The sequence below is a fragment of the Serinus canaria genome, chromosome 12 (genome assembly GCF_022539315.1).
Source record: "Serinus canaria isolate serCan28SL12 chromosome 12, serCan2020, whole genome shotgun sequence".
NCBI classification, from domain to species: domain Eukaryota; kingdom Metazoa; phylum Chordata; class Aves; order Passeriformes; family Fringillidae; genus Serinus; species Serinus canaria.
Genome location: NC_066326.1, coordinates 18,514,613 through 18,649,177, shown reverse-complemented (window position 1 = coordinate 18,649,177; position 134,565 = coordinate 18,514,613). Strand labels below are relative to the sequence as shown.

The 134,565-nt window shown below is 44.5% G+C and overlaps 2 protein-coding genes across 2 annotated transcripts in view; both read right to left on the bottom strand.

Annotated features, from left to right (window-relative positions):
* Positions 1 to 32,560: 32,560 nt before the first annotated feature.
* On the bottom strand, positions 32,561 to 87,935 carry PPARG (peroxisome proliferator activated receptor gamma). The gene is made up of 7 exons (XM_030228120.2): positions 87,816 to 87,935; positions 55,936 to 56,163; positions 53,438 to 53,607; positions 51,342 to 51,480; positions 46,709 to 46,908; positions 42,656 to 43,106; positions 32,561 to 35,837 (listed from the first exon to the last, which is right to left on the bottom strand). The coding sequence occupies exons 2-7, from the start codon at positions 56,153 to 56,155 to the stop codon at positions 35,590 to 35,592; spliced, it is 1,428 nt and encodes a 475-aa protein (XP_030083980.1). The 5' UTR covers positions 56,156 to 56,163; positions 87,816 to 87,935; the 3' UTR covers positions 32,561 to 35,589.
* A 35,960-nt stretch (positions 87,936 to 123,895) lies between these two features.
* SYN2 (synapsin II) overlaps positions 123,896 to 134,565 on the bottom strand; it is a 176,284-nt gene continuing 165,614 nt past the window's right edge. The window contains exons 11-13 of the mRNA XM_018915255.3: positions 131,443 to 131,503; positions 127,451 to 127,712; positions 123,896 to 124,181 (exon numbers count right to left, since the gene is read on the bottom strand). Coding sequence (XP_018770800.3) covers positions 124,046 to 124,181; positions 127,451 to 127,712; positions 131,443 to 131,503 — 459 coding nt within the window. The 3' untranslated portion in view covers positions 123,896 to 124,045. The remainder of the gene's footprint in view (positions 124,182 to 127,450; positions 127,713 to 131,442; positions 131,504 to 134,565) is intronic.

Here is a 134,565-nt window from a genome sequence, read left to right as displayed (position 1 = left end):
AAGGACAAGCTTTGGATGAGTCACACCACGTTTGTTTTATCTATCAATTCCTTCTATCGATAATTGTGCAGACACTCTCAGCTATGTCTGCATGTCCCTGCTGATGATGAGGCAGCAGACGAGCAGGCAGCACCTCGGTGACAGGCTCTGAGCTGCAGCCCTCGAGGTCACCAGCCAGCCAGGAATGTCCCTCTGCTGTCAGGAGCCACGGGGAGAGGCACAGTGTAAGAATCCGTGTCTCAACCCAACAGCACCAAGCTGAAATCAGCCAGTCTAGAAGTGGTGAAGTGTACAGAACGGACCTGCATGGTCCTGCAGGACCACGGGAGTACGGGAGGAGCAAAACAGCCTTGTACCTGTGAGTGCGGGCAGCGCTGAGCATTGTACCGTGTCCATCACCGGGGCTAAACAAACACTCGGGAACAGTACAAATAAAGCCAATCCTGCCTCGAGACGCGGGGCTGCGCTAAAAGCCCTGCAGATCCCTTTGCTGGCAGTTTTCAGGGTGGGTTTTGGCTCCCCGGAACGCTCCAGCCGTGCCTGAGTGCGGCAGAGCCGAGCTCCCCGTGCCCTGCCGGCTGCAGCCCCTGCCCTGCCACCCCCGGCTCTGCCCTCCTGCGCTGCGAATGGCTCCGGGAACGGAGAATTCCCTGCTGCCTCGGGATTCAGTGCTCTCAATCACAGCATTCAGTTGCTCACTGAATCACAGAATCACAGAGTCACAGAATCAGAGAATCACAGAATCACAAATCACAGAGTCACAGAATCACAGAGTCACAGAATCACAGAATCACAGAACCATAAATCACAGAATCACAAATCACAGAATCACAGATTCACAGTATCCCAGAATAATGAGGTTGGAAGAGAGAGACCTCCAAGATCATCGAGTCCAACCTGTGCCCTGGAACCTCACCTAGACTACAGCACCAAGTGCCATGTCCAGTCTTTTTTTAAACACATCCAGAGATGGTGATTCCACCACCTCCCTGGGAAGAGCATTCCAGTACTTTATTATTCTTTCTGTGAATTTTTTTTTTCCTGATATCCAGCCTATCCCTTCCCTGCTGTAGCTTGAGGCTGTGTGCTCTGGTTGTCAGTGCTGCCTGGAGAAAGAGCCCAACCCCAGCTGAGCACAGGCACCTTTCAGGGAGTTGTAGAGTGATAAGGTCACTCCTGAGCCTCCTTTTCTCCAGGCTGAGCACCCCCAGCTCCCTCAGGGGTTCCTCACAGGGTTTGTGTTCCCAGCCCCTCTCCATCTCGTTGCCTCCTCTGGATGCTCTCAAGCATCTCAATGTCCTCCCCAAACAGAGGGCCCAGAACTGCACACAGCATTTCTTGATCCTGGGCTGATTTATTGCATTATTAAATTAAGGTCTAAGGCAATGTCAGCTTCCTGCCAAGGCTGACAGGACTCTTCCCTAAATCCCTGTGGCTGTAACCCTTCAACCCTGGCACAGTTGCCTTTGCTGCCTGACTCTCAATGCCCCATTGTCTGCGCTGCCAGCCCCAGAAATTCCAATCTATATGGATACAAATATGGATATGTTGTGGTATCCATGTCAGATCCAGTGCATCCACAGGAACCCCTCTGAACTCCCAGCGTCTTTCCAGGGGGAGGATGCTCCTGCTCTGTGCTGTCCCAGGATTTCTCAGGCCCTGGTGGAGGAACAGTTCCAGTGGCAGGAGGTGATCTCCCTGCCAGGCTCCTTGAACTCCTCCTGTGACCACACACGTGGTGATTTCCTCTGAAATCTGTGCAGCATTTGCAGCGCTGTGCTCTCAGCCTGCCTGTGGTTTGTGTCCTCCCACAGGCACCGTTTCATTGTGAAGCCCATCTGGAATCATTTGGAAGAAATATTCCCCTTATAAAACAGGAGCTCATTTTATATTAGATGAACTAATATTTAGCAGCTAATATTAATGAGTGGCTGTGCTGTGAAGTTTCTACCCCAGTGAAATGGAGTTGCCATGTGCAGGAAGGTACAGGGGGGTTTTGTTATCCAGGGTGGTTTTTTTGAGTGTTTGGGGATTTTAGAGGCAGTTGGGAGTTAATTCTCAGTCCTACCTCAGCCAAAACATACAGGCCAGGTACTCCTTAAATACATATTTTACATGCTTGGGCTTATTAAAAGAAACAGAAATGTCAGCCTGTAAAACTATTTGCCCGTGTAGAAGGCTACTCATAAAATCATAAAAGAATGATCTGTTCTTACAGTGTCTTTGGGTAATTTTGGAATCCGTGCCAAGAAATAAAAGGGTTTTGCATGGAGTCCCGTGAAATTCAAGTCATGATTTGTCATTGTAATAATTTCTGCCTGGCCTTGACAGAATGTTCCTGTAAAATGTTGTTATCCCATCCGAGTTGTAACCCACAAAGCCCCCATGATGACACTCTCCTTTCTGGATTTTCTTTCTCACAAGGTGATGCAGACAGCAGTGGGAGGATGGGCTGTAGTTATTTACATTAGCCAGTTCCAGCTTCCCCAGACTGACAGAAATTCCCATGGAAATTCTGGTTACATTAACTTTGACAGAGATATGGGACTGTTTTTGGAAACTTTAAAAAAAAAAACAACAACAACTAGGGAATACTTTTCATTTTTATTAACATGCAGCATCTTAATTTTGTTTATTAAAGAAATAAATCAAGGTTAGTTTCTGCTTAGTTTCAGATGGTTTTCACAGGAGACAAAAAAAGAGAAGTCAAATATTGGCCTAGCATCAACCCAGTGAGGAATCCCATAATAGCAGCAATCCCGAGGAGGGTGGCAGTGAAGGGAACAGCATGAGAAAAGAGGATTTTAGAGATGGGAATGGCATGGGTGTATTTGCTTCAGACATGGACAGTGACTGAGTGTTCTTGGAGGTTAAACACACTTGGATGTGGAATTGTTGCAGGATCCGTCCCATCCCATCCCATCCCATCCCATCCCATCCCACTGATCCCATCCCATCCCATCCCATCCCCTTATCCCATCCAGCCCAATGCCACGCCCATCCCATCCATCCCCATCCACCATCCATCCCGCATATCCCCATCCCATAATCCCATTCCCATCCCATCCACCATCCCATCCCATCCCATCCCATCCCATCCCATCCCATCCCATCCCATCCCACCCATCCCATCCCATCCCATCCCATCCCATCCCATCCCATCCCATCCCATCCCATCCCATCCCATCCCATCCCAGCTCTCTGAGGGCATCCCAGTCACTCCCTGCCCTCAATTTTTGTTCCAGGTGTATTAGAAAATGATGTGAACATTAATTAACTGAGAATGATTGCACAATAATTAATTACCTGAGAATGATGGGCACATTAATTAATTACCTGAGAATGATGTGACCATTCATTTTCTCTGCACCCAGCCTCCCCAAAGCCCCTGCTTCCCTTCCCCCCCTGCAAACAAAGCCAAAGCTCTGAGCTGGCCCCTCCAGGGGAATTGAGGGCACTCAAACCCCCTGATTTCCAGCCAGCCCTGGAGCTCCAGTGCCAGATTTATTTACCTTTTGCTGCAGAGCCATTTGTTTCTGCCTGGCTCATTAGTTTTTCTGCTCCACCAGTCCCCTGGGTGAGCTGCTCAATGAGGCAAAGCCTCTTTTGGCCAAATCACCTTCACCTCGTGTGCCTCAGCGCCGGGCTGGGCACAAACCCCTCCAGGTTCCATCCAGATGAGCAGCTAAAGTTCATTTTTGGGGAGCTGGCAAGGGCACAGTGAGGGCTGGGTGTCTCCACTAGGTGTCCACGTTTCAGCAGTTTTCATTTAGGGCTCCACTCAGCCCGAGCAGAATCAGAGCAATTGTCCTGCTCCACTGCCAGGGGGAAGTGGGAATAGATTTTTCACCTGGGCCTGCACTTCAAAAGGCACAAAACACTCAAAACCACCTTTAAATTGCACACCTCAGACACTCAAACCAGTCCTGTAAGGGCTGGCAGACTGTGGAGACATTGATTATCACCTCTCTTGCTTTTCCTAATGCATTCCAAATTATGACATGCTTGGTAGTGACTCCTAGGAACAAACAGAAAAAGCTTTCCCGATTTTCAGTGGGTTTTTAAATCCTGTTTTTCTTGACTACCTCTTTATCTCTGCAGAGCCTTTTTTGCATTCAGGTGAGCGCAGAGCCCTAAAGCAGTGACTCAGAATTTTAGGAACACCTGCTTAATTGTCAAATAACTGCTCTGCTCATTACATTTCTCTTCAAATATTGATGCCTAATATTTACCTACTTTTCCTGGCTGTCTAATGGATGCTGGCAGGCAGAGTTTTGTGCCCTGAGTGAGCACAGGGACTTGTTCATGCTCCCAATTTTAAACAAACTCTAGGGTGCAGCCTTTGGTGCTCATTTATTGAAGGTGTTTTTCACTGCTTGCTTTTGTCATTTGCAGCCCCACTCACTAACAAAAGACCAGAGAGCAGGGACCTCACTCGGATATGAGGGAATTCCAAGGAGCTGGAAAGAAGGGTTTATTTAACATTACTGGATTCCCTTCTAGGAATAACCCAGCAGATTGTTGCTTCTATTATTTAATTTTAAATTGGGGTTTTTATGTAATTTTCGGGTTTTCTTTTATCTTTCGTTGTTCCTTTTTCCTTTTTCTTTTTCTTTTCTCTTTTCTTTCTTTTCTTCGTTCTTTTCTTTTTTCTTTCTCTTTCTCTCTTTTCTGCTTCCTTTTTCTTTTTATTTCCTTTTTCCTTTCGTCTTTACTTTTCTTGTTCTTTCTCTTTTTCGTCCTTTTTCTTTTTTATTTCTTCTTTTTCTCTTTTATTTCTCTTTTTCTTTCTCTTTTTCTTTTTATTTCTCATTTTCTTTCTCTTTTTCTTTTTTCTTTTCCTTTGCTGTTTTTCTTCTGGTTTCCCAGGCATTTTCAGTCAGTTAAATGTAAGGGATAGAATATTTCATATTTTACAATTTTAGGGAATGCTCTGTGCCAGAGCATTTTGAGGCAGCTTCCAGGACCACATGCACACGAGGCTCTGGTGATTTATGATTCCCACAGCTGTGAGTGCAGCATCTAAAACTGAGTTTGACTCCAAAACTTTTACCTCATTTACAATGCTAAGGCAGCAGAATAGGTTCTTTTGTTATAGAAAAAACCCAAAAATCTGGTGTCACTCCCTCTGATTTGGACTGTGCCTGATCCAGGAATGTGCTTTAGGATTTCTCTGCACAGGAACAACCCCGTGGAACTCAGATTTTACCTGAAATGTGTCTCAGAGCTGATCCCAAAGGCTCTCTCTGGGTTCATGTGTCACGGCTGACAGAAGGACAAAATAACAAACAAATCAAGGAAAACCCCTAAATCATCACATTCTGAGAACTGAAATAAATAAACCAGCTTGTTGCCAAAGGTATATATGTTTTTAAATTTAAAAAACAAACCACCCAGAACATCCTCTTATGGAATCTATCCCAATGTGGAATATTCACTTTCCGTTTGTTTAATAACAGGAAAAGCCTTGTTGCTTCTTTTGCTGAGTTTCACGTGTCAGCATCTTAATATTCCTCTGGCATTCTTGAAACTTTGACCAGGAAGCAAACAGTGCCCTGGCCTAGAGTAGGAAATGTTCTGTTTATTTGGAATGCCTTTATGAGCACACAAAGGCAAACAATTGCTGCCATCAGCCCCGGGATGGGAGCAGCTCCTGGTGCCCTGCTGGTCTCATCTGCCCTTCTTCGTGCAGTTCCTTGGCTCTGCCCTTCCTGTGCTCTGCTCCTCACCTCTCCCTGCACCTCCTGAATCACAGGGCAGGTTAAATCCCCTTTTTCCTTAACCCCTGGTGCCCGGAAGTCCACGGGGCCACAGGAAAGACAGCGGGCCGGAAAGCCCGGGGCCCCCCAAAGCCCTGGGCCCTGCATCCAGCCGGGGGCCCCGCACAAGCCCGGTGGCCTGAAAGCCCTGGGGGCCCGGAAGGCCCGGGCCCGAAAGCCAGGGGGGCCGGAAAGACCGGGGCCCGGAAGGCCCGGCCACTGGGAAAGCCGGGGGGGCCGGAAAGCTCCGGGGCCCTAATAGCACGGGGTGGCCGGAAAGCCGGGGGGCCCCGGAAAGCCCGGGGGGCCGAAACCAGTGGCCCGGAGAGGAGCTTGGTCCCGGAAAGCCTTTTGTTTCCTGACAATCCGTTTTTCCCTAATTCCATTTGTCCCCTGGACATCCCTTGTGCATAATTCCGGTGCCCCGAAAGTCCATGGTGGTTACGTAAATGCCGGTACCGGTGGAATACTTCCCGTGGACCCTGAATCCCTTGGTCCCGTAAGGCCCTGTGCCGAAAATCTGTTGTGTTGCCTGCTGAAATCCCGGATTTTCCTTAAAGCCCGTGTTCCCTTGAATCCCTTGGGTTCGTAAACTTCCTTTTCCTTTAAATGTCCCCCTGGCCCCGTAAAATCCCTTTTCCCTTAAATCCCTTTTTTTTCCTTAAATCCCTTTTTCCCTCAAATCCCTTTTTCCATTTCCCCATCACCTGCTGCTCTTGCTGTGGGAATGTTGGGTGGCAGGTTTGTCACCCACCTGCTGCTGGATCCACATTTGGTGGTTCCTGTGGGCCCTTTCCAGCTCAGAATATTCTGAATATTCTGAATATTGCCACACACCTGGAACTCAAGGGCTGATTTTTAATTACATGACCCAGGGACTGGGCTCTGGAAGAAATAATGGCAGAGAGCTTCCAAAGCTCCTTAAAGCTTCTCACGGAAGTGTTTGCACTTGTTTTGGCCCTGCCTGTTTTATTGTGGCAAAATTGGGCCTGAACATGTCAAAAAAGGCAGTTTTATTTCTGTAGGACACAAATAAAATTCACCTATAAAGTGAATAAAGCAGGCCAGCTCTCTTCCCACAGCTCTGTGTGCTCTGGGTCTGTTTGAACAGTGACTAAACCCCAAACAGCCACTGGCTGGATTCCCCAGGAGCACAACTGTGGGCACAGGAGTGTCTCAAACCCCGGCTCCAGGTTCAGAAAAATCGTAAAAAAAAAGGTAAATAACTCATAAAAGGAAGTGCAAACAGCAGGGAAATCTCATTTCCATCTCTCAAGCTGTGTAAAGGACAGGCAGGCTGGAAAGAATGGGTGGTGTTGTGGGGCTTTTTGTGGGGTTTGGGAGCATCTCACATCCCTGGGTGTGGGCTGGGGAGGATTTGAAAAGATTAAAAAAAAGCCACTAAAAACCTGGAAAGCTTTTCCTGTTTGTTCCTACAAGTCACCACAAAGCACACAGCAGTTTGGAATACATCAGAAAGAGCAAGAGAGGCAACAGTCAATATCTGAACAGCCTGCCAGCTGGTTTGAGTGCCTGAGGTGGGCAATTTGAAGGTGATTTTTGAGTGTTTTGTGCCTTTTGGGGTGCAGGCCCGGGTGATCTCCACCTGGGGCTCTTCCCTGAGCCACACAGCAAAATCAGAGGTGAGCATCAGGCTCAGAGAGCCAGGCTTAGTGCCTGCCTTCCCCTTCTGTGGGGCAGGGGCTGTTTCAGACCCAGCAGAGGAAACCCTTGGTGCTGCTGGAAGCCCCCAGTGCTGCTGCCATGCAGATTTTGGAGCAGGCTTGGCATTTCCACAGGTACCCAGTGGAAAGTGTCACCGAGCCCGAATTTTTGTAAAGCTCCCATTCCTGATCTGTGGAATTCACAGCAAAGGTGCTGAAATGCCAGAGGCTGTGCTGACTCACCTCCCCAGGGAGGGCTGCTGAGCTCAGAGGTGCCACCACGGCAGCACGGGGCACAGAGCTGTGCCACGCACACCACCCTGAACTCTCAACCCTGCTTCACCCCCAGATTCTTTCTCAATGTGCCCTGCAAGCCCCAGTCTGTTGGAAATGCCACTTGCCTTTATCATCTGCTCTGACTCAGATGCTGACTTGGAGTGGTATTTACAAAATATCTGCGTGGCCCCGGATTTATCTTGCCAAGGGAAGTTAAATGGTTACAGATTAAAAAGATTTTATAAGCACGATATGCCACGGTAAACATGGGTGAAAGCTGTTCTGAAACTATTTCTGTCTTTTGTGGGGAAAAGAAAGGATTATTGAAGCTTGAAGGGGAAGGCTGCTGGGTAAAAGGAAGGAGAATTAACCATAGTGAGGTTTGAAAGGAACTCTGGTTTGCTGATTGAGTGCTTTTCCCAGAAATGCAACTAATGTTTCCTCCTTTTTTAACTCTTCAGGCAGGCCCTAGTGCCAGCAAATGCCTTTTTTACTGTGTCTGGAGGTTTATTTTTAGTGCCAAGAAGGGGGTAGACAGCAGGCTGGAAACCAGGAGGTGTGCAGGCCAAATAAACTTCCCCACACTTGAACTCTGGCTGTCAGCTCATCCATCTCCTGTGGCTCAGCTCCCTTCTGGCAGAAAGGGCTCTGCAGTCCATCTGCCCAGCCCCTGGAGCTCCTCACAGCCCGGGCTGCTCTCCTCTTGCTGAAAGCATCTCTCCCAACTTGTGCAGCTCCAGGATTTTCATTTCCTGGCGTGAGACTCAGAGGCAGCAGGGATTTCATCCCCTTGCCTGGCGCAGGTCTGGCAGCAGAGCTGCCTGGCACAGGGGGGTTTCTATTCCCTGTGGAGGTGGGCAGGGTGGGCACAGCCCCCAGTCTGCCCTTCCAGAGGCTGTGTGACACAGGGGACAGCTCCCAAGGCTGTCACCAAAAGTTTACCCCCACCAGATGACAGCCTGGCAACCAGGTGGGAAATACAGATCTATTTTTTAGGTGCCTGCTGGGCTGTTGGTGCAGTTTTTCTGAGCAGGCTGTTTCCCCCTTATTTTAAAAGCAGAGCTCCAGGGGATGCAGCTTTTACCTGCGGGGTTTTCCTCTCCTGGGGAGGATTTTTGTTTGCCCAGCTCCAGCCTCTGCTTTCCCCTCCCGTCCCCATCCTGGTGAATCAACACTCCGGTGGTGCAGGCAGTGCTGGGGTGGTCAGCCCGGGGTGTGTGTCACACCCTCAGGGCACAGAACACCCTCCCTGCCATCACCTGGAGCTCACAGTGGGTTCCCCAAGCCCCTGAGATCCACTCTGGAGCTGCTTGGTTCAGCTCCCCTCAGAACTGAGACAGCTCCCAGTGCTGCTGCCTCAGGAGAGCTCTGGCCTCTGCTCCTCTCAGCCCAAAAAGGGGATTTTTGTTCATTCTCTCTCATAAGGTAGAGCTGGCACAGCTCTGAGCCTGCAGACAGAGCAGTTTGAGGCAGCCACACCTGCACAAAGTCACTGTGGCAGGCGGGTCACCAGCCTTTGCTGACATGGGCACTGCATGGAGGGCTCTGAGGGACAGCCTGGCCCCTGGAACCTTTTGGTTTGGGGCAAGGAGCTTGGAGAACTCTGGCTCTGGGCCCCAGGACCCAAGTTAAACTTGCCAGCCTTTGGCAACCAAAACATTTCTGCAGTGTCTGTAGTCAGTGCAATTTCTTGTACACATAAATCTGGGATTTTTGCCCTGCAGCACCCATCTCAGTGATGTGTCAGTCACTGCAGGAACCACACAATGGAAATAGCCCTGGATTCAGGAAAAATCTTGGGATGTGAGTGCTGGGTCAGTGTAATTTCTTACACACATAAAGATGTGATTGTTTTCCTCATCTCAGTGATGTGTCAAAGTGTTCAGGAACCACACAAAGGAAATATCCTTGGATTCAGGAAAAATCCTGGGGTGTGAGTGCTGGGTCAGTGTAATTTCTTACACACATAAAGATGTGATTATTTTTCCTCCATCTCAGCGATGTGTCAATCCTTGGATTCAGGCAGAACTCTGGGATGTGAGTGCTGGATCCCATCTGTGCTAGCAGCAGGGTCACCCAGTGACAGCCTGATGGCAGGAATGGGAATTTAGGGAAACTCTTGCAAACTCTGACCACAGCTCATTGCAAGAGTGGAGCAGGATTGCATCAATTGCTGCAACGGGTGCCCGAGCCCCCAGGAGAGCAGGCTCTGATTAAAACATGGCTGGTGGCTGCACTCCAGCATTGGGATAAATAAACCAGCAACTGCCTCTTGTGCAAGGCCTGGACACTTTCCTGACAGACTTTCACAAAAATGCCACATTTCTGACACCTTTCCAGCAGGCTCTCACAGGGTCTGGGCACAGGGAACATCTGAACTGTGGGTCCTGTTGCCCCTTCTGACAGGCACTGGGTGAGGAACAGCTCAGCCGCTCACTCCTCTGTTTGCAAAAAGGAATGAAGTCACTGCCATGCCACCAGCTTTGGTATTATCAGAGAACAGGGGTGTTATTTGAGACCTATTATTTCTTACAATTCCTTTTAGGACTCCTTTAAAAGCAACTCGTTGCCAAAAATTCATTTCCAAGTGGTTATGTACCCACAGCAATAGTAGCATCTATCTAAATGCAAATTTACTCCTGCAACCTGTTAACTATCTAATAATGACCATTTCAAATCTGTAATGAACATTTAAAATCTGTAATGCACATTTAAAATCTGTAATGAACATTTGAAATCTATAATGCACATTTCAAATCTATAATGCACATTTCAAATCTGTAATGAACATTTAAAATCTGTAATGCACATTTAAATCTGTAATGCACATTTAACCTCTATAATGCACATTTCAAATCTGTAATGAACATTTAAATCTATAATGCAACATTTATCTATAATGCACATTTCAAATCTGTAATGAACATTTAACCTCTATAATGCACATTAACCTCTGTAATGCACATTTAACCTCTATAATGCACATTTCAAATCTGTAATGAACATTTGAAATCTATAATGCACATTTCAAATCTATAATGCACATTTAAAATCTGTAATGCACATTTCAAATCTATAATGAACATTTAAAATCTATAATGCACATCTAAAATCTAAAATGCACATTTAAAATCTATAATGCAAATTTAAAATCTGTAATGCAGATTTAAAATCTATAATGCACATTTCAAAACTGTTATGCAGATTTAAAATCTGTAATGCACATTTAAAATCTGTAATGCACATTTCAAATCTATAATGCACATTTAAAATCTGTAATGCACATCTAAAATCTACAATGCACATTTAAAATCTGTAATGCAGATTTAAAATTTATAATGCACATTTCAAATCTGTAATGCACATTTCAAATCCCCATCAGCCTCCCTGCTCCATAAGGAAAGCTCTGCTCTCCTGGTGAGCAGCAGGAATTTGAAAAGGCTCCCTAAAGCACTCTTAACCAAAGTCTTCCCGTGGAAATCCACATTTTAATGGATGGCAAATTGAAGTTTCCAAATGTGCCAAAAAAAGAAAAAAAGAAAAAAAAAGAAAAAAAGGAAAGAAGAAAAAAAGAAAAAAAGAAAAAAAAGAGAAAAAGAAAAAAAGAAAAAAAGAAAAAAAGGGAAGAAGAAAAAAAGAAGTCAGGAATTGCCAGACTGTGCCAGGCCCCACACCTGCAGTGTGAGCTTTCCTCCTGCCTCAAAGGAAGGGGTGGAAAACGAATGCCACATGTTGGATTTCTGCAGAAGTTTCTGTCTGCTGGAAAGGGAACCGTGGCTGGGGGACAAGTGGGTGACATGGGGCAGAGCTGGAGTGCCTGGCTTGAGCTGGCTCTCCCCCAGCAGCCAGGCCACCCCACCTTTCAGAGGGGACAGTCCCTGCCCTGCCTGCCAGCTCTGAGCAGGAGAAGCTCTCCCCTTCCAGCTGTGCCCACAAAGGATTTGGGATGGATTTGGGCATTCCAGGCGCCTGAGAGGTGCCTGGCACTCAGCTCAGCTCTGCCTCTCCTTTTCCAGCCAGGAGATTTGGGGTCAGGGGAGATCTGCAGCCCCTCACTGGAATTTGGACTGCTCAGCTCCATCTCCCCCCTGCTCCTTCCCCATGCCAGGAGCTCCAGGCAAACCCCTCTGCTTGGTCCCTGCCACCTTGCTGCAATGTTCATCATGGCAGTGCACAGGAATATCTGGGATTTATGGGCTCTCCTGCTCAGGAGGCACCAACAGCCCCTGTCTGCCCCACGGGATGGCCAAGGCCAGGCTGCTGAGCTGGAGCTCAGGGGTGGGCTGTGCAGGATGCTCTGGCAGACAGCATTTTTTCCCAGTTAAATCCTAATTATCAGTGAGGAAAGCAGGCAGTGGGTACCCAGTTATCCCAAGGAAACCAGGAGTGTGCCGCATCTTATCCTTGCACAGCCAAAACAAAGAGGAGGTGCCAGAGCAGGAGCTCCCTCTGAGACAGCCAGAGCTGACCTGGGCAGTGCCAGGGACACACTGGGACAGAAAAATCTCCTGGGGGCATGGCCAGGACCTGGCATTCCCTACCTGCTGGCAGGATTTCCAGGCAGCTCTGGAAACTGGAGCAAACCCAGTCCTCAGGGAAGTGTTGGTGCACCAGCTGCCCTGAAAAACCCAAGCAGGCACAGCCAGTGAATGCTTCAAAGCACAGAACAAGGTGAATAGCATCAATTCTGGGAGATGTTGTTCCAGACAAGGGTCCAGAATGTTCATTTTATGGAACCAGTGCTGCAATGTTTACAAGCAGGAAAGAGGTGAAAGGGATAAAAAGGGTTTTTAGCCCACACAGGGCAGTTTTCTACAATAAAACTGCTGGGTCTCTTTAGGTCTGTCCTGATTATTAATGTCAATATGTCCTCAAAATAAATTTTATGATGGTGCTGAAGAGAATTCCTCCCTTCTGCTAAAATTAGGAAAATCACAGAGGCCATTGAAAGCAAACCTGATCTGTGTCACCTCCTGCTCTGCCTTTAGGAAATGTTTTTGAGCTTCCTTCAAGCCTCCAAAATCTGCCACGGTGTATTTCTTTGACCTGAACACAAACAGAATGATAAATCCTGGAAGTGCTCCTTGCCACAGGGAAAAACTCAGCGTTTCTGAAGCTTTCTGGAGTTTGTGCCCTCGCTCCCTGCAGCAGTGGGACACAGGCAGTGCCAGCAATCCCACCCTGGGGCCCTTTACCCTTCCTGGCTCTGAAACAGGGATGTGCTCCTCTCATGGCTGCCAGGAAGGAGGGAATAATCTGAGGGAAGAGAAGTGTCAGGAATTCCATGCAATGGACAATCCCCTGACTCCTCTTCAGGGCCTTCTCCAGCTGTGAGAAACTCCTGTGCAAGAAAGAGGCACCTCAGGGAGACAAAGTGACTTTAAGGTTTACCCTAAAAACCAGGGGACATTTGCCTTTCAGATCCCAATAAACAGAACTTCATGGAAAAAACCATTCCCTGATTTCTGGTCTTGCAGCGTTCCCTGATGTTTTGGACCCAGGTTTTTTGCCCTAACTCCTTTTTGTGCTCCATTGTTTCCAGTGGTGTTTGCAAGCCCAGTCCCTCGTGTCCCTCCCCATGGGAATGTCCCCTGACCTCTCAGCAGGGAACATTTGGTCACTGAGCTTCATCCACAGCCTGGCAGAGCTGGGGGGGCTCACCTGGAGAGGAGAAGCTCCAGGGAGAGCTCAGAGCCTGCAGGGGCTCCAGGAGAGCTGGAGAGGGACTGGGGACATGGATGGAGGGACAGGGCACAGGGAATGGCTCCCACTGCCAGAGGGCAGGGCTGGATGGGAGATTGGGAACTGGGAATTCCTGGCTGGGCTGGAATTGCCAGAGCAGCTTCCCTGGGTGGTCTCCAGGAACCTCTGGCAATGCCAGCCCTCCTGTGACCCATGGAGAGCAGGGTCTGCTCTCGGGCCTGAGTCCTGGGGAAGAACAAACCAAACTACACCAACAGCAATGAAAAACAACCAAAGCTAAACCAAGTGAGAAAAAAAAAAGAGTCATTGGGACCATGGGACATAACTGGAGACAGAAATAAAATCCATGAGAACTTCTGGCCTCTGAGTCGTGGTGACCATGACAGAAGCAGTGCAGCAGGATTGATTCTGTCAGTGGGTGTCAGTGAGTTCTCCTCAGCTGAACACCATCAAATCCCAGTCCTTCTGCTTTCTGCCTGTTCTTTTACTGGTTTTGCTGTTGTTATTTATTTTTCCCCCTTCTCCTTACAAAAAAAAAAAAAAAAAAACCCTGAGAACTGTTTCCAAAACCTGCCCAAAGTCCTCAGCTGCCCCTGGATCCCTGGCAGTGCCCACGGCCAGGCTGGACCCTGGGACAGTGGGAGGTGTCCCTGCCACGGCAGGGGTGGCACTGGGTGGGCTTTGGGGTCCCTCCCAACCCCACCCTGTGGGATTTCTGTGGTTCCCATCACTCTGCAGAGCTGGGAAGGCCACCAAGGGCAGGGTACCCCCAGCAGCAGCAGCTCTGCCCAGCCTGGAGCTGCCCCAGAGCCCTGCTGCTGGCAGAGGCAGTGAGGTTTTGTCTGCTCCTGGGGTGAAACTTTCCCTGGCTGTTTCAAGCAGCCCCATTGCAAGGCCCTGTTGCATCAATGTGAGGTTTCAAAACAGAGTAAAAACCAACTTGGCTCTCGATGGTTTCTTTATTTGGGACTAATGTCCAAAAGAGCAGCAGCATTCCTGACAGCCAGAGGACTCCAAGCATCTGTCCTCAGCTTTCCAGTGACCCTGGGGAAGCAACCCCTAATCCACATATTTGAATTGCCAGAGGGCTTTGTGGGCTGTGCAGGGGTGGGAATGTGGGCAGGGATCTCTCTGGGTCTGTAATTAATCCTATTTGCTGCACAAGTGTGATTTATGGGGCAGCCTGGGCGCTGGGGGAGGAGGGAGGGAGCTGCTCCACAGAGCTGGAGAGGGCTGGGCTTTGGAGGCAGGAGAATCCAGAGCAATCTCTCTGTTTGATAAAGCAGTTTTGGAAGGGCTCTCACAAAGTGCAGTCCTGCCAAGAATTATCCCTTGGTTTTTCTGCAGCACCGGGATTGTTCCAGGAGTGTCCCCAGAGGTTTTGGGTTTTGGGCTATGGAGTTCAGGATTCACCAAGAATTTCAGGTCAGGACTGAAGCAGAAGTCTCAGCTTGCTCAGCTGAGGCTCTCAGCTCTGACCAGGGCTGGAGCAGAGGCAGAGGATGCCCTGCTCACCTCTGCTCCTCCCTACAGGAAGAATTTGCCCCCTTTTCCCAAAAAAACACCAAAAGCAAGGCATGAACACAACTTATTTTTCCTGCCACAACTTTGTTGTCCTGCCACAACTTATTTTCCACTTTGGCACGAGCAGATCAAGCATAACCAGCTTGTTATCTCATGCACAGCCTCTTGTAGAACTCCAGCACCTTTTGAGGCAATATTGGATCATTTTACATTTTGCTGTGTGAACCCTTCAGCTTCTTCCATGAGGATTCTTCATTACCAAGGGCTCTGTATCCAAGTCCAGGATGAACCAGGCCACCCAGACCAGCCCCCCAGAGCCCTCGTGCCATCCCTGGGCTGTGACCAGCACCAGGGGTCACCTGACAGTGCTGTCACTGCTGCTCCATCACTGCCACCCTGTCCCCTGCTGAGTCACCCCTGTGGTGACAAGGCTCTGCACCCTCTGGGTCAGCAGGTTTCACTTCCAGAAGTGCCTGTGGAAGATTAATTCTGCTCTCCAGGCTCAGGGCTTGGCGTGGGGCAGTTGCAAAAGGAGAATTTCCCTCCTCTGCTGAGTCAGGGCACAGCAGTCCCTGGGCCTGTGCTGGTTGGAGGAGCCAGGCTGCTGAAATTCTCTGCATTTAAACTGCTGGGTGCAAAAGGAAGAGGAGACATTTGTCACCTGTCCCCTCAGCCAGCATCCTGCCATCCCCACTGATCCCTGTGAGTTCTGGCTCTGTCCCAGCCCCCAGTTTGGATGCAAAGCTCTCCTCACCACCATTGCACACAAGCAGCTGTCACGTGCTGAGACAAGGAATTATTCCAATTATTCCATTCCTTCTTCTGTGAAAGCTTTAAAAGGGCTCTGGAATCAGCAGGCCAACCCATAACTATCTCTAACCAGCAGCAGCTCAGCTCTGCTGTTATCTGCAGCTTCTGGAACCCAAAATTTCAGGGTCCCAGTTCAGTGCAGGGGAGCCTGAGCTGGGAAATGCAGCAGAGGCAAAAGGATTGCAGGAACTGCACTGAGTTAAACTACAATCATTCCAGCACTTGGAACATAGGCTGAGGCTGGCCTTGCTTCAGGAGGCAGCTGTTATTTCTGCTTCACAGAAATGCTACAAAAAAAGGGGGGAAATTACATGAAAAAAAAAAAAAATTCATACAAATGTTCCTTGAAAAAAAATTCACACAAATGTTCCTTGAAAAGACCCCCATGTGTTGGAGATGAACCAAGAGATGTTCCACAGCAGCAAAACCATTGATCATTGCCCAGGGGATGAAATATGGGCCCAGCCAAACTTAGAGCAAGCAGCCTGGCTGCAGCCCTGTGCTGCCAGCAAGGGAGCAGGAATGGAGTGAGCTCTGCTGTCAGTGGGCTCGGCAGGGGCAGGAGGGAATGACTGCAAATTCTGGATGAACCTGGGCCCTCCAAGTGCCTTTCCAGGCTGGTTTCTGCAGAGAGAAGCCATGGACCAAGTGCTCCACTTCTCAGCCAGCCTTGCTGCTGGATCCCACTGCTCTGCACTTCATTCTCCAGGGATTTGATCCCTCTCACCTGCATAAAAAGAGGAGGAAACAAAGGGGTTAGCCACAACCTGGGTAGGATTCAGCCCTTTCAATCCAGCCATTCTCCTCAAATCCTTGCAGGGGTGTGGCAGAAGCAGCTGAAATAATCTGCTGACCCCCCTGAGTGCATTTCTCAGAGCTGCTCCTTGGGAAAATACAACAAAAATTCTTCCTGCCAGGCCTCCCCAGCTCCTGGGTGGTTGTGAGGTAGAGCCAGGCTGTTAACTCTGGAATACTGGAGATATCTAGAATATTAAATCTGGAGGACTGGAGATATCTAGAATATTAAATCTGAAGGATTGGATATCTAGAATGTTAAATCTGGAGGACTGGAGATATCTAGAATATTAAATCTGAAGGATTGGATATCTAGAATGTTAAATCTGGAGGACTGGAGATATCTAGAATATTAAATCTGGAGGATTGGATATCTAGAATGTTAAATCTGGAGGACTGGAGATATCTAGAATATTAAATCTGGAGGATTGGATATCTAGAATGTTAAATCTGGAGGGTTGCTGATATCTAGAATGTTAAATCTGGAGGTTTGGATATCTAGAATGTTAAATCTGGAGGACTGGATATCTAGAATATTAAATCTGGAATATTGGAGATATCTAGAGTATTAAATCTGGAGGGTTGGAGATATCTAGAATATTAAATCTGGAGGGTTGGATATCTAGAATATTAAATCTGGAGGGTTGGTGATATCTAGAATATTAAATCTGAAGGATTTAATATTAGAATTAATATCTAGAATGCCTCCGCCAAAGATGCCCCCAAACCCCCCAGGAGAGCTCTGTGTCCTTCTGGGGTGGCACAGGTGGAACCACATCCAGGACCAGGCTGGAAAGGTTCCCCAGGACTCCTGAGTCCCTTTGGGAACCCACACCAGGGTCCCAATAAATCCTTTATTGTGAGGCACCCACATCAGAGCACTGACTGCAGAAAATGCCCCAGAGGCCATGGGATGGCACCAGAAGTTTAAAATGAGCTGTCCTTTCACTGAATTAGGAAAAAATGGGAAATATTTCATGGAGCAGACGCTCCAGTTCTCATCTTCAGGAGCAGAGCAGTGGCACCCAGCCATAAATTCGGTGGTGCTCACTCCCCAGTGTCTGGAGAGGCTTTTCCTGCCCATAAAACAAAAGTGACACTGAGTGAGCAGCCACCAGGAATTCACAGGCAGAGGAGGAATCCAGGGATCAGGGCAGCTTAGCCCACTTAGGATGTTTAGATGTCAGCAGCTGCTGGAAATGCAGAGTCAGGAGGCAGGAGAGGAGCTGCAGGGAGCTGCAGGGAGCTGCTGGGAGCTGCAGGGAGCTGCTGCTCTGCTCAGCACTTCCCCAGCTGTCTGTGGAATTCTGTGTGTGCAGGAATTCCCTGTGTGCAGAGCAGCACCTCGGCAGCAGGGCTTTCCCTGTGGCTGTCCCCTCTGCTGTGCCAGGACAGCTCCTGTGCCCTGTGAGCAGGGCCAGGGCCCCAAAGGGGGGGACAGTGTGCCCAAATCCCCTCCGTGCACCCCCAGGAGCTCCCTGGAGCTGCTGCCCTGGCTCCCGTCTGCAGAACGTGGCTGACAGTGCTCCTGCCATCATCTGAGGATGGCCAGGCAGAACAAATGGCATGTGACCCCAGGCCAATCACAGCTGGGAATTTGGATTAAAAATAAAAGAGGAATGGGAACATTTGTCACAGAATGCTCTGTCCTTCAAGGAGAGGGAAATTTTCTAGCGGGGAATAAAAACAGCATTTATTTTTATTAAAAGTGCTCCTGTTTCACTCCATTTTTTTCTGACCCTAAGAGCAATTCTCCCTCCTGGGTTTGGCTTAGTGAAGCCACACAATGTCTGTTTTTGCTCAGCCTGGGAATGTGCATCCTCACAGGATGTGCCTGTGGGGAGCTGCCTGCACCTTGCACTTCTGAGCAGGGTGAAGAAGGAATTTGGATTTTCTGTGCCCGTGGGGCAGAGCCCCTGCTGCCAAACAGGGCCAGGGCAAGGAGGGAAGGCTGGGTTTGCTGTGGGATTATCTCCTGGGGCTGACTGCCAGGCAGGGAGGGAAGGCTGTGCTCTGGGCTCACATTGCCCAGCAGGAACTCCAGGGAGCTCCTGAGGGTGCAGAGAGGGGGTTTGGGCACACCTGGGCACAGCCTGCAGGGCACAGAGGTCCCTGGCTGAGAGCTCTGCCCTCCTTTAGCAGCTGGAGGGGAGAGCTGCCATCGGCGTGGCAGGGGCACTCTGCTCTCAGATTGTCCCTCTCAGGTTGTCCCTCTCAGGTTGTCCCTGTCAGACTGTCTCACTCACAGGTTGTCCCTCCACCCTGCTCTCAGACTGTCTCTCTCTCAGGTTATCTCTTTGATATTGTCTCTCCACCCTGCTCACTGATTGTCTTTCACAGATTGTCCCTTCACTCTGCTCAGATTGTCTCTCAGACTGTCCCTCTCAGATTGTCCCTCTCAGATTGTCCCTCTCAGACTGTCCCTCTCAGATTGTCCCTGTCAGATTGTCCCTGTCAGATTGTCCCTCTCAGACTGTCCCTCTCAGATTGTCCCTGTCAGATTGTCCCTCTCAGACTGTCCCTCTCAGATTGTCCCTGTCAGATTGTCCCTCTCAGGTTCTCTCTCAGATTGTCCCTCACAGATTGTCTCTCACAGATTGTCCCTCCACCCTGCTCTCTGATTGTCCCTCTCAGGTTCTCTCTCTCAGATTGTTTCTCACAGATTTTCCCTCCACCCTGCTCTTGGATTGTCTCACTCACCGATTGTCTCTCTCAGGCTGTCTCACGCTCAGACTGCCCCTCCACCCTGCTCTCAGGTTGTCTGTCCCCTGCTCTGTCCCTCTGTCCTGCCCTGCCCCATCCAGCCCAGCATTCTGCTGGCTCAGCCCCACCCTGGGGCTCTGCAGAGCTCTGTCACCAAATCTCCCAGAGAAGGAGAAACGTGCTTTAACCAGATCCCCTCAGGATTGCTCACACCCCCCATCCATCGAGGACGAACAAGAGGAGGGATCTGATTGGGATCCCTCTCTGCTTTGGCTGTAGTAGAGCCCATGGATGGCAGGAGACTGGAATGCTGCTTTATTTTCCCACCTGCTGGGCTCTGTGAGGCTGTGGCCAGCCGTGTGTGAGGCTCAGAGCACTCCAGAGCAGAGCCCAGGCACTGTGGGGCAGCCATGGAATGACACTGGATTTTCTGGGAGGCTGGGGGCTCCCTTCAGCTGTGGGGTGTTGCACACGCTTCTCAGGCAGCTGATTGCAGGGAGGAGAGCTGTGCTGAAAAAGAGATAAACTCTGATTTCCCTGGCTCCCTTCAGGAGCACGGAGTCAGGAGAAGGATTCCTTTCTCATGGTTCTATTTTCTTTCTGTTGAAATGGATTACAAATCAAAGATCTGGGGTGATTTAGACTGCAGCCCTCAGCCTCTGCTGACCCAGCTCAGTGTTTCTATTTTCTGTTGCCTGAAGACAGAGATGGTGAGGAAAACCCAGAGAAAGACAGGGTGTGAAGGCAGGCTGAAGGTGGGGAATGAAGGTGTTCTCACCTGCCTGAGGGACAGGAGCTCCCAGAGTGCCAGAGAACACCTGGGGGCTCAGGGAGGGATGTGAGAAAAGGCTGGGGGCTGCTGAAGGGCCTCGAGATCCCCGTTAGAGCAGAGAATGAGGAGAAAAGTGTTGGAAGGGGACCGGACCTGATCTGCTCTCCTGTCCCGAGGAGCTGAGAGGCTTGAGCTGCTCGTGGAAGAATATAAAATGTATAAAATATAAAATATGTAATATAAAATATATAACATATAACATATAATATGTAACATATAACATATAACATACAAATACAATATACAATATACAATATAATACATAATATATAATATAGAAGATATAATATATAATAGATAATATATAATATATAATATATAATATATAATATATAATATATAATATATAATATATAATATATAATATATAATATAATATAATATATAAAACCTATTTATATAATACATATAATAAATATATAAAATATATATTTAATAAAATATAGACCTAGATATTAAATAAATAATAGAAATAATTATACAAATATAATAATAATAGACACATAATAATTATAGTATATTAGAATTATAACTTTAATTATCATAATTACTAAATATAATTATTATTAATAATATTAAATACAATGTAGTATTATAAATATTTAATTTAATTGTATTAAATATAATGATTAAAATAATTCTATAATAGAATAATTACAGAAATATAATAAAATAAATAATGATAGAAATAGATATTAAATAAAATATAGAAATATATACAATATATTAGAAATATAAATATATTACATAAATATAAATATAATATAAAAATAATAATATATAAATATTATAAATATTATAATTATAATATTTATGTGTATAAATAGATATAAATCTATAATAAATCTATATTAAAGAAAAATATATGATATTATGAAAAAAATATATATATATTTTAATATAAATAAATAAAAAATCTATATATCATTTTTTCATATATGATATATATGAAAAAAATGATAATATAATATAGTATAATATAATATAGTATATAATATAATATAATATAATATAATATAATATAATATAATATAATATAATATAATATAATATAATATAATAAATATAATCTGATATATAACATAAATAGAAATAGAATATATAAATATTTGAAGATGTAAATAGATATAAACATGTAATAAATCCATAATAAAGAAATATATAATATAATAAGTATAAACACATCTAAGCAAATATTTTTCTCTTTGAAAGCCATAAAACTCCAGCTCGTTCCCAGGGAGCAGCAGTAGCTGAAGGTGTGGCCTCTGCTGCCCAGTTCCACCTGGGAATGCTGCAGAGGAGCCATTGGAATATTCCAGCATCCAGGTCCTGCCTGGCAGACCCTTCCCCTTCTGTCCTGGCTGCCCCAGGGGAGGTTTCCAGCCCAGCCCCCCCTGGTTTGCCAACCCTGCTGCTCCTTGCAGCCCTGATTGCGTGCTATCCCCATGGCAGATCCATTGCCTAAGAGAAACAAACATTGGGAAAGAATTCCCTGGATTGCTGCTGCTCCTCTGACAATAACTGCAAGAGCAGGGGAACTGTCACCTGGAACAGGCAGTGCCCGGCACCCCGGGCTGGGGACAGGGCCAGGCAGGGGGAGGCTGGGCCAGCCTTTGGGAAGGCAGATTGGAGCCGTTTTTGTTGGATGCTTTGGTAAATGTTGGCATCAGATCCCACCTGTGCCACGAACCCACCGAGCTCCTCTGCTCTGGGGGGATCCACACCCACCCTCCTCGCAGCCCTTTTGGTCTCTGAACATTCTGGAAGCTCTTCCTGTGAGCCAAGAGCCAGGGATGGCAAAGATCCCCCCCAGGGGTCTCCTGCGGGCTGGGACTGAGCAGATCTCAGCTTTTCCAGCAAGGCTTTGTCCAGCTCCCAGGAAAAGCCAGGCACAGATGCCTGCAGTGCCACAGCAGCGCTCGGGCACCCCCAAGGCTCAGGAGGAGCCTTGGCAGCCCCATCCAGCAGGGCAGAACCCAACACAGCCACAACAAGTGGGGGTTTTGTAAATTAGAGTAAAATTTGAGATTTTTTTTTTTCAGCCAGACCTAAAATTTCTCATGCCTCAGGTTTGGTTTTTTTTTTTTTTTTGGCCTAACACAAGGTTATTTTACAGAAGGTGAGGAGGAAAAGAGAGAAGAATGAAACAATGCTGTGAGCTTTGCTAGGTTCCAGGCATAAATGACATTATCGAGTCAGAGTAGCAGGTTTCTTTAAATGCCATCCTTTGAGTGAGAGGAAGAAGCTCCTGCACACGGCTGGAAAGCAGATCTGGGGTGGCACACGGCTCTGGAGGCTGGGGCTGGACTCGTTTTTATTCAGTCACCCAAAATGTCCATGGAGAGCCTGCAGAAGGAGCAGCACCTGCAGAGAAGGGGGCAAACCCCAGCCTGAGCCATCCATCCCTGCAGGAATGCCAGGCCGAGCTCCCCCAGCCCAGAATGAGCCTAACTGGCTTTTGGACAGACTCAAAGGAAGGATGAGGAGCTGAAGGCATGACACAAATGCACATTTTTGCTTTGCAAATAGCCAGAGAGTTAGAGGAGAGGATCTGGAGGGAGCCTAGGAATTCATTCAGAACCAGATGATGGCAGAAAAAAAATAAATCTGAGTCTCTTTGGGGTGACCTAAACATCCTTTTTTCCTCCATAAATGAAACCCTGATAATTGGGACACCTTTCCAGTGCCTTGTGCCACCCTTTTTTTTCTGCAGGGTTCAGATCACTGATGCCCATTAACTCCTGAAATATCTGAGACAATATTAAGGGGGGGGGAAAAAAATAACCCCAAACTTCTCTAAAAGGAAAAGAATGTTATGAAAACAAACTGTGGCTTTTTAGGACTTTTTGCAATTTCCTGAGGCTTTTTCTTGAGCTGGGGAACATCAAGTCCTCCCTCTGCAGGGATTCGTGGGAACGGTGGGAGTGCAGGAATGGCTCAGCCCAGGGAGGCACGGCCACACTGGGGCCATCCCTGGGCTCCAAAGGGCTCCACCAGGATTTGGGGCTGCCAGGGGCTGGGAATGGCACAGGGAAGCCCAGGCTGGTTCCTTGCAGGGCTGGAAGGGTGGGTGGCTTCCCTCAGGAGATCCCAGCCTGGCTGAGGCACCAGGGCTTTGGGAATTCCCAGGTCTCCTTCTCAGCCCTGGGGCTGGCAGTGCCCTGAGCCAGCACTCACCAGCCATGGGCAGGGCCAGCCCGGCAGGGCTTTGGCCACCAAGCCAATGTTTTGGCCACCAAGCAGAAGCTTTGGCCACCCAGCAGAGGCTTTGGCCACCATGCAGATGTTTTGGCCACCATGTAGATGTTTTGGCCACCAAGCAGATGTTTTGGCCACCAAGCAGAGGTTTTGGCCACCACGCAGATGTTTTGGCCACTAAGCCAATACTTTGGCCACCAAACAGAAGCTTTGGCCACCAAGCCAATGTTTTAGCCATCCAGCAGATGTTTTGGCCACCATGCAGAACTTTTGGCCACCTAACAGAGGTTTTAGCCACTAAGCCAATGCTTTGGCCACCATGCAGAGGTTTTGGTCACCAAGCAGAGGTTTTGGCCACTAAGCCAATGCTTTGGCCACCAAGCAGGTGTTATGGCCACCAAGCCAATGTTTTAGCCACCCAGCAGAGGTTTTGGCCACCAAGCCAATGTTTTGGCCACCAAACAGAGGTTTTGGCCACTAAGCAGAGCTTTTGGCCACCCAGCAGAGGCTTTGGCCACCATGCAGAAGCTTTGGCCACCAAGCAGGTATTTTGGCCACTAAGCAGAGCTTTGTCCACCAAACACAGGTTTTGGCCACCAAGCAGAACTTTTGGCCACCAAGCCAATGCTTTGGCCACCCAGCAGAGCTTTGGCCACCAGCCCCCCCTGCTCCGTAGCCCCAGGATGTGCTCCCTGCCCCCTCCTGTCCCCCCTGGCTGGGATGGCCGGGGCAGGGCTGCTGGCCCAGGTGAAAATTCGGTGATTAATTAATTAATTAATTGATTCTTTCCTTGAAGAAAAGGAGATTTGCTGGTGTCCTGCAGAGGATCCTGTGAGAAATCAGTGATTAATTAATTAATTAATTAATTGATTGATTGATTCTTTCCTTGAAGAAAAGGAGATTTGCTGGTGTCCTGCAGAGGATCCTGTGAGAAATCAGTGATTAATTTGCTACTTGAAGCTGGAATAACCTGTAACTGTCTTGGTCCTTTCTCAAGAAAGAAAAACGTGGAAAACTTTTCCTTCCTGGGTTCTGTCACTCTACAGAGAGATTAATTAATTAATTATTAACGGCTCCACGGAGCTGAGGTGACTTAGGGGACCTGGATTTGGGCACCCTGGATAACACCCAGGACATGAGGAAGTGACACTCAAAACCACCAGGAGGGGAAAAACCAGAGATAAAAACCTCAAACCCCAAAGAGCTGCTCAGCTCCAAGTGAAAACAGAGCTGGGGAAATGGAATTTTAAAGGGAAAAAAAAAAAAATCCCAGTTTAGCTTTCTTGTTTGTGAAGAAATGAAATGATTTCTAGTGGTGCTTTATAGTGGATTTTTCCTTGGGAAAAAGGGAATTTTCTGGTGTCCTGGAGAAGATCCTGTAAAGAGGGGAGCTGAGGATGGGCTTTGTGTGCCAGCTTTGGGTGACCTGAGGCTGATCCCCTCCCTGCAGCCTGAAATAAAGAAACAACACTGAAATAAAGAAAACTAAACACTGAAATAAAGAAAATTAAACACTGAAATAAAGAAACAACTCTGAAATAAAAACATAACACTGAAATAAAACTGAACACTGAAATAAAGAAACAGCACTGAAATAAAGAAAACTGAACACTGAAATAAGGAAACAACGCTGAAATAAAGAAAATTTGCCCTGATTGATGCAAGGTTGGAGAAAAGTCAGAAATTCCTGGTGCTGCCAAGCCAGGAATGGCCAGGCAGGACCAGGAGCTCCCTGGGGTGAGGGTGCAGCTGGCAGGCTGAGATGTTATCCCTGCAAACCACAGCTGGGGGCAAAAGCTCTCAAAAAAAACCCAAAGCTCTTCTCCTGCACCTATCCAAGGGAAATTTCCAAGAAAAAAAATCTTTTTCCACACAAAGCACTTCCCTGCATCTATCCAAGGGAGAATTCAATAAAAAACTCTTCCTCTGCAAGGAAATTTTCCAAGAAAAAAATCTTTTTCAACAAAAAGCTCTTGCCCTGCACCAGTCCAGGGGAGATTTTCAACAAAAAACCTTTTTCCATAAAAATCTCTTGCCCTGCACCTATCCAAAGGAGATTTCCACAAAAAGCTCTTCCCTGCAATTATCCAAGGGAGAATTCAACAAAGAACCTTTTTTTTTCACAAAAAACTCTTTCCCTGCACCTATCCAAGGTGATTTTACACAAAAAGCTCTTCCCCTGCTCCTATCCAAGGGAAATTTCCAAGAAAAAATCTTTTTCAACAAAAATCTCTTCCCTTGCACCTATCCAAAGGAGATTTTCCACAAAAAACATTTTTCAACAAAAAGCTCTTCCCTTGCACCTATCCAAGGGAAATTTTCAAGAAAAAATATTTTTCCATAAAAATCTCTTGCCCTGTACCTATCCAAGGAGATTTTCAACAAAAGCTCTTCCCTGCAACCATCCAAAGGAGATTTCCACAGAAATCTCTTCCCTTGCACCTATCCAAGGGAAATTTCACCAAAAAATCTTTTTCCACAAAGAGCTCTTCCCTGCACCTATCCAAGGGAAATTTCCACAAAAAGCTCTTCCCTGCAATTATCCAAGGGAGAATTCAACAAAGAAACTTTTTCCACAAAAAGCCCTTCTCCTGCACCTATCCAAGGGAGAATTCAACAAAAAACTCTTGCCCTGCACCTATCCAAGGGAGATTTTCAAGAAAAAACCCTTTTTTCCACAAAAATCTCTTGCCCTGCACCTATGCAAGGGAAATTTTCATCAAAAAACCTTTTTCAACAAAAAGCTCTTGCCCTGCACCTATCCAAGGAGATTTCCCACAAAATCTCTTCCCTGCACGTATCCAGGGAGGTTTTGCTGCCCTGCTGTCAGGCAGGATGTTCCCACTGATTTAAGGCTCACCAGGCATGCCAGGGACGTGTCAGGCTGCTGCTGGCAGCGGGAATTGTGTTTGTGTAAGCAGCAGCTGTAAAGCCCTGCCAGGAGCATTGGCTGATCTGCAGCATGGGACTCGTTGGTTTGGTTGCTGTCATTTTGTACTGAAAAGGGAAAAAATAAAAATAAAATGCGCGCAAGGCGTTTCTCCAAAATTCTGGAGGGCGCTTTGGAATGTCTTTAAAAAAAATTAAAAAAAACCCAAACCCCAAACCCAAGCAAGAAACAGCGTGACAGATTGGGTAAGAGGTGCATCCCCTCCTCCTGGAGGGCTGGCTTGGTGTGAAGAGAATGTTTGTTGTGTCTCCTGGACGCTGCTGTCCCTGCACTGTGAATTGCACAAGGGTTTCAACACCACCCCCAGCACGGCAGGAGCTGCAATGTGCATTTCAGCCTGCACAGCCCAGCCCTGCTGCTCTCTGTGAGCCCTCCTTGGGAAGGGCAGGCTCAGAGGGGCGGTGAGGGAAGCTGCAGGCACAGGGACAGGGCTCTGTCACAGACATGTTCTATGGAAAATCCTTTCCTTGGGATTTTTCCCTCCTGAGGAGCTGAGAGGCCTAGGAACAAAACACAAACAAAGATTCTCTGCTGCTGTGGGATGCAGCAGGTGGGTCTGGGATTGGTCTCTGTGGTTGTTTCTCATCAATGGCCAATCCCAGCCCAGCTGTCCAGACTGTCTGGGTCACAGACAAACCTTTGTCATTCATTCCTTTTCTATTCTCAGCTTCCTTCTGATGAAATCCTTTCTTCTATTCTTTTAGTAGAGTTTTAATATATTATATATCATAAAATAATAAATCAGCCTTCTGAACATGGAGTCACCTTTCTCATCTCTTCCCTCCTCCTGAGACCCTGCAAACATTGCCACAGGGCTCCATCCCTGCCCTGGCACCTCCTTTGTGCCAGGTGCCAGAGCTCCCTCAGGAGAGGCAGGGGCAGGGAATTGCCTGCAGTGAGCACAATTCCAGGGCTGGGGCTCCAAATCAGAGCCTGCCCGAGCTCCACAAGGGCTTTTCTTGGTGCAGTTTGGATCTGCCTCCTGTCTGCCCCAGAGCAGGCTGAAGCCTCATTCTGAGGGTTCTCCTGCTCCCCTCTCAGCAGGGAAAGAGCCTGGGAGCTCCCAGCTCCCTCCCTCCCACCCAGAGCTCTGGGAGAAGGTTCTGCTCCTGCTGGAGCTGCCCAGATGCTCCTGCCGAGGTGCCCAGGGTGGCTGGGGAGGGCAGGAGCAGCTCCCTGCCCTGGCACAAGGCTGGGCAGGGAAATCTACTCTCATTTCTGTCCTCAGCCCCCTGGCAGCACCAAAGGGCCAGAGCTCTGAGCAGGACGGGCACTGCCAGCAGCAAGGGACAGCAGGAGGCAGGGGACAGGGACTGGGGACAGTGGGGACAGTGGGGTGCAGCAGGAGCTCGGGCTGGCCCCTGGCTGGCCCTGGCACTGCTCCTGTGCTGCTGGGGTGAGCTGAGCCAGCCAAGCAGGCAGAACCTTGGGCCAACAGCTCCTCTGCCCCTCTCGCCCTAGCAGTGCCCACAGCTGAGTGACAGCTCTGCAAGGGGAACTCTGAGGATCCTGGCTGCACAGAGAAACTTCCCAGCCCCTGGGATTCAGGGAGGCTCAGTGCAGGATCCACACTGTGCTCGTGGCAATCCCTTTTCACTGGTTTGGTGCCTGATTTATTCCTCAAATCCCTTTGCCTTTACTGTCCTTCAGACATCCCTCCTGTGGTTTTGGGGCAGGTATCCCCAGTGCTCCATTCAGGATCAGACCCTGCTCCCTTTGGGCACCCAAACCCTCCTCCCTGGGAACATGAGCCCCATTTGGCTCCATGGGGCCAATCCTACAGGTCCTGGGCAAAGGCTTCTCCTGGGAACCTTCTCTGAGCCCAGAGCAGGAGCCCCTGAGTGCTGCCCCTCGGAGCACAAATGGGATTTCTCTCCAAATGACAGCAGCTCCCCATTCTAGGCTTGATGCCAGACCTGCACTGGGCAGTTTCCAGAGGAGCTCTGGGTTCATTGGGTGCCAGCCTTGGTGCTGGGTGAGCACAGCTTTATTGTGTACCAAAGGAAGTGCTGAGCAAACAGGGAGGAGAGATTTTATAGAAAATTCCTAACTGGGTGCTTTACAGCCCTCTGCCTCCTGCTTCACAATACATCCCTGGCCATGGCAGGGCAACTGGAATTAGATGTTCCCAAAGGTCCCTGGCCAGCCAGCCCTTCCTGTGGCAATATCTGGGTTCAGTTGTATCATTTCCACCACTGACAATTTCTTGTGGTACCACTCATGGACACCTCACAACCTGCTGCAAGGAGCAAAGGAAAGGTGATGCCTTTGGGAACCAGAAACAGCTGCCACCAGAAAATCCCCTCTTGGTGACCCAGAGCTTTCACTGTGGCTGCCACCAGTGCCCTCTCCAGCACCCAGGTAACTCCTACAAGCCACCTTTGCAACCCTGCCACGCTTTCAAAATCCATTCCTTAGCCTTTCTTCACGCCCTCTCACTTCATCTGGGTGTGATGCCACTGTCCCCAGGGCCATTTGAGCATTGCAATGACACTTGCAGGCAGACTCTGCCCCGTGGAATTGCAGTGGGAAATGCAGAGTCCTTAGTGCAGAGTCCTCCCAGAAAAGAAGGTGAAGAACTCCCAGTTAAATTTCCACCACCTTCTTTTATTTTTATTTTTTGCCGATAACAACTGCAAAGTGAAATACGGCCATTGATTTACTAAGAATTAAATAAGTTTTATTTTTAATATTTAGAACAAACCAGTCTCTGGTAGTCATTTTTCATTGTCTTTTTCCACAGAACTGCAAGTGCAAGCTTAATAGGAGGACTCAGGGAATTTCACTCCATGAATTGATCTGGCAAAGTCAAAGCACCTTGGAAGTCCCATCTTCTTTGAATCTGGCTTCATTACCCCTGTTTATATTTTACTGTAAAGATGCAGAGACTAAAAATCTCAAACATTTTACTCAAGCTGTTCAGGCAGAGTCCAGACGCAGAGGAACCTGCACATCCCTGTGCCTTTCCTGCCAGTCTAGAATGAGTCACATTGATCCACATTAAAAGTGAAAGCTGTAGAGGAAAGGAGTGTAAAAGAAGAAATATTCAGCTGGGGAAAGAGTCAGCTAAAGAGCTCCTGGATCTTCTGACTGGAGCTCAGCTAAGAGACAGCAAGTTTAACATAATCTGGATTCCAACAGACAGCAGCAAACCCCTTCCTTTGGATTGCACCTCTTCATTTCCTCTGAGCATTCCTCTCCTTCCATTTACTCTGCTTTGAGGCTGAGCTGGGATGGGATTTTGGGAGTCTGCATTCTTCCCAGAAGGACCTCCCTGAGCACAAGGATCCCAGCTGGAGCTGCGGACGTGAACAGCCTTGGATCTGTGTCCCTGCACAAACCTTCAGCGTTCTGCTGGGGGGTCAGAGCTCGGGTTTGGCTTCTGTGCCATGGAGGGGAACCCAGCAAGCAAAGTCCAGCAGGAGTAGCTGATTCAAGGAGATCTGACTGATCAGTCCCTGATATCATCCTGCTACCCATGGAGGCCCAAATCCATTTTTTAAGGTCTAGAACCCAAAGCTTGCCCTTGTTGCAGGGGCCACCTCCTCCACTCTGCTGAGATTTTTCATTTCTTGCAGCAGGCAGAGGACAGACCTCCCTTGCCAGCAAGCAGATGTTCACCAAGAAGGTTTTACAAACTGATCAATTGCAAAACCCCTCGCTGCAATCCTTCAGAAAATCAGATGCCCTCTGTCCTTCCTCCCACTCCAGCTCAGTTGCCAAAACTTACATACAAAATTATTACTGTAATGTTTTATAGTCACTGGGAAAAAAAAATATCCATTTGGTCTTACAGAATGATGTGAAATGAATCTGTGGCCTCAAAAGGCAAAAAAAAAAAGGTCTATTAAAAGTAGCTCTTTTTCCTCCCTCCTCCCTCTCCCAGGCCCCTTTCACTCCCCTCCCCCAACAATAAAGGATGTTTTGGAACAGCCTTTTCAGGAAACATTTCCCCAGCAAAATGCAGCATCATTTATAATATTTAAAGCTACATTTTTGTTGAGATGGCTTGGCAGGCTTTGCTTGCAAATCTGGCAGGATATGGCCAGCTGAGAGTTAGCACTAACAGGCTGAGGATATGCTGACACAACAGAATGCTTTAATCACCCCTGCAGCAGCAGGACAGGATCCTCTCCTGCACTGCCAGCTCTTCCCAGTGTGAGAACCAATGGTGCTGCGTGCTCCTCCTTCCCTCCCCTGCCTCTGGAGACTCCAGCTCTCCCGTGCTGTCTCCACTGAGCTGAAAAAGCCTCCTTGGGTAACAGCACAGAACAGAATGAGCAATGGATATTCCTCTTGGCCGGTGCCGTGCTGAAAGTGCTCCCCATTTGCAGCACCAGGAGGGAGCTTAGGAATTAAAAAGAAAGCCCTGAACCAGTTTGTGTCCCAGTAGAAGGGCTATTTTCACTGGCAGCTAAAGCTCTTCCTTGGCTTTGCCCTTTCCTGAAGCAGGGCTGAGAGCCACGTTCAGTTTGCAAAATCCCAACTGGGAACTCGTCCCGTTTGAGGGCTGGGAGCTGATCTCAGCCACTCGCAAGGATCTCTCAAAGCAAATCAATTTCACATTTCAAAGGAGTCCTGAAGCGTTTAACCCCAAAAATCTGAGAGCTGCTGCCTTGACTAATGCTGGCCCAGAGCAAGACCTGTCCAGAGAATTCCTGCTGCAGGATCCAGCCAAGCTACAGACTTGCAGCTCTTCACTATTCACACACTGAGCAATAAAGAGATGCAGTGAAAGAGACTGGGATCTGAACAGACCTTTCCTATCCTGGGAGCATATGAATTTAGAGGTCCTGTTCCCTGGCTTTGGTGCACTAAAACTTCTTGCAGACACCAAGTCCATGGGGCCTTTGGTCTTAGGAGAAAAATAAAGGTGAAATCCTGCACACACACACACACACACACACACACACACACACACATCTAACCCTGCACATTGCATCCAAAGCTGTGGAATAATTTCCTCCTTTCTTCCTTTGCTGGGTCAGTCTTTGCCTTCTGAGTGTTTACCTCAAGCCGCTGAAGATGTGCTGCCTAATTTCCTCTGCATCCCCTGCCTGTCCAAAGGAAAATCCAGAAGTTCAGGAATTGTTTTTCCTGCAGCCACCATTTCCAGGGCTGAGAAGAGTGGAGCTACATTCCCTGTGTCCATGGGGTTGGGTACAGCCCTGGGCAGCTGATTTTTAACCCCTGCTTTTCAGATCAGCCACTTGAAATGGGATTTATGATGAGACCCATATTTTTTTTCCAGTGCTTGAATGAGAACCTGGGTGGATGTGTGACTGAGCTGCTGACCCAGGAGGGGTTTGCTGGGCTTGTTCCCCCTCAGATTTGTCTTCCTTCTTCTGTAAATTTCCAGCTGCAGCTTTGTATTGCTTGTGTGTGCAAAGCTGGTGTTACATCCATTTAAGGGATATTGCCTCTTATGTCAAGGGAAAAAAGTCCCATGGAAACGTGCTCCACCCCAAGAGAGAGTTTACAGCTACAAATCAAATACGAAATGCTGATCCCTCAGGGCTGCCTGTGCCCACAGCAGCTGGACCTGAGGTGTGGTAGCTGAGGGAAGGGGCTCAGCAGCTCCTGGCAAGCCCATTTCCCATTTTCCCATGTTTTGGAGTGCTGGCAGTAGGTTCTGTCAGGGAGGGCTGAAGGGAGGTGAAACACCTGCACCACAAAAGGGTTTTCCATGCTTTCATGGAAACTGTGACTCAAATGGTCTGGGCTGCAGCAATGGGGGTGCTGGAAATGCTTTTTGTCCTCTCAGTTTCCATTCCAGGCCCTCACAGCAGCATTTGCTGGAGAAATGGTCACCAGCATTGTCTGAAGAAGGAAACTTTCCCCGTTGAACAGGAAGGAATGCTCCTACAAGGAAGGAATGCTCCTACAGGGAATGCTCCTACAGGGAATGCTCCTACAAGGAAGGAATGCTCCTACAGGGAAGGAATGCTCCTACAGGGAATGCTCTGCTGCCTGACAGGGCCAGGGGAATGGGCTGGATGTGACAGGGACACCCAATGACTTTCCCTGGGCTCCATTCACCTGCAGGTTTTCCACAGGAAAAGCAGATCAGTGTGAAATACAAGGCAGAATGAGAGCCCAGCAGTTTCAAAGCCTGTGGGAATGGCCAGGATCCCACACCACCCCTGAGGATTTCATGATGGAGTGCACAGAGGGCTGAGGGACAGCACAATACCAGCAAAATGAAGCTCTCCACAGGCAGGCATGTACCAGCTGACTGCTTCTATTTTTGAGCTGTTAAATGTTTTTAGTAGCACTGAAGATCAAAACCCAAATTGTTCATTTATGGTGTAGCCCATTCTACCCAAAACTCCAGAGAGTCTGAAAGTATTACAACCTACTGATGAACTCCCATCAGCAAGTTTGTGTTTTTAATAAATAAAGTCCCATAGAAACAGAAACTATTTACAATTAGATCAAAATTCTGAATATAATTCACAAGAGGAAATGCTATTTTTTGAGAAGATGTTTTCATATCCTCATAACAGTCATTTGTTCTAAATTAGTACACAGCAATTGTCCATTAAATGAACATTTTTTCCCTTAAGACCTATTCTTGTAGAAAAGTATTTCAGGCAAAACTTCTTAACCATGATGTAACCGCTCAGAATCAGAACATGTCAGTGATTAGTAACTCACACAAAAAATTAACACTTTGCATGGCTTGAGGAAAACGTGGTGAATAATATCAATATGTGAGAGCAGACAGGGTGTGGGGAGAACAACAGATTTTATTAGAGCAGCTGATACAGTTGAAAGAAAAGGAGAGGCTTTTGGGCACTCAGTGCCTTCATCCTCATAAAGGAAAACACCCATTCCTGCAAAACTCTTCTGATTATGACTCTATCACCACTCTCAAAACGTAGGGATTTTGGACGGAGTGGCTTAGGCACTGTCACTGCTGAATGGACAGTTTCAGAAACATCACCCCTTGCAGCAGTGGGATGGAGCTCTTTGGTTAATGCTGCTGGCTTACACAGATCTTTTTCAGGGCTTTACCAAAGCACTGAACTCAATTTCCCTGTCAGAGCATCTCTGCCACTTTTCCAAATAATTTGGAATATGACATCTGTAAGGACATGCCCTAAAATTCCTTGTTGTTTGAAGCTGCTTCTGGACTTCCATTCCAAGGGGAGCCAGTGGGAAATGGGATTGTTTGAGACATGCAGGCTCAGACTCATGGTTCTGGCTGGGTGCTGCTGTGACAGGAATTCAGAGCTGGAGCTGGGGTCCATCCCAGTGCCAGCTCATCTCTGACCGTCCCTCCACGGGAGGAGCAGCTCTGGGAATTCTCCCACTGAGGGATGGAAGGCCACGCTTCCAACGAGCAGTGGCAAACAGCTTCAGAGGGAGAACGTTCCCTATTGCATTGTAACAGCCAGGAAAGTGTGGATGCAACTCCTGCCAGGGCCACACTCAGCTGGAACCACCCGAGATGTGCAGCAAGCTGCAGGGCTGAGCATGAGCTGCAAAGAGCTGCATGAGCTGCATGAGCTGCATGAGCTGCATGAGTGAGCTGCATGAATGAGCTGCAAAGAGCTGCATGAGCTGCATGAGCTGCATGTGCTGCATGAGTGAGCTGCATGAATGAGCTGCAATGAACTGCATGAGCTGCATGAGCTGCATGAGCTGCAATGCTGTGTGTGCTCCAGGGCCATCCTTCCCGAGCCACCTGAGATGACCTCAGTGCAAGCTTGGCAGGATCAAAGCTGCTCTCTGCAGCCTGGCAGTGACTTCATCTCAGTGCAATTCCACCCCTGGGCTCCACACCTGGAGGTGAACGATCCAATTCCCCAAACTTCCTGGTGGGAACAGCGCTCACTGCTGACCTCAGGCCCAGAGGTTACCTGAAATCTGCAGCAGGAAACCCTTCCAGGTGCAGCAGGCATGAGCTGAGGATTCATTTGAATATTTACCTCTCTCAGCTCCTTTATTGCATAATTTGCATTGGCTTAAGAGTTTCAAGGCCTGCATTAGGAGCAAAGCCAATTTCTTCTCCCTGAAGATCCTGCTCACACCTACATCACCTCTTTGTCCACTTGGGAATCACCACTCCCCTTGTCTCACTTTAAGGCACATTTTTTGCTACATAAATAAAATATAGACACGGGGAGGACACCAAGGGTGTTGGGGACCTCTCCTTATTTTGATATCTGAGTTACAAATAGTGGCTTTCCCCCCAGTATTCCCTCTCCTGCTTGATGTATTCAGGGGTGACCTTCACAAACTATCAAAGGTGGCCAGGTGAAATGTGAATCTCTCACCTCAGTACCAAGAAGACCCCAAAATGACATTGTTAGGAAATTTATCTCCTGTTAGATTTGCTCACTCTGCTGTGCTCTGCTCCCTGTGGAGCTCTCAGGTGAAAACACAGGGCACCATGTGCAAGAAAGCCAACAACCTCAACAGCAGGAACACCTCCTGGATGAACACCTAGAGCTCGAGCCAAACCCAGGGTGCAGAGTTTCCATCACAGCTTTATCTTTACACAAGAATTAACCTAAACCTTGCTTTTGCTTAGGAGTTCATTTGTCACAACTTCCCAGTTTTCCATGACAGTTTGACTGCTGTTCAGTGGCAGTTTATCAAATAACTGGGGAAGGTCTTGGGCCAAGAGGTTTGTACCAGCCCGTTCCAGCCCAGTTTGACTGCTGTGGGGTTACGGATTGGAGTAGCTGCTGCTCCACCTGCCCCACACTTGCACGAGCAGAGGAATCCAAAGGACTCAGTTTCCTAGCAGTGCTGGGCAGTGCACATCCCTCCCTTCAGGAGTTCTTGAAATGGCATCTGATTTCTCAGTTTGCCCCCACAGGAGTGGCCTGGTCTCTCCTCACAGAGCTCTGCCAGGCTCCAATCTTATCGTGGAAGGCACGAAGGTTGTCAGACCTGACCCTTCTCCCTTTGGCCTGGCAGACTCTCCTGGGAGGTTGCACCAATCTGTGACTGAATTTTACTGTGCTGCTGCCTCAGGAGCACCAAATGGAACGTTAATGCTTCAAATATTTCCCTGGGAATGCTCAAGGAGAAAGGTTTTTATTTAGCTGAAAATTTAACTGCATGCTTGAGTGAAGCATCGATCATACTCGGACAAGCGATTGTAAGAAAGAACGTAGTTAAAAAAATTCATTCTGAAAATACTGCCAACAATTTCATGATATAGATACTTTTAATATTAAAAGTAAATTGTAAATGTGTCTTTATAAACAATATGCATAAAATAGATCTACTATACTAAGCTCTCTCTTTTTAAATGCTGTTTCACAGTAATCTCTTAGGTACGCCGAGTTTCTCCCTCATAGAAATAGTGCAATCTGAAGAACATACATCATGTCAGGGGATTAACAGCTGCTCTGCTCATTAATACAGGTCCTTGTAGATCTCCTGGAGCAGAGGATGGAGGCTCATGTCCGTCTCGGTTTTCTTGATGACCTGCAGGAGCTGCACGTGCTCCGTGACGATCTGCCTCAGGTCCGTCATTTTCTGCAGCAGCTTTGCAAACAGCTGAGAGGACTCGGGGTGGTTCAGCTTCAGCTGCAGCTCCAGGGCTTGCAAAAGGTTGTCCTGAATGTCTTCAATGGGCTTCACGTTTAGCAACCCCGGGCGGTCTGGGGAAAAAAGGGTTGGGAGTTGATCAGCATCATAACATCGATTTTCTGTGTTCATTTCTTATGTGTTTATCAGCAAGTTCAGATGGCATTGCCTGAGTGCTGTCTGGCCATCAGGCAGTTTGTAAGGTTCCCTGGGATCTACTCAAAGGAGTTTTAGGATTTAGATTTAGATTTAGATTCCAGTTTTAGAATTGGAACCATTTCCCCTAGGTGGTCTGGGGAAAAAAAAAAAAGGTGGGAGTTTATCAGCACATTAATTTCTTACACATTTCTTAGCAAATGAAGCCTTTACACATGGCACTTCCTGACAGCTGTCTGACCATCAGGTAGTTTGTAAGATTTCAGTGGGATTTGCCCAGAGGGATTTTAGAACTAGTTTTATACCCCAGAACTAGGTTTATACCCCAGAACTAGGTTTATACCCCAGAACTAGGTTTATACTCCACTACAGCGGATTTTCCACAGTAAACTGGGAGTGTGTGTGTGGGAAAAAAGAGTGAGATAGTTGGGGAATAAACAATCTCTATCAGGTAATTCACTTCTGGAAAATCAATATATACTGATGGATTTGCATGTAGCTGCTGCCACTAAAAATGTTTCCTGCTAAGGTGGATGTGAACCCATCAAAATTAAAAAAAAAATTAAAAAAAAAAAAAGCATAAACTCAACTTCTGCAGTTTATTTGATTCTCCAGCACTGGAAGTTAATGAAATGTTGAATGTCTAAGCAATGAAAGATGCTTAACTTTGTTGAATTCTCACATGTGACAATGACCACCATGAATTTGTTACTGCTGAAATACTGGGTAACACATCCCAAATACCATAATAAATCATGAAAAGAGGCAATAATTTAAATAAAATGTGCTGTGTAGCTCTGACATTATTTTCACCGTTTGATCAATGAAGAGCAGTGCCTACTGCAAGCCTTAAATCCCTTCCCTGAGGCAATAATTCCATTTCAGCAAGGAAGAGGGGCTGATCTCCATTAAACCCTAACAAATAAGCTGTTATTTCCTGTGATCTTGGTAACCTTTCTGAGCAGAGAGTTCTCCTAGCTCAGCTGGAGTGGTGCTGGCAGAAGGGCTGGGAGAAAACAAAGCTCTTTATAAATACATGGCTTTACCTCGTGGGGGAAAACTGCAGTGTCAACGAAAAGGCAAAGCTGGCAGGAAAACCAGTGGGGCAGCCATGAAAACCAAGGTCACTGATCAGGAAAGGACACTCAGCTCTCCAAGAGGGGAGGCTTAGGCAGAGCTTCTCCAAGACAGGAATAAAAGTAATTTTGAGTGTGAACCTGGATATTTGTTTGTCAATGCACTCATCTTGCAGACATCATTTATTTATCCCACCCCACTGATAACACCACAAAATCAGAAAGTCTGGCAGTAAATATAAAAAAAGGTTCCTTTTTATGAATTTCTGAGCAGTTTTTTAAGGATATCTAAAGAATTTTTGATAAATATTGGATATTTATTTTTCAATTACCTGAATGCAGGTAATTGAACTGCAGGTAAATCTGCAGAACTGAGTGGAAGTCTTTCTGAAAATTGCCAAATTTCAGCCCTTCAAAGCTGGTAATAATTTGGGGTTGTGCTAGCTTTAAATTCTCCTTGTGGGCTGCAGCTGAACTCTGAGCTAGCTGGGCATGACTCAGTGTGCAGGGACAGAAAAAATCAGAGAGCACAAAGACGTGGCCCTGATTTCCCCTGAGATCCAGCTCCCTCTGCCCCCTGCTCCTTTGGGGTGGGAGTTTTTCAGGAGCCAGTCCCAATTCAAATATTGGCCTTCAGAGTCCAGGAGGAAACTCCACTGAGTCTGGAATTTATCAGGAGCCCCATGAATTTGGGTGCCTGGGACTGCAGTGGCTAAATCCTGAAAACCCCCATGGAAACCCCAATCTGAAGATTTTTTTAGCGACCCAGTGGGACCAGAGGCAGAAAAGATGACTCTGACAAAAGCCTAGGAGATCATCAGATGCTATTTTTACATAAGCCAATTCAAGAGGAAGGAAAATTCCCATTGAAGGCACGAGAGATTTTTCATGAATGAGAACTTCAGGATATGGGCAGTGTTTTTTGGGTGCTGACAGTTTGCTTTACTTTCTCAGTAAAAACCTCTTACAGAGGGAAATGCTGCTTCTGTTCCAAGAAACTTATCTAAATCAGGAAAAAAAGGAAATAAGAGGCAAAAGCCTAAACATCCAGCTATTATGGTATATTTCAAGCTGTTAAAATGCTCTTAAATATAGATCTGCTCCAGCCCAATTAGGTTTTGTACCAAAAGGTGAATTTTTTGCAGTGGGCAGCTGCAGAGGGATGTGCCTTGCAGCAAAAAGAGCACCACAGTTCCCTGCTATTTATTATGTTTCTTTATTCATATTTTCTCTCTGTTTTCATTCATTGTCATACAGCTGCTTCAATTGTTTTGAAAACTGTTCTAAAAAGTGTTCACAGTGATTGGGAGAGGCCACTACCCCCAAAGTTCTGAGAGCAAGCAGTGCCACTTTGTGTAAATTGATATTCTACGCTGTCTCAGGGGAAAATACTTTATTTGTTTGTCCACTTACTTATTTGGATGTCCCCAGCAATAATTACAATCTTTTTAACCTGGTCCTCACATATGAAATTGCCACCTGCATGTCTTTACATTTTACTATCTTGGAATAAATGCATTTTGCTTTCAAATGCCCATTTTAAACTCTCAATGAAAAAACAAGCAAAGATCTGGCTGGGTGAGCACATGTGCTCCTTCTTTTTCCTTTTGCTGAGGCAGATGTGACTCAGCACTCTGAGGTTTGTCTTCTGAGACTGTCACATGTGCTGCAGTCACCAGGAGTTTGTCAGAACAAAGAAATGCTTTGTAATCAGAGCAAGAGCTGCAGATCATCACTGAGGCACTGAACCACAGTGCAGGATTTGTGTGGCACTGAAACAGGAACTACTTCTTGGCAATAGTCTCTGAAAAAACTTCAAATTCTGCTGAGCTGAGAATGCAGCAAAATTATCGAATACAGTTTTTACACCCAGAAAGGGGACTTGTGGCTTAAAATTTAAGGTAAAAAACACACAGAAAACAGAAAAAGTGACTTTAGAAACATTTCTGGATTTAAAGACCGGCTTGACAGCACATGGACTGGCAGGGTGTGGGTCTTTAGGGGGAAAACCTTCCCCAAACACTGCTGGATCCAAATATTCCTGTATCCCAACACTCCTGTATCCAAACATTCCTGCATCCAAACATTCCTATATCCCAAAATTCCTGTATCCAAACACTGCTGGATCCAAACATTCCTATATCCCAAAATTCCTGTATGCAAACATTCCTGCATCCCAAAACCTGTATCCAAACATTCCTATATCCCAAAATTCCTGTATCCAAACACTGCTGGATCCAAATATTCCTGCATCCAAACATTTCTGTATCCTAAAATTCCTGTATCCAAACACTGCTGCATCCAAACATTCCTGTATCCCAACATTCCTGCATCCCAAAATTCCTGTATCCAAACACTGCTGTATCCAAACATTTCTGAATCCCAAAATTCCTGTATCCAAACATTCCTGCTCTATCCAACCACAGCAGGAGATAGTACACAAAAATCCGAGTCCATCCATGCTGTGACATTCCCTTTTGAGCTTTTTCTCTGACAACAGCCTGCTTGAGAGAGTTTGCTCAGGTGACAGATGTGAATTATTCCAGTGAGGTTTGCAGTATTGTCTCTCCTGCCCAAACAGAGCCATCCAACTCCTTCTCCCCAAACCTCGTGGCAGAGCTCATTTGCAGCTCAGGTGGATGGGATTTTTAAAGATGCCTCAGTTCTTTCCCATGTGTAGCAGAGCACTCACTACTGACTGAGGGTGAGTCTCAGTGGCACAGAGGAAGGAAATCTCCCAAAGGAATCTTTCCAAATCTCATTTAACCAAAGGGTGGTGACTGAGTCACCACAGCTGGAAGGATGCTGGAAGGAGGGTTTGCTGCTGCTGCTGCTGGCCAAAAGCATTTCTGTGGTACAAACCAGGTGAAATCCCATGCTCACACACAGCCTCTCTGTCACACCAGCATTAAAATCAGAATTCAAGACTTTGTTAAATTCAGAATTCAAACTTTGTTAAATTCAGAATTCAAGACTTTGTTAAAATCAGAATTCAAACTTTGTTAAAATCAGAATTCAAGACTTTTTTTGCCACTGACTTTGTTTTACAGCACCAACAGTAAGAGCAGCTCTGCAGAAATGAGTTCAGAGAAACGTTTGGGATACTTGAGGCACAGAGGGGCTGCACTGAGCAGCTCAGGAACAGGAAAATCCACTGTGGGAGTGTTTTCCATCTGTTGCTCTTACAGTTAATTTGTCAGCTCCTTATTGCTGTGATTTGGGCTTTTTGCCTTTTGAGATAACATGCAAAAGCAGCTGTCTGGTTATCAAAAGGCTAAAGAGTTTTACAGGATTTGTGGCAAATTCCAAACCCTTCCCAAGGAAAAGCTTTCCATGTGTGATGTTCCAGCTGGAATTATCTTTCTCTTCCCCTTCTCCCTTTCTGTTAGAGCTGCCCAAGAGCCAGACCCCTGAAGCCAGCAGAATTAGCATAATTTCACCAGGTAATCACAGATCCACTGACATTCAGAGCCCCTGGCTGGGATCTTTCTGGGTTTCACAAAGTGGTTTTGGGTTAGAGATGTCTGTACACAGGATTTCCTGAGGGAATTGAAGCATTGCAGGGCTCCTGCAGCAAGTCAAGTCCTCGAGGTGCTCTGCTTTTGAAATCCTGTTCTCAGCGAAATCACCCTGCTGTATTCAAATAGTTCTTACACAAATACAATTGTGCAAGGGTGTTGCTCTTACAGAAACGTCTGAGACAGCTGAGAAATAGGACTCAGTTTTATATCACACAAGAGATTTTAATCCCACAGAATGCACCCAGCTCAATAGATATCATTTCTGGCTGCAAATTCCATGATAAAAGCTTTCTCTAATTGGCAACAAAGCTTAATTGTTTTCAAAACATAGACTTTTTTTTTTTTTTCCTAGCAGCTATCACGTTTTTTGGAAAAAAAAAAAGAAGTTCTGCAAAAAGATAGCGAGGTCTTTGTTGAAACTAAAGGATCTTCCTAGAAAGGACTGATTTATATTTATATGGATTTATATGCCTCCACAGATTTGTTTCAGAGTTTTGTTCAGTTACTTGATTCAAATTCATTAGTTCTTTACAAGTCTCTGTTTACCAATTATCCTGGAAAAAAAAAGAGAGACATGCTGATAAATCTGGCTCAACCCAGACAATCACTGTGGTCCTGCAATCTAAAACCTGATATTGGGTACATCATTCCTATTTCCTCTGGTGGACACCAAACACTGCTGAGGACAGGGCTCTGCTGAACCCCAGTTCCCTTGTTGCAGTGAGGGGGGAATTTTGAGAGGCCTTTTGCTCATCTGTCACATTTCATTATAGCAAACCCCACAAAATATTGGCATGTTGTCAGTAGTGCCCTGAGAGGTTTGTGCCATGTCTCCTCTCCCATCAAAACCAACCCAAAATTACCCCAGCAAGGTGTTTTCCTTCCTGAAGGAATGCAGAGCCCTGGGGGGGGGGATCACAGTGCCCAAGGTCTGCACAAGGAAATTTCTGGGAGGAATTCTTGTCGAGAGCGGAACCAGCGGGACAAATTCTACCATGACCCCTTATTTTTCCTGAATGAAACCCAGTGCCAGGAGGAGCTGGAGGTGAATTTAAAAGCAGATATACCTCAGAGTGCCCTCCCAGCAGCAGGGCTGTGCTTTTAGAACAATACACGAGGTTGTGTCTGATTGCCTAAATGTAATTTAAGAACAAAATCCTCGGCTGTTCTGTGGAGGAGCTGAATCCAGAGCATTCAGCACATTCCTGCCATGGATGTGTGCAGCTCCACCTTGGGCCAAAATACACACAAATCAGTAGGGCAAGATTTTATTTGTGCAACATCACTGCCTTGGGAGTGCTGGCCAAAGGAACTGAGCTTCCATGTGTCTGGAATAAATCTGGAGGTGTCTAAGTGAAATAAATCCTGGTAGGCACCACCAATTCCCCAAACAGAGCAGTGACATCACCTCAGGAGCAGAGAACACGCTGGCTGCCTGCAGAAAAGCTGAAATTCAGTTTTTTCAGTGAAGTGTTGGATGTGGGCAGTGTGATACCTGGGATTTCAGGTTCATGCTTTGCTCAAAGTGTGATGTATGAAGACACAGCTGAGGAAAGCTGAACAAGCACACAATGCCTGGGTTGTTGTTTTTTTTTTTAAGACACCATAATTTTCCTAAAAAAATGCATTTCCCCTCCTTTTAAAGGCAAACAAAACCTTGCATGAATGGGAGAACAATGCACCATAAGTCTGTAAGCCCAACACCACCTATCCTTTGGAATTGTCCTGGACTCAAAGCTGTTTGTGGTCAATTAGTAAGCCACACAATCTAATTGAGGGTTTAAAAACCAAAAAATCTCCTGCAGAATTTTAGCTCCTGGTAGCGAAATTCCACCCTTCCTGTTTTCCAAGTTATAGCCCTGATTTTGTTTTCTGCCTAAATGAGCTGATGACTCAGCAGGCATTTCCAGCTCCATCACTAAGATCGGAGCATTTCCATTTTCAGTTTCTGTCTGGAACTGAATGAAAGGTGAACAACAAAAAGAGATTTGAAAATGACTAGAAAAGCTCTGTGTAAATGCACTCCCTTCCAGCCTGCAGTGCTGAGCACTTTGCTGCTTGGGCAGAAGTTAAAGGTGTCAATTCCATAAAATCCCATATAACTTCTATACAATCCCACATAAAAAAGAGAGCACTCACCTCCACTTAGGATAATGACAGCTATAAATATTGCCAGGTCACTGTCATCTAATTCCAGTGCATTGAACTTCACAGCAAACTCAAACTTGGGCTCCATAAAGTCACAAAAAGGTTTCCTCAGGCTCTTCAGGAACTCCCGCGTCATGAACCCTTGTCCATCGGATATGAGAACCCCATCTTTATTCATCAGGGAGGCCAGCAGGGTGTAGATGATCTCGTGGACCCCATATTTCAGCAGAGTCACTTGGTCGTTGAGGTCGAGGTTGACAAAGCCCGGGATGTTCTTGGCGAACTCGGTGATCTCCTGCACGGCCTCCACGGAGCGGAACTGGCAGCGCTGGAAGATGCGGATGGCCACCTCCTTGTTCTCCTCCTGCAGGGGGGACACGTGCTTGCACTTGATCTGGTCTTCCCCCATCATCAAAGAGTTCATGTCATAAATAACGAAGGGCTGAAATGAAGGGAAATTCCAGTTACTCCCAAACGTCCTCCCCGAGCGTGCCGGACTCCGGAGGAACCCCGAGAGAACTCAGCAGCAACTCCTCAGACACCTCTGAGAAACCTGCCAAGGGTTCCCAAAGAGTATAAGTGTCCTGAGGAACATAAGGGGTTCCCAAAATACTTAAATTGTCCTGAGGAACCTAAAGGGCTCCCCAAAGAGTTAAATTGTCCTGAGGAACCTAAAGGGCTCCCCAAAGAGTTAAATTGTCCTGAAAAACTTGTTAAGGGTTTCCAAAATAGTTAAACTGTCCTGGAAAACCTATCAAGGTCTTCCCAAATTGTCCTGAGGAACCCATCAAGGGTTCCCCAAAGAGTTAAATTGTCCTGAGGAACCTGTCAAGAGTTCACCAAATAGTAAAATTATCATGAGGAACCTGTCAAGAGTTCACCAAATAGTAAAATTATCATGAGGAACCTAAAGGGCTCCCCAAAGAGTTAAATTGTCCTGAGGAACCCATCAAGGGTTCTCCAAATTGTCCTGAGGAACCAATCAAGGGTTCTCCAAATAGGTAAATTGTTCTGAGGAATCTAAAAGGTTCCCCAAAGAGTTAAATTGTCCTGAGGAACCCATCAAGGGTTTCCAAATAGTTAAATTGTCCTGAGAAACATAACAAGGGCTTCCCAAATAGTTAAATTGTCCTGAGAAACCTAAAGGTTCCCCAGAGAGTTAAACTGTCCTGAGGAACCCATCAAGGGTTCCTCAAATAGTTTAATTGTCCTGAGGAACCTGTCAAGAGCTTCCCAAATAGTTAAATTGTCCTAAAACCTATAAAAACAAATATCCTCACAATGTTAAAATGGTTTCCAGAAAGGCCAAGTAAAGGGGGGAAAGGAGCACGATTTTAAAGTGTCCAGAGTTTTGCCTTTTGCTTTGTTCGTTTGCTTTTTGCTTTATAGAATTTTCTGTAATTCCAGAATTGAAAGTTTGGAATGTTGAACAAAAGGTTTAAGTGATACTACTTTTACTGAATTATAACAGCTTCTAAAAAAGAGAATGTAAGGAGAGGAAAGGAACCTTCTTTTTTTTAGTAGAAAGACAGAGAATATTCTCATTTTGATTCCTTTATTTACTTTCATGTTCCTTTCATGTTCTATCCTTGGAAACACTGCAAGTAATATCAACTTTGTGGTATTGATTAACTGATAACTGTAACCTTTTGCTGTTAACTCCTGTAAAAATAACAATGTTAGGATATGTTTAGACACCCTCAACTTGTGTTTGAGAAAGAAAAAACAAATACCATGCTACAAACTACAATTCAGAACACAAAAATGAGGCTGACTGTGAAATAAACTCAACTGGAACAAATCAGTTTTGAAAGCAGCTTAGCAAAAGTGGTGCCAGAATACTTGCATTAGGATCTGGAAACAATCTCTTCTAGAATATGCAAAAGAAGTTCCTGGGTTTAAAGAAGTGGTTTTGTGAGGATTTCTCAAATTCATTTGGAGAATCTTCCCCTCAAGAAGATTAATGACTGAATAGCTCATTGCTGCACTGAACAAATCTCACTGATAGTAATGTTTGTTAACATACTTGAATAGTTACTTAAAATACAAGGGATCATACTCCAACAATCAAACTAAAGAAATAATTGTTTAAATGGCAGATCATTTATGACTGCAGATTGTAATAGGGATGCTGATTCTCGTGGTTTTATGTTTACAGCTCCAAACCACCACATTCCAGGAGGGACAGAGGGAGGGATTAAATTATTTTCCCACTTGCACTGAGGATTTTCAGTGTGAAACTGAAACAACAAACATGCTGTGCTGAGAAAAGCCAGGAGAGCAGGAATGTTTCAGGTAATGACATTTTGGCAGCAGCAAAGCCATTAAATACCTATCTGCACATATGGATATGCACACACGTGGAACAGCGGAGTAACTTTCAAAATGCATGTTTTGGTTCTAGTGGGCAATTTCTTCCTGTTCTTTCTAGTGGGAGCACTAAGCACAAGAGAAAGTCATTATCAGACCATGCCCACGTGCTTTAGAAAGCTGATATTGCACCACTGGTCTACCCATGAGAGATGAAAAATCAAGAAAGAGCTCAAAATAGCCGAAGATTTTTTAAAATATAAGGACTCAGATGAACTTGAGAGTAGAAGCTGATGTCAAATGAGCTCTGTATACCCCAGGAGATGGTGAATAACTCATTCTAGTTTTGATTCACTTGCATATCCAAACACTTAAAATTAATTCAGGTCATGCAGTAACTAAAAACTAACATGAATTTAAACTATGCCCATAGAAAACTGTTTGATGCTCCAAGCACCAAATCCATTGACAAAACCATGACAGTTGTAACCATTAAATCCAGAATGTCACTCTTGCAGAGGTATCTTCCAGAAAAACTTGAAAGTTGGCAGCACTGAAAAGCTGGATTCTGTCTCCTTTACTGCCGCTTCTAATGTGTCAAAGTTTAAAAACTCCCAAGAAAAAAGGAGAATTAATTGATGCAATTATACATTTACTGGGGGAGAATTGCAGAGGTGGAACTTTCAGGCATGAGCAGGCTGCACATCAGTTTCTGCAGAATAAATAAACTTAGCTAATTCAAACTTTGTGCGGAAAAGTTACTCACACTGTTAGTGCCCACCACATCTAAAGCTTTTAGGTGAGGGCTACAACCAATTTCTGGACAACATTAAAATGATTATTTTAATTGCCTTTAAGGAAAGGAAGAAATACCTTTTTGGAGCCTGAAGTACTTCTGAGTTCTTTGCTGTCCTTGAAATTATTAAGGAAAATAAAATACACTCGCTGTTGTAATCCTGACAATAAAATTTCTGCCAATGATTCTAGAAAATACATCAAGCTAAGAGTTATAAGTTGTGGAAAACGATTTTGTTCTTTAGGTATTAAAATACTGTTACCAAATGATCAGATATTATTTATACTCCTCTCACTGATACACAAGATTATTATGGATTGCAAATGAAGTTTCCAAGGCAGCCCACAAATCCACTTATCACTATTCCTTATTTTTCCAAGATTTTCCTGCCCATTCTCGTAAAATTCCAACTGCACCAACACAGGGCACTGAAGTGATCTGAGATAACCCAGAGAAAAGCAGGAATTCATCAGAGCTTCATAAGAACGAGCATCACATAAGAATGTGCTGGGGCTGGAATCATTTGCCACTTAGGAAAAGGGATATTGCTCAGGGAACAGCAATTCCTGACAGCTGGAGAGCCACCTTAAACAGATAGTGTGGGAGATAACCTCTGGGCAAGGAGAAGGAAAACGGGAAGAGAGGATCAGGGAATACAAAAAGGTTAAGGTGACCTTCAAATTCTTGTCCTGGTTTCAAGTATTTTATTAGGTGAACTTGGAGTTTTTTCAAATAATGTTTACTTAACCTATCTAAAAACATTTCCTGTGTTTCAGAGGCAGCTTGAAATGTGTCACTGCCAACAGCAAAGTGGGGTTTTTTGGGGTTTTTTTTAGGTTTGGTGTTTTGTGTTTTGGCTTTTTGTAAGAGCTGCGTTGTCAGCTCGGCGAATCATTTACTCGGAAAAAAGGAAGAAACAGAAAGAAGAAGGAACTGACTGATTTGTCTGTCGTCTTTCCTGTCAGGATGGCCCTCGCCTTGGCTTTGGTCAGAGGGAAGGACTTGATGTAGGAGTCGTAGAGGTGCTTGGCCAGGGCGCGCAGGTCGGCGGACTCGGGGTTCAGCTGCTCGATGTCGCTGGAGATCTCGGCCAGCAGCTTCTCCTTCTCCGCCTGGGGCATCCGCCCGAACCTGATGGCTGAGAGCACCACAAGAGTTACACAAACCCACCCTGCAGGGCCTTCCCTGCCACCTGCCTGCACCTGCACTTGCACCTCAAGCAGCACCTTGCAGTTTTTGTTGCCTTTCGGTGCTGAAGTTTGGGGTTAAGAGGCTTTTCTGCATTTAGTCAAAACAGCTGGAGAGCTTTAAAGGAATGGAAACAAACAAATCTCACCCAGGAAATCATCTCTGTGCCCATTACCATACCTTGCTTAGAAAGGCAAACCTCCTGGTTCGACCTCCAATCTCCATAAAATGCAAAGAATATTTAAGATATTAAAGTTCTGTTGGCTCGGGGTGGGAACCACCATTGAGCCTTGTGTTGTTCTGGGCAAATCACCACACGGGTCTGAGGTTCTTCATTTGTTTAGAAACAAAACCCTCACATGCCTTGCAGGAAGGAATTCCTAAACAGCTCAGGAGAATTGAAGGTAGCAAGTGCTATCAATTGTTACCATCAGAATGAAGGAATGGGGAAGGAGGTTGTACAGGGAATAAAAAGCTGGAAAAGGCTGAGTTGTTCGTGGCACCTCCATGCACGTGCAGTAGTGAAAAAGCAGGAAATGGTTCTACCTCATCAGATGAGCTCAAAATTGCTCAGATCTCCTCTGCACCTCCTACTTTTCCATCGTGTACTTCCTAACCAAGACTGTTTATCCACGTGGGGACTGACTGCAGAATGTTTCAAATGAGCCATCAAAGTCAAGACTGATTTATCACATGGTAGTTCAGTAAACAGAATTTATTTTGCTTTATGAAAACCAAACAGAACAAAAGAGCATCCAAACAAGAAACGGAAGGAAGAAATCAAGGTTTGCATTTTGGCCCTAGGGGGAAATAGAAATATTATGAATATTTTTTCAGTGATTAGTGTGTTCCTTGGACAAAGGAAAAGTGCTGCTAAGATCATATAGGGATGATTTTACTGGAGATGTTTATTTTGGAAAGAAGCAGCCACTTTTCTGTGAGTTTGCTGCAATGTGCTGATGGGAAAACAGGACATTTTTTTTCCAAGAACAAATAATTATGTTAGAACACATCCCCCCTCTCCATTTTTCTTATATTTATTGATCAGTTGTCTTATTTCATGTCTGTAGAAACAAAGTTGTTTATTTTTATGACTGAACTCTTCTTTCAGCAGCCTCAGCCTGGGAGTGAGACCTGCTGGATATTTCACAATTACCTGGGTGTCCTTGATATTAAATTTTACTGAACACCAGCAGGAAATGATTCTGTTGTGGGCCTGCTCCTGAGAGCTGAGACTTGCAAAAAGAGATTCACAATCTGGAATCCCACTGGCTATTCCATCAAAAGAAAAGGTGATCAGAACTCAAATGCATTTTAAATGCAACATTTCATTATAAAGTATATTTTAAATATCACAATTTGTTAACCACAAGGAGGACTTGAGTCAAGAACTCCTATCTTACAATTTCATAGATACAGGATTTATTTTTTCATAGAATAAATTATTCTAACTGTATTTGGAATATATTTTATTGGTGAGAGATCAGATGCAGCAGATTCTGTTCAGTGTTTGTTAGCATTGCAGGCAAAATCTGGGGCAAAATCAATTTTGTGGGACTAGCCTAGCAGTTTCCTTTTGTAAAAATCCTTGTCACGGTCATTTTCAGGGGGCTGAGACAAAAACCAGGAGAGCTCAGGCAGCGAGAGGCTGATGGGAGGAATTGGGAAAGGGGGATTTTGGATGGGAGGAGAAGGAGGGGCTGATGATGATGGCACTGCCAAAGGTCGGGATGGGAAAGGAGAGCCTGGGGAGGGATCAGCAGGGCTGGGAAAAGCCTGGGAGAGCTCTAGAACCCCGGCTGGCTGAGAAGGTTCTCCTCCAGCTTCTCTCCCAGCAATCCCAGGCTCTGCAGGTCTGGGCAGGAGCCTGCAGCTGGAGCGTGGATTTCTCTCTTTCCTTGGGCAGTTCCTCCCTTTCCTTCAATTCCAGCACTCCCCAAATGTCAGGAGCAGTGAACACAGTCAGTCCCTCGTGCTGCATTCTGTCCTTTCTGTGGGAGAACTACAATATTAATCCTCAGCCCAGATTTTACCTCTTGGAGAAGTTAAATGTGAAAAAGATGATTGTTTATAGACTCTTCTGTGGGGCACAGCTGTTCTGATTGTAGGGATTATTTCTGGGCATAAAGGAGACCCCAAACAGCCCATCAATGCAGTTTGTTACATTAGAAAACACAAGGCAGAGTCAGGCTGGGTACCTGGCTGATTTTGGTGGAGATGTGCCCAGACTGAGCAATCCCCTGCTCCCAGAACTGATGACAAAGACATTGCCATGTGTTCTTTTTTCCCATTGCAGTAGCTGAGCCAATACCAGCAGCACTTTTAGCAGGAGAGAACAAAATAAATGACATTTCAAAACAAAAAGAACCAAGCTGCTGCTCAGTGGCACTTGAGAGCCCAGTCTGCACCACTCAGGGTTAAGGCCAGAGCAGCACTGTGGCTGGAGAAGGAAAGGAAAACAATATTCCAAGCATGAGAACACCACTGTCTTTTTTAACCTTTAGCCAAGTGGTGTGGAGCATTTCTACGTGAAAAAATGTGGCTGTAGCTGCTGAGTGTCTCCTTGCAGTCCCCCTTTTGTCCTGATCATTTTGCAATAATACATCCACACAGGACTGGAACCCTCAGGCACAAATAACCCACATTCTGCCTCCAAGCATTTCAGATTCTGGTTATTTCCCTACCCAAGTGGCTGAAGTGGAATCTGGAGATGCAACATTAAATGTGTCTCAGTGTCACTGGTGAAAGCCACTGGTTCCACCTCCAATCTACATAAAATGTAAGGAATATTTAAGATATTAAAGTTCTGTTGGCTGAGGGTAGGAACCTGGGTAGGAGCACATCCAGTGTTGCATTTCTTTATGTTTCTGGGTCCTCAAAGTTGAAATTCATCTCTCTTTGATAAATTAGTTTATAAATTATGATGGAATGAGGGTGTTTTGTGCAAGGCAATGTAACCAGAGCAGGCAAAATAAAAAAGGCAGGTGTAAAAGGCAATGTTTGAATAGAAACACTGAGTCCTGGTTGGAGCAAAGGAAAATGTTCCTTGGAGCCCTGGGGCAAATGGCTTTGCCCTTTTCCTGCCTCCCCTCAATCCTAGAACCTTTTGGTGCCTCAGCTTCTGCCTGGGCAGTGGCTAAAGAGGAAAAATGCAGATGAAATGTGAATTTTAAAGCTGTTCTAGATGTTGTAAGGCAGAGAATGGTCTGGGCCATCCCTTCCTGATGGAGCTACCCATGGATCCCACAGACACCACTGGGAGCTGTGCTGCCAGGCCAGGGGAAAATCTGGCATGCACCTTGAAAAGAATAATAAAAACCCCTCCTGAATTACTATAAAAATACCCACAGTAGCATTTCAAAATTAGATTTATTTTTAAGTGTTACTGTTGCATCCCAGGAATTTGAAAACCATATTTTCTATTAGCAAAACATTTCCCAGACCAATTTACATTCAGTGCATGTATTAACTTTGCAAACCACAATCCAGCTTTCCTCTTGGGGACAGCACACTCATTTTTTATATTGAAAATAATGAAAGTTCTAAAAAAACCACAGAGAAATTATTTTCCCAGTCATGTTTGCAATTCTTTACCCTTAGAATTACATAAGTCTCTATGTTATGACATTTAATTCCTGTTTTTACTCAGCTTTGCCAAAGCAAGGCAACAAAGAATCTTCATTATGTCCTTCTGCCCAAACATTCATAAGTATTTCCACATGAATTGCTCTGGTAATTTTAAAGTTCTGAGGGATTTTCTCCTAGAGCAGGACTGTGATATTCTTCCTGCCATTACTTATGGTAAAGGAGGCGACCACAGATGGGGGTGCCCTAGGAAGGAGGAGGATGGGGGTTTTTAAAACTGTACAGTTCATGAAAATGAAGATTTTCATTTCAATTTGTTGTGTTTCAGTATGAGAAGTGCTAACTCAGTGATGCCCTTGGTAAGTGACCTGTGCAGCAAATTCCAGTTGCTGTTATTCTCAAAGCTTCAGATTCTCTAAGCCATATTTCCTAATGAAGTTTTTGGCCTCCAGGAAAGGCATCTTGAGCTCCAGCAGGAAAAAGGGTCTGGTCAGAAAATGACACAGTGAAGTGAAAAATAGCAGTTACCCAAGGATATATCCAGGAGGAGCTCCCAGTGAGCAGGAACGATGGAGAGTAAAACCAACTGATGGTACACTATGCATTAAAGCAAGAGAAGCAAATCTCCCCCATCTGATTTTGATGTGAAAGCAATTTTAAACCACGGAGAGGCTCCTACATCAGGGCAGTCTCTCAGACATGTCTGTCTAAACGGAAGATGTGGGCACGCCAGCAGCACTTTGAGGGGCTGTGCTGATGTCCCAAGCAGTTTGCTGGCTCAGAGTCCCCATCACTCACCATTGTGGGACATCCCAACAGCCAGGCACTTCTGGAACCTGCAGTACTGACATTTGTTCCTGCTCTTCTTGTGGATGCGGCAGTTCAGGTCACACCTGTCGTAAATCAGCTTCAAGCGGATGGTCCTCCGGAAAAATCCCTGCAGGGACCAGGGAAAGGAAAGGGTAAAACCAGGGAACAGGGACAGGGAAAAACCAGGGAACAGGGAAAGGGATGGACCCAGGGAACAGGGACAGGGAAAAACCAGGGACCAGGGAAAGGGATGGACCCAGGGAACAGGGAAAGGGAAAAACCAGGGAACAGGGAAAGGGAAAAACCAGGGAACAGGGAAAGGGAAAAACCAGGGAACAGGGAAAAGGAAAAACCAGGGAACAGGGAAAGGGAAAAACCAGGGAACAGGGAAAGGGAAAAAACAGGGAACAGGGAAAGGGAAAAACCAGGGAACAGGGACAGGGAAAAACCAGGGAACAGGGAAAGGGAAAAACCAGGGAACAGGGAAAGGGAAAAAACAGGGAACAGGGAAAGGGAAAAACCAGGGAACAGGGAAAAGGATGGAACCAGGGAACAGGGAAAAGGATGGAACCAGGGAAAAGGGAAAAGGATGGAATCAGGGAACAGGAAAAAGGATGGAACCAGGGAATAGGGAAAAGGATGGAATCAGGGAACAGGGAAAAGGATGGAACCAGGGAAAAGGGAAAAGGATGGAACCAGGGAGCTGCCAGGGCATCCTGACCCTGCTCCACCCAGCCAGGACACCTGAGAGATGGATCTCCAAAGGAAGCACAGCTCCTGTCACCATCCTCTCTGCTCCTGTTCACCCTCGTTGTTGTTTCGGATCCCATTCAATAGAGGGATAAAATTCCCAAAAGCTGGAGAAGCTTTAGGGAATCAGTGGGGTTTAAAGGACATTAGGGTTGGCATTTAATGGCACAACTCCAAAGGAAGCAAAGCTCTGTTTGTAGCACTGCTTGTGGGACAATTATTATGAACCAAACGGAACATTTCCAAAATTCAAAGTTTTACTACCAATGTAGAAAATTTGTTGTAAATGACAAACCAAAAATTCTGCCAACAGCAGTTCAATTTCTGGTAAATGAAAATGGTTCTTATTTCTCTTTCTACAGTTTAAGGATGTTTTTTTGGATCAGTCATAATTAATTAATAAAGTTTATCCAAAGTTATCTCCCTTTTTTTCCTTGTAAAAATTATTTTTTCCTCACAGGGAATAATAACAGTAAAAGCATGATGCCAACTTTTATTTATATAATTAACTGTAATTTAAGTAATGTACTTTGTACTTTTTGCTTTATGTGTGTTCCTAATTCACTGCTAAGAATTTTATTTAACCTCTGGATTGGTTCTTTCCTTTTAGTTATTTTCCTCAAGATACTGAAAATGGAGAAGATAGGAACTTCACATTAGGCTCTAATGTTTTTCTTTGAATTCAATGAAATATTAATAATTTAATTCTCTGACATTTCTTCCCTCATTCCTGAGGACTGCAAATTTTACACCATTGATTTGTCCTTTACATGTTACAAACACTAAATATCACTGACATAAAAAATCAGTGAGGTTTTAAAGCAGCAAGCACATTCCTCAATACCATCAGACTTCTCTGTAGTCACCTAAAATGTGTTAAATGGGTAAAAACCCTCTAATTAATCAGAATAACAGAGCCTGAATTTTAATTGTTCAAGGCTTTGGAGTTGGGCATGAGTTTGGTGTGTTCTAAGAATTCGGATTTTCTGCACATGATGCCCAGGGAAGGGCATGAAATATGCTTGCATGATTGGAAGAAAGGGAAGAAATGACCAAAAATTTTAACAGAGCAATACAATCAACAAGAAAAAAGCAAGGTTTTGAAAAACAAAGTTTAGAAAAAGCAAGGTTTTAAAAAACAAAGTTTATAAAAAGCAAGAAAAGCAAGGTGTTAAGAAACTCCTGCTGATTATCCCATGAATTATCCGCAGGAAAACCGACACAAAGACCTAAAACTTTTTTTTTTAAAAAAAGCACCAAGGTGCGATTTTCCCAGGTGATGATGGAGATGAACACAGTACCAGATGTTAGTCCAGGTGCTCTCTGGAGCTCACCTTGCAGCCCTCGCAGGCGTGCACGCCGTAGTGGAAGCCGGAGGCTTTGTCGCCGCACACGCGGCACTCGATGGCCATCAGCGAGTTGGACACCTCCTCGTGAGCTTTGTTGTACAGCTGGACCTTCTCTGAGAAATAGGGGGGGGAAGGAGGCTCCAGCTTGATGGCACCTGTGCACAGGGGAGAGGTGAGGGGTAAACTCCAGCTGAATTCATGCAGGGGGTGATGCCTTGTGCAGGCTGCCCTGGAGCAGAGGCTGGACAGAGCTGAAGAATAAAGCAGGGATTGATTCCAAGGATCTCCTCCATGGATCCACCTGGGGCAGCACCAGAGCCCAGCCAGGGCTGCCCCCAAGATAAGCCAAAATGGCCCCAAAATGGACATGGGGTCTCTCCCTGGGATCAGCTCTGCTCCATTCCCACCTTGCAGTTCATTGTCCCATCCCAGCTTTAGCCCAGGCAGTCCCACCCTTGTTTTTCTCTCTCCAGCCCACGGGGTTTGTGCTCCTGGGCTGAGATTGGGATCATTTGTCCTTGGTGCCCAGCTGGAGCAGGAATTGTTTTGTCTCCCTGCTCTGTGCAGAGCTCAGCATCCCCTGATGTGAAGCTCAGCCCCACACACTAAAGCAGCACAGAATGTGAAAGTAGAAAAGCCAAACCCTGAGGCAGCAGAAGCAGTGAGGAATAGGCACAAGGGATCCCAGGGATGCTGGGCTGGGATGGCCAGGACTGCTCCACAGCAAAGCCAGCAGCAGACCAGGGCTGCAGAAGGAGCTGGAGCTGCATTGCAGTGGCTGCCAAAGCTGGAAGGGGCAGGTTCTGCTGGACAGAGGGTGCTACAGATCCAGCTTTCAGCTCTGGGCTGTGCAAGGGATTGAAGATGGACACTAAAAATTAATGCAAGGAGAACTCAGGCTTTACTTGGGCTCCACCTGGTTTATTCCTTCAAGGTGTTGAAAACTCCTGCAGGGAGATGGGCTGGAGTGTCTAATCTAGTTTAAAACATATTCAAGTGTCTAACAGAGCTGTATATTCAGCAATATATTATTCAATAATAATGTACTATTGTATATAATAATATTAGATATTATTACATAATATTATATAATATATAGTATATTATTATATACTGTATATATATATACACACTATATATAGCATATAGTATATATTACATTATATTATTCAATAAATATCCAATAATATATCATTCATATATATATATATATATATATATATATATATATATATATATATATATATATATATATATATATAAATATATATTTTATATTTCCAGAAATTTAGCTCTCTCCTGAGGAAAACTGTTCAACTTCTTGTGCAGTTTAGAGATAAATTTTCTCTTCTGAAAGTTTCTAATTAGGAGAACAGTTTCTAATATTGAATGATCTCAAAAAAGTAAATATGATATCTTTAAATCAATCATTACTGGTCATAGAAGAGAGCTGTGACATTTAAAAGTTACAGGGCTGATGTAACAGAGTATTAAAGAGGGTGAATATTTTTATTTCTCCAGATTGGCTATACTATACAAACTAGAAATATTTACTCCTATATAAACTGGGAAGAAATTATCTAAGTAAAGATGAGGAGGATCCATGCCACCTAAACTCTGCTGTATTCTTTAAAAGTACTTGGCATGAAAGTGTTATGAATATTTCTAATTAAACAAAAGAAAAAGAAATGACAGGTGGAACAATGTCCATTCATTTATTGCAGCAGTAGTGCAGAGACACACAGCTCCTGCTGTACCACCCAAATTAAACACCACAATTTCCCTGAGAGAGTTCTTGTACAGATCACTACAAATCAAAGTGAGGCCAGATCTAAGCAGAAGCGTGTCCTCAGAAGAGTTCCAGGCACAGCAGCCTCACATTCCTACTCAGAGCAGGAATGCAGTGACAATTTATTTAGGAACAGGTCACTTCCTTTCTTCAAAGGAGGATGGAGTGTAATTTTTCAGTGCTAATGGTGGAAGCAATTTTGTTTCACAGCAGGTAAATCATCCAGGAGCTGTGATGGGGCTGTAACAATGCTGTGCCTCAGATGTAGCCAGTATTTCAACTCCATCCCTTTCTGAGGCTGTTTGGAGTTGAAAAGCTGCTCATATTAATAATTCCAGTTATGCTCTGTACGCTGGGCATTCCTCAGCATTCAGGGAGTTCATTCTGCACTGTGTGCACTGAGATCAAAGGAAAAGCTGCACACGAGGTGCGGGAGTAGGAGACAGCAGAGGGGTTCCTGTGTCTGCTACAATGTCATTTTGGACACTTTATGGTGCCTCTCCTCAGCTCCAGCTGCTGCTCTGGCAGGGTGAAGGTCTGCTGGGAGCACTTTCCCTTTTCTACATGCCCTGCAAGAACATCTCTGCTGACACAGGAGATGTGAGCTCTGAATCCCTTTGCTGCTAGCACACGTTCCAGGGAACGAAGGAAACACGGACACGAGGGAAACACTTCACAAAAAGGCAGAGCTTACTTTGGCAGTCCTGGAGCTTGATATCATATTTGTAATCCAGGCCTGACTGCTCGGCTCTGGCAAGGGGGAGATCTTCATAGTGAGGGGAGGAAATGCTGGAGAAGTCAACGGTGGTGAAGGGCTTGATGTCAAAGGAATGTGTGTGATCATCCATGGCTGACAGATCCACGGGGCTGATTCCAAAATTCAGGGGCCAAAACGGCATTTCTGTGTCAACCATTGTAATCCCTGCAAACACCAAGAAGAAAACGACATTTTAGGATGTTTATCTCCAATCTGTTCAGCCCCAAGCTGAGCTCCAAGCGTGAGCTCCATTTTCACAGCCTCCAGATGAAAACTTGAACTGCATCTCTCCACAGAACGTCAATAAAGTTAGAAGTCTTCCACAAATAATCCTCATTTTTGCAAATTCCAAGCACCATTCTTCCCAAGTGCCTGAGAACCTCAAGGGTTTTTATATTAAGAAAAAGGCCCAAAGTAGCTGGTATTAAATAGTGGTGGTTTTCCTCCAAATAACCAGAAATATTTGAAAACTGTGCTCATTCGAGTTTGCCAAAAGTTTAATCCCAGTCTCGAACCCAAGGATCGAGGAGATGTAAGTTATGACTTTTCAAATTGCATATATTTATGCAAACCTTGAAAGCAGAAAACAAATAAGAAACTTCTATCTGCAAAAATCTTCTGCAAGTAGAGTGAATTTAGATGGAGATTTGAAATGTTTTTCCAAGTCCTCTTCTGACAAATAGTTGAACCTAAATCCTTGATTTAGATATATTTCAAATATGAAAAAGTTTGTAAGTTACAGCAAGTGAACCAAAATCCTTGATTTAGACAGATTTCAACTCTGAAAAAGTTTGTAAGTTACAGCAAGTGCAAAGGCTATTTTATAACCAGTGTCTGTGTTTAATTTTCCACTATTTATAAAAAGAACATTCTACCCTAAAAATAGAAGAGATGTTTCAGAACTAAAATAGCTTGGTCACTTTGGCTGTTTAATTTGGACTTTAAACCCAATCAAGTGAGTGGCCTTTAACCTCTAGATAACAGAAACTTTGATTTGATCTGCCTTGAATCAAAACTGCTCTGTCACACAGCCAGAAGTGCTGTTGCAAAATAAAGATTTCAGAACAGAGGGCTCCAGAGGTTGGAGCTCACCTGTTCCTGACAGGTAAGTGAAGCTGTGCCTGCCCTCAGCTGAATGCCAGCCCAGAAATGGCTGCACTTTGGCTCCCTCAGGAATGGCACCAGCCTTCCTCCCACATTTAGGACTCCCAGCACAGCCCTGCAGTTCTTCTGCCTTGACCTTTACAACAAAGGCTGCAAGGAATCTTCTAAATTCTTAAATTTGAGAGCAGAGATTCTCACTGCAGTGGGAACAGAGAGGTGCTGCTGCACCCCAGGCACCCCCAGTCCCACTGGATGGGATATCAGGGATGTTCTCCTTAATGAAAGGAGGGAAACAAGAGGGTTTCTAATTGCCACAAACCCCTGGGGGAAACCCATGGCAGCTTGTCACAGTACCTTGGTGCTGTGTGTTATCTCCAGGAGCCCCCAGGGCTGCCCAGGGTGGGATTGCTGGGGTGGCTGGGCAGGACCAGGAGCTGCACTGGATGATCCTTGGGGGTCCCTTCAACTCAGGAGAGTCTCTGATTTGATGACATTTTCTGTGAGCACAAAGTGAAATCCCTGGCCATGAGCACTGGGAAATGTCTTACTAAAACATTTCCCAATGAAGCAATAAACCAGGACAGACTCCCTCTTAAGAGCCCATTTCTTGTAATGGCCAGACACATCTTTAAAACATACAGGAATCAAGAGACATTTTAAATTGGTTTGTATTCGTTTAGACAAGAGACACCAAGGGTTATTGCTTTCTGCTGGAGCTCTGCCTCAGGGGTGAAGGATGGCTACAGGCACAGGTTCATCCCAGGAATTCCCAGGTTGCTGTGTGGACAAGGAATAACTACAGGAAAGCAAATCCTCAAAAGGCAGGAGGACCCACAGCCACAGCTGCCCCTGCACAGACACCTCCCAGCTCTGAGGCAGCACCTGGAGAAGTTCAGCACCTGCTGAAAGGCAAGGACAAGCTGGGGCCACTCTCTGAGGAGAGGTGAGCTCAACCACCTGCCCCTGATCCCACTGAGAAATTAACAGTTCTCCTGCACTCTCCATCAGACCTCTGAAGAACATTCTCACAACCTGGAGACCTCATCACTTTGACTTTTCTAATTAAAAACCTCCAGTTTCAAACCCCTGTGGGCTGAACAGCAATTTGGAGCTGAGCTGGGTTTCACTTCACCCAGCCCATGGCTGGGATGTTCTGGAGAAGCCCATGATGTGTAACATGAGTAATTCTGTGACACTCCTGCATCATTCCAACCCAGAGAGTGCAGGACCTTCCCTGGGCACAGATATCTCACAGCTTAGACAAACTCAGATAAGCAGGTGAGTCCAGAGTCTGGCTTGGCACTCACAAGCTCTAAAATCTAAGGGCTTGTAGTAATTCCTTATCAGAAATCTCATTTCCCAGTCAGCACAGCCAAATCATTTCAGCAAAGTCAACCCAAAATTCCAGAGTGGTTTTGTGGTGAAAGCATCTCTAGCCTAGAAGTGTGATGGTTTAGATTTTTGTTATGTTTTAGAAGGAACAAAATAGAATTTAATCATTAACAAGTAACCTGTTGTTTAAGCATCACTGAATAGAAGGGCTTTGGCTTCATGTTTTCCCCCTGCCAGTTGTTTTTATCTCAGTGTCTGCCCAACTCACACACCTGCTCTGCGTGCTGAGAACTGAGCAAACACAAATGCCAAGATCCCACTGAAGAGAAAACCAGGGAATTGTGGCTGCCCCTATCAGCTCCTGAGTAATTCTGCTTCATCCTGCTCCTCTTTCTGCTGCAAGCTAATAAAATCTGGAGCCAGCAGCCATTTCCAAATCTTTAGTCAAAAGCTTGTAAACTCCACTCCTTCCAGAGGGTAACATCCCATGACTCTCAAGATCCCACAGAAATATTGTTCCCAAATGAGAATTTCCAGGTTTGCTCAGGTTTTGGGTATAAAACACAAAGCATCTTGTTACAGTTTTAAAGATCCAATCTTCACATGTGATTTGAGCAGATTATGGGTATCTTGTTCAATGTAACAACATTTTCTAGGACAATAGAAACAATGAATTTCAATTTTCAGATGAATTTATATTAGAGATACTCAAATGAAGGAAACACCTTCCATGCTATTTTTATTCTTGCATTATTGAAAACCAAAATATGAGGACTGTTCCTATGTTTAATGGTTATTTTACAAATACTTCTATTTTGCATATTGATTTTTCCTGTGTGCTTTGTCTTTTTTCCTCCCCAGGAAAGAGGAATGACAACATTTCCCTCTGGAAAAAAAAAAAAAATCAGCTAATTGTAGACTTCTCATGGCTTTAAAGTCACAAAAATCAACAAGCAATTTTAAAACTCCAGTGGACAAGTCCAACAAACAGACTAGAGAATGCTTTTATAACTCACAGCTGCTTGTGTGACATCCAGGTAACAGATCTGTAAGTATTTCTCTGATTTAAAAGATTCTTCTGTGCAAAACCCCTTCTCAGGCAGCAAGAGGCTGTGCAGAACAGCAGCAGAGATGTTATTTGGGAAGTCAGATGGAGGAGCTTGGGCATTTAATCCTCCCAAAGAGCAGGAGTGAAAGAGATAATGCAGCTGAGATATCATTTAATTCTGAGATATGGAGCTTGCTGAGTGCCTTCACCCTGTTCAATCTGCTCAGGGAACCAAAGGCACTGAGCTCACCTGGCACAGCCAGCCCTGGTTTTTCTGCTGCTGCTAGGCAGAAATCTCATCTCATCAGCACCTCATCCCCTGATTGATCTGCCCTCCAGTTCCTCAGACAGTTATTCCCTGCACTTCTCCTGCTAGGAGAACAGAAAATCTATCAGAGGAGATTGCCATGGTATGAAAAACATCCTGGATCACGAGCTGCTCCTTACCATAAACACTACCTGTGCTCAGGTAACCTGAAGGGCCTGTTGTGCTGCATTCTAGACACGCTCTTTCCAGACAAAACTACCAAAATATGACCCTACAGGTATTTAATGAAGCAACCAGAACATCCCAGCTGATGGGAGTTACAGAAAACAAGAAGGCAAAAATAAATAGGTCAAGCCTCTCAGCTTTGCAACATTAATAAAATCAAGGAAGGTATAATGGGATGACATGGGCAGGAATAAATATGGACAAATTGATATGTGAAGTAAAGAATGTTATTTCTAGATAAGAAACACTGATTTATGGATCTGAAATACTCATGGGCAGGCAGGTCATTTAAAAGGAAAAACACTTCAAAATCATGGGATTTTCAAAATCTGTGGGTTTTTCCTAATGAAGACAAATTTCGTGGAATGGATTGGATTTCCTCTCATGTATAAATGTGTCAGAGTTTGTCAAGTAAACTCACATGCAAGTCCTGCAGTGCTTAATGGGACTTTTCCCAACTAATTTAATTAAGGCAGCTCAGACCCTCTGTGAAATAATATCTACAAAAGTTGGTTAAGATCACACAATCATCCTCAGCTTTTAGGAAAGATTTAGAGATGGTGAAGGGGCAGCCTGATACCCCATGGATCCAATTTATTGATCTGTTTGGAAGAATAACAGCACATTTTATGTGTGCCTTGCAAAACCACATCTCCCCTAAGTGATGGCACCACATGCACTGGTGTCTCAGAGGAGAAGGGCTCTGAGAAGGGAGCAGAGAGTCTTGTGATAACTCTCTGCATTCCCCCTCCAGTGACTGACTCCTCTCGTTGCCTCTGACACAGAAATTCTGTGTGGCAATGCTGGAGCAGCTCAATTCTGCATTTGAGCAGAGCTGCTCTCAGCTCCCAGATGTGAGGGACTGGGAGCTTCAGGTTATTGAGAGAAAATCACATCTCCCTGCATTTGCTTTTTCCTGGCCAAACTCCCCCAGACTCTTGCCTCAGTTCTCTGCTTTTCCAGTGAGAGAACATTCTCTTCCCTCCATACCCTCCATTCCCTGGGCTGTCCAAAGAACATCTCTCCTCTCAGCAGGTGTGGGATTTCTCCACAGATTTGGAATATTCCTGTTTATGCCAGAGTACAGTGGAGCTCTAAGCCTTAAATTTTTAGGACATACCTTCCTCAACAAGGAAAATTACATATTTCTTACTAATAGCAACTGCCACTGTCATGGACTTTATCTAATAGACAACGTTTGTATCAAGCAGAGATAATTTTGTTTCGGATTTACCAAACTGTGAATTTTTTTGTGTCCCAAAGGATGACTCAAAGCTGCAGATTCCCGATTTCCCCTTTTCCCGGCACAGGACCCGAACCTCTCCGTGTCCTGTTGCTGCAGAGTCAGCAGAGGGAGCACAACGTAACTAAAAAAACCCCTCTTTCCAAGAACTCCGCTGGCACAGCCAGTGATGCTCCTAAACAAACAAACAAGCACAAAAAGGGTGGAGAAAGAGCCTTCGTGGCTGATGCCCCCAATTCTGAATTTGACAAACTCAGTGCTCTGCCAACTGCAGCAGGAAAAGCAAAGGAACAACAACAACAAAACCTGAAAAAGCCTTGCTTTAAAAAACCCACTACAGGACTATTGACTATTTAAAAGAGAGATAGAAAGATTTTTTTTTGTTTTTATTCACATACACACTCAAAACATTGTTAGAATGGAACAAAAAGTGTTTCAATGATGTGATGATGAACAAACACACTGAGCAGCAATATTGGTAGGATTAAAATAGTTTTCCAGCACTCATTTCCCAAAGAAATCACACATTAGAAACCACTATGGATGTGGGAAGAGGGTCCAGGCCACTGAGAGGATAAGTGCTGTTAAATTTTTGACTGTAAATTCAAGGGGTTTTGAAGGCACAGTGTTGCCCCCTGCACCCAGCCCGGAGCCAGGCACACTCCTGGGCACCACTGCCTGCATGAATTTATCAAAAACACTCACAGGAATGAAAACTGACCTCACTAGGGGACAGAAGCAGCAAATTTTTATGGGTTTGTTTCAAATAAAGAACTGCAAACGAAAGTTCCCCGTGCCTTAATTTTACCTGTGGAAACAAAGAAAATACCCAGTGTCTCTAGCAAATGTTGGGTGTCAAAAGAGCTCGATAATCAAAAGTAACTTAGGGGAAAAATGAGTTCATAAATGACCAATAATGGCATTTTTGGACATAGATGACTTTAAAAGCACTGCTGACCCCAAGCACAAGAGATGACATTTTTCTCTCCTTTCCTCAGGTCCAGCTCTGAAGACATCTAAAAATGGCCCCAAAATTTAACATGTCCATCTAAAAACCCCCAAAAGAGCCACACAGAGAATAGACTTTGGAAAGAAGGGAATAAACACCCTGTGTTTATAATCAATAAACCAGAGGAGGGCTCTGGAGCAAATGGCTTTGCCAGCCCAGGACACACCTCAAGGGTTAATCACTGAGTAGGAGGGGCAGGAGCTGAGGAAAGAAAGGCTCCTCTCCCACCCACTGCCCAACCTGCAGAACCAGCACAGGGCCCAAACTCTGAGAGCAAAAGGAAAAGCAGCGACCTGGGGCTGAGAGGAATGTTCAAGGTGTGCCAGCAAACCCAGAAACACCTGCAAACACTGCTGGGGATGCTCAGTGCTGCCCACCTCCCCTCTGAGCAGTGCTGCATGGTCCAGAAATCAAACAAACACTGCTGGGGATGCTCAGTGCTGCCCACCTCCCCTCTGAGCAGTGCTGCATGGTCCAGAAATCAAACAAACACTGCTGGGGATGCTCAATTCTACCCCATCTCCCAGTCTGAGCACTGCTGGATGGTCCAGAAATCAAACATTGCTGGGGATGCTCATTTCTGTCCCATCTCTCAGTCTGACCAGTGCTGGGTGGTTCAGAAATCAAACACTGCTAGGAATGCTCATTTCTGCCTCATCTGCCAGTCTGACCATGCTGGATGGTCCAGAAAACAAAAACACTGCTGGGGATGCTCAATTCTGCCTCATCCCCCAGTCTGACCAGTGATGAGTGGCTCAGAAATCAAACAAACACTGCTGGGGATGCTCACTGCTGCCCCATGTCCCATCTGGCCAGGGCTGAGTGGCTCAGAAATCAAACACTGCAGGGGATGCTCAGTTCTGCCCCATCTCCCAGTCTGAGCACTGCTGGGTGGTCCAGAAAACAAAATAAAAAGCTAGGAATGATCATTGCTGCCCCATCTCCCATCTGAGCAGTGCTGGATGGTCCAGAAATCAAACATTGCTGGGGATGCTCAGTTCTGCCCCATCTCCATCTGCCCAGTGCTGGGAAGCTCAGAAATCAAACAAACACTGCTGAGTATGCTCAATTCTGCCCCATGTCCAGTCTGAGCACTGCTGGATGCCTCAGAAATCCCAGTGGTTGAAGGGCTGCAGAGCCCTGTGGCAGCCACATCCTCCAAAAAGGCAAATCAAAGGTAAAAGGGGAGGTAATCCATTCATCCTCTCAGCAAGGCTGCACAGTAAAACACCAGGAGAAACTGTATAAATCCAAACACTTGGAAAGGCCAAAAGAAAGCAACTCATAAATCAGTGGGAAATGTATTTTATTCCTATAGCTGAATTATAACTACAAGCTGTGCTCACTAAAAGAACAGTCCATAAAATTTACCACACTGTTTAAGAGGCAGTTGTTAATAGAAACAAGGAAGAAAAGCCCATTCAGGGAATAATAGAGCTGTTTAGTGTTAAATAAATTTTCTATTCCATGGAATTCACACAAAATGGCCTGGCTTACTTGGAATAGCAGCATTTTATACCCTTGCAGCAACATAAACCCTTGTAAATATAATTGCAAATGAGAAACAAGTTCAAAAATGCCACAGGCTACTCAGATATGCTACAAATTCTCCCATCCTATTTTAATTTGGTAATGTAGGGTTTGTTGCATTCTGATACTGGATAGAGAGCCACAAAACTTCAGGTTATTCCAGGGTGTGAAAGAAACTGCAAGGCTGTGATCAAGGAGCTTCAATAGAAATTGAGAATATTGGACAATGGGAAATTTCTGTATAAGAAATACTGATCTATGGATCTGGAAACTCACAGGCAGGAAAAAAAATGAGTTCACAGCTCAGATATAAAAGGAAAAACACTTCAAAATCATGGAGAACTTAACTACAAATTCCTGGAAGTGGCTGAGTTGGGCTCCTGGTGGTAAAATCTGACTACAAGAGAAATAAAATGTTCTACTGCAGTCACAGCACTGGCAGAACAGGGAGATAAGGAGATGATTTCTGTCAAATCAGGTTCAAAGTTTGTGGGAAAGGATCCTCAAACTGTTCTTAGAAGTCCCTGAGCAGAGAATCTGCACTTTCCTAGTTCCAGTCATGCTTTGTGAGGCACCATGTGCTGGAACTAAAAGTGATTCTGAAGAAAGGCCTCTCTTTCAATGCCCTTTGTTTGAAAATGTCTTCAAAATCTCTCCCACTCTTCAAAACAGAGATGATTATTTATTTTCTTTGGGGACAAAAAAATTATATTACACCTCCAGAAGCATAAAAATCTGAAAAATAAGGTATGATCTGGTTGGTAATATAAAATCAGAATAAACCTCTGTAGGATTCCGAGGGGCAGAGACCATAAATTGGCATTGACAGTGTGCCTCAGCAGAAGTGAAATGTTGGTTTTGAGGGACTGGAGGAAAGCAGGAACAGGCAGCACGTCCCTGCCTTGTGCTGGCAGCACTGTAAAAGTGCCTCATTATATAAAATGTGGGCGTTGCTCTCTATGAATCATTGTGATTTAAAATAGGATCCTGATAGACAGGCAATGAATCACTTTGGATTTTGTAATCAGCAGGGGCTGACTTCTTGGGAGAGCCCTTTGCCCCCTTTGGCAAGCAGCTGAGGGAAGGTCTGCTCCAGCCCTGGAGGTGCCTCCCCAGGCTGAAGGAAGTCATAGACTCTAAAATATCCCCAAAACGCCGTGTGGGACACAAGATAGCAGGGCTTTGTCAGCTGGAACAGCAGCACACAATTCAATTGATAAGAGTGTTAACATTCTCAGGCCTGTGCTTGGCTCCAAGGCTCAGCATACTTTAATAATTGGCATTTATTTCTACTGGGCAGCCTTCGTATTGCTGGCTCTAGCAAAAGTTCCACCAACTATAAGGAATTAATGGAATTCCAAAATATCATATTTGCCATTAAAAGCATTTTAAGAGCAAGTGACCCATCCAGAAGGTTCATCTGCATGAGTTGGGAGTGTGCTTTCAGGAGTCAAGCTTTGAACTCAACAGAGAGTTTTCCAGCTTTGACAGAAATTCAGCGTTTGGCTCAGAATTGAGCACCAGGCTCATTTTTAATATTGCACTGGTGCTAATGGCATCCATACACCTGCCTGAAGTGAAGCACTTTTCAAACCTCAGTTTTTGGCTAGCAAAGGACTTTGGCTAAGAGACATGATTAAATTACATCTCCTACACACAGATAAGTCAATGTGTGTCGTAACACACATCCAGAAGAAATTAGGGGCTCATAAAATGCTCCATTTCCTGTGTAAAACGACTGCTCCAGTGGCAAGGCTGTGCCCAGAGTTAATAAAACAAACTCCCAGCACCACCAAGTCCCAGTGGCACTGTCAGCCAGCAGCCTGCTGGTGTTTCAACAGGGATCAGCTCTGTCTGAAGCCTTCAAGGGCAGCACAAAAACATTCATGGAGTTTCTCCTGAGCTCACACAGGGTGTGTTGTATGAAAATGTGATTTTCCAGGATTTCAGGTGGTGTGGCAGAGCACAAACCTGTGTGAGCACCACAGGACAATCTGCTGCTCCACTGCTTATCTGCTTTCATTAGGTCATTACCAACATGTCTCTTATTGCAGTTTAATGTATTAATAACAGACTCCATTCTTTGGAGATGGTGCTTGGCCAATAATGAACAGCTGAGGTATCCATTTAGGATGGAATTTTAAATGGTTGTACTCCACTTTGGAATTCAGAACACAAAGTTTGCATTTGTTTTTGAAATGTTTATAACTTTCATAGATAATGTTACATGCACCATATCCAGTTAATCTTCTTTTAAAACACTGTGGATGTGATGAATTTGATACTAACCCTGATGAATTTTTGTAATTTTAATACTGAAACAACCACATCAAGTTTTGTCAATCCACGTTGTTGTAGTAGTAGGGAATTTTGGGACGCAGAATTCTGTTGGTAAGAAGCCTGGGATTATTTTCTCTCCACAGACTGTCATGTCAGTGCTTTTGAATGTTCACAAGACAGTAAACTTCAGTATGGTTTCCAAGAGATGAGCTAATAAGGCACACAACTGGACTGGGGTGAAATACACTCATTAATATCCTAAATGCAGTTCCCTGCCATGGCAGAATACTGAATACTCCCACAGGAAGAGGAGGAGGAGGAGGAGGAGGAGGAGGAGGAGGAAAAATGCCATATGTATTTAAACTCATTCCTTGAATTAAATCCCACTTTTGAAGTTTTTCCTGGAAGAAAAACACACTGCAAATAATCCATAAAAATGCATCTCTCTGATTGGGATGAGTCGTTTCCATCACATTCTTATCTTCCCAACACTAAAAATGTAAAATGTATTTGAATACAGCAAGGCTGGAGGGAGGGTCCACGTGATTTGACTGAGTGCTGGGTTTTGGCAAAATATTTAATCTGTTGGAAAATCACCAAGTTGTAAAAGTGCAAAAGCACCATGTTGCAAAACTCATTCATGAACATAAACATGCTGAGCATTGCTGCATTAAACACAGGGAGCTCAGAGAAACAGCAAATCCCCTTTCCTGTATAGAATTCTATAGAATTTCTGTGCATCCAGTGTAAAATAATGCTCTGTGTGCCTCTGCAGCCACTGTGATGGCCAGGTAATTCCAACAGCAATCCTGAGAAAGCAGAGAAATAGCACCAAAGAGGGCTGAGCATTCACCACTCTCCTCTTTTAGTTGCTCCCAAATTCATCATCTCACACACAAATCACAAATCACACACTATAGTTCTGCCCACAGACTCTGGGACATTTGATAACTGGATTGGTTTATTTTTGATTTATTGGGGATAATCAGATTTTGGTTTTTACATGCAGTTATTGAGGGGTATTTTCATTAGGGGGTGAAATTCCTCAAGCACACCTTCCTAAGCTTGGAGGGGAAGCAGAGGTGACATCCCAACGTTATTCTGCCAAGACAAACACCAGGAAACTAAAAAGGACCCCCAAAATTGACTATATCCAACAGCAGGCTTTCTACCCTACACTGAGTAGAGTTAAATAATGTAATAATAAATACACAGGATAAATAATGTAGTAATCCATTGCAATGAAATAATGTAATAACAAACACACATGAACTTTTGCACACCTATCATCTGTTGCACAAATGGATCCCTTTCATCTTTTAAATTAGAAAAAAAAATAAAATTAACCTTCTCAACTGTACAAACTGCAAAGCATCCAACCTGCTCAGCCACTTTCCAGCACCAGAGCAATCCCTTGTCACCTGACTCCTGTACTTTTGACCCTCCAAAAATTTCCCAGCTGAAGCATGTTGACATGTTTTCACATGTGATTCAGGAGTGCTTGCTCTCAATAGTGCTGGATGCTTATCACAGGTTGAGATCAATGTTCTTTGCCTCCCCTGTGCTCCCTCTTTCTGAACTGTAATTTCTCCAGGCAGCTTTCAGGCTCCCCTGAAGTCAAGGTGGCTTCAGGCTGGGAGTGTGGGCTCAGGGCACGGGGAGGGTGAGCTGCTGGAACTGCAATTGCAACACTCTGAGGAGTCTTTAATGAGCACCTGGAAATGAATGTGGAGTTCTGCTCCAGGTTTAGGTTCCCTTGCACAGTTTTCACTTGGGAGTCTTCTGCTGGACTACAAGGTTCAAAAGAATCTTCCCCACTCTTCTTTTTTGGGGGGGTCAGTATAAAATACAATATTAAGTAATATTGTGCTCAGTGTTTTATTTCAGAAAAAAAAATAGGTGGGGAATTTCTGAAGGAAATTAAGCATTGAGAATTGTTATTAGAAATAGGAATTTTAAAGCCTGTATTTGACTAAATGATAGCAAACTGGGAGAAAGAATGCTAAAGCATCCACTCTAAAAACTGGGAATTAAGTTAGCACCAACACCTCCTTTTGAATTTCTAACTTTCAGCAAAAAAGAGAGGAATTTCATTAGGATTTTTCTGGTTAACATACTTCAGAAAAGCTTTCTGCAAACTGGTAGCTGAAATTGTAGTAACTACTGAGGAGAGGGGAAAATAAAACCTGGAATACCCTTAGATCCAGCACCCAGGATCTGAATTTCTGTGAAGTAATGATACCAGAAAGGCCCAGAACAGAACTGCTTCAGCTTGAGTTCTAAATGAAATAATTATCATTATAATTATAATATTAATACTATAATTTCATAATTTATAATCTTGGCTAATATTGTACGTTTATACCCAACAGCTCCCCTGCCAAACTCCAAGTAGTCCTGGATGTCACTTTATACATTGGGCAAATCAAATTCTTTTCAGTGATGTAATTTTCCTTCTGAAATTGATCAACTCAACCCCCTTTACCACTCAAAAAAAAAAATACCACAATCCATGGCTCAGACAGGGGATTATCAGCTCACTTTGGGTGATAATTAAAGATTAATTAAAATCCTCCTGCCACCGCCCTTACCCCCTCACAGTTTTCTGAGAAAAGCTCCCCTTTAACACAGCCCAGAATTGATGGAAATATTGAATTATTTTCCAAATATTGAATTCTTTTCCCTTCTTTTCAAGGGAAAAAAAAATCCCAAGACATCATTCCCCTCAGAACACAGAGGAATTTACTGAAAACACAGTGGGGAAGTGCTGTCTGAACCTGAACTAAGAGATGAATATTCCCCCTGCAGCCCTTTTATAACAATAAAAAAGACAAAATATTTGTGGGGAAAGAACACGATTTCATCTTTTATTTAATTTCAAAATCGTTAATGCACTTCAAAAAGAAGTTAAATATAACCTGCATAATGATACATTAATGGGAAATTCTACAAAGTCCTGACTTGGTTACAGTTTCAAAAACCTGCTGTAATTTCTAATAAAGTATCTGGCATGGCTTGGATTTTATAATGTGTCTGAAAAGTAAAAGGAAGAAATTTCTTTGATCTTATTTTCTGTTGGGTTAATCTTTCTCTGTGTTATTAATATCCTGAGAATATGTCTGATGTGATTTGTTCCTACTTTTGTCAACCTCTCTATTTGGAAGTAAAATTTTTCCAATACCCCCATGGGAAGTGCCCAAGAAGGATCAAACATTTTCACCTGCCAAGGTGTGGAACATGATTCCACACTCGTGAGCTGCCTGTCACTCCTGTGAGTGTCCCTCATCCCCAAAGCAGGGGCTGTTTCTATTCATATTTGTTTAAATAAATGAAATAAATATCTATAAATAAATATATTTATTTACAACCAAATGAATATAAAACAAATAAATATCTGTGTCTGCCAGTAAACTGAATTCCATGTCTTTGCTACTGTTCTTTGCCTCTGCACTAAAACCAAACATTTTAAAAACTGTGTGTGATGTGATTCTTCTTCACACTGGGGATCTTTGACCCACAGTGTCAGCAGGTGGCAAGTGCCACCCACGGGGCCCCTGCCACTGTCCCAGTCACTGTTCAGGGAGCTGGGAAGTGGCCCTGCTATTTTTGCCAAGAGATGTCCAAGAGCTCAAGTGACATCACTTGAGGACAGCGACGGAAAGCGGAGGACCCGTGGCTGAGAGCAGCTCAGGAGAAAGCTATTTCTGGCCAATGTCACAATTCTGCTATTTTTAACAGCTGCTCCTAATAGTCATTTTTGGAGATGTGTTTGCAGCTGGAAAGAATCTAGCAGTGCTTGAGTGGAGCAGCAAAGCCCCTGCAGTTTGTGTTTTACACACGGGTCTTGTGGGGAGAGCGGCGATCTCAGCGTGCCCCAGCCCCCTCTGCTCCCATGGATTTGGAATCCTCTGAAACTCTGGGCTGGAGATGACAGCTCACAGAGATCCCAGCCCGTGGAAACTCACCTGCTATCATTAAAAACCTCAGCTGCCATCCTGTCTTTGACAGCATGTGCTGCTTTCACTTGAGGAGAAAAGTGTATAATCAAGTTTGAACAGTGTTTCAAAAAGATTAATAATTATAGGGTTATGCAACATTAATAGTGGTACCAGCAAGGCAGCTGTGTTAAATTTTAACAGCATTAAAAAGAGGGGAAGAAAGAGATTGAGAAAATTTCAGTTCCCTTCTCTGTCATGTGTTCTTGTCATCGTCTTGGTTTTTGCTATATTTAAATTGCTGTAGGAATTTCTTCTGCAGGGAACCTAAGAGGGCAACCAACAGCAAATCCTTCAGTTTGCTATTGTGTTAAATGTAAGGATATACCACAATTCAAGCCAAAAATGTAGAGTTCCTAGAAACTAGAAAACTAAAAACTAGAGTTACAATTTACCATGATTGATAACATTGATAGCTAATTTCTTGCCTTTTTTCTTTTTCTACTGAAAAATATATTAACTAACTTCCTGTGAAGTGCTGTTTTGAATAATTCTGTGTAAGTATATTTCTTTAATCTAAATACATGCGCCATTCTCACACACAAACCACAAATCACACGCTGCAATTTTACCCATAAACTCTGGGATATTTGATAACTGGATTGGTTTATTTTAAATCAGCAATTTATCTTCAATTGGGCCAGAACACCAACAGTTAACTTTGCAAGAAATTATTACTGTCATAACCCCATTGTTCTTTTTAGAAGATTCTTTTTCTAGGCAAACAAGTTGGGTGTGAGGAACTAAAAGTCATTTCTGTGACTTTCTGTGACCCCTGGAGCAGGCGTGTGAACAGCCAAACATGTGGCTCTGATGTGGACTGAGGGTGAGCTCCTGGCACATTTACTGCTCTCAGTTTTCTTTAGTTGCCAAACCAAGCTCAGTAGTTACAAATTTCTGCATGCCAATGGTTGATCTCTTCAATGATCCAGCTGTAATTCAAAAGAATTATGTGAAAATACTATTGAGAATATCACCAAGAAGCAAATTGTGAAGGGACAGCTGGATCCCATCCAGTGAGGGGGAGTGGAACAGAGCACTGGATGTCAGGGTAAGACTCTGCGGATGCAAAACTGCCCCTGGAACTTTGGCATCAGCTGCAATCCACGAGCTCAGAGGGGGTCTGCAGCAGCTGAGTGCTCCCCACACCCTTCCTTTCCTGCCCTTTGCTAACAAAGTGAGAACATCAGCTTTAAACCTCTGTACAAGCTGAGCAGGGATCCTGCAGCAGCTCTGGTGACTCTTCACCAGCAGTGATGTGCCTGGTGTAGAGGGAATGACCAGCATGGAAAGAAGCACAGCAAGATCTAATTCCATTCCACCCACCCAAACTGACAGGGCTTGTGAATGCAGAGCCTGGTGTTGGTCTCTCACCTTCCCTTTCTGCTATCAATACAGCATCACAAACTGGGCTGAACACCAGAGAATCTGTGAAGCAGACAGGTATTCACTGGGCTCCAAGCAGTGTTGGGCTCATGACACACCCTGCCAGCACAAGGGAAGGGCTGCTGAGACCTCTGTGGTGTGCAGAACCAACACATCCAGAAATTGCTCTCACTCTGATTTCTGAACTGCTTCTGCTGTAATCTGCTACTGGGCTTGGTTCATTTCAGAACTATGGATTATTTTTTACAGCTTCCTCTCTGTATATGGCCACTGAGTCAGACAAGATAGTTTGCAGGCAAACACTGGTTCTCCTTTGAACCTGGCTGTAAAATTTCCACCAGTGCACTTGATTTACCTTTTGCAGGACAGCAATGGCAGCATCTGTTTTGAACAGGAGTGCTGGGCCTCCTGCTCAATATCTCATCATAGCAACCTAAAATCTCCATCCAGAGCATGCAGGTACCACAGAACCCCTCCTTCCTCAGACACCCCAAGGGAATCTAGGGAATCACTGCTCCAAAATCTGAGACTGGGGGAAAAGTGCAAACCATTGATCCTGACATCACAAGAGCACGTCAAGTGAGCGATAAAAAGCTTCCTCCCGAGATCTCCATCTCAATGGAAGCAGAGAAAGTTGCCAATCCCACTGTGTTTGTCAGCTCCCCTGGATTATCAATGGGCCACGTGCTGTGAATCACATCTTGGATCCTGCCAGTTGTGTCTTGCTTTTACTATTTGTTCTGGGATGTAAAAACCACTATTGTAAGCAGTTCAAAAATACATGCTGGAAAATTGTTAATGCCCTAGTCATACAATGTCATTTTGAAGCTCCCTGGGAATTTAGATTCGCACAGCTTATTAGGATATGACCTTTCCCTTGATTTTTTTTATTTTAAGATCAAGTTAAGATGAAATTTCCCCAGTGGGAGTTGCTGTGTTTCCTTCACAGATAAGGAAAACAGCAATGGCAGCTCTGCATAGGGACAAATTCATACACTTCTGCAGCATGGACAGCCCTGTGGGCTTGACAGACATTCAGTGCATTCCTGGAGCCTGAGAGGGAGTTCACCAAAAACACCCCAGCATTTTAACAAAGGTATTTCCCTGAATCTTTCACCTTTTTTTAAAGTTTTTTTTCTCCCAGTGTCATCTGAGAGTAAACTGTGAGGAGTTTTAAGGCCTGTGAGCTTGCATGCAGAGCACCAGGGCAGCACTGGCTTTGTGGAACACATTTCTATTCCTGTGTGGAAAATCTACCTCTACAGCACTGCTTTTTCCTCTTCACAGAGAAAGTATTCTGAGACAGAATATAGATTCTGGGATTTCATGAACCTGATCTAAAAGCAGGAGGTTGTAAAATTAATTCTCAATATTAGTGCTATAGGCTGATTACCAGCTACCAATCACAGTGGTTACATACTTATTACATATTATGTATAATAAACATTTTTGATAGTTTAAGACAGGGGTACTCCAACACTTCTTAGTCTTTCTGCCTCTATGTCAATGAAACCAACAATTAGTTAAATAACTAGAAGTTGAATGATGTTGCTTATATTTTAAAATTTTCAAACGCTCTAGATGGTAAAAACCAACAACTGTTAATAAGTTCTTATTTAGGAGAGAATAATTTTCTCACTAAAATTAAATCTCATTGGCCAACAAAGAGACAACCAAAAAAAAGTGTCAACACAGAAAGAAGTACATGTTTTGCTTTTTGGATATTCAGGGTGAAAGCTTTGTGCACTGAACCTTTGCTAGGCAAACAACATTTTTTTGTCAGCCATAGAGAAGCCAAAAGAAGCAAAGGAAGCGATGATGAAATAAAGTGAATTACTTTTTGTTACTTTTACTATTTTTGTTACTATCACTTCTTGTATAATTGGCTGGCTTAATAGTTTGGGGTGAGCACTAAAACATTCCTACAAGGATGGCCCAGTAGAAAGGGAAGGTTTGGAGGTCATGGCAATGACAAACCCAACAAAACCCCACAAAGACTCAAAGGAGCCTCAAACCAGCCCCGCCGCCTTTACGAGTTTCCGTGTCTGCAGCTCTGCAGCCCTGGAAGGCTCAGGAGGAGCTCTCTGCACTTCCCTGCCCCAGCTGGAGCAGGGGGATCTCCCCACCAGATCAATTTGCATTTCCAGCAGCAGCCCTTCCTCCTTCCAGGGCTGACAAGAGATACGGGATCGCTGCTCCCACAGCAGGGAGCAGACAGCCTTCCCATGGTGTCAGGCTCTAGGCAGGGCTTAATCTGCAATTGATCCCAGCCTAATCTGCCTCTCCTGGGCAAGTCCAAAGTCATTATCTGCATCACCAGCCCAAGAGCTCTGTGACACTCGTGTGTCCAACAAGAGAGCAAACAAATCCCCGCCGATAGCATTCGCTGCCTATCGCTGGGAGCCCTGAGGTCACACAGCCTGAGCTCTCCTGCCAGCAAATCCAGCACCACTCCAGAAAAATAATAACAATAATAATAATAATAGTAATACAGCAGGAAAAAGGGCCAGCTGAACAGCCCATGCTACAGGAAGGAATCTCATGGATAACATCATTCCTGCTCCTGCAGTGTTTGAGGAGTGACTCAACAGACTGGGGTATCTTTTTTATGGTGGTGACACAGGGCTGGTGCAGATGCACAGTGCAGGCACTAAAAGTTTATTTACAGAGGGCAGGACTGAACATTTCATGTGAGCACATTCAGGCCATGATAAAGAGCTTTGTCTCCCATTAGTAATTTAAAGGATTGTGATTTGCTACTCCCAACACACCTATAATTGAATTCCTCAGTCATAAAATCACTGGTGCCAAACAAGTCCTGATATCTTTTATCAAGCCTCTTTTTTCTTGTCATTTGTTAACATATTTCTTATGGAGCTTTTCTTCTTTTTATAGATACATTTGCTTTAGTTATAAATTAACCCTGGAATTTACTCTCCCAGAGGCCACAAACTGCTTTTTTATTCTCTTGGAAAAGTTTCAGGCTCTATGAATTGATGATTTGACACAATTTTTGAATAACAGCCTGTGGTTCAGATACAGAGGAAGGAAATTCAAAAGATGGACAAAGCAGTTGAGACTAAAGTGGAAATGTTTAGATGCCTTTTGGGCTTCTGCTCTGGAAGCCACGATTGATTTACCAAAAGGGAAATGTTTCCCTGTGGGACTTCTGGTGCTTCCAGTTCCCTGCAGTGAAATGCTCAGATCCAGCCTCATTTTGAAGCGAGGAACTTGTAGGAAGTCCCAGATTTCAGTGGCTCCAGAAGCTGGCCAGCACATCCCAAAGGTATGCAGAATACTTCAAATTTTGGAATGCATTCTAAACCACCAATATTTGTTTAACAGATTGATTCATATAATGCCCATTAAAAAATAATGTTTCAGTTGACAGTGTCATTGTAAAGAAAATAAGCTTATAATATTCACTCCTATTGTGTCTTTGTTGGGGTCTTTCTCTTCATCCTGAGGGCTTTGGGAACTCTTGGCTTTTTTCAGCCAGAACTGACTAAAAATGTAGAGGAGTTTGAACAAAAAGGGCTGAAATCATTGTGGGTGTCACCACTGGAAAAGCAAAAATTTGGGCTCAACTAGTAAAAAAATATAAATCAAAAAATCCAAATGAAGAATTCCAAAAAGACATATCTGTAGGAAACGAAGGGAATTGGTTCTACTGCTGGAAGAATTCTTTGGATAAGGGCAGAGCCACACTTTTTAACAGCCACAAGAATTCCCACACTACTCCCTTTATTTCTCCTTCTGTGTTACTCTTAGTCCTATTACAAACCATTGAAACTGGAAAATTTTGATTTGATATTAACACACCAGATATCCACTCTTATGGTTTAATTCCCATTTCAGCTCAGGTAAATATGAAAACTTTGATTTGATATTAACACACCAGATATCCATTCTTATGGTTTAATTCCCACTTCAGCTCAGGTAAATATGAAAATTTTGATTTGATATTAACACACCAGATATCCATTCTTATGGTTTAATTCCCATTTTAGATCAGGTTTTCCAAGGTGGATGGAGAAAATTTGAAAAATATGCCTTAAAGGTTGAGAAAAGAGGAAAAGTCCTCCCAGAACTCTGCATTCCTGGATTGCTCTTCCAGTGTGGAGTGGCTGTGGTTGTGCTGCTGCCTGAGCACACGGAGGGAGGGGATGGCTTCACAGCATCCCAGATGGTTTGGGCTGGCAGGGACCTCAAAAATCCCCCAGTGCCACCCCAGCCATGGGCAGGGGCCTCCCAGTGTCCCAGGTGGATCCAATTCCTGTCCAGCCTGGCCTTGGGCACTGCCAGGGATGGAGCAGCCACAGCTTCCCTGTGCCAGGGCCTCCCCACTCTCCGGTTTATGAATTTCCCTCTAACACCGAACCTGAATCCCCCTCTTTCAGTTTAGAGGGTTAAAAAATGACAAGTTTTGGTTTTTGAAAAATTCCTTTAAAATTTCCTCTATAGTTAAGAATAACAAAAGGGCTTGGGGAGTGCTGGGGTGTTTTTCCCATAGAAATAAATGCTTTTCATATATAAATAAAGGCTTTCCCCATCCCTAGCTTCCCTTTCAAGACAATGCCCTCACAAAGAGAAACAGATTCCTCCTCTCTCTGCTGTTTCTGAGGTTGCCAATCAATTACTTGAAGTTAAAATATTAAAATTTTCATCCGAAATTGTGCTTTGAGTCTCTGAATTGCCCAATTTTTATTATGAAGTAAATGTCTAATTATTTTGAAAAACCTTATAGCTAATTCTGTATTTCTTCTTGAATGCTTCACCTGTTTAATTATCCATACAAGGTTCTTGACATTTCTTTTTAAGTCTCAACAAAACATGATAATTTCAGCTCCTCTAATTGAATCAATGATCACAGAGCTGAAAGAATTTAGCATTTAAAATATTTATCAACTTTTAAGGCAAAAATGAAATTTAAACTAGTGCCAACACTGTCAAATATTTTAGTTCCCAAATTTTCAGGTGTTAAAATACACGTTCGTCGTTTGGATTTTACACTTTTTGTGTGAAATGCTTTCTATTTAATTACCACAAAATTAAAATTCCATGGTTTATTTGTTGACACAATTTGGGGCACATCAGCCAATGTGTCCTTTGCAATCCCACTCAAGGCAGGAGATGGTGAGCAGAGCTTAGGCTGCCCTGAAGGACCAGAATCAGGAATTAAAGCCAGGCCTAACCCCCTTCTCTCACACCTTGTGCACACATTTCAGAACTTTGTTTGCCCTCTGCGCTTTCACTGGAGCCAGGAGTTTTCAGAGCAAACAGTTTGTAATGTATTCTTTACAGGTGAGTTACAATGTTGTCTCTAGCTCTTGGAACAGACAGTAGGACAATAAAAAACTCAAATTGTTTTTCAGAGCAGTGACTGTATCATATACAAGTGTTGTACTAATATCTGCTCAGGACAGATGAATAAACAGAGGAAGAATTTTGCCATCACGTCACAAACTCCTGTAACTTGTTGTTTCACCAGGGGTGAGAAAAAAAATGGGAGTAATTTCAAAGATTCTGGGCTTTATTTCTTTTATTTATTTACATGGCAGCCAAATAAACAGGCAGCACAGACTAAAATGACCTGCAGAGATTTTTCTGTTAATGAAATTCTGACTTTTACTTTACCAAACATACAATTTGTGTCTTGGGTGCCACAAGCTTTCTTAGAAAGATCTCCAGATTACAAATCGCTCCTCTTTTAGAACTAAAAATGTATAAATCCAAGCACTAAGCACAGATCATCTTGCTCTGAGGGCAGGAAGAAACTTAGCAGGAAATGCTGACAGCTCTGGAAGGTGTTCCAGCTGATTCCACGTCAATAAACTGAAGGGCACCAGGGCTCCCACTCTGGCCACGCTTGTCCCTTCAGCAAACGGGAGCAATTTGTAAATGGCCTTCTGCAAATGGTCCATGGCCCCTGCTGGCTCCTAAATGGTTTCAGAGCAGTGATGGAATGGCTCTCAGCTGGCTGGGCTGGAACTGGAGCAGGGACAGTTCCAGAATGCACCCACTGAACCCTTCACTCCTGCAGCCGTGCCCAAGTCCAGCGCTCTCTGGTTTGCTGGTGGCTCCAAGCCCTTGTGCCCAGTGAGACTGGGGAACATCCCTGCCTTGGGGGGTTCTTTGGTTCTCCTCCAATGCACTCAGCTGTCTGACTGGGAACCAGCCTTTCTCCTACCAGGGCTCCCAGTTCTGCTGTGGTGGGTTCTCACCACTCTGGAGCTGCAGCCCCAGTGTCAACACGAACGGGACTCTCCTAAATCCCACCAGGGATGCTTTTCTCTTGCACACCCTTGTGCTGAGCACTGATAAAGGCACTGACCTCTTTATCCTAAATTTGCAGTTCATTTCAGTGAAATGTCTGTGCAGAAACCCCTGTGCAGATGGAAAACTTTTATTTTAAAGTTCCATTCTTGATAATGATCAAATTCCTGCCATCCAACAGAGGCATTTACCCATCCATCTTCATGTCTCATAAAATCACAGGAAATATTTTGCTGCTTCAAGATTCCACAATATAAGAATGGCAGCACTGCAGCAAACTGGAAATCGGTTTTAAGTATTCATATTTATAATTATTCATATTTATAATTATTATTATATCTCCTACTGTGGAAATAGTGAATTACATACTGGCACTTCAAAATCATCCCCAGCTTTTAGGATAATCCACATTCTCCACGGATGGAGAGGAAAACTCCCTTTTCACCAGATTTACTGCTCAGCACCAGAGGAAAGAAGGGAACCTGTTCTGAAGAATGGCTGGTAGAAGATGAAGGGAGGAAAATCCCATGGGCTCTCTCAGGAACTCTTCCCACTGCCACCTCCCCCCTGCAGCATATTTCCCAATTTTTTTCTCTGATTTAACTTCAGGAATTCTTACTCAGAGGATGTTTTCCTCAGTTGAAATGACACCCTGGAAGTAGACAGCAGTGCTATTTAGCACTTAGCCCACATTGTCTTTATTTCATTTCTTTCATTTCCATATTCATAGCTAAATGAGTGCTCTATCACACTGGCTGTTTTGAACTCCAGAAAATCCCTTTATTTCACAGAGTCACTGCCACGTATAATTACTACATTCATCAGCCTTTCCTGGAGTAATTGTCAGGAAAGTGGCAACCATGCCTGCATCAATTCCTTCTTCCTCCTTGCTTTTTCCTGCTTGCCTTCCAGGACAATTAAAGCCTCTCTCTACTTTCTCTTCCTTTGTTCACCTCAGCCCTTTTCCTCCCTTTTTTCTTCCCTTCAAAACTTTGGGGAGGAAAGGGAGAGATGGTCCAGCTGTTTTCACAACCAGCAATTTGTTGTGGGTTTGGGTTTTTTAAATTCAAATTAACTTTTTTAATAAAAAAAAAAAAAATTAAAATTTTAATTAAAAAAAAAAATCAAATTAAAACTCTGCCATTCTGTGGAGATGCCCAGACCAGTGCCAACACAAGAGTCACCCTAAGGGTCAGGCTGGAGCAGAATTGCCACAGGGTTTGTATGCTGTGCCTTCCTGTTCCTGGGGAGGGGAGGAGACAGGAATCTGCTGCCCAGCCTGCGTCAGAGGCACGCTCCGCACAGAAAATCGGGGCTACGGAGGAGTCATTGTTATTCTGAACTCACCTCGGGCTCAGCAACGCTCCTGCCTGCCCTGCTGTCCCCAGTGACAGGAAAGCTGTCACTTGTTTTTAGCAGATCAGACAGTTCCTGTTCTCTGAGGAGTCGTAAGTAAGGCTAGATTTAAAAAACAGAGCAAACTTGGGCAGAGAAAGAACAATGAGCAAGGATGCCAAAATACAGTGAAAGACCACGTTATGGCATTGTCAGCATATCTCAAACCAAGAAAAGCTGAAATTCTCATAAGAGACCAAGAGAAGAATTCAAAATCAAGACGGTTCCAACAATAAACTTTAGGCTTTGAGAAAGAAAGTCAAACATCTGTATTTTTTTAAAGAATTCTCCCGTTTTTTAATAACTTTCATTGGCAAAAATAAAAAGGGCTAAATAAATACAGAAATCCAGCAGGCATAGCTAATCTGCCCACTGTCTTCCTTTGAAATTTCCTTTAATGAATAAATTAATTAATTTCCTTTCCTGATATTCAGTGTGGACAGTTTCTTCCCATTTTCCCAACTCCCTGCTCTGCTGGGCCTCCAGAGTCCCACACTGGCCTTCGATCCCTGCCCTAATCCACCACTGCAATTAATCTAATCACACTGCACACCAGTAGCCTCCATTAAGATTAAAGATAATCTTGCTATTTCACAAGATTAAAAAAGACAGAGCCAATCTTAACATCACACATTACTCCACCTATTCTGCATAAATTCTGTTTTATGAATATCAGAAAAGAGGAGGTAATATGGTTATCTTTTAAAAGCAGAATGGAGAAAATACAGAGCAGTGTTCTGGGCTTTTGTCTGATCTCTCACCTACTCGAAATTGGCACCAAAATGAAGAATGTCAAGAAGTGCACATGACTTCCACATCCTCAGTGTTACATCATGAAGGATGAAACAGCAGATTGTGTACAGCTCACAGTGTACAGCACAGCTGCTGGGCTGTGTGCAACTCTTCCCTTGCATAAAAAATGCCCTTCTCAACAAAACTGTGACTCATGAAAAAATTGACAGATACCAATGAAAAGAGTGATAGGCTCATTTCATAATGGGGCCTGTCAGTGTGGACTCTGACATTCCCCTGCTAAGTGGGTTTTTATATAAATGGAGCATGTGGATCTTTAATATTCTATTTCTGGATTAGGATTTTCATTGCCAATTTTTTTTTTTAAGAAGACATCTGCAAGAAAATATCTCTGCTGTAGGAAAAGTGGGTTCTTGGTGCTGAAGGGTTTCCCAGTACTCCAAGCACTGTTAAGAATTCCTGCCCACGCCAGCTGTGCTGTAATCACTATTTCTTAATAAATCAGTAATCCTGATCTAAGAAAATAATTCCTCAAATGTCATTACCTGTGTCAGAATGCAGCTTGCATAACCTGATGTGTTACCCTGTCTGAAAACCTGGAGCAGTGCAAGGATTTCCAGTGTGGGTTTTATCCAAGGGCTTGGATCCCTGCAAAAAGCCCAACACTAAAGCAGATTTTGGGACATAATAAATAGCCTGGTGAAGTTGGCCACACCAGGGTCAGGCAGTGCCCAAAGGAAGCTGTGCAAGGAACCCTCTTGAGTTTCCTGTTCATCATGGCCTAATGTTCTGTGTCACAAAAACAATTCACCAGTTGGAGACAACTGGCGAGCTCACACCACAAATAATGCTCCACAAGCTGCCAAAGCAGAGCTGGAATTTGCTTCCAGTAGCATTTATTAAATATAGTAATAACCCCAATAACAGCAACAACAATAATAACCCAGAGAAGTGAGGTAGGAACAGCTAACTGAGCTTCCATCAAATTTTTAAAAATTATTTTGCCTTACTAATGAAAAATACATTGAAACTGTTGGTAAAAAACCCTGAGCTTTTCAATGGAATTCTTGAATTTTTTTTTTCTTATTTTAAATTCAAGACCTGAAACTTTTGTAGCACCAATTTGGAAACTTATTTTCTTCAGCAAATGAACAACTCCTATTTAGATGAGGTTTGTACTAAAAAATCCACTCCAGGCCAATTCAGCAATTCTGGCAGTAGCTGTAATGTAAATGCAAAAACATCTAAACCAAAATCAGGAAAAGAAACCTTTTAAATGGTGCTTATTTCATTCAGAGAGCTGATTTAATGTGAAACCCTTTTGTTTTAAATAAGGCTTAAAGTTTCATCTTGTTTATCATCTCAAACCAGCTTCAGCAACAGCTGGAAATTCTGAAAGTGAAAGCACATTTGCAGAACTTTTGTTTCCACATTCCCTAATCCTGTTCTAGGAAAAACTCAAAAAGTCTGCACCTCCATATGAGTACCCCCCAAATATCCACCCATTTGTAAAACTCAATTTACATTGCCAATACCATGGGATATTGAAAAGAAATAAAACACTTGCCTGTTTTTCTTAGTGTTCCCAACAATTTCAAACGTCAAACACGTTATCATGCCCTGATGTACAAACAAGGCATCTCAGAAATGCAGTTTAAGTGCAAATGTTGGCATCTGGGAGTGACAACAGGGAAGAAAAACAGTGCAAGCCTTTGCAGAACTTTAGTGACTCCATGGAATAAATCCATCCCCTATCACTGGTTAACTTCAGGGGGACTGGAGCATTCATCATCAAGTCAGTGCAAGAACTTTGTATTAGACATAATAACTCCTAGAAAGCAAATAAACATTATAGTTTTTCCTAATCCTGAAGGGAATGAGACCCTCTGCTGCAGCCTCTTCAAAATTTCTCCCTGAATATGGTCCTGAACAAGTTTAGAGAATACAGATAAACTCTGAGTAAATAAAGCAACCTTTTGCCCTCATGTACTTCTGTACTTGCTTATCTGTAGATTTCTCTGGGTGTAACTGAAAATAAAATTTGGGTTTCTTGCTTTTTTTACATTCATAGGTAGGATTCAAAATCAATCTAGCAATGTACCACATAATAACATGCTTCCACGAGGCTTAAAAACTGAGATTCAGCATAAAATACTTTAGCTGAAAAACTGAAATACCACTATAGGGAACAGCAACTCCAAGGAAAACACATTCGAGATGGAAGGATAAACTCTCAGTTCTATTTACTGTAGACATAAAAAGTCAGGACCTAAACCTATCATGAGGAAATATGTACATTATGAAAGGCAGTAAATAGAAGTGGCTGCATTTTTCCACGAGCCCCCATATTAGATAGCACCACAAAGCACCAGGTCCAGGTAGTAAAACCTGTTTTTCTGACCACCCCTTCTAGAAGATCTTGGTGTGAGTGTTAAAGCCTGTAATTAACATTTTTCTTTCCATAGTTCCTTTTTTTGGTGGAACAATCTGAGTCTTTTGGTAGCCTGACATCTCTCTCACAGCACCATGGGCGAGCACTCAGCTCACAGCAATATTCAAGCACTGCCCTAGCGCAGGGAGTGAAAACGTTCCTCAGTCTGTTTGTACACAGATGGCACCTGAGTTCAAAGCCTCTAAACTTCAGAATTGCTGCTACACGGCCACAAATACTAACAGCAGTTACACAACCTCTCTGTTCAATAAATCTAAACAAACACACAAGTACTATGGACTTCTCGTGCAATATTATAACATAAAAAATCCCGTTTTATGCAATGCGCTGTAATCACGCATTGTGTAAAAAGTTTAAGACGAGATCATAACTCTGGGCAGGACTGCTCTGTGCAAATATGAAATTCTCTGCAAAGTAAATGCTGAAACTCGGAGGGAAACACAAGATGCAAGAAGAAAACTTCCACTGCTCTGCCTCACCCTATAAATTTTCCATACAGCTGAAAGTATGGCTGATGCAAATCACATATTTCGGATTTTATACACACAGGTGAGTTAGAGGAATTGGAGCTGGAGGTCTATAAAAAATTCTGGGATTCTGGCAAAAGGGAATCTAAAATATGTCCCAGTCTGATCTGTGATAAAGAGGAAAGACATCAATCCCCATGGAGCTCATGAAATTCCAGCAGCCCGTAAAGCAGCACGAAGTAGGCTATTTTACAGTGGCATAATAATAGCTGTGAGAAGACCAAAAGTAGAACCCATGCCTAATTTGAAGTCTAGAATAAACTAATACCAACTGCAACGTCTGCACCGAAATGTTGGTGTTTCATTTGGAAACACCAACACTTAAGAAATTGATCACATAAAAGGCAAATGAATATACTCCTCCTGTTACACTGGCATTTCTCACAAGTTTTAAAGAGAAATATGTAGGACTTAAGCTATAATACATACTCATGGCTATTTAATTTCAGGCATTCAGTCTCACAGGGCAAGCAGCAATTCCTTCAGAGCCGGAGCCTCAATTTTGAGCATGCGAAACCCACAGCCACGCAGGAATCCAGCAGTAATTGCAAGGGAGCAAACTGCACAGAGGACTACACTTTTATCACTGCAAACCTTCTGAGACAGCACATCCACCACTGACCTCAAGGAAGCTGGGATTTTGATCTATTTTTTAGATTCTGTGCATCTTCCATGAAACCAAGAAGTTCCTTTGCTAGCGTGGAGCGTCCTGTGTATTTTCTGTTGGGATATTACCTAATATTTATTATCCTGCGTTATCAGAAATTACACAGAGCCTTTCAGCACTGCTGAGATTAGCAGGAAGCCATTCCTAACACAGGGTTAATCCCATCCCTACACACACACATCCCCTACAAGCACGTCCAGAGCCCCACAGGGATGTTCACCCCACGCGGTGCTGGACCTACATCCCCGGAGCTGCGGCAGCTTGATGTTTTGTAAATTGCTAATTATCAACCAGCAGAGTAGACTTTGGGATTCAGAGACTTGAATTCATAGACTTTGTCCTGAATGTGCAGCCTGCATGGCATGGAGGAGATCTGCTTAGTCATGAGGAAAGGGGGTGGCTTATGCAAGTCCACAGAGCATCTCCTGCTAGTCCATTCCAGAAATTCACAGCCGGGCTCTGGAGCTGGTTCCTTCTCCTCCCTTGTCTAAGGGGGATATTCCCCCGGTTCCAGGGAGAGCTTAAAAACTGCCAAGTAAAGAAAAGAGGATACTGCTTAGAAGTTGAGGTGGTTTTTGCTGCAAATTTGGAGATTTATTACACAAACCCCTAACTTTATCTGTCGTAATGCTAATTAGAATCTGTTACCATTGTCGGCATCATTTACTCTTGCAAGCGTAAATGTACACACTGAAATTTTAAATTTCATTTTTTGCCTCAGTCTCACTCCTGAATTGTTTCTCCATTGCAAATGGGGAATTCTTTGCATTCTCATGTCCCAGATCACCCAGTATTGAGGACAGGGGCAATTATTCCATCTGAGTTAGAAGGTGGCCCCAGTCATGACTAGGCTGCTCCGTACTACTGCAACACCGGTAATTAAAACTATCTATATAGTTCATGTATCACGAATTTTAATTGGGGAATGATGTAATTGTTTAGTTCAGTTCTATAGAGTGGTTTATGAGAGGGCAAACAGGCCAAATAATATAATGGAAGGTGTGGGTGGAGTGGGAGAAAAATGTGAACATCATCAAATTGACTTCAGTTCTGCGAAAGTTTCCGGATAGGAAGACTGCAGAATAAGCCTTGCTTCAGTTTGTTTTTTTCCCCCCTCTAAATTTAAAGAGCAAAACTCCACGACAGATTTATTATAATTTGCCCTGCAGTGTGAGGAGAGCTGACAACTTTGTAGCAGGAGGAAGAGGGAAGTGCATGCTGCAGCAGAAGAGCTGATGCTGAAGTAGAAACTTAATGTTTCCTATGGTTGCCACATTTATTTTCTCCTTCCTATTTCCGTATACCTGCAAGACCTGGGAGTATCCCAAGCCCACTCACCACAGGGCTGAGTACCAGGGTGATGATTTGCTTAGCACCAGCATTTTCTACATTGTCCCTAGAACCTGAGAGCAGCGCCACTGGAAAAAGGTGGAGTACCCTACATTTAAAACAAAGCACAACTGGAAAAGCTCCCTTTGTGGAAAATAAAAAGTGGAAGGGGGAAGAGACAAAAGAAATAGAAAATGTTTATTATTTAAGGACGGAATCAATTGATGTTTCATATTCCTGAGAATCCAAAGACAAATCTTACGGCTTTTCCGCTTTTCACCCTGCCTTGGAAAAGCCCCCACAGGGGAAAAAACGGGGGTGAGGAGGAGATTTTTTCCCCAAGTACTCTGTAAATGAAGTCCTTTAACTTGACCTGTTATTGGGAACCCCAGGTTCTGTCTGAGGCGTGAGGAGTAGGACTGAGTTCATCAACGTTCTCTGGCTTTGGATTGTTTCTAACTCTTCCTCTTGTCAGTTCACAGAAAGTGACCTGACACACTTGGAACATTTGGCACAAAGTACCTGAAAACCAGATCCTGCTGTTAAAAAACTAGACACCTTTATGGAAATACAGAGTGGAATAACTAGCACTCATCACCTCATATCATGCTGGATTTAACAAACCTATTAGTGATTAAAAAATGAAACCAGCAGCAATAACTAATGGAAAGTATTGTATCCATGACTCCAAAAGACTCATGGAGAATTTGTAATTGTAGGATGATTCCTCTTGAGTAACTGCACTGGAAACTTTTACTGCGTGACAGAGAGGGACATGGGAACAATCCTTGTGAAAAAGCTTGTAAAAGAAACTCAGATTCTGAATATCAAACACACACAATTAGTGATTCACAGCTAGGCTACTAAAAAGGGCTTGGAAAGATCTTCACCTCCACTCTGAGCAGATTATAGTTAAAAAAAAACCTGAAGAGGGCCTCACCAATCAAGGTGAAAAAAGTATTAAGTTCACTTTTCATTATCTGGTCCGGCTTTGTACAAGACAGAGTTTTCATTCTACTTTCAAGTTTTTTTGTTTTTACAATAAAATCCATTTCAAGATTCGTTTTATTAGCCATTGCTATAAGGAGGAAATTACACTAAAAGTAATTGAAACAGTGCCTAAATTTCTTTTATTGACTTAGAAATGGACTTATGGTTATTTAAAAAAGTCCACAAAAGACTCAGATTCAGGAGCACTGTTGATAAGGGGTGCATTTATCAGTCCCACAAGGAAGGTTAAAGGCATAACTTCGATATCCTTCAATTAAATTCTAATGTTTCACCACCTTCGTTTCAGATTCGTTACATGAAACACAAATTTATATCAGGAAAAATATGAGTTGTATATTCCATATTATAATGGATGTTTCATTGAATGCTGATGTTAAATACATTGCATTACGCAGGAATTTGGCATTTCTAAGAAACACAGACCATCTTAAGGCTGTTTAGAAGAACAGAATCTCTGAACCACTACAAATTAGTGAGATATATTACAAAACTGATGCCTAAAAACATTCAAATTTAAAAGGTGTCTGTGTAAAAAATACCTTTATATATTATATTTCTGATTGGTTATCGTTCAAAGTCAGTGCCAACTATTTTTTTTTCAGCTCTCTCTCCCCCTGACAAGTCCATGCTTATATTGTGCCACATGCCTTAACACACTGCTAGGAGTGATTTCTTGTAATCTCATAATTAAATCTCTGAGCAATTTTTTGCAGCAATTTTGTTTTTTGTGACAGCCAAAGTGAATAATGATGTCAAACACATCACTTGGTGCACCAGATTCTGATATCAACGAGAGCACACCATGTGAAACTTCTTTTCAAAGGGGAGCACTCAGTATCATATGTCACAATTGTTTGGTGTACACTGGGAATTTTTGGTTAACTAGTAACAAATCATAGTAACCTTTTAAAAGGTAAATTACTTATTAAATGATAGATTAATTGCTACCAGAAAACAGATATTTTAAAAAGGAACGTTATAACAGTGCTCTACACCAAGAGCTTGTTCACAGATGGGACAGCCAGTCACAAATACAAATCCAAACCCCTGCTTATTTCAAGGGGAATTATAACTGATCCATCCGTTTTAAAGGAACCTAAACCCCACAGGACATCCAGGAATTGATAATTCCCTGAGCTTCTGATCACAAAAAATACCAGCCTTACATCACTGATATTAATAACACATCCCTGTTAAGTCAGCATAGTATTGTCGTGTGTACACAGGGCCACAAAGTTACAACACCACAGGAACTTGCACTCTCTAGCTGCAGAATACCCTGGGGAGAAATGACACCAGGAAGATTACAAAACGCTCCTGCGAACCTGAGGCATGCCATCAAGACACAATATATTTCAACACAGCATCTCAGTTGTTGCAGGCTGTAAGAGGCTCCCCGACTTTCTGCGATTGGGAAATTGAAGGGGAAAAAAAAAAAAGAAAAAAAAAAGAAAAAGAGCTGTTCATTCATTACGAGAGCAGCCAGGTGAGCCCAGCACTGCCCTGGCGGTGCCTCCCCCACGGGCGGCAGGGATGGACGGCGCGCAGCGGATCCATCCATCCATCCGTCCATCCATCTATCCATCCGTGCTGCCCATCACCACCTCACCTCAGCGGGGCGGGATGCCCCGAGCATCCCCCGCTGCCGGCTGTGCCGGACCCGCTGCAGCACCATGGACACAGCGCCCGGGCTGCCCCGGCCGGAGCGCCGGGACCGCACCTGGAGCGCGGCCGGGGCGCTCCGGGCACCGCATCCCGCCCGCGGCTCGGCCAGCGCTCCGCTCTGCCCGCTCGACGGGGCCCGCCCGGCCCGGCCGGCACATCGAGCATCCCCGGCGGCCCGGGGCTCCGCGCCCTGCCCGCCCCGAGCCCCCGCAGCCCCGCAGCCCCGACGGCCCTGCCCGCACAGCCCGCGGTGCCCTCACGCCCCGCGGCGCCCTCAGCCCCGCGGCGCCCTCAGCCCCGCGCTGCCCGCGCCGCCCCTCACCTCGGGGCCGGTCCCCGCAGCCGCACGGAGCTGGCGCTGTCAGTTCTCAGCGGGAGAAGCTGTTCCCTTCCAGCGGGATAAACTCCCCCGCTCGGCCCGGCCTCCCGGGCAGGGCCCGCCTCCCCCCGGCGCCGCCTCCGCCGGCCCACGGCGAGCGGGGCTGGCAGCGAGCGGGGCCGGGCCGGGGATGGGAACGGGAACGGGGATGGGGACTGGGAGCGGCCACAGGGATGGCGAAGAAGAGCGGGACGGGACAGACAGCGGGCAGCGAGGAGGACGAGGAGGAGGAGGAGGAGGAGGAGCGGCTCCTTCCCCGCTGTCCCCTCGGGCCGCCCGGCCCGGCCCGCGCAGCGCACTCAGCCGCGTGTGGCCGAGGGCAGAGCGCGGCCCCGCAGCGCAGCTGGAGTTTGATCTCTGCTCCCTGTAATCTCCCGTAACTGAAAATTCACTTTTTCCGCCTGCCGGCTGCTTTCTCTTTTGCCTTGCCATTCTGCAGCCAGCTCCGCTCTGCGCTGCGCGGTTTGCTTTGGCTGGGTCGCTTCACGTCAGGCTGTGTCCTGCTGTGACAGGAGTAAAGGCTTTTCTGACAAGGTTCTTAGCAGTAACGGAGGTAAAGCAAATTCTTTCTCACTTTTTTTTTTTTTTTTTTTTTTTTTTTTTTTTTTTCGCTCGAGATAATCTCTGGGCGCTCTTCCCCCCCTGCCAGGAATGCAGAGGCGAGCGGTATAGGCTGTGCTCGGTGCCTCTCCAGAGGCAGCAAGCCCCGACAAGCCTGTCACCTCCTCTATCTCAGCCTCTGAGGCTTTGAAAAAGAAGTTAGATGTGGAAAAAAAGGCATAAGATCAACAGGCTTTAGAGAGTCATCCTGGAACTCGAGGTGCCCCGGGATACAACAGTTTATCTTGAAAAACTCCTGATCCCTTGGACATCACTGGAAGGTTGAGAGGATCCCAAATTTGCCTCATTATGGCTCTTAGTCATCAAGCGTTTTGAAAGAGAGCCCACATTTGCTTTATTATTTGTATACTGAAGGCAATTTATAGATTAGGGTTGAACACGTCAAAATACCTGGACTACCTACAGATACTAACTTTGCCTCCAGCCTTTTGTTTATGAGAACAATCTCTCTGTCTGCAGAGGCTTGAAGCCTTGTGTTAATTTTTATGAGAATTATCTGTCTATTTGTATAGGCTTGAGGTGTTACCTCTGCCTTGACAGATCAAGGATTTTTTTTTTTTCAATTCCTGCTTTTTCCCTTTCATCTGAATTTTTTTAGCCTTGGAAATGTGGAAATATTTTTTTTAAGTGGTTCTTTTTTACTGTTTGGGTTGGGTATTTTAAAAATTATTTTAACATACGGCAGTAATAACCTATTCCAGTAATACCCTGGCTCAGAATTAGAAGCCAGGTCCTGAAAACAAGTAAAACAAACCCTCAGAATTACCATGGATGAACAAAGAGGCAAATGTGGGTAAAACAATCTTAACAAAGAGGTTTTAAATACCTTGGTTATTAATATTTCTACCACTTTACAGCAATAGCTGAGGTAGAGTTTCAATAGAGAGTTAAAAGGAGAAGGATCTGAGCTGGACCCTGGCAGAGTTCTGGTTGAGCCCTGGTGAGAGCAGAACTGCTGCTCTGCTGCTGGAGAATTCCCCATTTTGTTTAAAGGTCTGAAACAAGGGGGTCCCTCCCCAAAATCAAGGTTTTACCCTGCAAACTCTTCCAAACTCCCTGCAACTGGAGGCATTCCAAAGACTGGCAGGTATTGATAAGATCCAGTGGGGACTGTGCAGTCCTGCCTTGTGCCCAGGCTTTTAATAAAGGCAGAAATACAAAGCACAGGTTGGATTTTAATTAAATTGCACGGGTGAGGCAGATATCTCTGTCAGCCCAGAGAAACCAGCCAAACACAGCTTTCACAGAAATACTACAAATACACTGTCAGGCTGGTTCTGTTCTGAGCATTATTTTCTTTAGCAAGTTCACCTTTTGAACAGAGCTCATTAAATATAAACCAAAACCAGAGTGATAACTTGTGTAAAAATTACTTAGATTTTGTGAATATGCATTTTAGCAGATTGGGACAGGAAAGGAAAAGATTACTTACTCTGATTTCCTGCTTTACATGGATTTTTAGGTAGGATTTGATATCCTATTAAATGTTTCTTTTGGACAGCTAATCTTAATTTGAAGAATGAAGAGATGAGGAGCCCATACATTTTCTCTGGTAATTAAAAGTATGCCTTATTTATAATTTTAATTAATCTGTTTTGCTTTCTTTTTCCTCAATAAAGAGTGTGGTTTTTTTCAGAAAAAGCCAATAATTTCTGTATTGGTAAAGAAATAAAACAGGCTACAAGTGTATTATCTATTCTCTAATCAAGTTGCTTTATACAGTCATGAAATGGTCATAATAAAGACATTTATCAGTTTCTGGTAAGTTTTTGTTTGCATTGTTTGACTGTGCAGTTTTTGATGAGCCAGACTTTCTCCCCTGCTTATCTGAGAGGATTCCTGAGTTTGGCTGGGAGCTCTGAGAGTTATGAAACAAGAATGAAATGTCAGGCTCAGGCCTTGCTGAGCCATGGGCAGCTCTCCCCTAAGTTCAAAGACAAGCAGAAAAGACTCTCTCAGCATCAGTTCTGGTTTTAAAATTAGAAGATAATTTGCCTTCACAAGATCAATTATACTCTGTTTTTCCTATTGGGTATAAAAGCATTAGTTAATTCTTTTCATGTGAAAGAATTGCATTTTAAACTAACTTTAATCAGCCCGTTTTTTGTGGTGAGTCTTTTTGAAGCATTTATTGCATCTGAAAAAAAAATGTTATTTCTGCTTGTAGTTATTACTGACTGACTGTACATTATGTGTTTCAATTATTCAGAAAATTTGAAGGGAATTAAATTGAATCATATGGCAAAAAATGGTTCTCACTGAGATGAGAAACTGAAATGAGGACTTTGTGGGATCTCCAGATGGATCAGGGTGTTAGCAATGACAGAATAACCTCCCCTGAGTGGCTTCATTTCTCCATCTTGCTGAAGGAATTTCTGTGCAACAATTCCCAAGGAATTCCAGGTAGGCATTTATGGTTAGAAAAACTAATTTATTGGAGGCGATGCCGGGATTTTGACAATTGTTTTGAACACGCTGGCGACCTTGCAAGGATTTCTGCCCCTTCCCATCTCTGCAAAGACACAAATTCCATCTTTTACTGACTTTTCATGTTTCCCCTGGGTTTGTGCTCAGTCCCTGGGTGCATTACTCCAGTTTAAAATCCCCCCTCACGCAGTGTGTCCCGTCCTGGTGCTGTGGGATGGAATGGAGAAGTAGCCAAACTTTTAACATCTAGAGGGCAACCTCCTGCTCTGAGAGTGCAGCCAGAAATCTGACAGCCTGAGCAGCAAGCCCTGGTTGTGCAAATTGCATTGCTTTAAAGGAATGGAGTTTAGGCAAGTTTCAAATGTCCTGTATCTCTGCCTTTTTTTAAAGTTACCCCGTGTTCTTTCTCTTGGGTAATGCAATATTTTAATTCATATATCTGGTGTCCTTTTATTGATAAAAAGCATATCTTATTTGCCTCAGCATATCTCATTTTGTCTTAACTGGCAGTTTTTGGTCTGGGAAGGCATGTTTTTAAAAAGGAAGTCATAATATCAGAGCACACTCCTATCTGCAGCTTGCACACTCTTTTCTTGAAGGGAATTCAGAGTTTCAGCTGCTATCAGTGGCATTTTACACAGATACATGGCCAAAGCTGGGGTGTAGAGTGCATTCCTGGAGCAGAGCAGTGTGCTGGGTGAGCTTCTGCTGGGATCCAGCAGGAGGGATAGAGGCAGGCAGGGTGCAGATTTTCCACAGATAACTGCAGAGCGGGTCAAAACAAAACCCCTTAAAAAGGAGCCTCCTTTGCCTGAACTTCGAGGCTTGGATACAAAGAGAGCAAAATCCAACCCCTGCCTGCTGTGAATTCACTAAAGCCAAGATCACACCAGCCGGCCCACCTCTAATTGTAATGGGGTTTTTCCTGACCTTCAGTCTCCCCCCAGCTCTTCTCTGATTTCACCTTGGAGGGAATAACTTCCTCTCCAGGACTGCCTGGCTCTTCTCTAGTGGGATATGGTGTTGCTGTTCCAGTCCCACTCTGATTAAATGGGCCCAAATTGCACATCACAGACACTGGAATAAAGGGCTCAGGCACAAACTGATGTGTTAATCCATCTGAAATTCATTTCTGAAGGAATCCTCTTAAAGCAACCAAAAGGTCGTTTTGAGCCTCATTTAAAACCAGTTTATCCAAATTTCTTGGGTGATTGAGCTGAGACAGATTTATGAATGTAACTGAACTTCAGAAACCCAGATTTCTACAATTAACATGCTTAGACATCTGAAATGAGGAGCTGATGCAACCAAGGCTCGGGGTTGTGCTAATCTGAGATGGGAAGGAGGTGGCTGGGTTGTGGTTAAAGCATGGGACTGAGCTGCTGAGAGGTCTTGCTTCTATTCCTGGTTGTGTCACTGACTTCCTGTGGGTCACTGGAGTCACTGAGCTCTGTCTCATTTCACTCATTTATAAAAAAGAAATGATATTGCATTGCTAAAGCACTGTGAGAGAAGTCACTGCTGTCTGTACCATTGCTTTGTGCTCATGAAAGAAATTTGTGTCAGCAGATCACAACCACGTTCCTAAAGTAACTCCTTTGGAGAATTTGCTGTCTTGAACAGCAATTCAATGATTCCCCTAAAGACTAAAACCTCAAAAATACGAATTTTAACTTAAAATGTCTCGAGAACTTTGCTCCCAGGTTCTGATTGAACATTTGTTCATGAGGAGGATTGTGTTCTCCTTGTAAGAGTGTGAGAAAGGTACTCACTCTCTCATAATTGTGAAAAAATAATTAATCCCCCCCTACCAATTTTTCTTTTGGAGAACTGTTCATTTTACTCTTATAAAAAATAGAAATAATATTGCATGGCTCAGGCACTGTGAGCCAAGTCATTGCTGTCTATAACATTGTTTCATGCTCATCATTTGTGCATAATTGTATCAGCAGATCACAACTATATTCCTAAAGTTATAGGAACATATCTAGTTATAAAGCTATAGTCCTAAATTTATAGGAATGTATATAGATACAAAGCTGTAATGCTAAATTTACAGGAATATATCTAAAGTTATATTCCTAAACTTAGAGGAACATATCTAGTTATAAAGATATATCCCTAAATTTACAGGAATGTATAGATATAAAGCTCTATTCCTAAATTTATAGGAATATATCCAATTATAAAGCTATATTCCCAAATTTGTATGAATGTATGTAGTTATAAAGCTATACTCCTAAATTTATAGGAATATATCTAGTTATAAAGCTATATTCACAAATTTTTAGAAATATATATCTAGTTATAAAGCTGTATTTCTGAAGTAACTCCTTTGGGTAATCTCCTTTTTTACACAGCAAGTCAATGATTCCAGTAAAGACCAAAAACTCTGAAGTCCAAACTTTTACTCAAAATACCTGGGGAACTTTGCCTCCAGATTGCAATCAGGCATTTGCTGACGAGGAGGGCTGTGTTTTCCTTGCAAGAGTATGAGAAAGGTACTCACTCCCTCAGAATTGTGAAAAAATCATTAATCCCCCCCTCCCATTGTTCCTTTTGGAGGACTGCTTGAGGATCTCTTGGTACTTCCATTTCCTATAACCTTTGTCCTGCTTTATAGTTTTTATACATTGTTGTGATGGAGTTAATTTGAAGCCCTATTTTTAAACCCCTGCTTTTGACATGTTTTCCCCAAATCTCCAGGGTGCTGGGATGGATGTAGGAAATGCTGCCCATGAAATGCTGATGATGCTGTAGAACAGCAGTTCCCACTGCAGCTCCTAAATCCCAGGGAAATCCTGGAATGGGGAGCATCTCCTTGTCCTGAGGAGCAGTTCTCAGCACTCCTCTCATGGATCTCTCATTCCCATCACCACAATTTCTACTGCAGAGAGGTTCTAAACCAGGGAAATCTGGCTCTCTCTCAAATGTCACGTGGATCAGGTTTATTGACTTCAATGCTTAAAGACATCCTGGGGTTATATAGGGTGGATATGGGTGGCAAAGACTGCAAGAGAATTAGATGACATTCAGATTATCCTATAGATTTAATGATGTCTGCTGAAATGCCTTCAGTAGTCTCCACAGTGAATGGGTTGATAAAAAAAGAAAGTTTAGAAAAGCAGTTTCTTGATTGTCTTTATAATTAATTTACATTATTATCACACTGAGCACCCTAAACCAATGTCATTTCAGCCCTGTCAGCTCTGAAAGGATCCCAGGAAAATGTGAACATCTTTTCCTTGCAGCTCACAAATTGTGCTGCAGAGGCTTCTGTACCACAGGCAAAATACCCACCAAACTCTGCCTTCTGATTTAATCCAGCAGGGGTGGGAGATCCAGACAGAACTCTGTGAAAAATTACCCCAATATTTATCCTATTTATCCCATTTATCCTATTTATCCTATTTATCCTCTTTATCCTCTTTATCCTATTTATCCTATTTATGCTATTTCCCAGGGTTTTTTTGTGTAAATGCACATGGATGCTGAAGCCAAAGGCCTCACATGAGATTTTTTTAAGTGTAATAAATATCCCCTTACTCCACGATTAAACCTTCATCATAAAAATGAGCAGGGAATTCTGCTGGGCAGAGAAACAGTGAGTTTAATCCTTCCTTGAAGTGCAAGGAAACAAACTATGGCCAGGCAAAGCAGCTTGAAAGAGGTGTTACATTAAAGGCATCGTGTTCCAGCCATGCAAATTGTTCCCTGCTCTGCTTTGCCTGCTCCCCTCCTCAACTGACTCTTGGTAGTCTTTCAAATAAGTCATTATTTTCATTTAAGATCTGAAGACTCCTGAAAAATAAAGTTAATAACTGGTTGTGAGGCTGTGCTGAGCATTAGAGGATGCCAGGTAAGCCGAGCAGTGAATCAGGGGCTATTTTGGGGAGAAAAATATTACCATAATTTTCAGGAAATAACCTTTTTGTTCCAAAACAGCTGTCATTGAACACTATTATATCTACAACAATTAAAATTATCTTTGGTAACTTTTAGTATTTGGCACTGCTCCATCATTGTTCAGTTAAATATTTTTCAAGTGTTTTAGGACTTCTGCCCACTGTGTGCCTGAAACCCTTCATCATCACTGGAGAAGCTCCTGGGTTTGTCATGTTTTGCTCTCTCAGGATATTTGACAATTTCTCTGGAGGTTTTTTTTTGCCCTTCTATAGCAGCAGCCCTTCTGCTGACTCAACCTGAGCTCTATAGAATTTTCCTTTTCATGTCAAGGGTTGAATGCCAAAAAAAAGTTTTTTAAATTGAAAAAAAAAAAAAAAAAAAAAAAGAAAAGTGCTAGCTAACATATAAAGTGAGTTAGGAAGCATGTGCAAACATCCTGGTGAATTTAAATAGCTGGTTGGATCAGAAATGGAGGAAAAATAACACTGGGTCAGGAACAACACACAAAGCAGCCAGAAACCTGGTATTTCTAATTTGGGATATAAATACTCCCTGCTGAAAATTTCTTTGTTACAAGATGCAATTGATTAAATAAAGGCAGGTCTAGAGTAGAGGGCAGTGTTGGTTGATGGCTTTAATATGTTTCAAACCCCAATTAAAGATATTTCCACATTGCTGGGATTTTTTATTCCCTCAGAGTGTAACTAGCTGATAATGCAAATAGCATTATTTTGTGTTTTTCAGAATGAAATTGGGGTTGTTTTTATTGTAATAGCATTGCAATTGCTCTCTGTGGCTCTGAGTCCTCACTATTAGCAGAGGAGAGCAGAAAAAGCTCTTTAAAAAGTCTTTTATACACATGTGAGGTGTGGTAATTTTTTATTAACAGCTCATTTGCATCCTGTGGCACGTTTAGTTTTATTTGCATAAGTTAATACAGAAGCATCCCTTCCATGGGGTGTGGAGCAGATGTCATCAAACTCACTTTTCCTACAGAACTTTTTTCTCTCTGAACTTCATTAGGAGTGCTTTCTTCCCCTGTGGTTGTGTGAGCAAAACAAAGCAATTCTGGGAATTTACAGAGGACATTGTGCTGATTTCTGCCTTTTGAGCTTTACCTAGAGCAAGAAATAATAAAATGCAGCAGTTCAGTACCCCATGGGGTAGAACCTGGCAACCCAGTGCTGTTTCAGTGAGCTGCAGTAAATTTAATGTCAATTCCCTGGTTTTATTTGAGGATTTTGGAGATCTGGGCCTGGCCATTGTTCTGTGCTCCAGCAGCTGGCCCTGGAGCCAAACCTGTGGAAGCAAAGTGCCAAAGTAGGGGTGGAATGGTGGTACAGAAAATCAGATTCTGTTGGGAAATTCTCATGGTGTATTATAATTTATTGTGCCTTTGATTTATTTATTTTGTTTCTTTTCTTGCTCAAATATGCTTGGCAACAAATTATCCACTTGTAGAAACTTCTTGTGCTGTGTGGAGTTTGGCCCTTTGGTGAATTTTTTTCTCTAAATAGGCTTTGTAGGTAACCCAACTTCTGCCATAAATCACTGAAAAGCTGTTTTTTTAAAAGGATAAAATACAGATAATGAAGTGTATCCGAAATCAAGATTATCTTGTCACGGCCCCTCTCCTCAGAGTGTGACAGTTCCAATCAGGTCACAACTGAAGTCACCTTTTTGGTACCAGCTGCTTTTCCATAATTTTGGGGTTTTTTTCAGGAATAATTTACACCTGCTTCCAGAGAGCAAAACATTTATTTCAACATGAGAGTGGAAAACAGTGCACAGCTTTTCCTTCCAGCCAGGCCACAGAAGTTTCAGCTCCCTGGGGGTGGTTCTCACTTTCACTCCTAGAAATAGATGGGTCACTACTGAGAGCAGGGGGAAGTGGCCACAAGAAAGATTTTGGGGGGGAAATGGCTTTTTGTGTCCTGGGACCTGGGCAGCTTTGCTCTGCAAGGACATCTTGGCAGGCAGGATGAAACAACGGGGATTCATGGTGGAATTTAAAGAGCATAACAATAAAGAAGTGAGAAGAAGTGAGAAGCAGAATTTCAGGTTGAATATCCCATGCAGTGTTGCAGAGCAGGAGCACTGCAGGATTTGGACCTCCATCCAGATTAAAGGAAAAAAAGAGATACCAAAATTGCCTTTGTCTGTAGAAATACGTCCAGAAAATGACTAGAAATTAGGAAAAAGAGTTACTGGCTTTAGGAATTCAGCCTGTTCCTTGGAACTGAGTTATTCAACCTGCTGATCTGAGCTCAGGAGAAGAAGAACCTCGGGGTCACTGCTCTCAGCCATGGCAGCAGCCTCCTTCCATTCTTCTCTCCCTGGCTCCAGTTTCCTGTTTACAGCTCCAGACTGGTTTTGTCTGGAGTTTTATTCATAAAACCATATTCACATTCATTCATGGTCACTGTCATTTATTCCTTTTTTCATTTAATTGATTTTTTTATGTTGTTGGAAATTTCAGCTCCATTGATATTTCCCCTCAGCTGTTTTTATTTTGGAATATTCCTGTTTTTAACTTGTGTGATGTGATCTCCTATGGTCTGATCCATTTACCAGCTCAGGTTTTTAAATGGTCTCAAACTTTAAATTAATGTTTGTATTTTTGAGAAACAGTTTCTATAAAAATATCTGTTTTTTTTTTTTTTTTTCAACTAGCAGCATTAAAACTTATTTCCCAGAGATATTTATTTGGTTCTCTAATACTCTGAAGCCACTTAAATTGAGAAAATAAATAATGATTTCTGGTAGCCAGGTGAGAGTAGGAATGTGCACAAGCTGCTCTGGGACCTGTGGGTATGGCAGCAAATCCACTTGTTAAATTCACCTCTTTCTACCTCTATTATCTTTCCATCTTTTAAAAAGGATAGTCTAAATATTTTATATTTCTGTTTCTCCAATATCTGGCCAAGATATTTATGAGACTGTATTTGATAATTCTTCCCTCACGTGTCTGTACCCTGGTTTACAGATGTTTGTTCTGGAGTGTTGTTGGCTTCCAGCTACACTTTTCCTTCCCACTTTCCCACAGCTCTGCTTTTCCAGAAGCCAATTTTCTGTTCCCCTTGAGCCTCAATAACAACCACCGAGCTGCTGCTCAAGCTCTTCTCAAGGGCCACTTAAATCAATTACAAAACTTCCCCAGCACTCATTTCAAATTCAAATGTGTGACTCAAAGGTGGAGAGCTGCCCTGGACCTAAGCCAGGCTTAAAATCCCTTTTAAGTGAGACAGGACTACAGAATTGTTTGGGGATCTTTGATTTGCCCAGCCATCACCTTCTCCCTGTTGGGTTCCAGCTGCAGGAACATCAGCAGCCCCCAAGATGTTTAAAAATCCTCTTTTTACTCTTTGTTTCTACACAAACCAAGGTAGAAGAAATACTTCCTAACTCTGGAAATGTATGCTCATTATGTGGGGCACAGCAACAGCAACCAAAATCCCAAACACCAAACCAGAACTGCAGTAAGAGGTGGGGTAATGATCAAAAAGTCCTTCCAAAGGCTTTAGACTGATTTGCATAACGAGAGCATGAGGAGAAGCCAGAGTTAATTGAACAAGGGTTGACTTCAGATCTCTTGAGTTTGGTGAAACCCAGAGTTTCTGAGCCCTGGGGGCACCATGGATGAGCTGCAGTTTGCCTGAGCTGAGGGACATGAATCTTCTCAAATTCTGGGATTTATTCCCTGCCTGAATGGTGCAACCTGTGCCCCAAAATTCCATGTCTCCTGCCAAGCAGCTGACAAATGAAATTTCTGAATTAAATTCCCCCGACAGAGGAATAATCCCCCTGAGAAATGAGGGCAGCAGGAGATCTGGGGTTGTCACCTTCTGACCTGCCGTGTCTCAGAAATCCAGGCTGCAGCTGGGGCAAGCTGCACTTTGGAGAGGACCTTTCCAAAACATATTTCCAGATTTATTTCCTAATAAACCTGCTCCACCTGAGACCATTCCCATCAGGCCTTTGGCAGAAAGAGTTTTCTCAGTTATTGAGTATCCAGTTTGGGTTTTAATATTTATTTTTTAATATTTTGTTGTTGTTGTTGTTGTTTATCCTCCAGTGCTAAAATTTCTAAATCTTCTCTGAGCTTTCTAAAAAGAACTGCACTTCTGTCCTGGGTGCTGCCAGCTCTCCTGGGAGTAGAAAAGTTGGAATTAGTGGGAAATGTTGATGAGGAACCCAGCCCTGAATTACCCAGTACGAGCAGCCTCAGGTGAGTGGCTCTCCTTGGTGGTTTATGGGCAGAAATGTTAAACATTAAAAATCTGCTCAGTTGTGTACAAGATCCTTGGGCTAGATAAATGGCCCTGAAATAACTGCAGCTCCTGAAGCAGATGCTAATTAGGCTGGGGGTAATTTTTAAAGCATGGCCATAGCCAAAGTTTTCCAGAAGGTTTTCTGCTCAAAGCAGAATTTGGGAAATTCCTTTTGCCAAGTGGCTTTAGTTATTCCTGGAATATAAGAAAATAAAGACATTTCCATTAGTAATTGATTTTTATGTTTTTTTTTTTAAGCAAGGTGATGTGACCTTTTCAGGGATTTCCTTAAAGGACAGAGCTGAAGGATAAAGCTGGATTTTGAAGGCTACAAAAGCTTTCTGTCAGAAAAGCCCTTCTGTATTTTCTGTCAGTTTTTAAAATCTCTTGGTTAGTATCAATCTGCTGTCACTGCCATGGAACCACTGACACTCATGGGGTGATTTGTGTGTCAAGGACTGCAGGAATCAAGGCTCCACCTCATTTCTGGCAGAAGGATGAGCAGAATTTAGGCTCTTGCTCCTCTTCTCAGAAGTGTGGGCAGGCTCTGAGGGGCTCTTGGCCCCAGCTCTCTGTTTTGGTGGGTGACCTGCAGCCCACCGTGGAAAACAGACATTCCTGAACTGAAAATTGCACATGGAAATGTTGTTTTCTGCAACTTTGCTTTCCCGAGTTTGAAAAGCCTTTTCAGACTCCTGGGCAGCCAAAGCTGCCTGGATGAAATCTGGTGTGCAGACAGAAAAATCCATTCCTGCTGAAACCCAAACCACTTCTTTTGTACAGGTGAGAAATGCCTTTGAGAATGGGAACTGTGACCCAGCTTATTCCTGGATTCCAGCCCATGGATCCTTCCTGAGGGTGCCTGGGGGTGACAAACTCATCAGGTGACAGAAGCAGGTGGGAAGGTCTCAGAGAAGCTCTGTGCACACTTGTTTTGCTCAAGGGTTAATCCACTTCTAAAATGACCCTCAGCTTGTCCTCCTTGGGGCCATCTGCTCCCTGACCCCTCTTTCTCTGCTCTCCCTGGTGGCTGTGCCCAATTTTCCTTTGTTGGTGGCTCCAGGTGAGGAGTTCAAGGGAGGGAAGGTTCTGGCATTTCTGCCCAGAGCCTCTGGTGTGATCAGGAGGAGTTTGGTTGGTGCAGGGCTCTGCTCTGGGCCAGAGCAGCCTTGCAGACATGGCAAGCACCTCTGTAGGTTTGGTTTCCACACCACCCAATAATCCAATTAACAGAGATACAACAAGTGAGGAAATGTCAGTGAAAAAAATGCTGTTTTTTTCTGAATTAATTGGCAATTGAAGTGGGCTTGCAAAGGCCACTGGGGGCTGCTGGTACAAGCTGAGGTATTTGACAATGTGTGGCAAGAAAGTAAAAGCAATTTCCAGCTTTGGGGTGGCCTGGGGACACCAGGGACGTGGGGTGACCCCAGAAGGTGAAGGTCACTTGGTTGGGATGATGCAGATCCAACCCCTGCTCTTCCAACACCCCCAATATCTCCATTTGTTTTTGTCTCTGGGTGCTGGAGACTGGCAGTGCCAAGCATTAATTGCCTTCATCCAGAGCTGCTTTCATCCATCCTTTCCTCCCTGCTGAATGATTTCATGATCAGTAAATCCAGGTCATCTTTCCCTACACATTAAGTTTTATCTTCACATTTCCTTCATTCCTTCCTGGAGCTACAGGGCCATCCCCATCTCCAAAGCAAACCTCCCACAGAGCACTCAGCTTCAGAGCTGTTCATGGGATTTTATTTCTGTTCTTCATTTCATAATATTTATTATTTTCAGTGTATTTATTATAAAACAGTCAGTAATTCAATTAGTATAAAATGAAATAACTCAATTTATTCTATTACTTTTGAATTTATTTATTATAAAATAATAATAATTGAATAAATAGAAAAAATAAAATAATTCAATTTATTACTTTTCAATTTATTTATTATAAATATTAGATATACTTTAATAAATATAAATAAATATAAAATTTAATCAATTTCTTTTATTACTTTTCTATTTGTTATAGAATAATAAATACTTCAATCACTAGAAATAAATATAAAATGAAATAAATATAAAATGAAACAAATAAAAAATGAAATAATTCAATTTATTTTATTATTTTTTCAATTTATTTATTATAAAATAATAAATACTTCCACAAATGTAAATAAATATAGAATAATTCAATTTATATTATTACTTTTCAATTTATAATTATAAGATAAAAAATAATTCAATAAATAGAAATAAATACAATAATATAATTCGGTTTATTTTATTACTTTTCAATTTATTTATTATAAAGTAATAAATACATCAATAAATATAAATAAATATAAAATGAAATAATTCCATTTATTTTGTTATTTTTCAATTTATTTATTTGTTATAAAATTAGGAAATAATTCAGTAAATATAAATAAATATAAAATGAAATAATTCAATTTATTTATTATAAAGTAATAAATACTTCAATAAATACAAATAACTATGAAATAAGATAATTCAATTATTTTATTATTTTTCAATTTATTTGTAAGAAAGTAATAAATACTTTAGTAAATATAAATACATATAAAATAATTCAATTTATTTTATTAATTTTCAATGTATTATAAAATAATAAATAATTCACTAAATAGAAATAAATATTAAATAATTCCATTTATTTCATTACTTTTCAATTGATTATGATTTATTTTATTCCATTCAGCACAGAACACAGCTCCTGCATTATGGCCTGATGCCGTGTGGCTCTGTATAATCCCAGCTCCCTAAGGGCCCATTCCCAGTCCCTGCTCCTCCTGTGCCCTGTGTCACTGGGACACCTGCCTTGCTGCCCTGGCAGCTCCCTAAGGCCCATTCCCTGTCCCTGCTCCTCCTGTGCCCCTGTGTCACTGGACACCTGCCCTGCTGCCCTGGCAGCTCCCTGCAGCCCTGGGAGCGCTCAGCTCCAGCCTGGCCCAGCCCCACTGCCATCACCTCCTGGCCCCAGGCTGCCTGGGAAGGCTGACACAAAGGAGCTGCAGCCCTGTCTGCACTCCAGATCCATTCTTCCTCCCTCCCCGATGGGAAGGAAATTTTTGGACATCCTGGTGCCGTTGTGCGCGGGCTGGCTGCCGGTGCCTGCCACCTTTGTCCCCCTGGAGAGGGAATGTGCTCAGGCACAGCTGGGCTGGAGGGCCGGGCCATCCCCGCAATGGGGCAGCGGTCACATCCCCTCCTGGCACGTGCTCCCAGCTTGGATCCCGTTCTCGCATCCTGGTGCTGGAAGTTCTGTTTACTACAGCCTTCACAATAGCCCCGGAGAACGAGGACTCCCAGAACACAATAGTCAGCGTCCCCGGGAGCTGCCAAGAGGGGAAGAAAACCCATTTCCTCCTCTGGCACCAGCGGGATGTAGGTAAGGCTGTGCAGCCCTGGCCGGCCAGAGGGGCACAACAACACTCCTGGCCTGCCGTGAGGGTTCATTCCAGAAAAGGGCTGGAGGGGGTCTAGAGGGAATGTTCCTGTTCGATGAGGTGAGATAAAGAGAAGAAAGAAGGATGGAATGCAAACATTTAAGGAGAAAGGAAACATTGAGTGGACATCTCAATGGAAAACATGGAAATGGAAAACATGGAAACCTATGGAAACATGGACAATGAGGTGGTCTAGAGTGACTTTTCTTGTTCGAGGAGGTGATATAAAGAGAAGAAAGAAGGATGGAATGCAAACATTCAAGGAGGAAGGAAACATTGAGTGGACATCTCAGTGGAAAACATGGAAATGGAAAACATGGAAACCTATGGAAACATGGAAATGGAAAACATGGAAACCTATGGAAAACATGGAAATGGAAAACATGGAAACCTATGGAAAACATGGAAATGGAAAACATGGAAACCTATGGAAAACATGGAAATGGAAAACATGGAAACCTATGGAAAACATGGAAATGGAAAACATGGAAACCTATGGAAAACATGGCAATGAGGGGGTCTAGAGTGACTTTTCTTGTTCATTGAGGTGATATAAAGAGAAGAAAGAAGGATTGAATGCAAACATTTAAGAAGGAAGGAAACATTGAGTGGACATCTCAATGGAAAACATGGAAATGGAAAACATGGAAACCTATGGAAAACATGGAAACCTATGGAATACATAGACAATAAGGGGGTCTAGAATGACTTTTCTTGTTCAAGGAGGTGATATAAGGAGAAGAAAGAAGGATGGAATGCAAACATTTAAGGAGGAAGGGAAGCGTGGGCATCTCAATTCTCAACCTGCCGCGCAGGTAGCAAGAAATGCCATTTAAAACAGAGGGTGCCCTGAGTGCCCATGGAAAACATGAGGAGATCTTGCTTGTAGGCAGAGCATGTCTGGAAAACAGACATTCCTGAACTGAAAATAACCAATAAACATGTGGTTTTCTGCAGCTTTGGTTCCCAGGTTATAATGCTGCCCATTAAATATCAGTAACAGAAATTCCAACATGACTGGGAATACCCATGGGATGTTTCTGGAAGTGTGAAACAGCCAAGAGAATGAACCAGAATGTACAGGACTGCTGCTCAAGGGCCCTGCTGGTTCTTCTGCTTCCCAAAAACGCTTTCCTTGCCTGGGAGAAGGACACAGGGCTTGAGTGAGAAGTAAGAGTGATATCCGTGGTATTTTTCCCTCCTTTTCCCTGGAGAGTGGGGAAGGAATGGAGCAGCTACCATGGAGGCTGGAGAGCAACAACTCCTTGAGGAGCAGCATGACAGAGATCAAAGTGCTGAAGGCTTGGTTTGTGCTGGGAGAGTGAATCAGGAAAGGGCTGGATGGACAAAATGGACACAAGGACACTTCATTGGGAAAGGGTGTGGGGGTTCCAGCTGTGGGTTTCTCTGGGGCTGGACTGAAGGCACTCGAGTCAGTAATTCGTGTTCAGACTCAGGTGTTTGTTATTTCTTATCAGTAACACAGTCTCACTGCTGGGAGTTCGGCAGCTTCCCATTAGAAGGCACAGAATGCCCAACAATCTCTTGGTACAAGGGCTTGTAAGACTGAACTATCCCAGTAAGAGCTGACACCTGGATTATTTCCCTTTTACCCCAATAACTGATCCCAAAGAGCTGCAATGGGGACTTTCCTGCCCAATTACAAAATGCCACCCAAACCCATGGAGAAGGAGGAAGAAGAAGGTGAAGAAGAAACCCAGGTGACACCCTGTGCCCTCCACCTTGCTTCCATCCACAGCACACTAAAAATCCCAAACCCTCAATTTCTCACCCAGTGACACACCCACACTGCTCTCTATGATCCATTGCACACTTTTGTGGGTTCCAGTCTGTCTTGAAGTCTGGGAACCTTTCTCCATGGATGAGGGTCAGAGTCAGAGCTGCCCTGGGGGTCAGGGCACCCCAGAGCAGACACAGAAATATTCCTGTGCTCTGGGTTTGCACAAAAGGGAAACAGAGGAGCCACACAAACGAGAAAGAAACAGAAAGAGAAAACAGATGTGTAGAGGAACTCCATCTTCTGGGTTCTGTCATTAGAGTTCCCTATTTCTGGTGCAGATTTCAGCAGGATGGGTGTTGATTTTGAGTCAGTTAACAAAAGGAGAGCTGTGCTCTCACAGCTTGGGCAGCAGCCTGAGTGTGGCTGTTCTGCAGGCATGAGGCCTTTTCTGGGTTTTTTTTTTTCAATTATAAGTGTTAGTTTTGTTCATCTTCAGCAGCATTTACAACAGAATTAGTCAGACTTGCGCTCAGCTCAAAGACATGTTTTTTAAATTAAGCTTCAGTGGAAGAACAAATGGATTTAAATAACAGGAAAATGTGTTTTGTGAAACTCTGAGAAGTTCAGTAAAGCCCCGAACCTAAAAATCCTACAGGTCCAGTGCCACCCCCTTTGGAACCCCATTTCTTTTCCTCATCTCAGTGACCCTGTGCAGGGCTGCTTGAATTCCCAGTGCCTTTGGAACAGCACAGGGCTTGTGCCTTCCACACCTCGGCATCCTTCCATAACTTCACCTTCTCTCTCCCAGTTTCGCTGCTCCACCACCACACCGGGGCAGCTGGGGACGGTGGCAGCAGCAGCAGAGCCCAGGTGAGGGGCACAGGGCCAGCCTGGGGCAGGTGTGCCCTGCTGGGCTCGGGGGGACTTTTCCAGGCTGCAGTGGCCAGCTGCAGGATTGCTCTGGGGAAGGGGAGGGTGAGAGAACGAGCGTGGGCGGAACACGGGAACTCTCTCTGGTTGGCTGGGGCCGTGCTCCGAGTGGAAATATGCTGACTTTTGTATGTATGTGATAAATGTGCTTTAAGAATAGCACTGATTTCTTAATCCAGTTTTGCAAGTACAAACAATTACGATGCCTTGTAAAAGAGCTGCTTGGATCCCGTAGTCCCAATGTAACAAAGATCAAACTGCCTTGCAGCTCCTGCCGGAGGGAGGAGGGCAAGGAATGCCAGAGCTCAAAATCAAATATTGGTGTCTTAATTTTTTTATAGGAGATTTTGGGTGAAAACACTCAAAATGGATCCTGCTCTTTTATTCTTGTAAGCGCTGGTGCCTTTAAACACAGTTGCTGGTTTGTCCTGCAAATTCCATGGGAGTTTTGTGGCACCCCAGTGCGTATGGAAGTACAAAAGGCAGGCCTTGGAGCAAACCAGTTCTCCATTAACACTTCCTACATCAGTGATGGGAGTGCCTGGATTATGCTCTCTTCAAGACAAAACCATTTCACTGTGGTACGTACACAGCTGTGGGTCAGTTTTAGAAAGGAAAGGAAAACACTCGACGATGTTTCAGCTCCATATGCCCAAAAGAACCCACATGTGGATATTCTGTTTTATTTATCTATTTATTGGATAGTGTTTTGTTAACACACAAAGTGTGCAGTGCTGAGGCGCTCGCAGTTGAAGCCCAGCCCTGATGAGCAGAGCTGCAGTGGCCTTTGAAAGCACACAGAGGATAACTCAGCCCAGCATGTCACTGCTGGCAGCAGCGTTCCTGTGTGTGCACGGATAATCCCAGGCCTGCTCTGCCACACGTGCTCTCAGCTGCCCTGCATCCCAGGGCTGAGTTATTCCCTCAACACACAGCTCGGTGCTGAAGGTGTTCATCCTCTTAAAGCAGGGATTACAGAGCCTGTGGACAAAACTGGGGGGGGAAAAACTTCTACAAATGTTCTACAAGTGGGGTTTTGTTTCTTTGAGCTGGGATGCTCCAGAGCTCTGAGTTTACCTGCAGTTTTAACTTTCCTTAGGTAGCGTGGCCAAGATCAGTTTCAGAGCCCATGGGTGGAAAAAGCCCCAGTCCCTGTTTCTCTTTTCTGTTCCCTCGTTTCCCTTCCATCTCCCTGTTGTGAACAGGGGGAATTGGCACTGAGGTGCACTTGGGTCAGGGCCGGAGGAACAGCCCCAAAAACCTTCCTGCAGCTGCAAGGAGGAAAGTGAAATGTGGTGAGCGCCTCTACTCAGCCAAAGAACTGAACGTGGAATTTTTAATTGGATGGGTGTGGTTTCTTTTCTTTTAATTTGGAGTTCTACCTAAGGTTTTCCCTTTACAGCAGGCTTTAAAAATAATGCAATCATTTTCAAAAGGAATTTGTTATCAAAGGTAGGACACGGTGCATAATTTGGCAATGTTTTTGTAGGTCACTCAGTTATTTGTAGCCTTCTCTCTCTCTGTTACTTATTATTTCCTCTTTTCATATGATTTCTTTTTGAGTGTACATGGAAGTTTCCAAGCTAAGGCTGCCCAACCTGAGTCTTAACAAAAGAGGAAAAATGAGGAAATGATTAATTGTGCTTGAATTTGATCATTCTTTCAGTTTTAACAGCACTGGGGCTCTTAGCATTGAGTGAGTTTGGAACAAGCACCAACAGGAGTTGGTTGCTGTGGGACACTGGGATAACCTGGGATGTCCTCACGGTTCTGGGCAGAGGGATTGGAGGGATGGGGGGGGCGGGATGGGGGCGGGATGGGGGGGGGTTGGGAAGGGAGTGGGATGTGGTGGGATGGGGGTGGGATGGGGTGGGAGTGGGATGTGGTGGGATGGGGGTGGGATGTAGGGCGGGATGAGGGTGGGATGTGGAGCTAGGTGCAGGGGCAGGATGAGGAGCTGGATGTGGGGTGGGATGGGGTGGGATGGGGGTGGGATGAGGAGCTGGATGTGGGGTGGGATGCTGAGCAGTTTGGGGGGCTGGGCGCAGGAGGGGTGTGGAGCTGGGTGCAGGGCAGGATGAGGGTGGGACACGAGGCTGGTTGAGGGGCGGGATCCGGAGCTGGATGCAGGGAGGTGCGGGATACGGGGAGGTGCGGGATGCGGTGACTCCCAGGACCGGCCCTGGTAGCGGTTCTGCGGGGCTGGATGCGGTCGGGATGCGAGATGCGGGTTGGGACACAGTGCGGGATGCCGGATGCGGGACGCGGGATGGAATGCGGTTCGAGTGCGGTTCGGGCTGCGGGCTGCGGTTCAGACGCGGTTCGGACGCGGTTCTGGTGCGGTTCGGACACGGTTCGGGCTGCGGGATGCGGTTCGGATGCGGTTCGGATGCGGTTCGGATGCGGTTCGGATGCGGTTCGGATGCGGTTCGGGCTCTCCCCGATAGCCCCAAGGAGCGGCCCCGGCAGCGCCGCGCGGGGAGCGCCAGCGCCGCCTGCTGGGCACGGCCGGGAGCGCAGCCGAGCCGCGCGGCCAGCCCGAGCCACCGGGAACTGGGGACAAATCCCATCCACAGGGAACTGGGGACAAATCCCATCCACAGGAACTGGGGACAAATCCCATCCACAGGAACTGGGGACAAATCCCAGCCACAGGGAACTGGGGACAAATCCCATCCACAGGAACTGGGGACAAATCCCATCCACAGGGAGCTGGGGACAAATCCCATCCACAGGTAATTGGGGACAAATCCCATCCACAGGTAATTGGGGACAAATCCCAGCCACAGGGAACTGGGGACAAATCCCATCCACAGGAACTGGGGACAAATCCCAGCCACAGGGAACTGGGGACAAATCCCAGCCACAGGAACTGGGGACAAATCCCATCCACAGGGAACTGGGGACAAATCCCATCCACAGGGAACTGGGGACAAATCCCATCCACAGGGAATTGGGGACAAATCCCATCCACAGGAACTGGGGACAAATCCCAGCCACAGGGAATTGGGGACAAATCCCATCCACAGGAATTGGGGACAAATCCCATCCACAGAGAATTGGGGACAAATCCCAGCCACAGGGAATTGGGGACAAATCCCATCCACAGGAATTGGGGACAAATCCCATCCACAGAGAATTGGGGACAAATCCCATCCACAGGAGCTGGGGACAAATCCCATCCACAGGGAATTGGGGACAAATCCCATCCACAGGAACTGGGGACAAATCCCATCCACAGGGAATTGGGGACAAATCCCAGCCACAGGAACTGGGGACAAATCCCAGCCACAGGGAACTGGGGACAAATCCCAGCCACAGGAACTGGGGACAAATCCCAGCCACAGGAACTGGGGACAAATCCCAGCCACAGGAACTGGGGACAAATCCCACCCACAGGAATTGGGGACAAATCCCATCCACAGGAATTGGGGACAAATCCCATCCACAGGAATTGGGGACAAATCCCATCCACAGGGAATTGGGGACAAATCCCATCCACAGGAATTGGGGACAAATCCCATCCACAGGGAACTGGGGACAAATCCCAGCCACAGGAACTGGGGACAAATCCCTCCTCCCAAACCGAGGAGCTGTCTCACTTTTCATCCCTGAACCCGAGGTCGGAATTAACCGTGACAGCAGCACTGGCGCGGTTTTACCTCGGAGGAAGCTTCGTTTGAAAACCCAAGGAGAACTGAAAGCTGCCTGGTCGAGATGTGCTCCACGTGTCCCCCGTTCTGATCTTCCCAAATCACCCATCTCACTTTTCTGTAATATTTTATGTTTGGGCATAACAACCAGCAGTCGCTCTGACAGATAACTCAAGTTCAAATCTAGCCCTTGGGTGGGAAGCTCGTACAAATAATAAATAATTACAAATACAAATAATTACAAATGAGTGAGTGAGCAGCCGCCTGAAAATCAATGAAATCGATCTCCTGCTGTTTGCATCAGCCAGGCTGGCCGAGGTGTTTGCTGGGCTGGGTGTGGTGGCAGTGCCTGCTCTGCTGGCAGTTGGTGATTAATGGAGCTCCAGGAACTCCGACAGGTGAGGGATGCAGGGGGGCATTCCCAGGAGCCCAGCCAGCAGCGGGATGCTGCAGCAGCTGGGCACTGACAAATCACTCATTCCACACAAGCTGCACCACTCCCAGGAGCTTTGGGCGTTGCAGGGGGGACAAGGCATCAGAGAAGGTAATTATGATATCCTATTAATTTCCCTTCTCTTTGTTTTGATTTTTTAAAAAAAATTATATTGCGGCCCAGTGTTTTTACAGAAATTTTCACTGTGGGTTTTCCTTTCCAAATCCATGGTAATTATATGAATTATATAGATATGAATACAGATATATGATGTTCTATGGATATCAGCAGCCAAAGGAGAATTCCAGAGAATTCACAAAGCAGTTTTGGATGAAGATGCACAGAACTGGTGAACATGTACAGATAAACAGAACGTATCCATGTACAGATAAACACAACATAACAGAAGATAAACATACAAACAGATAAGGCTGGAAAAGATTTCATTCCTCAGACTGCACCTCACACTGATTCCTATTTATTTTTAAGTGTTGTTTAGGACAATCTGCTGAGAGCTGGGGCCCTGTGCTGTTCCCTGGGATGAGGGTGCCACCAAGGGACCCAGTTGAGGGTCAGGTGTGTCCCCACCTCCCCTCAGGGCTCACCTGCTGCACCCCAGGACTTGTCTTGGCAGGGTCCCAGAGCCTCCTGGGCTCTGCTGCCCAATATTTGGTCAGACCCTGAGGTTTGTGTCTTTCCCAACAGAACAAATCCAGGAGGGATTGTTCTGTGTCAGTGACACTTTTTCTGCTCAGAGTCTCCTGCTTTTGAGGGGTTTTTGGCAAAAGAGGTAGAGGAGAGAGCTGGTCACAAAGGAGGTTCTGTCTTTTGGGTCCTCTTTAGTGCTGAAATTCTCACTGGTTCTTGAAAATGACAGAACACAGGATTTGGGAAATGGGAATTCCCTGCATTGTGAGTACACCTTGGGAAATGTCAATAGACAGAGTAACCCTCACTCCCAGTGTTTAAAATGTAAATTATCCCTGTGCTGGACAGCAATCCCTTCAGCAGCATCATGGCCTTTTCTGGCTCTCATCCTCCTTACAGCACACACAGGACTCTGAGCCTGCACTGATATTAAAGTGCAATTGGCTTGTGAATGCAGTGGCTCCTTTTGCTTTAGGTTTATGAACAGGAAAGGTTTGCCTTAGCAGCAGGTGGGTGCCAATGTTTCACAGAGCAAACCACTCTCCTCAAAGCCCACTCTGCTCCAAAAAAGTGACCAGCTGCTCCAAAATTGACAGAAACGAGTTGAATTATTGCAAAACCGCTTTCAGCACTGCTGCAGTGAGATCAGCTGCACGAGCAGAAAATCACTTGGAGCGTGTCAGGAGCTCACTGCAAACTGAGGCTTGGATCAACTGTGCTTTTAAATCACTTTGGATGCTGATTCAGAAGGGCATGGTGCTGAAAACCAGAGCTGGCACCAAGATGTTTTCTGGATTAGGTGATGAATTGTGTTTTGGAGCTGCATTGTGCAAACTGGGCACAAAAGTTGCTCTTGACTTCATCTTCATTTCATCGCCTTTCCCAGACCTACTGATCCCAACACAGAGGAAATGGGCAGACTTCACAATTGGTTTTAAAGCCCCTCCTAAACTTCCTGAATGGAACCTGGTAAAAGCAATTCCTGTTTCAGGAGAAGAAGCAGACTTTCTGGAACACTGTGACAAAGATTGATTGGTTTCAATTAATGGTTTTTTTCCTCGTCCGTGTCAATTTTATTCCCATATGTTTGTGTTTTAATCACTCAGGATTTTTCAGAGCCCTGCTCTAAGGATGAGCCTAACTGGAAATGCAACTTAGAGATTTTTCCTCTTCTTGGAGGCCCCTGTTTGAAGATCACCCAGCCCAGAGGAAGTGTCACACTGTCCCAGTGTGATGATGAAATCCCAGCCTGGTGACACCCTGCTGGAGCACACACAGCCTGCTACTGCTTCCTGCCAGCACTCAAGGAAGTGCTGGAATGTTAGAAAGCAGGCACAGCGTGGCAAGTGAGGCTCAGTTTTAGTCTCTGTAAATCTGAGAGTAGAGCTGCCAGCCTGAGCTGCACTCAGAGGTGAGGCAGAAACGTGGGCAGAATCTCCAGGCTCAGCCATGAGCTGCCTGAAGTCTGCTCTTAACACCTCTGCTCGGTGGCAGAAATTTTCCTGCATCTACTGCTTCTAGCACAAACTGACCTATTCTGTGAAGGGCAAACCCAAACACCCACAACTACTCCCTCTGCACACGTCTTTCCTGGGAGGAGAGGAACAGAAGCATTCCTTTCCCACTCCCCCCCACAACTACAACCCTGTTTCAGAAGAAATTTTGGCAACCCAGCCACAGTCACTTTCACCTGGCCTGGCTTGAAGTGATGGGTGCAAACTCATTGCTCAGAGGCAAGAAGAGAAAACCCCCAGAATTCTCCTGCTGAGTCCTCCCAATGGTGAATAGAATTCAATATTCCATCTCTGATGGCAGCAGAGAGGGATAATTAAAAAAAAAAAGGTATTTTAATATTTTAATTAAATATTTGACATAGATAATTTTGTTAATCACTTTGCTTTGGTGTAGTACCCAAAACACAAACTCCTGAGCAATGAGAATTTTATGAGGTGTTCTACTTTTCAGAATTTTACAGAATGGACAAAAATTCTGGTTTTTTGAGAACACCAAATTCACAGGGGGAGGAAAAAATAAAATAAAATAAAAGGACTGATGAGTCACCAGAATTACCAGGAATGTTTGCTCTCCCAGTTCCATTTTGGTTCCAAATCCGAGTTTCCTGTGCTGTGCTGCACTGACTTGCAGCAGGAGCAGCTGCTGAGCCCTGCACACCAATTCCTGCCGTGGAGCAAACACGTGGGGTGGTGTGAGAGACAACTGCTCACTCTGAAAATTGAAAGAGGTTTATTAAACCTTAACAAAAATACATCAAAGGACTGCATAAGGAAAAAGCTGCAGTGCTGGGAGCTGCCCCTCGTGGATTCCTCATGGCCAGTTCATCTCCAAGGTGGATGCTCAGGCTCTTGTAGCCCTGGGTTCATCAGGCAGCCCTGGCCCTCCCAGAGTCTGTCAGGCAGCTCCTCTGTGCCATTTATCAGTGCAGGCTGCTTTGTCACTGGACTGGAGCTCAGGTGTTGCCATGCCCACCCCCTGAGCACCCCCTGAGCTTTTCCATCCCCACTGCCCCATGCAAGGGACACCTGAGCAGCTTCTTTGGACCTGTCCTGGACAGCCCAGGCTGTGTGATGGCAGCAATGCAGGGGGAAGGGAACTGTGGGGGAACAGAGGGCATCTAAAGCACAATAACATAACTGTACATCACTAAAGCTTCTCTCAATATTCACACAGTGTTATGTTTTAATTGTGAGAGCCAATCATCTCATTATCCATCTGTAACACTGGTGTCACTGACATATCTTCTGAAAAATACTTTTACCAGGATCTTTTCTCCTGAGAAGCTGGGAAGCTTCAGCTTCTCCCTGTTTTGCTACTCTGGAATGTGATTTGGAGAATTGCTTACCCAGCACGTGAATTGTTTTTAACTGATGACCAATCCCAGGTCCAGCTGTGTCAGGACTCTGGTCAGTCATGGGGTTTTTTATTATCATTCCATTCCTTTCTTTGCCAGCCTTCTGATGTCTCCTTTTCTCTTCTTTAGAACAGTTTTAATATATCATTTTCTTTTAATAGAATATAATATCATAAAACAATAAATCAGCCTCCTGAAAGATGGAGTCAAGATTCTCATCCCTCCCCTCGTGCTGGGGACCCTGGAACACCACCACACACAGGGGATGGAGGCTGGGGGCAGCTCCTCAGAGCTGAACCTGCTCAGGGCTTCAGGGCTCCATTTTGGGGAATTCTAGAAAGCATCAATGGAGGTTTCACACCTGGCTGGGGCCGGATTCCTGGGATTGCTGAGTCACCGGCAGGAGCAGCCAGGAGCTGATGCAAGGCTGCCCTTATCAGCGGAAGATCTGCTCTAATCACAGCCACGCCTCTGGTTCCAGGGCTCCCACCAGGGCTCTCTGCTCCCCTCACCTCACCCAGCACCTCCCCATCCCCTCCATGTCACCCTGATTTTTGGAGATTTTCTGAACCTTCTGATGTTTGCATTCTTGTAAGGAACTTTCTCACCCACTTTCTGTGAATAACTGATTGCTCTCATTCCTTTATGGAGGAGGAGAAATCTGATGGGCTGCTGGTGTGTGCAGTGTCACTGGAGAGGTGGCACTGTCACCCTCCCATCCACTGTCGCTTTTGGAAATCCACCAATGTTGGAGTCAGAAAATAAAAACTCTCTTTCACCCTGAAAAGAGCAGCGTGTCTGAGTTATTTCCTGTCCTGTGGTGACACCTGGTCCCAATGGCCAGCAGGAGAGGTTGAAATCTTCTCAGGCTGGAGGAAATCTCAGGGTTCTGCTGGGTCTGTCACAGAAATCCACAGCAGAAGCCCTTCCAAGCAGGGAAAGCCATTCTGATACTTGCACAGGTGATTCAGGCTGCAAACAGCACAGAATGATCTGGGTTTTGTTGTGGCAGGAATTATTTAAGTGTCAAACAACAAATTCTCCATTTTCAGTCACTTCTCTGATTCAGTCCCTTCTCTCATTTTGCCCACAACATCAGATCCTATCGTTTTAATTAAGTCATTTCTGTGTGTGACTAAGTAAATAATGTTTTGTTACCAGTGGAATGAGGACCAGCAGTGATGCTTCATTCCCCTTGTGATCAGCTTGATTAAGGAGAGAAGAAACTGTCCTAAAAATGTTAAGCTTGACCTGGTGGGAATTGTGATAAAAATTGTTCTAATTTCTGCATTAAAAAAAAAAAAAAAAGAAACCAAACCAAACTCAAAAAACCAAAACTAACAAAACAAATAAAACAGAAACAAAACAACAACAAAAGAACAACAAAAAAAAATGTTAAGCTGGATTTAAAGTTGGCTATAGCATGAATGTAAATGAAAAATCACATTTTCAAGAGAGCTGAGGGAAATGGGAGATCAATGTGCTGCTTGTTTTACTTTAGAAGCTCTCCAGTTTAAAAAGAATTGATATTCCTTCTTCCCCACCCTCCTGCCATAATTATGGAAAGAATCTGGATCCTGGTTCCGACTGGACTGAGCTGTTTTATAAGAAGTCACAGGCATACCTTGCCTACTTGATGAGATTCCTTTAAGGCTGTGCCAGTCTTTCCATTATTAAGTCATGTTTAGTGTTATGTACTGGTGGCTTAAAAAAAAAATTCACTTCAAGCTTGAACTTGCTACTCCTTCTCAGTTAGCCATTTGTGTGAGGGAGCACAAAGCCCATCACTGCTAACAGCTCAGCCCTCTAGTTCCCAGCTGAATGGGAATTTTGGCCTTTCTTTAATGTTCATTAATGAGGTCTTTAGAGTGTTAATTGGGAGAATAAGCTTAAAAATAAGGAAGAGCTTTATTTTGTGAGCATAAACTGTGTGCTGCCCCCATCATAAATCAGAGTCACTCATAGAAAGTCTGACTTTTGGGTTGATCTGTGAGATTCAAACAGGAGAATTCAGATACAGGTACAGGTGCTCCAGTTACCCCCCCTCCTACTGTGGAATTGTTGCTTTACCTGAACCTCAGAATTAGATGAGAAGTGAAGACATTTTTGAGTCTGTTTGAAACATTTTTAGGTTTAGATTTTCCATGTCCCACCCTCATCCCACAGGAACACACAGAGACTTTGCACCTTAGCATCACTGACTCCAAAATATGGCAATATTCTGGGGGTAAAAAAACCTTTGTGTTTTGTGGAACAAGGTAGAACTTTTAAATAGTTGAATTCATGTTCCAGGAGAGTTAAAAATTAATCATTGAAGTCCTTTATGTGCCCCTAGGTTGAGCTGAGTGCCCTTGCTGCTGAGTTTTTAGTCTGAAGGTCTGAAAAAAAAAAAAAAAAAGGATTTGAAATATCTCCATCTCAAGTGGATGCAGCAAAACACACCTCTGAGAGAGGAGAGCAAAAATCCTTTTCCTGGCTTTGGGGAGGAACAAGTGTCCAGTGACTTCAACCATTCCTTCCCCAGGGTGCTGCCAACACCCATTTCTGTGTCTTCAGTCTAAAAACTGACCTGCTCTGTGCCCCTGGGCAGAATTGGATTTTATTCCCCTTTTGTCAGAACTGAATTCAAACTGAATTCAGCTTTTATTCAGTCAGCCTTTATTGTCTGCTATTTGTAAAGAGAACCCAGGCCAATTGAGCCTCCAGTTTGTTGGGTTTTCTTTTCATTTTAGGTTTTTTTTGTTTGTTTGTTTGTTTGTTTGCCTGTTTTGGTTAAGGCTTTTTTTTTTTATTTTGGCTGGGGGAAAGCCTTTTTTGGGGGTTGATTATTTTTTGTTTTGGTTTGTTTTTTTGTTTGTTTGGTTTTGTTTTTTTTTTTTAATTTTAGGCTTTTGCTGTAGTCAGCGAGGGGTAGGATGAGAAATGCACCCAAAAACCTCCTTGGTAGGGACATTGACTGTGGCTATGTGCTGAGAACATCCCTCCCATCCCAGCCCAGCTCTGAGCCCAGCTGCATCCTGTGCTCACATTTAATCCTGGTTTAGTGTGGGATTGCCAAGTGGTCTCTTCTCCAAAGACTTCCTAGGCTGGGCTCTGCTATCTCCCAGATCGGGGAGACGGATTCTGATGTGGCTGGAGACTCTAGACAGTTAAATTCACACAAATCCACTGAAGGCAGCTTGCTTTTCAGAAGCTGCCCAGGGCAAAATTTGGCTTTTTGCAGTTTGAGGGTGGGCTGTTTAACCTGAACAAGTTTCAGCTTGCTCAGTTGTAATTGAACAATGTATTTTCCCCCCCCGCCCGCTGTGTTCCTCCCAAGAGATGCTTGCACCTCCTTGCTGCATGAAAGGATGCCTGTATTTAATGTACATATTAAATAAGTCTGTAAATTCTCACATAATTTTACATTTAAAAGTCCCACTTGAGGTGTGGGTCTGTGTATATAATTTTGTTAGGTGCAGGCATAGGAATAAACCAGCCTTTGCTCTTTCCTTTTGTACCTCCTCAAGACATGTAATCTACAAAGCAGGAGAATTGCATGATCAAATGTGCCAGAGTGGAATGCATAATTATTCCAGAGGAGGGTAAGTCAGTTCAGAACTTGTACTGACATTCTTCAGGGCAGCGGGAGTCTTCTTGCCATGAAATTACATCAGCTCCTGTGGCCCAGAGTCAACACAAATGCTTTCCCTTTCTAGTAAAAAAGGCGTGAAAAATGCTAATGTCTTCAGAAATGTACCCTGGAACAAAGGTGAGGAAAGGAATATTTACTGGAGTGTGGTGCTCACCTGGAAGTGAACCTGGCTTTCAGGGGAGAAGGGATTGAGACACTGAGCTTCTGAAAGAGCCATTTCAGCTTCTTGTACAGATTCAGTCATGACTTGCAAACGGACAAAAACCATCTAAATAAGAAAAAAGAATGCTTCCTTGATCCTAGTTCAGAGACATTCCCACAGCAGGTGGGGCAGAGGCCTTTATTTAAATGGCAGCTCTCCTGCATCCACCCAAATTTGTTACAGGTGATGAGCAAACCCTGCTCCCGCTGCGTGCAGACAGCAACTCCCATTTCCAGGGGCTGAGAAATGAGTGTGTGCCTGGGATTGTGTGCTTCCAGCAGCAGAGGTGGAATCCATCCCGTGTGGAAACACCCCCCCATTCCCCAGGAGCTGGGAGGTGAAGCCTGCAGCCCTCAGTGCCAGTGAATTTATTGAGGTTGTCACCAGGACAAACGCCAGGGCAGCAGCTCAGCCCAGCTCCAAATTACCATCACTGCAATTAGCCCTGCTTCAGCTGCTGGGGAGGGAGTGACTAATTTCCATTTCCCCACGAGGAGAGGGGAGGAAAGGAACATTTCCTTTCTCTTAAGCTGGAAATCTGGCCCTGGGAGCTGTTTGGTGGATCTATTGTGTGAGGCAAACCTGCCGTGGACCGGGAGCTGATGTGTCACCCTGGCAGCAGGGTTTGTTTGCACACAGAATTCCAGGGGCACTGCTTCAGTGGCACGTCCTGTTTCTCACTGCACCAGGCCACTGGAGTTTGGGATTGAAGGTAAAGAATAATTGTATGTGGGGAAAACCTGCCTAAAGATTCCCTGTGCTCCTGGCACTGGGGGTGCACAGCAAGGAAAGGGGAGAAAAAGCAGGAGTTGGGCTTGAAGCAGCCCAAAGAATTCACTGATGATAGAGTCAGGATAGAAAACTCCTGTTTGAAGGGCCCATGTGGAGGATTTGCAGAATCCCCAGCTGCAGAGATCTGCAGAGCCCTGGCAGAGGAGCTGCTCACAGCTCCTGCTCTCACAGCCAGGATGCTTTTCCCCCTCTGCTCCCTCTGTGTGTCAAACCCACTCCTGACTGATTTCAGGGCAGGAGGCATGTTAGGAGAGAGGCTGTGAGATGTTATTACAGCAGGTGTGAATTGAAGAAATGTCTCCTCACACTCTTTGATTACCTGTAGAAGTTTTGCCCAACGCCTCCAGTGCCCACAGAAGGAGCCTTCAGTGGCAGAATTTGATGTGAAACTTGATGTGCAAAGAAGCATCAGCATCTTGCTTTTCCTTAAAACAGAGCTGCTAATCCACACAGATTCCTTGGGGGATCACTTGGCTGCTCTGAGTGACAGGAAAATGAAATCCCCTCTTCAGGGGGGCACACTGGAGAAGCCCAGCTCTGGTTAATTTTAAGTTCAGCCCTATCCAGAGTTTCTTTAGCACTGCAGACATTCTGTGAGTGATGGAGCAGATCCAGCTGGGTAATTTTAAATCCTTTCACTACATCACCTCTGAAAAGTGCCTGTCACTCAAGCACTGGTAACAGACTTCTCAGAGGGAGCTCCCAAAAGAAAAAATAGCTAAATACCAGCCCACACGCTCTACTTGTTTCTTTTCCTCCTCATCAGAGGAATAGACAACAGTTCTTTTGTATTGCCAGTGTGGGTGCTTTATCAATCTGCATGATTTTTTACCAAAAATTCACTCCTAGCACAAGAAAGCAACAGAAGAACACGAGCAGCTTCAATTTTTGACTGCTTACTGTAACTGTCTTCATGGTGCTGGGAAGTACAGGTCAGTGCAAGGCAATAGCAGCCGCTGGAAATCTTGTCTTTAGGTCAAAAAAAATGGTTATTCCTCAGAGGTTATAAAGCCCTGAAGGAGAATTTGTCCTGGGAAACTCAAGTGTTGGATAATGTGATGTGGGTCAGCCTTTAAAGCCCACATCCACCCTTGGAAGTGCTGAGCAATGCCACTGCTGAAAGAAGTTCAAACTTCAGGCCCAGCAAAAAACACAAATTCTGTTCATTATATTTTGTTTTGTTTAAATTGACCCTCTTTCTAATTTTTTTGTGTTGTAATTTTTGGTTAAAAAAACTTCCAAACATGTCTCTCCTGGGCTATCTCACTGTGGAACAGGGGCTGTTGTTTCTGTTGCTCTTCTTGGCTTATTTTAAATCTAGAGAAATGACTTGATTCTTAAAATATTATTTGAGTTCTTTCTCTTTTTTAAAAAAAAAAAGTTTAATTTTATTTTCTTTCTTAATCTTGAGTTAATTTTTGAGCTGCAATGATTTAGCTACGGAGGAGTAAATCACTGGTTCATGACATTTGATGTAAAGTGTCATCTCAAGGTGGAATTCTCTTCCTCAAAAAAGAGGAGGAATCAGAACCTGATGGGATTTTGCAAATTTGGCTGCTAATTTGAATAATTGAATATGCATTTGGAAAACGAATCACTAATTTTAGGTACCTATTTTGAATCTTTTGATAGGAGATTTTAAAAGACACCTTAAAAATTTTTGCTTGTTTAGAGGTGATGTCTAAGAAAAAGCATTTCCTTCTTGGAGACAGGTGCTGTCATTCAGAACCTAAATCCATTTGTGGGGACACCTGTGACAGTTCAGATGATTTCTCTTGAATTGCTCTGAGTCCAGAATCACTTCTAGCTACTTTTGGTAGGGAAAACTAAACTCTGCTGAGGATCAGAATGTGCAGGCGGTTCTTTGTGGATGCCATGGGACAGGGAGAGAGAAACAACAAGTGTTTCTCACAGTGGCTTGTGAGAGATTTCAGGGAGCTGGAAAGATGTGATAACCATTGACTAGAAACAATTTGCAGGTGCTGTTTTTCTACCTCATTTTTCTGTTCCTCTCAAGGACAGTGTGTGAGATAGATGTTTCTGTTAGTTAGCCAATAGAACAGAATCTATGGTACCACTCTATAAAAACCACGTGGTTCTTTTGAACAAAGCCTTCTTCACCTTTGCTACGATCCTGCCTCTCGCCTGTTCCTGCCCTGACCACACGAGTGACAGTTCTTGGTTTGCAGCGCTGCCTTCTGACCAGCTCTGCAGAGATGCTGAGCACTGGTAAATTGCTTCTGAGCCCATGCTGGAATAGTGACCAGGGACAGGACCCAGGAGAGGTTTGGGCTGGATTTTAGGGGAAAACTCATCCCCCAGAGGGAGCTGGGCAGTGCCCAGGCTGCCCAGGGAATGGGCACTGCAGGGTTTGTGTGCCCCAGATGGCTCAGTCCTTTGGAGATTGACTGCCCCAGCACCCGAGCTGCTCTTAGCCACAGGCAACCTTAGCAAGCCCAAGTGATTTCAGCTCTTGGTGATTTTCAGGTCTCTCAGGATTCCAGCTCTTTGCTTGCTAGGGAGCCTGGCAGGCTAGCTGGGAAGCAGACGCGGAGAGAGGAGAAGGCAGTTCCACAGCGATGGTTTATTGAGGGGTCTGTGGAGGGGTCCAGAATGGGCTAAAGCAGCCCCTTCTATAGGGTTGGAAGGGATCAGAAACTGTCCAGTAGCAGGGGTGAAGGAGAAGTAACCCATGGGGTCACAGGGTGATAAGAAAGGTGGAAGAGAGGGGCTCTGGCCTTTTCACCCTGACTCGGCATCTCCTCTCTCTAGGCCTCGGCCCTCCCCGGGGCCCTCACAGGCCCTGTGCCGGCTGCAGGGGCTGCAGCAATGATCCCGTGCAATGTCCCTGCAGCAATGATCCTGTGCAATGTCCCTGCAGCAATGATCCTGTGCAATGTCCCTGCAGCAATGATCCTGTGCAATGTCCCTGCAGCAATGGTCCTGCACAATGTCCCTGCTGCAATGATCCTGTGCAATGTCCCTGCAGCAATGGTCCTGTGCAATGTCCCTGCAGCAATGATCCTGTGGGTCCCTGCAGCAATGATCCTGTGCAATGTCCCTGCAGCAATGATCCTGTGCAATGTCCCTGCAGCAATGATCCTGTGCAATGTCCCTGCAGCAATGATCCTGTGCAATGTCCCTGCAGCAATGATCCTGTGCAATGTCCCTGCAGCAATGATCCTGTGGGTCCCTGCAGCTCAGGATCCTGGGATTGTGGGCACAAGGGATGCCCAGCTGGGTGTGCAGCCAGAACAGGGAGCTCAGGCCCAAGCATTGCCAAGCTGTGTCCTTGGGGCGCCCTGGCCATCCAGCCCAGGCCTAGCCCATCTCCCAGCTCAGCCCCCTGGATGGACCCTGCTTTCTGACACATCCAGCCCTGCTGCAAGATGCTGCTGGTGGACAAGAGGAAATTTATTTGTGGTGTTCAGCCAAAGGGCAGCAGGAGTGCCCAGAGAGCTGCAGATCCTGCCCCAACTCCATGACAGGATCCTGTACGTGATTCCTTCCCTGAGCCAGCCCTGGCTCCACAAGGGGCTTTGTTTTTGTAAGGTAGGAAGCATGCAAAGTACACACAGTGTTTACAAAGTACCTCACTGCTATTTTGACTAATTTTTACTGGAGAGTTAGTGGTTGTTTCAAAGCTGGATTAGTCACTTTGACCATAATTACAATCTCTTGAAATCTGCTTTAGCATTTGGAATTGGCTTCAGGCCGAATGGCCAGAGAACGGCTCCATCTCAGTCTCAAGACTACCCTTGATTAGCAGCTCCTGTAGCTTTATTTACCTTGCCGCTTTTTCCTGATTTTTAAGTGAAAGATGAGCAAAGATGGGGGGCTGTGCATAGAAACCTGTGGCACTGTGAGCTGCCTGGGCATGGCAAAGTGTGAGTGAAGAGCAGAGCAGGGCTCCCAGGCTGGGGCTCACAGAGATGAACCCCCACAGCCACCCAAATTCCCACTGCAACTCCCTCCACAGCATCCCTCGGGATAACTGGGTGCACACCAAGTACAACCACAACCCTTGGAGAAGCCAAGCAGACAACCCAAGCTCCAGCAGCCCCCCACAAAAACTCTTTTTCTGCCCTGGCTCTGCTCTGGAGGTGTGCTCCAGATGGAAATGCCTTGGCCAAGAGGCAGAGCCCGGGGAGGGGAGCGTGCAGCAGCTTGTGGGTGACACTCCTGGCAGGCTGGCACTGGGGCAGGCAGCGAGCTCTGTGTGGGAGGAAGCACCAGCCACCTTGGATTGCATCATCCCCTCCCTGGCTTTTTTTTTTTTTTTTCCTTTTTTTTTTTTTTTCCTCCCCTCCCCTTTCTTTCTTTTTTGTCTTCCAGATGGTAAAACAAAGGCTGTAGTGAAACCCGTTTTCTCCCAGGAAGAGGTGGGAGGGAATTTTTATATGAGCAAGAAACTTTGCCTCGAGTCGAAATCTGGGGCCTGGGCTAATGAAGTACCTGTAATTCATATTGTACTAAATACTGCTGAAACCAGGCATGCACTAATCATGGACCGTGCCAAACTATGCATAATTACTATGCTTTCTCTGTAGCAGTAATTAATTTGCGTTAGCAACTTTGATTAATCTCTCTAATCTAGAAGTAAAGTGCTTCTCAGACATGAAAGGCTCTCCAAGTGCTCAAGGTTGTTGTTGCAGCCTCGTGGAGAGTGCTTCAATCCAGTGGGGGGCAGGAAGGGGACAAAGCTTAAAAAGAAATCAAAGTCTAGCTGATATTTATGAACTAATGACTAATAAAAAAAGTTCTGCTAGGCCACAGAATTCATCAGCTAAGCTACAGCCTTCTGTCCACAGTGCCTTCCTCCTGCAAGAAAAGAGAATTGTCAGTCAGAGAGCTTCTCCAAGGGCTGCTCCAGAGATGGAGGCTGCGATTCCACCTCACAGGGGGCTGTGAGCCAACGTTTCTATTGCTGCAGTGCAAACTCACCCAGAAACCCATCCTGGCCTGCCTCTAGCAGGGCTGTTCACCCTGGTCCCAGCTGCTGTGGTCAGTCCCACAAGGGCCAGTTGTGCCTCCTGGCAGAGCTGGGGCTGCCCATTTTCCAGCAGGGTGAGTGCTGAGCTCACTGAGCCAGCACTCCAGAGCCACCAGGTGCTCCTGTGGGAGCTCAGCCCTGGCTCCTCTGCACTTTGAACTTTCTACTCTCACTGCCAACCTCCCTGCACCCAGAGCAGCCCTGACTGCTGAAAGGGTTTGTGTCAGCAAAAGGTGCTCCTGATTTACCCAGGCTCCACCAGCTCCCACATCTCCAGGGGCTGACATTTCTGAGGCAAACAGAGGTGTCCCTACAAACCCTCCACGAATCCAAGGGGGGTTTTAAGTCACCACGGTGTTCTCTTTCTCTCCCTCATTAATCTCCTCTCCCTGTTAATATTATTAAGTTATTTTTTTCTTCTCTTCTCTGATAGCACTGGTTCCTGGCAAGGACTGCATGTAATTCATGATAAGAAATTCAGAATGACATGAAAATCAGTTGGAAATGGGTAGTCTGGAGATTACTAACGAGCTTCTTCAGTTTGACTCAGATAACTTTTGTTAAAATCTGCTGCTACTGCCTCAAAGTCTGGGATCAATTTGCACGAGTCAGAAAAAAATCTTTTAAACCATACCAGTCAGTAGAAAATGTAGATGTGATTCCTATAATGTGTAAGGTTTTTTTTTTTATAATGCTGATTCAACAAAGGAATTCATTGTGATAGTTTATTTTCTTACAGCTGTAGTTTGTGTCCAAATATTTTATAATCATAAAGCTACCCTCTTGATATCAGTCAAAATAGACAATATATATTGATGGCTAAACAAGCTTTGTAGAAGACATTTTTTTTAAATCAGGCATGGGACTTTACATTTATTAGAAGGTGTTCACAAAAATAAGGGTAACATCATGCATATTCTTTGCAACTAAACCCAGTTATGGTTACAGTCTGGAAATAAATTCTTTAAATAGACATATGGAGATACAGTAGTACATTTACACTCTATTTATGACATTTAGTGTACTGATAACTCCCAGCAATACATCAGAAGTCCACAACCAGCTGATGGAGGGATTGGATGAGGAGGAAGAAACTGCTTCAATTTCTCACATTATTTATGTGGCTCGACAAGGATGTCAGTGTGAATGGCCTCCTGAGTCTGGGAGGCAAGAACAAGTCAAGACTATACCTCTGCAGTACAAAACATTTACACACGAAATACACATGCATTGCAGTGCATTGGGGGTGGACAGAGCGAGGAGGAGCCCCTGCCCCAATGCTTTATCAACACAATTCTACAAAGGAGTCTCAAATAGGGTTATATACTTCAGTCACAGTAAGGCCACAAAATTACAATGGATAAGGACCTTGGGATCTGACATTCTGTGGGAGCAATGGAACCCTTCCTTCTTTCCAGAGCTTTCCACGTGTTCCCGCATGGCATCTCCCCCACCAAAGTCCTCCTGCTATTGATTTGTGTTTCTGTAGGTTGGACATATTGCTTGGTACAACAGTGAGCACAGTAGAGAAGGGTGCTGGCACAGGGAGAACAAAACCTATGGGACATTCAGACTCTACACGAAGCTGGCTAATCAGAGAACAGGCTGGCAAAGGATTTCCTCAGGTTCCGGATGGTCTCAGCTTTGGCCTCGTCCTCGTTCACGGACGACCTGAAGAAGGAGGACTCTGTGAAGCTGAAGGCGTTGGTCAAGGACTGAGACTTGCTGCAAGACACAAACACAACAATTCTGCATGGTCACGCTGTCCCCCAGCCTCTACCCCCAGCTCTTGGATCAGAAGAGGGGAAATTCAGAGGAAATCACAGAGATGAGCCCCCAGAGACACCCTAATTCCCACTGCAATTCCCTCCACAGCATCCCACGGGATAACTGGGTACACACCAAGTGCAACCACCACCCCTTGGAGAAGCTCAAACAGATTTGTCCCTGAGGCTGGACAAAAATTGGCTTTCACCCATTTTTGTTGTGTCCCACGCAATTCTGCACCTCTGACTTGAGAGTAAGGCTTGAGGATAACATTTCCTTCAAGGAGCACACCGGTGCTTTCTTTTCTTTCTACAGCTCTGAATTGGATGGTGCAAATTAGAGTCTTGAGGAAAATGTGGGCCTGGCTACTAAATCCAAATCCCAGCCCAACAGGACTGATAAATAGTTGTGTTTTGGTGAGGCTGCAAATGGTTGTGCACAGAGAAAAATCAGGTATTTTACAAGAGCTTGAATCTTTAACTGTAATGTGCTCTCCCTCTGTTTAGATGTATGGAACATTAGAGCCTTAACAGAGGCTTAAAAGCATTTTATATCTTTGAAGAAACCCCCCCAAATCAGATATATTTTTTCTTTTCTATAGGCAGTGCCTGGCAATGCTGCTCCATTCTTAGTGCTGTTATGTGACTCCTGTGTAAGTTCCTATAAGCATGAAAAACATTACAAGGAAAACGAGGAGGAAAATAGCTATAGTCTAAAACTTTAACTCATGACTTGTCAGATAAAATAACATCTAAAAAAGAGGCTTGAGTTGAAATAGAAGACATTAATGAGTTATCAGCTTTTTACAAAGACATCCTTACATGGGTAAAACAAGTTGCCTGATTTCATTTTTATCTCAGTACAACAGATTGCAGTTTTGGCTCTGGTAAAACTGAAGCACTTTCCTTATTCAGATTGTCTCAGACTCCTCATGGTTTGCAGCTCCTCTCCTTCTAAACTAATAATGTACAGCAAACAGTGCTGCAGGCGTTTTAGGTTTTTCATAAATTATAGTTGTGCTAATGAGAATAGACTGATAAATGTTTGTTTGTACTCACTGAAAGAGGGAGGGTGGGAAGCAGCACTTGACTTGATTAGTAACACAATAAGTAGCCTAATTAAATATTTATTCACAGATTAATAACATGTACATACAGGTTAGGCAACAGCATGTGGGTGAATACAAAGCATACACATGCAAATAGAGTTAATCCTACAGGCAGGAGATCTGAGCCTTGGTGTGGACCTAAAACTGCTTCTGAAAGTTAGAAAGCTGCTCTTATTACAGCTTGCATCTTAAAAACTTTCATTTCTCCTTTGTTATTTTATTTTAAAGAGAGACTCTTCCATTTGGAGAAGAGGAAAATGAACCTAGATGTAAAAAGAGGTTAGGGGAGAAAGCTGGAAAGCAGCATGTGGCAGAGCCCTTCTGTAACTGCTCTTAGCTGCTTTTCTTCAACCTCAGAAGTTAAGTTTCAAACTATAAACTGATTTCCATCTTGCTTAAAAAAATCCACCTCTCTATTCTCTATCACCTGAAATGGTGGAGGATTCAATTTGAGGTTTATGATCATAAAACAGAATAAAGAAATACATCGTGCCAGGGAGGCCAGGGAAATACTGTCCTCTTTGCACAACACTGTCATCCAGCATGTCTCTGGCACTGAGCTGGGCTCAGGGAGAACCCGGGGTTGTTTCCCACTGGTGTTAGCTCAGGAGTGGGTGGAACAAGGGGATCTGTGTTCCTGGAGGAAAGAAAGACTCCGTGCAGGTCTTTGTACATCCCAGACTGAGGGGATGTGTCTGAGTCTCCTGGCAGTGGTTGTGTCAGGGCTGCTGGGCTGGAAAACAGCAAAGCTCTGCTGGTGCTCCCTGGGGTTTCTGCTGGCTGGGTTTGAGCTCTGAGGGGGGAGTTCTCCATATTCCTTACTGGGTCCAGGTAAATCAGTAAGGAACCTTCCAGAACTGGGACAGCCACCTTTTTTTTTTTTTTTTCTTTTTTTTTCTTTTTTGAGTTTTGTGCAGCCTTTTCTGGGCAGGGCTTGAGCACTTGGGCAGTGCCTCTGCACAGCCACGGGCAGCAGAGAGAACCAATCTGGCAGCCACTGTCCAACATGACCCAGCCTGGACTGTGCCTTTGGAAACGGAATCTGTTGTCTCAGTGACTGCAAGGTTAAAAGTTGAAGCAGATAAGACTTCCTCTGGGAGGGCAGGCTGACAGCACACCCAGCCCGTGACTCAGTGGCACCAAAAGGAGGAAACAAAGACTAGAAAGATGATGGGTATTCAGACCTGGCCAGGGCAGAAATTGCACAATGGGCAGATGGAATTTTGCACGGTGCTCAGAACAGAATTAATGCTAGCAGCTAGCTTTACTCCATTACCGGAGATTAAGTCTTTTGAGCTATTTAACCTCATTTTAAACGTGGGACTAGAACTGATGCTAGCAGCTTACTTTACTCCATTACCAGGGACTAAGAGTTTGGACTATTTAACATCATTTTAAACTTGGGACTAGAACTGATGCTAGCAGCTTACTTTACTCCATTACCAGGGACTAAGATTTTGAACTGTTTAACCTCATTTTAAACTTGGGACTAGAACTAATGCTAGTGGCTTCCTTTATTACCAGGAGCTGTTTTTTGAGCCATTTAACTTTGTTTTAAACTTGGAACTAGAACTGATGTGAGCAGCTTACTTTATGACCAGAGATTAAGTTTTTTGAGCTATTTAACCTCGTTTTAAACGTGGGACTAGCACTGATGTGAGCAGCTTGCTTTACACCATTACCAGGGACTGTTTTTTGAGCTATTTAACCTCATTTTAAACTTGGGGCTAGAACTAATGCTAGCAGCTTAGTTTACTCCATTACCAGGGATTAGATTCTTTAACTATTTAGCCTTGTTTTAAATTTGGGATTAGGACTAGCACTAAAGGCTTACTTTACTCCATTACCAGGGACTAAAAACTCATTTTAAACTTGGGACTAGAACTAAAGCTAGCTTAATTTACTCCATTACCAGGGACGAAAACCTCGTTTTAAACTTGGGACTAGAACTAATGCTAGCGGCTCATTTGACTCCATTAGCAGGGCCTGTTTTTTGAGCTCGTTTTAAACTTGGAACAACACGTTCATTTTCCCCCTGGCTGTGGGAGCAGCCCCCCAACCCCAGTCAGACAGAACCTGTGCATGAGGAGAGAAGAAGACCGGATAAAGCGACTCTTACTTAAGCTGCGGATGCGACTGAGGCTTCTGCTGTGGCGCAGGCTGTGGCTCGGGCTGGGGCTGTGGCTGTGGCTCTGCTTCCTTTGATAACCTGGAGCTGGGAGGACCTTGGGCCTGGGGCCGAGGCTGCTGGGTGGTGGGTCCGGGCGGGCGCTGGGGCTGCGAGGCTGCGGGCTTCGCTGCCTGCCCCGCGGGGAACACGCGCTGGGGCTGCAATGGCTCCTGGCTTTGGGATTGCATTCCTTGGGGTTGCACTGGGCCCCCTAGGTTCAGTACAAGAAAAACTTCATAATGTTATAGTTGCAAAGAGGCCTTATTTAGACTTCATATCCAACACTTTAAAATCATCCTTTCCAACGTGATTAGCTCTACTTGTGAGGCAAAAGCCTCCTGGCGTGTGCTCGCGTGGAGGCAAGAGCACTGCTCACACTCATGAGGAACTTGCTGGGAGCCCCCCATGAATCAGCCTTAAAACTGCCAAATAGCACCCCATTTATCCCAGGTCCTGACTTCAAACCAAATCAATGGAGTTACACCCAGAACAGTTTTGGCCCAATCAAGGAGAGGCTGTGAGGTAACCGAACACAGTAGAAATATCTACTTCAGCAAGACATTCACTATTTTCGGTGTAGTTACTGCAGATATTTTCTTCCTCCAAAGTCTTAAAATCATTTCTGTAATATTCCTCTTAGATTCACTCTTACAGCAGTAAAACAATCTCATTTTCTGGCTGGTTGAAAGCATTTTCATAACTTACTTAACCCCTTAGTGAGATATGTCAAGAACATTACAAGAAACACAAGAAAGTCACTACAAATCCTTTACCAGGAAGGCACTTCACTGGCAAACTACTGCGTGATGTGGGAAACCACAGCGTGCAGGAGAGACTCAGGCTGCACAACCCACAGCTGAAAGATGCTACAGTACCATCCAGTGGGGTTTTTCTGCTTTCTGGCTGAAAGAATGCTGTGTCAGACATCAGGGCTCGCTGTTTTATCTCAGCTCCCAGCTCTGACTGGGGTTTTCTGGACTGAGGGCTGTTGTAACTGAATTTTAACCCTGGCATATGAAAATGCACTCAGGACATCTGACTTCAGGGGAGAAAGGATGGGATGACATTCTGAGTATTTGTTTGTACAATGCTTCACTCAGGATAAGAGCTGCTGTAAATGCCACAGAACACAACTGAGCTAGATCTTCTGGGAATTTTTAGTCTTGCATAGATATTTAGTGCAAGTAAAACACTCAATCTGCTCAAATCTCTAAAAGCAAACCGTCATATCTAGATGTACTGCTGCAATACACTATTTTTTGGTTGTTGTTTTTAAATTGTTTTTATAGTTAACTTTCCCCTTACTACATGAATTCCAGTATGTGTGTGTGTGTGTGAGGACAGCACGTGCTGATGCCTCAGTGAGTTTTAGCACAATCGTAGCAGTGTGTTGTGGTGCAGAAAGATAAATAGCACGTACTGAATGTTAAGGAATGTGCCTTCATTGTTTATTAATTTGAACCACTTCTGTAGGAAATATTTGAAGGTGATAACATGGTCTTGCAACATCTTAATAAGGAGCCTTTTCTTATTAGTCTCCTTTCACTCAATATTGAAAACCAGAAAGGTTTCTTTCCCCCACTTGTACGTACAGGCTTGAATGCCAGAAACTTTACACTGAAGACAGATATAACTTTCTTTTATTGCACATTAAGCTGTACAAGAGATTTCACATAAAAGATATACTGCTGTCACATTTCCAGCATTTGCTCACTTTCTTGCAGCTGGGTTGTACAAAAGGCAACAATCATGAAAGAAACTTTTACCAAAAATAACTCAACAGAACTGAACATTAAGCCTACACTGTAAAACATCTGTTCCCTGTTACCCACAATATTGCACCTAAGCATGCTGACATGCAGAGAGACATCTTGGCTTGTTTCTTGGCTGTGGGATGTAGGAATTGTGTGTGCCCCTGCGAATCCTTCCCAGGGAACAGGCTGGAATCCTGTCTGAGACACCCAGGTCTTCCACACACACACACACGCGCACACACACACAGAGCACACAAATGTCCTGTGAAAAGCACTTGGGAATACTGGCACTACTCCATGCAAAAAATACCAACTGCTTGCAAGGAAAATCAGCCATCAGATTCGGTTCTCCACCCCAGGGCAGTATGGTTTGTTCTCTTTTAGGGTGTCTGGAGGAAAGGATTTGTGAACCTGATTTCTAGGTGGAAATTCCTTGACATAGAACAAAACAGCCAATGCCATCGTTGGAACGATCACTGACCCAGACAAATGCTGATCACTAAAGCAAAATATCCATGTAATTCACTGATAGGTAGTAAACAGTAGCACTTACCACAAACATTTAAATAGCTAATAATGCATACCTTAATTCTCATCTCACCAGCCAGCTCGTACAAATAAAAGAAACACTAAGAATGATGAGACTCACTGATAACTTTTTCCAGTGTTTGTAGGGAAAACAGACGTAGAACATCGGGCTGTTTTCCCTTTAAACATAATTGTTTGCACTAAACTAATGGCCACTACTCATCTTTGTACACATTCAAGATGAAAATTATAGTTTTGTGGCTTGCTTGCAACTCAGCTTTCTGGTATGCCAGCAGCGTGCAGCTTGTGATTCTAGGCTAGATTTCTCACAACAGATTAACTGCCTGCCTGTGGAGCTCTCTCAGCACTGCTTGTGTAAAAATCACAAAGAATTTTCCTACAGAAAATCTAGCAGTTGTCAGGCACCTCGAGTCCTTTTGCATGTTTGATGTCAAGCAGTTCTTAGAAACCCTATCTATGTGGATAACGTCGGGGCTGGATTTTCTTTACAGCTCTCTGGAAGCTTGCAGGTGTAAAATAGGAGACCTGAGTTGGTAAAGAAAACCGCTGACATTTTCTGCCTTGCATTTTCTAACCCAGGGTGCTCAGCTGGTTAAAGGTACCTTGGTCTGCCATCCCCTCACTTCTCAGTATTTGCAGTGAAATGAGCTCTTACAGGAAGTTTAACAGTCCTTGAGGTACTTCTCACCAAATAACCTGGGCTTTAAATCTTAGGTAAGTATAAGATTTTTTGAAAGTATTTGCATTAGTTTTCATTAAAAATCTCCATAGATTGCTAATTCAGAATGACAACAAAAGGAACTACTTAATTGAAACAGGATACATTAAATACTCACACTTTCACTGAGATATTGCACATAGGTGGCCCATTTACATAGCTTTGTAGCTAATAATTTAATGCAGAATTACTAAAAATATGAATACCAGTATGTAAAATAGAAGATATTTTAAATATTCCTTGGGAAGAACTGTTTTTTATGGAGTCACCAAAATAGCAGACTTCCACTCGCATAGAAGTAAAACTCAAAGGTTAATAAACTTTATAAAATTATAAATAAAAAGCCTCACTAGCAAATCCTAATCTAGACTTTAAAAATATATCTGGATCACCTAGCTATTGGTCATGCACACGCACAGAAAAATAAAGGCTATGAGTACAGTGTGCACACACTCACAGAGTAAGCCAAGGGACGGGGGGCTTGCACCTCGGGGGGTTGTACTGAACAATATCAAACACTCCAGAAATACTGCCTAACCATCCAGGGTGTACATGGCACTGGGCTCTAGAGAGGCACATTCTTTGTACACTGTTGACAGCAGCCCTGCAATCACGAGGTTACAGAGGAAGGTTGGAAAGCATTACACGCACAGACAGGAACAAGGAAACAACCAGACAGGAGAGTTGACACTGCATAGAAAAAACACAGTCCAGGGCAGCACTGAAACAATGGCAAACTGAACAAAACTGGGCTGCTTGCATTCAGATTGTTTGTTTCTCTGATTTCAATTGGGTTTGTTTTGTTTTTCACTTTTCATTTCTGCTTTAACCCTTGCTTTTGGTCTCAGTTATCTAAGTAGCCTGGACTTGTTTTGGTCCTACTGCAACGCCATTACAGTCGAGAATGTACTGTAAACAACCTTGAGGTGGTGGTCGCTGAGGTGGGATTTTGTTTGGCTCTGGCTCCTTTAGTGATCCACTCTGGAAAACACATTTGAAAACAGAAAAAAAAATCAAATTAGAGTAGCTCGGTTCCAATTTTCCACTAATTTTGTCTTTATTTTCATTAGAAAACCCTCTATTGGTGGGGCTGAACATATACTTCAAATTTATTCCAGATACCATTTTTTAATTTAGTTGCTGCCTGACATGATATATGAATCCTGGGCTGGTCCAAGGCTGAGCTCTTATAAAAACTGTTTTCCCTTTGCAGCATGTGATCAGGATGCAGGGAGTGCCTCCCCAGCCTTACCTCCATCTGGGGAAGGACTTTATCCTCAGTTCCCAGCACCAGGAACCATTTTTTTGTATTTCAATGCATCTGCTCTCTCTTTTTTTTTTCATTTTTTTTAGGACAGACTGAATAGGAAATGGATTTCAGCAGATACCTTTGTGTAATTTAAGAAAGAATTGATTTTTAATTATGTTCACTTGTATCCAGAAGCATTTGCACAGCAGGAGTTTTGCCAGTGATAGTTTCACTTTGATTTGCTGGCTGTAAGTGGGGAGGGAGGTGGGCTGCTCCAGCTTCACTGTTTTGCTAAGCAAAATGAAAGAAGAAAGCAAAAACCACAGACAAATAATAAAAATAATTGAAATGACTTCATGCTTCTCCATCTGACATGTTATTAGAAACACATGTGATACTTCACTTTTCAAAACAGGAGGTTGATTTGGCAGCATCCTTTTCACATGGATACTTGTGAAAGGAAAAGATGGGCCTGAACCAAACCCTTGGAGCAGAACACCCTCTGGGAACAGGAGTATTTGAGTCCAAACTTTGTCTTAGGCCCATCTCTAACATTTTGAAACGTGAAAGATGTTAAATCATTGTAGATAATAGCTTAGGATTTTTTTTTAAGGATCCAGAAATCAAATTGCCATCTGTCAAGAGGAAAAAAATGCAGAATTTATTAAAGAGCAAATGCAAAATCAATTAAATGTGTTTATTGCAGAGCTTACTGGGGTTTTTTCTGATAGATTTGTATTTGATCACGCTCCTAGTACTTTATTTACAGAATAAATCTTGCTCCTAGTGCTCTGAATTCCTGCCCAGCAATGCAGCTGCTGAGCTCTTAACGGCACAAGAACCCTCCAGTGCATGCAGCTGCTGCAAGTTGCTGTGCCTGCTTTAGCTGCATAAATAAAAGGACACAGGGCAGCTCAAAACTCTCATTATTCAGAGTTACCAACCTGCAGGAGCCCAAATGAGGAGTGAACAATGATCCTCACAAACCGGGCTCCTGGATTTACCTGACCTGGTGAGCATCACTAAAGGGGTGAGGATATGTAGAAGATAAGAAACTTTTGTGAGGAAAGACAAAGCCCCCAGGAAATGTCACAGTGCTCTAGTGTGGGTTGGAGTCCTCTCTTGCTGTTTCCCTCCTTGCTGTGACGTTCAGAGCCTGCTGCAGGAGCTGCTGGGCTGCCCTGGGCATGTTCAGCACCCGGGCTGTTGGGGGTACCGCTCCCTGCAGCATCTGCCTGGGCATCAGGAGCTCCAGGAGAGCAGGGCAGCTGCCCCAGGGTGAGAGGTTGGAAAGCAGCCCTGGAGGAGCAGCTCCTGCCTGTCCCAGGGCTGGGATGCTCCTGGCACCCCTCGCTCTGCTGCCGGGGCGCTGGGACATGCACAGAGCTCTGGGAGGGAAACCACCAGGACTGAGCTTCAGGAACTCCCAGGGTTTCTTCCTGGAGTCCCAAACAGACCTCGGGACTTTGTTAGAAAGCACACAGCAGGTTAAATAATTGTGATTGTCATGATTAGCTGGTGATGGGCTCCCTCCCCTTCCCAAGGGCCAGAGCCCAGCCTGGGGCTCTGCAGGGCACAGGGTGCCCAGGGAGGATATGAGTGTTATCCTTTTCCCACTAAAACAAAAGGCTGTGTAGGTAAAAGTGGTGTTTGATTCAGAAACACGGGCTGGCAGTTGAAATCACGTGCACTTTAATGTTGGAACAGCACTGCAGGGCCTCTGTCTGCCCCGTGCCCCGAGGCTGGAGCAAATCTGCCATTTGTTCTGGCTCTGAAATGTCTCAGGTTCTATCACCCAACTGCACTGCCTTGACACGACACCACCAGCCCTTACGCAATCTGCATATCTCTCATCTCCCGAAGAAATGATTTTATCCCAAACCAAGCTTTCAATAAACATTGTAGGAGCTCCCTAATCCTTCCCCCAGCTCCCCCTCTCCAGTGCATTCTCTGCTGAAGGTGTATTTCCCCCTCCCCAGTCACTGACTGCAGCTGTCCTGATTTTACCACCCACACATCCTTTTATTTTTATTATTTTTTTTTTTTCACCAGATATCACCTGGTGCTTCCAGGAACCTCACCCACACTCCAGGCCAATCACATGGGTATAATACTTTGGCTAATTAGCCAACCCACCCAGGCTGACCCAAAAAGTCTAATTAGCATTACATTCCTAATTGAGAAATCTTACTCATGGTTTTTCAATGGTCTGTAGTAATCCAGCCCTTTTCAAGAGCCTTTCTTTCAGACAGTCAGAAACCTTGATACTTGATATTAAAGGCAGGCTTGGAACCAGCCCTGTTTGCTGCCCTGAGCCAAGGCCTTTAATAAAACCCAGGCTCCTTCTGGAACACCAGTTGCTGGCAGATGAGCTGCAGACTGTTCTTCTCACCTCTGCAAGGTGCTGCCAGAGCAGCTGTGGGAGCTCCTCTCTGAGCAGAGGGGCTGCATCAGACCTGTCCAGCTCATGGATTCACCCCTCTTGCTGATTTTCTGTTCTCCCTTGCTGCCCAGCCTCCACCATCACCCCCCTAGCACCTTCTTGCAGCCCAAACATGTTTTCCTGTGCTGCAGCCCTGCTCTGCAGCCATGCTGGCTTCAAGCACTGCAGGGAGCAAGGGTTAAAGGCAGGATTTGGGGTTCAAGCACTGCAGGGAGCAAGGGTTAAAGGCAGGATTTTGTCATGGAAAATGGCCCTGCATGGGTCCTCATTTGGATGCCCAGGGCTAAAGAGCAGAATCAGTGGTACAAAGGAGTCTTTGGATGGTTTAGGAGCTAAAAAGAGCAGACTCAG

Coding starts and splice junctions, on each gene's coding strand:
- PPARG (XM_030228120.2), bottom strand. CDS start 56,155: ATGGTTGACACAGAAATGCCGTTTTGGCCCCTGAATTTTGGAATCAGC. Junction 46,909..51,341: donor TGTTGGGATGTCCCACAATG/GTGAGTGATGGG, acceptor TGGTGCTCTCAG/CCATCAGGTTCGGGCGGATG. Junction 35,838..42,655: donor TGTCATTATCCTAAGTGGAG/GTGAGTGCTCTC, acceptor TTTTTTCCCCAG/ACCGCCCGGGGTTGCTAAAC.